Raw genomic sequence first — 142,535 nt, forward strand, 5'->3', positions numbered from 1 at the left:
TGTACTTTAACTCGACGGACCAAGCCATCACTGCCTTTAACAGTTTCAACCACTCGCCCTAGTTGCCACTGATTTCTTGGTAGGCTGTCATCTTTGATAATGACAATATCATTCAACTTGAGGTTGCGCTGCGGTAAATGCCATTTCTGTCTCGTGGATATGTTCAACAGATATTCCCTTTTCCAGTGACTCCAGAATTGTTCAATGAGATACTGCACTCTCCTCCATCTCTTTGTGGCATAAAGGTCCTCCTTAACAAATACTCCTGGGGGCGGAAGAGCAACCTTAGATTTCATCATAATGAGGTGGTTCAGTGTTATAGGCTCCAGTGCTTGAGGATCATTGATTCCATCCACTGTTAAAGGGCGGCTGTTGACAATAGCCATAGCCTCGTATAACAACGTCCTGAGGGAGGCATCATCAAGTCAACCTGTGCACTGTGCAAAGGTGGCATTCAGCACGTTTCAGATGGTTCTGATTTGTCTTTCCCAGACACCTCCTGCATGACTGGTAGAGGGGGAATTGAAGACAAAGTCACACTGATTTTCAGCTAAGAAAACTTCTAGTAACTTAGCATTACATTGTTTAAGTGCTTGTTTGAACTCATTTCGAGCACCAACAAAATTAGATCCTTGATCACAGATGCAGTTGTCAAACAGCTCCTCTAAGGCTAATAAAGCATCTCAATCCATTGATTCTTATATTCTTGTATCGTTTTTGTTTAGACCCCTGCCTCTTGATTCTTGCAACCACCTTGAGAAGTGCCGTCCAAGAAGAAAACCGATTTAGACGTCCGAGGATGTCATTACAGCTAATGACTTCAGTTGCAAGCACTTGAATCGTCTTAACTTCAGGATCACCAACTAGCAATTCAGTTGGAGTGTTATGTGTTAGATGTAGCTCATGCTCCCATAGAAACTGTGGCCCTCTCGCCAGTTTGTCGAATGAATATCTGAAGCACAAAGGCCTCGGGAAGCATGATTGGCCGGGTTTTCTGAGGTCTCCACATAATGTCACTGATTAGTATCACTGTTATCTCTAATCAGTTGAACACGGTTTGCCATGAATATGTGAAACCTACGAGCATCGTTGTTGATATACCCCAGCACCACTTGTGAGTCTGTCCAGAAAAATGTTTGATCAATCTTCATGTCAAGTTCACATCTTAGCATTACACTGACTTTTGCAGAAACCACTGCCGCCGCAAGTTCTAATCTCGGTATACTCGTGACCTTTGAGGGGGCAACCCTTGCTTTTGCCATCACGAGACTGCAATGGACCTCACCCTTGTCATTTTTGTACCTGAGGTAAGAACATGCACCATATTCTACACAGCTGGCCTCTGAAAAATGGTGCAACTCTACTCTGACAATGAAAGTCAGGTGGGTGGTAACATCTTGGAATTGAGGCTTCTTTCAACTTCATTAGACCATTTATCCATTCCTCCCACCGTGGCTTAATATCTTCTGGAAGCGGATCATCCCATCCAAAGCCTCTGTGACAAAGCTCTTGAAGGATAAGCGAATGGAGCAATGAATCCAAGTGGATCGTAAAGAGAGGCAGACAAACAACCACGGCGGGTTAAAGATTGATCTTTCAAGTTGATGGTGAAGACGAAGGTGTCATTTTTTAATCAACCACTGAATGTCAAGTGCACGTTCTGATGGGGTTGGATCCAAACCTAAAGATTCAAAGGTTGTTACCTTTTCTGACGGGTCCAAGCAGGCAAGAGCAGCTTCCTCATTTGAGTTGAATTTAGGAAGTCGTAACCCTCCTTGCCTACATAACTCTTGTGACTCAGTAATCAGCTTCTTAGTTTCCTCAACTGATGAAACACTGACTAAACCATCATCCACATAAAAGGTTTTCTCAACAAATGTTGCTGCTAAAGGATAGTTAGCCTTATGCTGCTGTGCCAGATGCTTTAGGCCAAAGTTGGCACATCCTGGAGATGAAGCAGCTCCAAAGAGATGAACTGCCATCCAGTAATCTTGTGATTCCTTTGCCAAATCTCCATCTTCCCACCAAAGGAATTTCAAATAGTTCCTACTATCTACAGCCTCCTCCATGTTCTCTGCCGGGTCTGGGGCCACTTTGCACAGCAGGTTGATAATGTCGGTCCTAATGTTCTCATTCACGTCTTCTTTTTAACCTTTAATTCAAAGATTCAAACTTCTTTTGTGTCTTTCCTGTACCACCAGCCGTTCTTTCAAATCTTCTTTTTCTTTTTGGAAACAGCCAACTTGTTTTTCTAAAAGGTTGATTTTAGATTTGCATTCCTCAATATCTTCCGAGTTGCGTTGTGTAGTTTTTGCTACAGAGGCTAGCATACCGCTATGCTGCTGTAGTTGTGAGCAAATGTCATGTATTCGATCATCAAGCCGCTGTCCTAGTTTAGTAATAGCAGACAAAATATCATTCTTCAGGGTGTTACAATCCTTTTCATCAGGCGAATCTTTAGCTTTTTTGTCCGGTTGTTTTTTTTCCTGGCGTATTGATTGGCGTCAGGTTCTCTCTACCACGCTTAGCAGCGGAGCTAGCAGCTTCAACTTGCATAGCATAATCATGCTCCACTGATTTATCTGAGTGAAAACAGGGTAGATTTAGCTTCTGCAAAGTTCTTAGAATTTTTCATTTAGTAGCCGGTTGAAAATGCTGCACTAATGCTCTTCGGGAGTGGATATACAATCCTTACATAGTATAAATTTGGGATGGTGTTTGCAGCTTCAGGAGGATGCGACTGCCTCGCTAGCCATTCCACCAGACGCTGGGCACTAGTTTTAAGATGATTCTCTAAGGATCTGCCGCCTTGTGCTTGTAACACGAACAGGAAGTGCAGCATTACATAAAAACCATGAAGAAGAACAATTGCTCACTTCAAAATAAAACGATAACAGGCCACTAGGTGTCACTGTAGGACAAACCAAAAAGCAGGAGGATGTTAACCATTTAGTAGCCATTTGCACCGAGTACTCCACACCTGAAAGAAAATGTCATTATAGTAGATCATTATCAGGCGATGCTGTAACAACCTTTAAAGAATCTGTTCCACTTTTAATTTCCTCATCATCACTGAAAAGCACAATGGAGGACAATAATTCTGTTTCTGCCCCTTCACAAATTGATTCTTTTGTTCATAGTGTTTCTTCATCATTGTGTGGTGCATTAGACAATGCAGCCCCTTGAAAAAGAAGGTAATCATTAATCTTTGACATACTCCTGAAGATGATTACTTCATCCTCAGCAAGTGAGACAACATTGGAAATAACTGTAGAACCTGATCTGTGTTTGGACTGTTTTGATCCTGTGGAGCTTCCTGAGTTATCAGAAATATTAGCTTCATCTAAACCTTTTTTGATGAAGGTTTTAGTGCCTGGTTTATGACCTGATACTCTGCATGATCCGTACTTGAACCCCTTCTTTATCCGTCTGTTACAGACTTGATGTATGGCAAGGATTAGGACAGATGGTTCTGTTAAGAGAGATGGCTTCTCAGCCTTCTCCAGAGCACCTATATGAGATAACATGTATGTCACACTGTGGAAGGTTCAATTCCCATTGTCAACATGTCTAGGAAAGAATTACAACAGGTTTCACCTCAGTCCCTCCTCTGTGAGAGCTGTTGAAGCTGTGATGAGAAGGGTTCTCTGCTTTGACTCCTCGGGACAGTTTGGCAGGGATAGTGAAAGCATGTGTGACACTGAAAAGCCTTGTCAAGGTTATCATAAAGCTGTTTTGAGTGACAACCGTCAATCTCCTCCTTTGGTAAATACGAATCTTTCCATAAAACATGAAAATCACATCAGATTCTGGTTACAACCTCAAGAAATCAAAACATCTTAACACCAACTGGGTTAGTTCTAACTGTTGACTGTTTCTCATTGCCAAGGTATCACTCAGGAAGCACTGCATGATGGGTAAAAGCTCAAGATCTTCTCAGCCTTATTGTTGTAGAACGTGATGGTATTGGTTTCTAAACCTCTAGGCCCGTATTCACAAAGATCCTCAGAGTCTCAGAGAGCTCCTAACTTAGCTTAAAACCTCCTGCCAAGGAGCCTCAGCTTCAGTGATTCAGTTCTCTGCTGAGACTCTGAAGGAGGAGGTGGGGTTGACCCCGTTGCTAGGGGTGACGCTGTCTTCTAAGAGCTGTGATTGGTTGTTAAAAGAAACAAGAAAACCAATGAGCTCCTTGTAATCAGTGGAGAGAAATTAACCAATGACAGAATTTATAGTGGATTCAGAAATATTTAAATCATCATTATAAAACAAAATGATCTTTTATCTTACCAAGAAATAACCTCAAAGTAATTCTGTTTATTTTTTGAACAAGTATGAACACTAAATGGTCTTGATTTATATATTATACAAACACAAAGAAGATTCTAGATTGAACACAATAATTACTCTCATTGGATGAGATCGTCCGTTTCCGGAGGCTTTTTCGAATTGCTGCCGGGATTAAATTTTATTAACAGTATCGAGCAGATAGATACTGAGAGATTATTTAGTTTTGGAAGTGGCGGTAAAAGGCTTAAACTGGTGTGTGAATGGTTCAGAATGGACACACAGGAGGACAATATGGACTTTAATGAATGGACGCCAGTAAGTAGAGGGAGAGGACGAGGAAGAAGTAAAGCAGAAGAAGGAAAGATGTTAGACAGCAAAAGGAGTAAAAGAGAGCTGGAAGAAACCAGTTCTGAAGAAGAGAGAGAAGTTAGGAGGAACATTGGACGGGAAGAATGTAAAATAATATTGAAGATAAAAAATGAAGAAGAAAAAGAGAACCTGAGTCCTATTTCACTATCTAGAGAAATAAAAAAAAAGATAGGAGATGTTGAAATGGTGAAGGTCTTGAAAGATGGAAATATATATATTTACTGGTGTCGTGTAAAACTGAAGAACAAAGAAGAAAGGCTTTACAAGTTGAAAACATTTGCAAGAAAACGGTGACAGAGAGGAAGATTATAGGAGAAGATAAAATCATTCGGGGGGTAATTTATGGCATTCCTATGGAGGAAGATATAGACAAATTTAAAAAAGCATTGTTGGTGCAAAGATAAAAAATCTCAAAAGACTCAAAAGAAGGAAGCCAGTCAATTTTAATAGACTTTGAAAAAACAATGTTGCCACAAAATGTTAAAATAGGATATCTGAGTTTTCCTGTGAGGCCTTTCATTCCTCCACCACTAAGATGTTTTAAATGTCAGAGATATGGTCATATAGCAGCTGTCTGTAAAGGAAAACAAAGATGTCCAAAGTGTGGAGAAGATCACAGAATTGAAGATTGTGGGGAAGAAGTGCAGGAAAAATGTTGTAATTGTGGAGGGAAACATAGAGTTACATTCAGAGGATGTGAGGTAAGGAAGAAAGCAAAAGTAATTCAACAAATTAAAATGACTAAAAACATAAGCTATGCTGAAGCAGTTAAAAATGTACAGAATGAAAGAACAAGGGATGAAGGTCAAATTAAGATTCAAGATTATCAACAAAGAAAAGTAGAATCAGAGGAAAATGTTACAATGTCTGGAAAAACTGATATTATTCATAGCTTATGTCATTAACTGCACTGAACAGGCTAAACACAAAACAGAAAAGATTAAAATAATAGTCAGAGGAGCAGAAAAGTTCTTAGGGTTTAAAGAAGGATCTTGGGAAAACATTAATAAAAAGTTGGAAACAGATGGGAGGCAAGGAGGAACCCAGCTGATAGAAATATATGATAATATTACAGTGGAATGAAAGAAGATTAATCGCTAATGGACAGGAATTTAAATGGTATATAGATGGAATAGAAGAAAAACCAGAAATTATATGTATACAGGAGACGTGGTTAAAACCAAACCTAGATGTTGTGTTTAAAGATACAATATTATCAGAAGAGATAGACGAGAAGGAAGTGGAGGAGGATGTGGAATATTTATAAAAGAAGGAATATAATATCAGATATTAGGAAAAGGTAAAAATTTAGAATAGATAGTAGTTGAAATTTATGATAAAAAAGAAAAATGTAAGATAATAAATTTTTATAATCCATGTAAAATATTATCATTTGAGTTGATGGATGAATTAATGGGATACTTAGAAGGAAAAGTAATCTGGTGTGGAGATTTTAATGCTAACAGCACATTATGGGGAAAATGTAATGATAAAAATGGACAAGTTATTGAAGAAATAATGGAAATGAAAAATTTGGTATGTATAAATGATGGAAGAGGAACAAGAATTAATGTAAAAACAGGTACAGAGTCTGTGATTGATTTAACATTTATAGCAAATTGTTTAGCTAATAACTGAGTGGGACATTGACAAAGATACAACAGTAGGCAGTGATCATTACCCCATTAAAATCATAACAGGAATATTAATAAATAACAGGAATACAGGATTATATAAAAGATGGAACTTTAATAAGGCTGATTGGGAAAAATTTAAATATTTAAGTCAAAAGAAATTGGAAGAAATAGATGAGTCAATTGATATAAATAGTTTAAATATAAATATCTGTAAAAAAATCTTACAAAAAATTGTGCCATGGTGGACAAAAGATTATAGTGAAGTAATCAAATTAAGAAATAAAGCATTGAAAATATTAAAAAGTAACTCAATTTATCAGTATCTAATTGAGTACAAAAGAAAGCAGGCAAAGGTAAGAAAGATCATTAAACATACAAAAAGAGAATATTGGAGAAACTTTTGTAATACCGTAGGGAGAGAAACAAAAATCGATCAAATTTGGAAAACGATTAAAAGAATGAAGGGTATTAGAAAAGAATATGGATATCCTATATTAAAAATAGATAATATAACTATAACGAAAGATAAAGAAAAAGCAGAAATATTAGCTAAAACATTTAGTAAAATTCATAGTTCAAATAATATTAGTGAAGAGGGAAGAAAGGTAGGGAAATCACAAAGATGAAATATAAAGAATTAATGCAAAATAATGTAGATACAAATAAATTAATAAATGAACCATTTACACAAGGAGAAATGAACTTTGTAACCAGGAAAACAAAAAATACATCACCTGGAAAAGATCAAATTTACTATACGATGATAGAACATCTCAATGACAAAGCAAAAGACAAAATATTATAATTATACAATAAAGTCTGGGAGGAGGGAGAGCTGCCACAGAGCTGGAAGGAAGCAATAATTATTCCAATAGTTAAACCAGGAAAAGATAACACAAAACCAGAAAATTATAGACCGATCACATTAACATCAAATATTTGTAAAATAATGGAAAAAATGATTAATAATAGATTAACATATTATTTAAATATTAATGGATATATATCTAGAAATCAAAATGGGTTTAGAAAAGGGAGAAGCACAAATGACTGCATTATGTTTAGAATATGAAATTAGGAGAGCAGAAATAAACAAAGAAAATGTAGTAGCTGTATTTTATGATATAGAAAAAGCTTATGACATGATGTGGGTTGAAGGATTATTAATTAAATTAAATAAAATGGGTATTACTGGAAAAATGTTTAACTGGATTAAAGATTTTTTATCAAATAGAAAAATACAAGTAAGAATTGGTCAAGAATTGTCAGATAAATATATAATAGATAATGGTACTCCTCAAGGAAGTATTATAAGTCCGTTATTGTTTTCTATAATGATAAATGATGTATTTAAAAATATTAGTAAGGATGTCGGTTGTTCACTATTTGCAGATGATGGAGATATATGGAAAAGGGGTCGTAATATCAAACTTATTGAAAAGAAAATACAGGATGAGATTATTAGAATAGAACAATGGGGATTTAAATTCTCAGTGGAAAAAACAAAAGTAATGGTGTTTACACAGAAAAGGAAAAGAGAAAATATAAAACTAAAATTATACAATCAAGTTTTAAAACAAGTAAAAAATATAAAATTTTTAGGTATATGGTTTGATGAAAAAATTATATGGAAAGTACATATAGAAAAAATCATAGATAAATGCAAATAAATATTAAACATTATGAGATGTATGGCTGGTATTGATTGGGGAGCAGATCAAACATCATTAAAAAGAATTTATACAGGATTAATTAGATCAAATATTGATTATGGAAATATAATTTATGGATCAGCAGCAAACACTCATCTTATAAAATTAGACAATATACAACATCAAGCTTTAAGAATTTGTACAGGACCAATCAGAACCAGTCCAATAGCAGAACTTCAGGTAGAGATGGGAGAGATGCCATTAGATCTAAGAAGGAAACAGTTAGCATTAAATTACTGGATAAACTTACAAAGCAATAATCCGGATCATCTCACACATGATATTTTAAAACCATGCTGGGAAAAAGAAAAAAAACAAGAGTTTTGGTTGGATTATCAATAACATAGCAGAAGAATTTCAAATATATGAAAAAGAAATAAGTTCAATGTTGCCTTTGCCAGTAGTGCCACCGTGGCTGTTACCAGAAGCAGTGATGGATATGGTGTAGATGGAAAAGAAAAAGGATCCAAAATGTAGATTAGATTCAAGTTTACAGGTCCTTCTCAAAATATTAGCATATTGTGATAAAGTTCATTATTTTCCATAATGTCATGATGAAAATGTAACATTCATATATTTTAGATTCATTGCACACTAACTGAAATATTTCAGGTCTTTTATTGTCTTAATACGGATGATTTTGGCATACAGCTCATGAAAACCCAAAATTCCTATCTCACAAAATTAGCATATCATTAAAAGGGTCTCTAAACGAGCTATGAACCTAATCATCTGAATCAACGAGTTAACTCTAAACACCTGCAAAAGATTCCTGAGGCCTTTAAAACTCCCAGCCTGGTTCATCACTCAAAACCCCAATCATGGGTAAGACTGCCGACCTGACTGCTGTCCAGAAGGCCACTATTGACACCCTCAAGCAAGAGGGTAAGACACAGAAAGACATTTCTGAATGAATAGGCTGTTCCCAGAGTGCTGTATCAAGGCACCTCAGTGGGAAGTCTGTGGGAAGGAAAAAGTGTGGCAGAAAACGCTGCACAATGAGAAGAGGTGACCGGACCCTGAGGAAGATTGTGGAGAAGGGCCGATTCCAGACCTTGGGGGACCTGCGGAAGCAGTGGACTGAGTCTGGAGTAGAAACATCCAGAGCCACCGTGCACAGGTGTGTGCAGGAAATGGGCTACAGGTGCCGCATTCCCCAGGTCAAGCCACTTTTGACCAGAAACAGCAGCAGAAGCGCCTGATCTGGGCTACAGAGAAGCAGCACTGGACTGTTGCTCAGTGGTCCAAAGTACTTTTTTCAGATGAAAGCAAATTCTGCATGTCATTCAGAAATCAAGGTGCCAGAGTCTGGAGGAAGACTGGGGAGAAGGAAATGCCAAAATGCCAGAAGTCCAGTGTCAAGTACCCACAGTCAGTGATGGTCTGGGGTGCCGTGTCAGCTGCTGGTGTTGGTCCACTGTGTTTTATCAAGGGCAGGGTCAATGCAGCTAGCTATCAGGACATTTTGGAGCACTTCATGCTTCCATCTGCTGAAAAGCTTTATGGAGATGAAGATTTCATTTTTCAGCACGACCTGGCACCTGCTCACAGTGCCAAAACCACTGGTAAATGGTTTACTGACCATGGTATCACTGTGCTCAATTGGCCTGCCAACTCTCCTGACCTGAACCCCATAGAGAATCTGTGGGATATTGTGAAGAGAACGTTGAGAGACTCAAGACCCAACACTCTGGATGAGCTAAAGGCCGCTATCGAAGCATCCTGGGCCTCCATAAGACCTCAGCAGTGCCACAGGCTGATTGCCTCCATGCCACGCCGCATTGAAGCAGTCATTTCTGCAAAAGGATTCCCGACCAAGTATTGAGTGCATAACTGTACATGATTATTTGAAGGTTGACGTTTTTTGTATTAAAAACACTTTTCTTTTATTGGTTGGATGAAATATGCTAATTTTGTGAGATAGGAATTTTGGGTTTTCATGAGCTGTATGCCAAAATCATCCGTATTAAGACAATAAAAGACCTGAAATATTTCAGTTAGTGTGCAATGAATCTAAAATATATGAATGTTAAATTTTCATCATTACATTATAGAAAATAATGAACTTTATCACAATATGCTAATATTTTGAGAAGGACCTGTACAGGAGTGCAGAAAAAACCAATCAGAGCCATGCTTACTTACAAAGCTGTAAACTGATTTTTATTGTGACATCATCACAACAGAACAAATCAACACACCTGAAGATACATTCATCAGAAACAGCACACGTCTCTAAAAGTCCCTCCATTTCCCAAGTGCTACCTCAGACCAAGAAGAGTTTGTGAAGGTAAGTGCAGAGAAACAAACATTCAATTCAGAAAGTGACAATATTCAAACAGGAAGTGAGTGTTTGTGGGAGGGGTCACATCTCATGCTCAGCCAATAAGGTCTCACCTAGATCTGACGTCAGCATGACCATCGTGGGTCTGGAGTCTGTAGGGGTCAAAGAACATTTAGACTTTAGAAGCATGTTTCTGAATCCATGGGACCAGCCAACAGGAAGAAATGGTTATTATTAAAGGAACAGTTAACAAACCCATAAGATAATAAACCAGAGGAAGATCTGGAGTCTTTTTTTATTGGATCTTCTTAAAGAACATGTTTCACCCAAAATTTGTTACAAAGATCATTACAATAACTTCAAAAGTTACAGAGAAGTCAGGATTTAAAAGGATTATGATTTCAGGCATAAATGTGTTGAATTAAGCGTTGTTTGCACAAGTATGAGTCAAAATGGCGCCTGGAGGTGCACGTCTGATGTCTGGCTGTGTTCAACCAAAGGATCGGTCTATGTAGGGCGGATGGTCGCGAAGGCTGGCTGTTCCCACCCTTACCTCAGCGTAACGTCTGTCGCCTAGCAATAAGTGAAGCACAGAGCTGTGGAGCCGTAAAGATGGAGCCGTAGGTTAATCCTGCTGTCTCCACCGTACACAACTGGACCAAATAATAATAATATTATTATTATAGTTGGTACCCCTCGGTTAATGAAAGAAAAACCCACAACGGTCACAGAAATAACTTGAATCTGACAAAGGTAATAATGAATAAAAACTATGAAAATGAACAAATGAAAGTCAGACGTTGCTTTTCAAACATGCTTCAACCAAATTATTTAAAAAATAAACTCTTAAAACAGGCCTGAACAACAATGATGGTACCTTAACTTAATATTTTGTTGCACAACCTTTTGAGGCAATCGCTGCAATCAGACGATTCCTATAAGTGTCAATGAGACTTCTGGACCTCTCAGCAGGTATTCTGGACCACTCCTCATGAGCAAACTGCTCCAGGTGTCTCAGGTTTGAAGGGTGACTTTTCCAGACGGCATGTTTCAGCTCCTTCCAAAAATGCTCAATAAGATTTAGGTCAGGGGTCATAGAAGGTCACTTCAGAATATTCCAATGTTTTCCTCTTAGTCATTCTTGGTGTTTTTAGCTGTTTGTTTTGGGTCATTATCCTGTTGAAAGACCCATGACCTGCGACTGAGACCAAACTTTCTGACACTAGGCAGCACATTTCTCTCTAGAATCCCTTGATAGTCATGAGATTTCATTATACCTGCACAGATTCAAGAGACCCTGTACCAGATGCAGCAAAACAGCACCAGAACATAACAGAACCTCCTCCATGTTTCACAGTAGGGACAGTGTGCTTTTCTTCATATGCTTCATTTCTCCATCCGCGAACATAGAGCTGATGTTGTCAACTAGTTTAATTTTTGTCTCATCTGTCTGTAGGACATTCTTCTAGAAGCTTTGTTGCTTGTCAACATGTAGTTTGGTAAATTCCAGTCTGGCTTTTTTATGATTTGTTTTCAACAATGATCTCCTTCGTCATCTCCCATTAAGTCCACTTTGCCTCAAACAACATCGGATGGTACGATCTGACACTGATGTTCCTTGAGCTTGAAGTTCACCTTTAACCTCTTAAGATTTTCTGGGCTCTTTTGTTACCCTTCGTATTATCGTCTCTTTGTTTTGTCATCAATGTTTCTCCTGCAGCCACGTCCAGGGAGGTTTACAGTCTCATGGATCTTAGATTTCTTAGTAATATGTGTAACTGTAATCACAGGAACATGAAGCTGCTTGGAGATGATCTTATAACCTTTACCTTTAACATGCTTGTCTATAATTTTCTTTCTAATCTCCTGAGACTCTTTCCTTGGCTTCCTCTGGTCCATGTTGAGTCTGGTACCATGTTACCAAACAGCACAGTGACTACCTGTAGCCCTATATATAGACCCACTGACTGATTACAGGAATGAAGACACCTTGATTTAACACGTCCCTTTGGTCACATTATTTTCAGGGGAACCATCATTTTTGTCCAGGCCTGTTTCATGACTTTATTTTTTTAAATAATTCTGTTGAAACATGTTTTAAAAACAATGTCTGACTTTCATTTGTTCATTTTCATAGAATTTTTATTCATTATTACCTTTGTCAGATTCAAGTTATTTCTGTGACCTTTGTGGGTTTTTCTTTCATTAACCGAGGGGTACCAACAATTTTGTCCACGTGGGTAAATACCTGAACATGGTTTTTATTTGCACCTTTATATATTCCTGATGGTTTATAAGCTAGTTTTCTTGTTGTATTATTTATATTTTATTCTATTTCCCTCCCTTAGAGATAGGGTGAGGGGTTCGGAGTAGAGCCGCTGCTCCTCCACATCGAGAGGAGCCAGTTGAGGTGGCTCGGGCATCTATACCGGATGCCTCCTGGACACCTTCCTCGGGAGGTGTTCCAGGCACGTCCCACCGGGAGGAGGCCCAGGGGACGGCCCAGGACACGCTGGAGGGACTATGTCTCTCGGCTGGCCTGGGAACGCCTTGGGCTCCCTACGGAGGAGCTGGAGGAGGTGTCTGGAGAGAGGGACGTCTGGGCGTCTTTGCTGAGTCTGCTGCCCCCGCGACCCGGTCCTGGATAAAGCGGAAGACGACGCGTACGAGTATTCTACTTCATTAATCAGCCATTTATAATGTTAAAAATATTTTTACAGGAGGCTTAATTTGTAGGAGCCTTAGAATTTGGACAGCCTTCGTTGCATCGCTGACGTAATCTCACTCCAAAGGACACAGCCTCCGTCTCTGACTCTATGGTCCAGACCACTTTCACTGATCCCTTTGGTGATCACCTAAAGCTGCTGGAGATAAACACTGAACATCTCAGGCTGACAGAAACGTTTATTCCAGTGAAGAAATCGGACTCAGACTGAAACAGATTTTGAGGACTCCTTTTCTAAAACACTCCACAGTTTCTGTGATGCATTTAGAAAAACTAGAGAAATCCTTCTGAAGTCAGAAGAACCATTAGAACATCACTTTCACCCAACCTTCAGTCATTGAAATCTGGAGCATTTGACTAGCTGTTCAGTTAGCCTTAGCTGATGCAAATTGTGACACTTCTTCCTTTTATAGAAATGTCAAACGTGTTTACATCACATCAGTACATTTAACTGCTCTAATAAGTTAATTACTCATATATTTCTACTAAACACAGCATATTAGCCCACATCCAGATCTAGCCAAGAGAAAAGACACCGAATGAATTAGCAATGCTAATGCTAACTAGCCTAGCTTAGCCAATTAAAGTAGCTTCTACCTATTATTTAAATTTAAAATATATTTAAATCCTATCAGTATATCCGTTTTAACATGTTAAAAATTCAGTCAGTGAAGATGTTCTGTAACATCACTGGTTCCTGATATTTTACTGTAGGAAAATCAGCAAGAACTGAATCAGAATCAGAACCTAAGAACACACACCTGAGTAGAACCACAGAAGATGAAAGAATATAAATATATTCAAATTGAATATTAATTTTATAAACAGGATTATTCTCCCAGAACTGGGAAGAGATTAAAACCAGTTTCACAATTATTACACAGAACACAAAGTTCCTACTGATACAGAGGACAAGTAAACACCACACAGAGGACAGGACCAGATCTGTACTGGGTCCAAATGTTGTACAGCCAACAGAACCATGTCTCTAAACTGGAAGAAGTCTGTTTCACTAAACCTGCACTGGTTTTAGTCTGAAGGGGTCTGTTAATGGGAGCTCTGGAACTCTCTGGGGGACCACAGTGGGTGAGGAAGGGGACAATGTTCAGCCCTTACTGCTGTGGGGGACCCAGGTGAGGGGCTGGTGCTTCTCTCTGATTGGCTGGAGAGCACTGCTGGGGGCGTGGCCTCCCAGCGGAGGTGGGACCTCCCTGTTGTCTTCTTCCTCTCCTTCAGACAGCAGGTCACTGATCTGTTGTTGCAGCTCAGGACTAATGTCATTCTCAGCCAGAACCAGAACCCGTAAGCTAGTTGGGTAGTTCTCCACCATGTCCAGGAACACCTACACACACAGAAACCCTGCTTACAAAACTGAAACTGATGATGATGATAAAAAGCACAAAGGAGCGCTGTAATTGCGGGACCTGTGCAGACTGGTTGGTAAGTCCAGTTCCTTCCAGGTCCAGGACCTCCAGGGTTCTGCTAGATGCCACAGCAACTGCCAGCATTGCTGCAATCTGATCTCCTGTAGACAGAACCAGGACCATCAGACCCAGAACCATGAACAGGTTGTGAACTGTTTTTCAGGTATTGGCTCACCCAGTGGGTTGTAGTCCAGGTTCAGCACTCGGAGTTGCGAGCTGTGAGCCACAGCGATGGCAAAACGAGCCCAGCCTTTGGAGCTGATCCGGGGATTAGCACTCAGAGTCAGCTCCCTTAGACCTGCAGCCACACAGATGCAAACTAACAGTGAACAACATGAGATTGCAGTTGATAACAGGTTAATAACAGCTAAATAACATAACTGGTTACTTGTACACGTCAATAGAGTGTGTATAAATGGTGAACAGTGGGAACATGAAAGGTGAATAAGAGGAGAAGCAGAACCAGAATCAGCTTTATCTGCCTTGCTAGTGGACACAAACAAGGAACTTGACTTTGATGCCACTTTTCTCTCAATGAAGACATTTTAAATATAAATTTATAAAAAAGCCTCCCTTTTGTTCACGAGTGAGGGAAGAATGAAGCGGGAGATCGACAGACGGATCGGTGCGGCTGCCACAGTAATGGGGGCTCTGTGCCGGTCCGTTGTGGTGAAGAGAGAGCTGAGCCGAAAAGCAAAGGTCTCAATTTACTGGTCGGTCTACGTTCCTACCTTCACCTATGGCCATGAACTTTGGGTCATGACTGAAAGAACGAGATCACGGATACAAGCGGCTGAAATGAGCTTCCTCCGTAGGGTGGCCGGGCACTCCCTTAGAGATAGGGTGAAGAGCTCGGAGTAGAACTGCTGCTCCTCCACATCGAGAGGAGCCAGTTGAGGTGGCTCGGGCATCTATACCGGATGCCTCCTGGATGCCTTCCTCGGGAGGTGTTCCAGGCACGTCCCACCGGGAGGAGGCCCAGGACACGCTGGAGGGACTATGTCTCTCGGCTGGTCTGGGAACGCCTTGGGCTCCCCCTGGAGGAGCTGGAGGAGGTGTCTGGGGAGAGGGACGTCTGGGCGTCTCTGTTGAGTCTGCTGTCCCCGCGACCCGGTCCCGGATAAGTGGAAGACGACGAGTACGAGTATATAAAAAAGGGAAAATAAAAAAGTATTTTTCTTTCTTGTAAATATGTATAGAACAGAGTGCAAATATGCCTAGTATGAATCTGGAACTCTGACTGTTAGGTGTCCATCAGAGAAACAGTCTGGGGGAAGAAACTGTCTCTGTGGCGGCTGGTTTTAGTAAACAGTGCTCTGTAGCGCCACCTGAAGGTAAAACTCTGAACAGTTTATGTGCAGGGTGTGTGGGGTCTGCAGAGATGTTAGCAGCTCTTTTCTTGACCCTTGACCTGTATAAGTCCTGGATGGAGGGAAGGTCAGCTCTGATTATTCTCTCTGCAGTCCTGATTATTCGTTGCAGTCTGGACCTGTCCTGTTTGGTGGATGATCCAAACCACACTGAGATGGATGAAGACAGGACAGATTGAATGATGGCAGTGGAGAAGATGACCAGCAGCTCCTGTGGAAGGTTGAACTTCTTGAGTTGCCTCAGGAAGTACAGTCTCTGCTGGACCTTCTTTCAAACAGTGTCTATGTGTGAAGACCATCTCAGGTCCAGTGAAAGGATGATTACTAGGAACTGGAATTGGTCCACAGCAGACACAGTGTTGATGAGGACAGTGAGGGGAGGAAGTGTTGGAAGGTGTTCTCCAGACGTCTGCTGTCATCTCCACTGGCTTTAGTGGGTTGAGCTGGAGGTGGTTCTGACTCCACCAGTGTACCAGTTGATCCTCCTCCTGTCTGTATGCGGACTCATCACTGTTCTGGATTAGAACAGTAACAGTGGTGTCATCTGCAACCTTCAGGACTTTCACTGATGGCTCTGCTGAGGTGCAGTCATTAGTGTAAAGGGAGAAGAGGAGTGGGGATAGAACAAACCTCTGGGGAGTGCCGCCGCTGATGGGAGATGATGCTCCCCAGCCTCACCTGCTGCAGGTCAGTCAGGAAGCTGGTGATCAGGGGATCACCGAATGTTTTCAGGGCTGAAACAATTTATCGGATTAATCATGATCAATAGATTGTGAAAATAATCATCCACTCATTTAGTGATCATATAATTGTCAAGTGGAATAAACAGACTCTGAAACGTCATTTGCTGAAAGAACAACCCACTCAGAGCAGTAATTAGGCAAACATTTTATAAAAAATATAAACATTTTTCATTCAAGATGAAAAACCTTTTTCTGTAAGTGTTAGCCTTATCTGTTTCAGATTCTGTAAAAAACCTTCTATATACCAAGATGGTGCCAATGATGGCGGCCTCGGAGCTTCGCTCTCTTTGTTTTTGTGTGTTTTTATGTTTTTCGAGCCACAATCCTGTGGTCTCATTCAGCAGAGGAACTTCTCAACATCAGAGAGTCCTCTCTTGGGATTTTTTCACCATCTTTCATTGATCCGAGGTTCACTGAGCTCCTGGCAAGCGGAGCTGCGGCTCTATATGGGATACTGCGCAGAAAGCGTCGAAGGGGAAAGCGTGCTGGTAAAGCTCCGCCAAAGAGGACTACAAACACCACTGCCTTCAATCCACCTGGCAAATGTCCGCTCTCTAAACAACAAGATGGACGAGCTGCTTCTTCTCACCGGTAAAAACACACGACCTCCACGGATCAGCGGTTCTCTGCTTCACCGAGACATGGCTGAGTGAAAACATCCTGGACCGCACACTGCTGATGCCGGACTTCCAGCTGCTCAGAGCGGATCACAGCGTGGAGCTATCGGGGAAGAAGAGAGGAGGCAGAATCTGCTTTTATATAAATGAAGGTTGGTGCAGAGACGTAAAAGTGCTGGAAAAAACCCTAACCCTAACCCATACATCAGTTTCTGTGAGGACATGTGTGTGCAGACCAAGACCTTCTGCACCTTTGGGAACAACAAGCCATGGTTTACTCCACACCTCAGGAATCTGTGCAGGGAAAAGGAAGAAGCTCCCAGCAGTGGAGATTGGGCGCGGTACAGGCAGGCCAGGAACACACTAATAAAGGAGATCAAGCAGCTAAGAGAAGCTACAGTGAGAAGCTGAAGAACAACCTTTCTACTGGTGACACTTCAGCTGTATGGACTGGTCTGAGAAACCTGACTGCCTATAGGAGCCCCTCCACCCATCCTGAACAGAGTCGTCTCCTGGCCAACCGTCTGAATGGCTTCTACTGCAGACATGACAAGAAGCCATTCACACCTCAAATCATCTCCTCTACATCCCATTCAGGAACAAATTTGACCCGTAAAACAACCAACCCCCTACCTTCAGATCCTCTACCTGCACTAAAGATCTCTGAGGAAGATGTAAACAGGCTCTTTCAGCGCATGAAAACAAAGAAAGCTGGAGGACCTGATAACATCTCCCCATCATGTCTGAAAGCCTGTGCAAATCAACTCGCTCTGATCTTCACAAGGATCTTCAACAAGTCACTGGAGAAATGTGAGGTCCCCTCCTGCCTCAAACAATCCACCATCATCCCGGTTCCCAAGAAACTCACCATCCTAGGATTAAATGACTACAGGCCTGTAGCCCTGACGTCTGTGGTCATGAAATCCTTTGAGCGGCTGGTGTTGAAGCACCTGAAAGACATCACAGGCCCCCTGCTGGACCTCCTGCAGTTTGCTTACTGAGCAAACAGGTCGGCAGATGATGCTGTTAACTTAGGTCTACACTTCATCCTGCAACACCTCGACCGTCCAGGGACGTACGCCAGGATCCTGTTTGTAGACTTCAGCTCGGCCTTCAACACCATCATACCAGACATCCTCCACCAGAAGCTCACCCAGCTCAACGTCCCAGCCTCCACCTGTCAGTGGATCACCAGCTTCCTGATGGACCGACAGCAGCAGGTGAGACTGGGGAGCATCTTCTCCTGATCCAGATCAATAAGTACTGGTGCCCCCCAGGGGTGTGTTCTATCCCCACTCCTCTTCTCTCTGTACACAAATGACTGCACCTCATCGGACTCGTCCGTGAAACTCCTTAAGTTTGCAGACGACACCACTGTTATTGGACTGATCCAGGACGGTGATGAGTCTGCATACAGACAGCAGGTGGATCGGCTGGTACACTGGTGTTATCAGAACCACCTGGAACTGAACCCACTCAAGACTGTGGAAATGGTGGTGGACTTTAGGAGAACACCAACCCCATACACCCCCCTCACCATCCTCAACAACACTGTATCGGCTGTGGACCACTTCAGGTTCTTAGGAACCACCATCTCTGAGGACCTGAGATGGTCTTCACACATAGACACTGTTCAGAAGAAGGCCCAGCAGAGACTGTACTTCCTGAGGCAACTCAAGAAGTTCAACCTTCCACAGGAGCTGCTGGTCATCTTCTCCACTGCCATCATTCAGTCTGTCGTGTCTTCATCCATCTCAGTGTGGTTTGGATCATCCACAAAACAGGACAGGTCCAGACTGCAACGAATAATCAGGACTGCAGAGAGAATAATCAGAGCTGACCTTCCCTCCATCCAGGACTTATACAGGTCAAGGGTCAAGAAAAGAGCTGCTAAAATCTCTGCAGACCCCACACACCCTGCACATAAACTGTTCAGAGTTTTACCTTCAGGTGGCGCTACAGAGCACTGTTTACTAAAACCAGCCGCCATAGAGACAGTTTCTTCCTCCAGGCTGTTTCTCTGATGAACATTTAATAGAGTACAAAACAACATCATACAGATGTTGCAAATGTACCTTTTTATTTTTATTATCAGTCAGTCAGTCATTTTCTACCACTTATTCCATAGTGGGTCACGGGGGAGCTGGTGCCTATCTCCAGCAGTCTATGGGCGAGAGGCGGGGTACACCCTGGACAGGTCACCAGTCCATCGCAGGGCAACACACAAACTACCACACACACACTCATTCATACACCTAAGGGCAATTTAGAGACCAATTAACCTAACAGGCATGTCTTTGGACTGTGGGAGGAAGCCGGAGTACCCGGTGAGAACCCACGCATGCACGGGGAGAACATGCAAACTCCATGCAGAAAGACCCCAGGCTGGGAATCGAACCCAGGACCTTCTTGCTGCAAGGCAACAGTGCTACCAACTGCACCACCGTGCAGCCCTATCTTTATTAGATATGTGTATATTGTACATTGTAAATATGTATATTCTGTAATGCAAAAACAAAACCAAAGAGCAAAGTGTACCGGAGTCAGATTCCTTGTTTGTATGTATGAACTTGGCAATAAAGCTGATTCTGATTCTATGAAGCACCTTTCAGTATCCGATAATTAATCGATTAATCGAGAAAATAGTCGACAGATTAATCGATTAGCAAAATAACCATTAGTTGCAGCTCTCAATTATTTACCCAAATAACAGGTAAATAAGAGGTAAACAATGGTTAAATAACAGATAACAGACCAAAGGGTGAATAACAGGTTAAAATGAGTGAAAAAAACAGGTGAATATTTGGTCAATAGTAAGTTAATAGAGGATGGATAACAGGTAACTAACAGATGAATAATGGATGAATGAGAAGTGAATATTCTGAGATTAATATTTCTAATGAGCCAGAGTCAGAGGGCACCAGGAGCTGAGCAGGTTACCTGCTGGTAACCCAAGTTACCAAAGTGTCTCATTATCTTATTACAGTTCTGGCAGACTATATGAGATCTCTGATCATTTGCAGGTAACTGATCAGAGTAAATCCTGTCTAATTATGATGTCTAATTATATTTGGTTTCACCAAGTGAATCAGCCACCTGTAAGAAAAAATTAAAGACCTATATCCAATCTTCCATTCTTATCTAAAGTTCTTGAGAAAATAGTTGCTAATCAAATGTGTGAACATTTATACAGCAATGACCTGTTTGAAGAGTTTCAGTCAGGTTTCAGAGCTCATTATAGCACTGAAACAGCTCTGCTGAAAGTCACTAATGATATTCTTATGGCCTCAGATAATGGACTTGTGTCTGTTCTGGTTCTGTTAGATCTCAGTGCTGCATTTGATCCAGTCGACCATAATATTCTCTTAGAAAGGCTGGAATATGCTGTAGGGATCAGGGGAACAGCGCTAGGCTGGTTTAAATCTTATCTGTCTGACAGATTCCAGTTTGTTCATGTAAATGATAAATCATCTTTAAACTCCAGGGTTAATTGTGGAGTATCACAGGGTTCAGTACTTGGGCCAATTCTCTTTACTATATATATGCTTCCAATAGGTCAAATTATCAGGCAGCATGAGATAAATGTTCACTGTTACGCTGATGATACTCAGCTTTACTTATCCATAAATCCTGATGAGCCCAACCAGTTAGATAGACTACAAGCATGTCTTGAAAATATAAAAACTTGGATGACTTAAAATGTTCTGTTTCTAAATTCAGACAAGACAGAAGTTGTCGTCTTTGGACCGGAGTCTTTAAAAAAGAAACTGCTTAGTCAATCACTTAACCTGGATGGCATTAAATTGACCTCCAGTAATAAAGTAAAAAACCTTGGTGTTAACTTTGACTAGGACATGTCATTTAAATCTCATATTAAACAGGTTTCTAGGATTTCATTCTTTCACCTCCAGAATATTGCCAAAATTAAAAATATCCTGTCCAGGAGTGACGCTGAAAAACTAGTCCATGCATTTGTTACTTCAAGGCTGGACTATTGTAATTCTTTACTATCAGGATGTCCACAAAATGCAGTTAAAAGCCTTCAGCTGATTCAAAATGCTGCAGCAAGAGTTCTGATGAAAATTAAAAAGAGAGATCATATTTCTCCTATTTTAGCTTCCCTTCATTGGCTCCCTATTAAATCCAGAATAGAATTTAAAATTCTCCTCCTCACATATAAAGCCCTTAATGATCTAGCTCCATCATACATCAGAGATCTGATTGGTCCATATGTTCCTAACAGAGCACTTTGTTCTCAGACTGCAGGTTTACTGGTGGTTCCTAGAGTCTCTAGAAGTAGAATGGGAGGCAGATCCTTTAGTTATCAGGCTCCTCTCCTGTGGAACCAGCTCCCAGTTTTAGTCCGTGAGGCAGACACCCTGTCTACTTTTAAGGCTAGGCTTAAAACTTTCCTTTTTGATAAAGCTTATAGTTAGAGTGGCTTAGTTTATCCTGAACTATCTGTGTAGTTATGCTGCTATAGGCTTAGTCTGCTGGAGGACATAATGACCACTTTCAGTCTTCGCTACATTCTCACACTACTCTCCAATTTTGCATTATTTGCTGTTATTTCAGCTTTTAACTTTGTTCTCTCTTTTCTCTTCCTAGAAGCTACACCTGGCCTGACTCTGTGTCTACCTGTGACACCTTTCTGGAGAGGGGAATCGTCCAAGCTTCTGCTGGCAACAACTTAATGCTCACCTTCTATAGATGATCCACATGGCCCTGTCTTTCAGTGTTTAACCCTTTCTCTCTCCTAGACATGGCTACTGACTGAGCTTCTACTGTAACTAACTCTATGTTCTCTCTTTCAGACTCTAACCTTGAAAACTGGCTCAGAGTTTATCTGTTCTTTCTTTCTAGATGAAACGACTAAAGGAGCTACATCCATTAACATTTACTTTTCCTTCCCATAGAAAGTACTCCTGGATCAGTGCTTCTTTGTTCTCTTTGTGTCTCTGCTCTGTTCTCTCTAACCTCCAGTCGGTCGTGGCAGATGGCCGCTCACACTGAGCCTGGTTCTGGTTCTGCTGGAGGTTTCTTCCTGTTAAAAGGGAGTTTTTCCTCTCCACTGTCGCTACATGCATGCTCAGTATGAGGGATTGCTGCAAAGTCAACACCAGTGACTGTCCACTGTCTCTACATGCTCATCCAGGAGGAGTGAATGCTGCAAGTCACTGACTGGATGCAATCTGCTGGGTTTCCTTAGATAGAAAAACTTTTTATCCAATTTGAATAAATAACTGAATCTGACTGAACTGTTCAATGATTACGATTAATTGGAATGTATGAACCTGACTGTTGTGAAGAACCTTGAGACGACATGTGTTGTGAATTGGTGCTATAGAAATAAAGCTGAATTGAATTGAATAGGAAGCTGATGCTGCATTCACTGACCACAGGGGAATCCGATCTTCTATCCTTTCCTACCTGATTTGGCTCCATCCGGCGGCAGCATCCCGCAAATCAGAGCCAGCGCCTCCTCTCCCAGCATGCAGTCTCCCAGATCCAGACATACTAGGGACGGGTGGGTGGACAGGGCCGGGTTTAGGGCCACCAGTCCGGCGTCCAGCAGCGGGGAACCGTGGAGGCTACAAGGGGCAGGAGCAAAACGTCATGAACCAATCACATAAGCCGGCTGTTCGCTCAGCCAATCATGGGTCAAAATACTCACAACAGCGTCTGCAGGGAGCGGTTGGTCTTCAGGGCGTCGGCCAGGTGGCGCGTCCGGCTGATGCTGGAGACCACGCCCAGGTTCAGGTTGAGTTGGGCCAACGAGCGCGACTCGGCGACGCTGCGGCAGAAGCGGCCGAAATCGCGGTCAGAGAGCTGGCAGCCGCGGACAGACAGCAGCCGGACGCCGTCCTCCTTCAGGCTCTCACAGATGTCCTGGACCTCAGCCGCGGACAGCAGCTCCCCAGTTATCTGGATGGAGGCTGGCAGCATCTGGACTCCACTGGGACCACTAGGAGGACTGGGCCAGCTGGAAGAAACAAGAGACCGAACGAGACCTTCTGTCAGCTGTTTTTTGTTTCTGTTCCCAGCTTCTGATGAGTCCGAACCATCAAATCCAGACCACGGGTCCACCATGCTATATGCTGACAAGGCACCAAAAATCATTAGATTCTCATGTCAGACTGGTTTTAAACAGCTGGTTCAGATCCAGTTCAGGAGTGATTCTCTTTAAATATTTAATTATTTTATCAGAAACTAATCAGTGAATATGAATCATCTGATCAGAACCTACAGCAGGCGGGAATGCATAATAAATCTATTGATAAAGCTGCAGCAGATCAATAAAGTCTTTTAAACTCAAACTGAGAGACCAATGAAGAAGATCTGCAAACAGAGCAGAGCCAATCAGAGATCAGGATGAACTGATGAAGAGACATAATGTAACTGACTGATCATGTCTGATTGGCTCTCCAGTGTCAATCAATTAACCTGATGTGTGATCGATCAGCTCACGCGCAGCGAGTGGAGACTGTCACGCGGTGATGTCATCGTTCCACGGTACCGCGCCGAAGGCCATGAGCAGATTCGGGTCCAACAAGACTGCGAGCATCAGAGCCGATGGTGTGTGATTATTGAGTTTTTGTTGATCCACGGAAAGAAGGAGGCTGTGGGTCCTGTAGCCGGACAGCAGGTCTGTTTGTCGGTCAGAGGCAGTCCCCGAGTTCCGGTCCGGTGTGTTTCTGCAGGTGAGCGACGTTACTACGAGCAAGAGAGAGAGCAGGGGAATGAGGAGGGCTCACTCTGAGCAAAAAACATGGACTGACTGAGAGGCATATAGTAAATTATACTATAAACTATAATATATATATATATATATGTATTAGAAAAAGGGTTACACATTTACTGGTTTTGCTGTGAAGCTTTATTCATATTTTTTATTGTTTTCAGTTTTCAATGTTTACTTTGTGAATATTTTAAATACATTTTGCACTGAGCCTCATACAGTATGTTTTAACTTTTACGAAACTTATCTTGTTCAAATCTTCATCAGAGTAACTCCTCTTAAACAATAGAGGATGTTTTGTGACGTTACTTCCTGTTGAACCCAATTATAATCCTCGACGAGTTTCGTCGTCATGGAAACCAATAATTCCTCAAAACCCGAGTACGCAGGTTCCTTTTTTATTAAGCAAATATATAAATAGACCAAAAAGGTACGTTTACAAACAAAAAGGCACAGTATAAAAGCGTGAGGTTAAAGGGCAAAAAAGAATGCAATTAAAGAATAAAGGGCTATGATTTTAAATCATATTTTTCAATGAGAGAAAAAAAGATTGGGGACATTTTAATATGTTTTCTACTAAGAGCACTAAGATATGACCGAACACTGTTGTGAAACACCTATACCTTAGGTTGGGTTTTAAGGGTTTAAGCTTTGTGGATGAAGAATTTCCCCAGAATTAAGATGGTGTTTATAGGATATAGATCTGTGTGCTCGGCCTGAGGACGTAAGGACGGCGCGTACTTGATGATGTCACTGCATGTTGTTTGTAATAAAAACCTTTTTGTTAATATGGATCTTTATTTTAGAATCCAGATGAATTGAAAGTAAACTTTACATTTTAAATAGGATTAGGTTTTATTTTATAGATCAAAAATCCGAAACAAATACAAAATTCTTTACAGAAACTTTCGCTGCGACGCGTGACGTATCCGGAAGTGTTTGAGCAACAGCTGCAGCTAGCAGCAGGAGCTAACAGCTAACTTCATCTGAAACATATAGAGAGAAAGACAGTTCCTCGTGGAGGTTAGTGCTGCCAGGTAGGAGAAACCAACCAACCAGCTTATATAACCAACTAGTTAACTGACAACTCATTAATAAATCGATGAAAGCTTTACCACGGAGCTGGAACCAGTCGGCAGCTAGCTGCTTTAGGCGTTAGCTCCAGGTATTCTCCATAATGTTTTTGTCATCAGGTACCTGCGTTTCACACCGTTAGTTCCGGTGATTTTGCTGGAGGCAGAACCGAGAAGCTGACACAGAACCGGAGCTAACGGTTGAACGCTGTTAGGATGCAGCTTTTGATTGTACAACTACATACTCCGGTTGTGCGACGTGTTGTAGTACTTTAGTAACACGATCAATGATATTGTAGTTCTGTTACAAAACTGGAAGTACGTTTTTGAAATGTTCCAAAAGTCCATCAGTTAAATGTTGGACAGATCGTTACTGATCAGTGACCCTGAAACAAGGAAAACATGTCGGACATTCTAGATTTCTCTCTCTGTCTCTCAGCTTGTCTCTGATGTCTCCTCTCTGTCCCTCAGCTGGTCCTAAACTGTCCCTCAAAGCTGTGTCCCGTGGATGGAAGTGTGTAGCTCAGCAATGGGACCAGAGAGAGTCTTTCCGAGCTCCGAAGACGAACTGGGGGAGGACAAGCGTTCAGTGGATGGAGCTGTATTACCTGCTGGGGCGGTGTGGGACGGGGATGTGGGGGAGGATGGGGGAGATTTAGAGCTGGACGAAGAGGAGGAGGAAGAGGGGGAGGAGGCGAGCAATGGAGAGTATTATTATCAGCCTCTGAACCAGGATCCTGATGGCTTGTACAGCAGCGAGCAGCCTGAAGAGGAGGACATGGGGGAGGTCTCCCACTCTCAGCAGCTGCAGCAGGTGCAACACAGGATAGAGGTGAGATCTGCCCAGCAACAGGTGACCAATTCATTCCAACCCGTTTTCAGTGATAACCTGGCAAAAGCATGTATCACCTTCCTGTCCCTGCAGGTGATGGGTCTGCATCTCCCTGAAGCTCCACCTCCAGACAGTGATGAAGAGGAGGACCAGGAGGGTGCAGCGGCCCAGAGGAGCAGAGCATCCATCCCCATGGATGCAGGTGAGATGACCTGCTGTCCTCCAGTGGTCTTTGAACTCCATTCAGAGGACAATGTTCTAAGGAGTGAAGGAATGCTAATCAGGAGCATTTTAGAATGATTCATGAATCTGTTCAAATCTGAAAGTGTGGAAATCTGCTAAGGGTCCAAATCAGTTCTTAATAGAGACTCTGTTAAGATGCAATGACTGTTAGGAGCCATACTTTTGATTCACATTGGAATGTGTTCAAAATCAGTTCAGACTGAAGCAGTGAGAGAAGCCAGACTGAGCTGTTAAAGCTACGGCGCTGAGTTGGTTCTAGAGAAAACAGACTTCAGATCAGACTTGTTTAGGACCCACTACTGTTCCTTCACAGCACACTGTTAGGTCAAACAACCTGAGAAGTGAAAGGACATTTGTGTTTGGTCAATTACGTCTTTGTTGTAAGAATGTTTTAAGTGCCTCATTCGTTGGCACCTAAGTCCTTGTATGGGCTGAGCAGCAGAGTTAAGTATGGTGGTGGCTCCTATGAAAAACTCACCAGATCCTCTACTGATGTCAAACTGCTTCTGGTGAACGTAGTGAGATGGTATGGGCCAGCATCTCCCTCGTTGGAATAAGCATGGCTCGTCATCCTTGCAGACATTCTGACCTTAGAGAGATACCAGAGGAAATCTCTACTGTTAGAGACTGAACTCAATCTGCTCCCACAGAGCAGAGTTGATCAGAAACTACCCCAAGAATTTAGGAGTGGAGTCCTGGAACGTCTTGAGCTCCACCCCACTGAACACCTGTGGGATCAGCTTTGATGTGCCTTTCCTGCCAGAGTGACACAACCACATTGGCTGACCTGTGAGGAATATGATGCTGTCCCAGCATGAGGAGGTGCTGTGCTGTTAAGGTTGTGTACGGTTCTACCACTCAGTACTGAGGCAATTAACTTCTTCAATGGACAATTCAACCTCTGCCTTCTTCCCTCCCTGTTGGTTGGAGTAAGGGAGAGTCAGGTTTAGCCTAAACCGGCTCAGTTATGGTTGAGGTCCAAACACACCCCCCATTTCTGCTACCTGTATGACCCCTTCTCTTTTCCAATGGTTATAATCAGTCTGACAGAGAGAGGTATCCCAATCCTTGTGGTTTTTAGTATAACAATGACCATCAGTGGGCTCTAGATGGACAAACCTTATCAGTTTATTTTACTTAATACCCCTACACATAGCCCGTTCTAAAATGTCCGAACTCTTAACACTCAGTAGTTTATTCTAACCTCCCCAACAACCCTACACCATTCAGATCCTTTGAGAAGAGCCTTTAGACGACGTGTGTTGTGAATTGGCGCTATATAAATAAACTAAATTGAATTGAACAATGTTTTGTTTCTTCACACTTCTGTCTTATCTAAAAACGACACCAAACCTGAGTCAGTAGAAGAGGCTGTTTGAAATTAGCAGAGAGGAAGTTTTTCTGCTACTCATTTCCTTCCAAATGAGGTTCATCAAGCATCAAACAAAAGCACTGGGTTCAGGAGCAGCTAAACTGCTGATAAACATGCTGACATCACTTCCTGTTTCTCTGCAGACCACGTGGAGCTGGTGAAAAGGACGATGGCCGCTGTGGCGCTGCCGTCTCTAGGTGTCCCGCCGTGGGCTCAGGAGATCTCCGACGACCAATGGAAGGACATGGTCCAGCACACGTTGCAGGAACGACAGAGTTCTGCTGGGCTCAGGATGCTGCGCCGGAGCAATGTCCCAGGACTCTGAAAGCCCCACAGATACCTCTGTCCCTGAATGCACCGTGACCTTAGAAATGAGCCCTTCCATGCCTGCAGAACCTGAACACACCATGTTAGCTTAAACATTCTGTCATGACTGGCCCTGAATGCAACATGAACAGACTGCAGTGGGCCCACACCTGGGTCTCAGCCTACATTCTGGACCCACAGCTGCTCTTGATTCTGAACAGTGATTTGGACCACATTATGACTCAAAAATAAAAACAGGATGTGAGATTAATTATTAATTGATGTATTTACAGTTAGTTTCTGACCAAACCTCTTCCTCTGAAGGAACAGTCTGTTGTTCAAGAACAGTTTGGATCAAGCTCCTTCTTCCTGTCTGTCCTGTTTCTGTATTTAAATCAGTGCAAATGTTAATTCCTCTGTGTGTAGAAACAGGAAGCTGGTTCAACATGTGGGCGAGACTTGCTTTATTTCTTCTGTACATACATGAACATCTGTTCAAAATCAGCTCTGACCATGTGATGCTCAAATTAAACATCTGTAAGATGACAGGAAGCAGTGTCATGTTGTAGCGTCACGACACAAGTGCACGGAGCGACCGCTCGGACCGGGATGGTTACCAGACCCAGAACATCTGGGGTTGTTCTGTCCAACGGTAAGTGGATGGTGGAGGCGGAGCTCGACACAGCCAATGGAATAATCACTAAAGGACATCCCTGCTCAGTAGCTGCAGCAGTGAAAAAAAAACCAACAAAAAAACAAGTTGTGGGCGTGGCTTTCTCTTGGGGGCGTGGTCACCTGACTAAGCTCCCCCCACCTAAGAGAGAAAAAAGAAAAATATTTAAGACTTGGTCTCGTTAATTTGGACGACTAGTAAACCCCAACACCAGCAACATGTCTGAGTTTGTTTCTGTGAAACAGCGCCATCTGTAGGAACTTCGGCACATTCAGACATTCCAGATCCTTTCTGGTGCGTCCCTTCTGTTTCCATCTATAAATGGGCACTTTAATGCTGCTAAGGGAAAATCACTTCGGTGACTGGACATTTGCTCAGCAGAACCAGAAGGTCGCCAGATGAGATGTAACAGCTTAGAAACCTTTAAATGTTTCTGTAGGAAAACTGGGATGCTGATCCTCATGTTTGGGTTTAAAATCTTTATGTTTAAACTGATTCATCGTTATCCAAAAGTAAATCCTGAAAGATGTTGTGGATCATCAGAAGTCTGAAAACGAACAGTTATGGAGAGACAGAGTTCATGACCTTAAACGGAAATAGGACTTCCTGTCATAGCAATGACAAACCAGGCCTCCTCATCCTGACCTTCTCTGATTGGACGTCTACATTCACTATGTCTCCTTGCCATCAGTTCATCAGAAGCTGCGACTCTGCAGATCAAACTGGCAGCTGATTGGTTGAGTGAAGTTAAAGATGCTGGGGACACTTGTCTGTGCTGCGTTCAGGTGCAGCAGAACGCATCAGTTTTCCACAGCAAGAGCCTAAACGTTCCACAGATCTGGTGCAGACCTCCCACCCTCAATGCCCTCTTGAAGGCAAATCCGTGGAATGTTTTCAGGGCGACGGAACAGAAGATTAATACTTCCCAAAACATGAACACAACTTGAAAAAACGTTTGCTTTCAATAACTAGAATTAAATTTCAGGTTCAACAAGTGGTTTAAACAGTCGTCCTTATGATGGTCTCTCTGTTTAGATCACGTGTATTTACTGTTCTGGTTCTGATCAGATCAGTTAACCTGAAACCTTCCAGAGGGATGAAGATATAGGACTCAGCTAACATTCAGCCCGTTCTGCTGCAGGAACAGCAGGTCTGAAACTGACCGAGACCAGATGTTGCAGGTCAGCAAGAGGCGGAGTCAGTGCAGGTTGTAAAGGGGGAGGAGCCAGTGCAGCTCATGAGGTGGCATAGGATGGATCTTTAGGCTCCTGCTGTGGAAAACTGCAGCCGATGATGCATTCAGGTGCTTAACACTGACTTGTAAACCGGTGTCCAGATGCAGCACCATCAGGGAGAGACGTTGTTGGGGGTGGGTGTGGCATGAGGCTGATGTCCAATCACAGTGGAGCGTTGAGACACGTGGACAAACAGGCAGAGCTTCTACAGTGTCCTACTTGTTATGGGCCACCAGGGGGCGGAGCTGAGTATTTTTGCTGTTGAACGCAGCATCAGCTTCACCCCTGTTTGACTCTCCACCGCAGTGATACCTTCCTTCCTGCTGAGACAGGTGGAGCAAGGCTCAGATAGGAACTGCCTTCCCCTGGTCAGAGAGCCTCGTGGTTGGCTGTCAGGTACTCCTCGGCCCTCTTATGAGCCTCCAAAGCTTTGATGGTGTAGACGTCTTGCGGCAGCTCAGACTTCCTCCTCATTAAGACCTTGTCCTTCTTCAGATCCTTCAGACCCTGCAGACCAAAAGAGGAACCAGAGGAACAGCTGTTAACGAGCACTCGGTCCACCATGGTGGCTAGCAGGTGACACCCTGCAGGTATCTGTACCTGCGAGGCTTCTGTCTCCACGGTCTTCTTCAGCAGCTGGATGTCCTCTGTTGTTGGAGTCTCCATCTCCATGGAGTACACGGCCAGACCGCCGTCGCTGTACATCAGGAACTAGGACATGACGAGTCAGAGAGAATCTCTCTCACACACACACACACACACACACACACACACACACGTCACAGCTACTACTCACCTCTTCCTGTGGGTGGAGTCCAGGTCGGAGGGGGTGGAGCTTATTACTCTGACAGTAAACAAGGATAAACAGAGACCATCAGGTCCAGATCCTGAGAGGTTCCTTTTTCATGTTGCACCATTGATCCAACTAATAATAGAGAACAGAACCTGCTGTGTTCTTCTGGACCCTGTCAGCTGAATACCTGTGGGTTCTGTCGGGCCAGCTCCTCGATCTTCAGCCAGACCTCCTCTCGTTCCTTCAGCTTGTATTTCTCTCTGCATCAGGAAGCAGAAACACATCAGAGCGTGTTGGAGTGATTAGGGTCCAACATCTCTGCTCTCTATAGAACCTACTTCTGTTTCTCAGCCTTGTACTGTTGCGTGCAGTCATCAAAAAGCTTCTGGTTCATCTCCATGAAGAGCTTCAGAGCGTTGTAGATCAGGCCATGGATGGTCCTGAGGAGGAGGAGAAGAGAGAAGACCTGCTCAGATCATGTGGGAGGAGTTAAAGAATGTTTCAGTTCATCTCTGAAGGTTCTGTTTGGGTTTCTACAGGTCTGCTTCAAACACCTGATTCTGCCTTCAGTTCGTCACATTTTCCTTCACAAGATCCAGAAGTTATTTACTGGAAATGTTCTGTTTCATAGACCTTCAGAACTCCTGTAGAGCTGCTGATCCAGACCAGTTCACCAGAAGGTCTGGATTCAGGATGAAAAGCAGGACTGTTTTCTGGATCAGATGGTTTGAGGGAAAGTTTCAAAGAAACAAACACTCAGGTGTGTGTGACTGTGTGTGTGTGTACTTGTTCCAGTGGCTCTTGGAGTTCCTGTAGAGGGCGGGGAACATGATGGGGAGGATCTTGGCGGCGTTGTCGCTGATCAGACTCATGATATACTCGTTGTTCCAGTAGTACAGAGCTCTCTCAGCCACCTGGAACCGTATCAGCACCTCCATCAGCATCACACCTAGAACCTGTTATCATTAGCAGCTCTGGTTCTGGTACTGTTACCTGGAAGTGCGGGCTGGACACACACTTGGCCAGCTGTCTAAAGAGCGGCTCCTGCACCTTCACAAACTCAGATGGCTCGATGACGTCCAGAATCTCCTCCAGCTCGTTTAGGAACATCACCTCCTTTGGACTGTGGGTCTTGGGCCAGAACTTCAGCAGACCCATGATCACCTGCATGGGTCAGAGGTCAGCATGCAAAAACACCTGAGTTCAGGTACTTCCAGGTTTCTGCTACAGGATACTCACCGGCTCCGTTAGGCTGCTGTCTTTCTCCAGAAACTGAACCACACAGTAGGCCAGCTGAAGAACAGAACCAGAGTCAGGCAGAGCAGTACAACACAAACACAGCACAGGTGGGTCACTGACCTGAGGGTGGTACACGCTCAGAGACTTGACTTTATGAAGCGGCAGCAGAACTCGGATTAAAAACATCTTGTGTTCTTCTTTCAGAGGCAGAGCGAAGCCGTTGATGATGCTGCAACAGGAGACAGAGGTCAGAGCGGCCGCATCCCATTTCAGACAAAGATACTAATTTCCCCACCACGCCACTAGTGGAAACGAAAAAGAACATTTCTACTAGCGAGACCAGAACTTTTTCCAACCGTTACACTCCAGAACCCGTTCTCAAATTGGGACCGTTTTCAGAGCAACGGTGTGCCATTGTCGTGCAGACGAACAGTAGAAACACAACTAAACGTTTTTAGCAGAAAGCGTTGTGTCAGCAGAGCCTTACTTTCACTTACTGCATCATTCTGTTTCTTCATGGTTCTAGTTAGCGGTCTGTCAGTGTTTAGAGTCATCGGTAGCTTCGTTTCATTTCCATACCCAGAATTTACCGCTACATCCACTTCTAACTAAACTATTTTGTTTCCCATCACGGTTATTTCCTGGAGAAGTTTGTCCCAGTCTTCTGTCTCTCTGAAGCTGAGGTCACTTTCCAGATGAAAAACATAAAACCACCAATCAGCTGAAGTTGGAGTTTAAACAGACGGTTCCGAGTTAATCCAAGGATGGTTACTTTGGGTTCGACTCCCTGCAGAACCTATAATACCACTCAGCAGAATAACCAGGAAGATGAAATCCAGTCTTTAACTCCAGGTCAGGATGTTTACCAGTCTCATGCTTCATTCCCAGTTAGGGTCATGGTTCCTGGTCTGGTCTGATCTTTGCTCATAAAGGGAAGAAGCTACTAACGTTCCTTAACCACAGACTTAGTGAAGAAGAACCTCGTTGAGTCTTATCCGTGAAGAGTTCACCTTCAGGTAATCTATTTTTGCCCCTTGTCACTGGGCTCTACTTGGGCCGACTCCACCCCACTGGGCCCAACTGTTTCCATTACTCTCTTTTCCGGCCTGGTTCTTGCTTTTTTGGTACCTGAGCCGGCCGAGACGTGACGAGAACAGACTGCTGTTCACTGATGAGTGTGGTCAGCTCAATGGGGCGAGGAGAAACGAGAAGGTGTTCACAGAGATAGTTCAGGACACAGGTCAGGTCAGAGGGCGGCTGCATACCATTCTTAATGTCACCTTACACCTCATCTGAAGGCATTAAGGGGTGAGTTAAAATATTTCACCACTACCAGGACAAATTGTGTGTGTGTGTGTTACCTGCCCAGGATCTCCAGCAGCTCAGCGATGCCGTTGTGATGCTCTGTTTCATATATAAACCTGCAGAATGAGCACACCAGTGAGACAGTAACTGGGAACACTGGGCTCAAATCAGAGCAAAACTCACCTGTAGAAGATGTTGTTGATCTGCCGACGGATATAGGCACGCAGGCCGAGGAACTTGCCGTAGATCCGGTGGAGGATGGTCTTCAGGAAGTCCCTCTCTCTGGGATCCTCACTGTCAAACAGCTCCAGCAGCTGCAAGGCAGGAACCAGTCAGTGTCTCACCTGGCTCACCTGAAGTCACACTCACACAGGTGGCATCTTACCAACAGCACAAACTTCAGGTCAATGTATTTCTTGGCAATATTTGGCTGGAAGTCCGGAGACTCAAGGAAGCGAAGGAAGAACTCATACACCAGCTGTGAAAACACAGGTTAGATCCGGTCTGGTTCTGATTGTGGTTCTGCTGTGGATTAGTTCACCAGCACCTTCATTACTTAGAATACTGTATGTAAGACGAGCTGAAGAAATTGGGAACATTTTGACTTACCTGCAGGTGAGGCCAGGCTGCCTCCAGCGTAGGCTCATCTTCTTCTGGGTCGAACTCTGCTCCGGTTGGGTTCGAGGATGGAGGAAGAGTCCGGAAGATGTTTATAGAAAACTGCAGCAAAACAAAACATCAGTTACTAAAGGATGGTTCCTGAAAACGCCACCAATGGTGCTGAGCTCTTCATCCCCAGCAGAGCCGACGCAAAGGGGGCGGAGTTTTCTAAATAAGTAGATGGTGGCAAAAATGTGTCTTTCTTGTGCTAAAAGTAGCGCTACAACTAAGCTTGGTACAGAGAAAACGACGAAGAGACCCTTTGATTCAGAGAGCAGTGAGGAGCATGTGGAGGAGCTCAGTTTCCAGGCTGGCCGGCTGCTTTCTGTTTGGACTGGAGCCCAAACTCAACGCAGCTCCACGTTAAAGATGGGAGATGTCCTCCACGTTAAAGGTAGGAGATGTCCTCCACGTTAAAGGTAGGAGATGTCCTCCACCATAACGGTAGGAGATGTCCTCCACGTTAAAGGTAGGAGATGTCCTCCACGTTAAAGGTAGGAGATGTCCTCCACGTTAAAGGTAGGAGATGTCCTCCACGTTAAAGGTAGGAGATGTCCTCCACGTTAAAGGTAGGAGATGTCCTCCACCATAACGGTAGGAGATGTCCTCCACGTTAAAGGTAGGAGATGTCCTCCACGTTAACGGTAGGAGATGTCCTCCACGTTAACGGTAGGAGATGTCCTCCACGTTAAAGGTAGGAGATGTCCTCCACGTTAAAGGTAGGAGATGTCCTCCACGTTAAAGGTAGGAGATGTCCTCCACGTTAAAGATGGGAGATGTCCTCCACGTTAAAGGTAGGAGATGTCCTCCACGTTAAAGGTAGGAGATGTCCTCCACGTTAAAGGTAGGAGATGTCCTCCACGTTAACGGTAGGAGATGTCCTCCACGTTAAAGGTAGGAGATGTCCTCCACGTTAACGGTAGGAGATGTCCTCCACGTTAACGGTAGGAGATGTCCTCCACGTTAAAGGTAGGAGATGTCCTCCACGTTAAAGGTAGGAGATGTCCTCCACGTTAAAGGTAGGAGATGTCCTCCACGTTAAAGATGGGAGATGTCCTCCACGTTAAAGGTAGGAGATGTCCTCCACGTTAAAGGTAGGAGATGTCCTCCACGTTAAAGGTAGGAGATGTCCTCCACGTTAACGGTAGGAGATGTCCTCCACGTTAACGGTAGGAGATGTCCTCCACGTTAAAGGTAGGAGATGTCCTCCACGTTAAAGGTAGGAGATGTCCTCCACGTTAAAGGTAGGAGATGTCCTCCACGTTAAAGATGGGAGATGTCCTCCACGTTAAAGGTAGGAGATGTCCTCCACGTTAACGATAGGAGATGTCCTCCACGTTAACGGTAGGAGATGTCCTCCACGATAACGGTAGGAGATGTCCTCCACGTTAACGGTAGGAGATGTCCTCCACGTTAACGGTAGGAGATGTCCTCCACGATAACGGTAGGAGATGTCCTCCACGTTAAAGGTAGGAGATGTCCTCCACCTTAAAGGTAGGAGATGTCCTCCACGTTAACGGTAGGAGATGTCCTCCACGATAACGGTAGGAGATGTCCTCCACGTTAACGGTAGGAGATGTCCTCCACGTTAACGGTAGGAGATGTCCTCCACGATAACGGTAGGAGATGTCCTCCACGTTAAAGGTAGGAGATGTCCTCCACGTTAACGATAGGAGATGTCCTCCACGTTAACGGTAGGAGATGTCCTCCACGATAACGGTAGGAGATGTCCTCCACGTTAACGGTAGGAGATGTCCTCCACGTTAAAGATGGGAGATTTCCTCCACGTTAAAGGTAGGAGATGTCCTCCACGTTAAAGATGGGAGATGTCCTCCACGTTAACGGTAGGAGATGTCCTCCACGTTAAAGATAGGAGATGTCCTCCACGTTAACGATAGGAGATGTCCTCCACGTTAACGATAGGAGATGTCCTCCACGTTAACGGTAGGAGATGTCCTCCACGATAACGGTAGGAGATGTCCTCCACGACAACGGTAGGAGATGTCCTCCACGACAACGGTAGGAGATGTCCTCCACGTTAACGGTAGGAGATGTCCTCCACGTTAACGGTAGGAGATGTCCTCCACGATAACGGTAGGAGATGTCCTCCACGTTAAAGGTAGGAGATGTCCTCCACCTTAAAGGTAGGAGATGTCCTCCACGTTAAAGATGGGAGATTTCCTCCACGTTAAAGGTAGGAGATGTCCTCCACGTTAAAGATGGGAGATGTCCTCCACGTTAACGGTAGGAGATGTCCTCCACCTTAAAGGTAGGAGATGTCCTCCAAGTTAAAGGTAGGAGATGTCCTCCACCATAACGGTAGGAGATGTCCTCCACGTTAAAGGTAGGAGATGTCCTCCACGTTAACGGTAGGAGATGTCCTCCACGTTAACGGTAGGAGATGTCCTCCACGATAACGGTAGGAGATGTCCTCCACGTTAACGGTAGGAGATGTTCTCCACGTTAACGGTAGGAGATGTCCTCCACGATAACGGTAGGAGATGTCCTCCACGTTAAAGATGGGAGATGTCCTCCACGTTAACGGTAGGAGATGTCCTCCACGTTAAAGGTAGGAGATATCCTCCACGTTAAAGGTAGGAGATGTCCTGCACGTTAAACATGGGAGATGTCCTCCACGTTAAAGGTAGGAGATGTCCTCCACGTTAACGGTAGGAGATGCCCTCCATGTTAACGGTAGGAGATGTCCTCCACGATAACGGTAGAAGATGTCCTCCACGTTAACGGTAGGAGATGTCCTCCACGTTAACGGTAGGAGATGTCCTCCACGTTAACGGTAGGAGATGTCCTCCACGATAACGGTAGGAGATGTCCTCCACGTTAACGGTAGGAGATGTCCTCCACCTTAAAGGTAGGAGATGTCCTCCAAGTTAAAGGTAGGAGATGTCCTCCACCATAACGGTAGGAGATGTCCTCCACGTTAAAGGTAGGAGATGTCCTCCACATTAAAGGTAGGAGATGTCCTCCACGTTAAAGATAGGAGATGTCCTCCACGTTAAAGGTAGGAGATGTCCTCCAAGTTAAAGGTAGGAGATGTCCTCCACCATAACGGTAGGAGATGTCCTCCACGTTAAAGGTAGGAGATGTCCTCCACATTAAAGGTAGGAGATGTCCTCCACGTTAAAGATAGGAGATGTCCTCCACGTTAAAGGTAGGAGATGTCCTCCACATTAAAGGTAGGAGATGTCCTCCACGTTAAAGATAGGAGATGTCCTCCACGTTAAAGGTAGGAGATGTCCTCCACGTTAAAGATAGGAGATGTCCTCCACGTTAAAGGTAGGAGATGTCCTCCAAGTTAAAGGTAGGAGATGTCCTCCACCATAACGGTAGGAGATGTCCTCCACGTTAAAGGTAGGAGATGTCCTCCACATTAAAGGTAGGAGATGTCCTCCACGTTAAAGATAGGAGATGTCCTCCACGTTAAAGGTAGGAGATGTCCTCCACATTAAAGGTAGGAGATGTCCTCCACGTTAAAGATAGGAGATGTCCTCCACGTTAAAGGTAGGAGATGTCCTCCACGTTAAAGGTAGGAGATGTCCTCCATGTTAAAGATTGGAGATGTCCTCCACGTTAACAATAGGAGATGTCCTCCACGTTAAAGGTAGGAGATGTCCTCCACGTTAAAGATGGGAGATGTCCTCCACGTTAAAGGTAGGAGATGTCCTCCACGTTAACGGTAGGAGATGTCCTCCACGTTAACGGTAGGAGATGTTCTCCACGTTAACGGTAGGAGATGTCCTCCACGATAACGGTAGGAGATGTCCTCCACGATAACGGTAGGAGATGTCCTCCACGTTAAAAGTAGGAGATGTCCTCCACGTTAAACATGGGAGATGTCCTCCACGTTAAACATGGGAGATGTCCTCCACGTTAACAATAGGAGATGTCCTCCACGTTAAAGGTAGGAGATGTCCTCCACGTTAAAGATGGGAGATGTCCTCCACGTTAAATGTAGGAGATGTCCTCCACGTTAAAGGTGGGAGATGTCCTCCACGTTAAAGGTAGGAGATGTCCTCCACAAAAACGGTAGGAGATGTCCTCCACGTTAACGGTAGGAGATGTCCTCCACGATAACTGTAGGAGATGTCCTCCACGTTAAAGATGGGAGATGTCCTCCACGTTAAAGGTAGGAGATGTCCTCCACGTTAAAGGTAGGAGATGTCCTCCACGTTAAAGATGGGAGATGTCCTCCACGTTAACGGTAGGAGATGTCCTCCACGATAACGGTAGGAGATGTCCTTCACGTTAACGGTAGGAGATGTCCTCCACGTTAAAGGTAGGAGATGTCCTCCACGTTAAAGGTGGGAGATGTCCTCCACGTTAAAGGTAGGAGATGTCCTCCACGAAAACGGTAGGAGATGTCCACCACGTTAACGGTAGGAGATGTCCTCCACGATAACGGTAGGAGATGTCCTCCACGTTAAAGATGGGAGATGTCCTCCACGTTAAAGGTAGGAGATGTCCTCCACGTTAAAGGTAGGAGATGTCCTCCACGTTAAAGATGGGAGATGTCCTCCACGTTAAAGGTAGGAGATGTCCTCCAAGTTAACGGTAGGAGATGTCCTCCACGATAACGGTAGGAGATGTCCTCCACGTTAACGGTAGGAGATGTCCTCCACGTTAAAAGTAGGAGATGTCCTCCACGTTAAACATGGGAGATATCCTCCACGTTAACAATAGGAGATGTCCTCCACGTTAAAGGTAGGAGATGTCCTCCACGTTAAAGATGGGAGATGTCCTCCACGTTAAAGGTAGGAGATGTCCTCCACGTTAACAGTAGGAGATGTCCTCCACGTTAACGGTAGGAGATGTTCTCCACGTTAACGGTAGGAGATGTCCTCCACGATAACGGTAGGAGATGTCCTCCACGATAACGGTAGGAGATGTCCTCCACGTTAAAAGTAGGAGATGTCCTCCACGTTAAACATGGGAGATGTCCTCCACGTTAAAGGTAGGAGATGTCCTCCACGTTAACGGTAGGAGATGTCCTCCACGATAACGGTAGGAGATGTCCTCCACGTTAACGGTAGGAGATGTCCTCCACGTTAACGGTAGGAGATGTCCTCCACGATAACGGTAGGAGATGTCCTCCACGTTAACGGTAGGAGATGTCCTCCACGATAACGGTAGGAGATGTCCTCCACGTTAAAGATGTGAGATGTCCTCCACGTTAAAGGTAGGAGATGTCCTCCACGTTAACGGTAGGAGATGTCCTCCACGTTAACGGTAGGAGATGTCCTCCACGTTAAAGGTGGGAGATGTCCTCCACGTTAACGGTAGGAGATGTCCTCCACGTTAACGGTAGGAGATGTCCTCCACGTTAACGGTAGGAGATGTTCTCCACGTTAACGGTAGGAGATGTCCTCCACGTTAACGGTAGGAGATGTCCTCCACGTTAACGGTAGGAGATGTCCTCCACGTTAAAGGTAGATGTCCTCCACGTTAACGGTAGGAGATGTCCTCCACGTTAACGGTAGGAGATGTCCTCCACGTTAAAGGTAGGAGATGTCCTCCACGATAACGGTAGGAGATGTCCTCCACGTTAACGGTAGGAGATGTCCTCCACGTTAACGGTAGGAGATGTCCTCCACGATAACGGTAGGAGATGTCTTCCACGTTAACGGTAGGAGATGTCCTCCACGTTAACGGTAGGAGATGTCCTCCACGATAACGGTAGGAGATGTCCTCCAGGTTAACGGTAGGAGATGTCCTCCACGATAACGGTAGGAGATGTCCTCCACGATAACGGTAGGAGATGTCTTCCACGTTAACGGTAGGAGATGTCCTCCACGTTAACGGTAGGAGATGTCCTCCACGTTAACGTTAGGAGATGTTCTCCACGTTAACGGTAGGAGATGTCCTCCACGATAACGGTAGGAGATGTCCTCCACGATAACGGTAGGAGATGTCCTCCACGTTAAAGATAGGAGATGTCCTCCACGTTAACGATAGGAGATGTCCTCCACGTTAACGATAGGAGATGTCCTCCACGTTAACGGTAGGAGATGTCCTCCACGATAACGGTAGGAGATGTCCTCCACGACAACGGTAGGAGATGTCCTCCACGTTAACGGTAGGAGATGTCCTCCACGTTAACGGTAGGAGATGTCCTCCACGATAACGGTAGGAGATGTCCTCCACGTTAAAGGTAGGAGATGTCCTCCACCTTAAAGGTAGGAGATGTCCTCCACGTTAAAGATGGGAGATTTCCTCCACGTTAAAGGTAGGAGATGTCCTCCACGTTAAAGATGGGAGATGTCCTCCACGTTAACGGTAGGAGATGTCCTCCACCTTAAAGGTAGGAGATGTCCTCCAAGTTAAAGGTAGGAGATGTCCTCCACCATAACGGTAGGAGATGTCCTCCACGTTAAAGGTAGGAGATGTCCTCCACGTTAACGGTAGGAGATGTCCTCCACGTTAACGGTAGGAGATGTCCTCCACGATAACGGTAGGAGATGTCCTCCACGTTAACGGTAGGAGATGTTCTCCACGTTAACGGTAGGAGATGTCCTCCACGATAACGGTAGGAGATGTCCTCCACGTTAAAGATGGGAGATGTCCTCCACGTTAACGGTAGGAGATGTCCTCCACGTTAAAGGTAGGAGATATCCTCCACGTTAAAGGTAGGAGATGTCCTGCACGTTAAACATGGGAGATGTCCTCCACGTTAAAGGTAGGAGATGTCCTCCACGTTAACGGTAGGAGATGTCCTCCATGTTAACGGTAGGAGATGTCCTCCACGATAACGGTAGAAGATGTCCTCCACGTTAACGGTAGGAGATGTCCTCCACGTTAACGGTAGGAGATGTCCTCCACGTTAACGGTAGGAGATGTCCTCCACGATAACGGTAGGAGATGTCCTCCACGTTAACGGTAGGAGATGTCCTCCACCTTAAAGGTAGGAGATGTCCTCCAAGTTAAAGGTAGGAGATGTCCTCCACCATAACGGTAGGAGATGTCCTCCACATTAAAGGTAGGAGATGTCCTCCACGTTAAAGATAGGAGATGTCCTCCACGTTAAAGGTAGGAGATGTCCTCCACATTAAAGGTAGGAGATGTCCTCCACGTTAAAGATAGGAGATGTCCTCCACGTTAAAGGTAGGAGATGTCCTCCACGTTAAAGGTAGGAGATGTCCTCCATGTTAAAGATGGGAGATGTCCTCCACGTTAACAATAGGAGATGTCCTCCACGTTAAAGGTAGGAGATGTCCTCCACGTTAAAGATGGGAGATGTCCTCCACGTTAAAGGTAGGAGATGTCCTCCACGTTAACGGTAGGAGATGTCCTCCACGTTAACGGTAGGAGATGTTCTCCACGTTAACGGTAGGAGATGTCCTCCACGATAACGGTAGGAGATGTCCTCCACGATAACGGTAGGAGATGTCCTCCACGTTAAAAGTAGGAGATGTCCTCCACGTTAAACATGGGAGATGTCCTCCACGTTAAACATGGGAGATGTCCTCCACGTTAACAATAGGAGATGTCCTCCACGTTAAAGGTAGGAGATGTCCTCCACGTTAAAGATGGGAGATGTCCTCCACGTTAAATGTAGGAGATGTCCTCCACGTTAAAGGTGGGAGATGTCCTCCACGTTAAAGGTAGGAGATGTCCTCCACAAAAACGGTAGGAGATGTCCTCCACGTTAACGGTAGGAGATGTCCTCCACGATAACTGTAGGAGATGTCCTCCACGTTAAAGATGGGAGATGTCCTCCACGTTAAAGGTAGGAGATGTCCTCCACGTTAAAGGTAGGAGATGTCCTCCACGTTAAAGATGGGAGATGTCCTCCACGTTAACGGTAGGAGATGTCCTCCACGATAACGGTAGGAGATGTCCTTCACGTTAACGGTAGGAGATGTCCTCCACGTTAAAGGTAGGAGATGTCCTCCACGTTAAAGGTGGGAGATGTCCTCCACGTTAAAGGTAGGAGATGTCCTCCACGAAAACGGTAGGAGATGTCCTCCACGTTAACGGTAGGAGATGTCCTCCACGATAACGGTAGGAGATGTCCTCCACGTTAAAGATGGGAGATGTCCTCCACGTTAAAGGTAGGAGATGTCCTCCACGTTAAAGGTAGGAGATGTCCTCCACGTTAAAGATGGGAGATGTCCTCCACGTTAAAGGTAGGAGATGTCCTCCAAGTTAACGGTAGGAGATGTCCTCCACGATAACGGTAGGAGATGTCCTCCACGTTAACGGTAGGAGATGTCCTCCACGTTAAAAGTAGGAGATGTCCTCCACGTTAAACATGGGAGATGTCCTCCACGTTAACAATAGGAGATGTCCTCCACGTTAAAGGTAGGAGATGTCCTCCACGTTAAAGATGGGAGATGTCCTCCACGTTAAAGGTAGGAGATGTCCTCCACGTTAACAGTAGGAGATGTCCTCCACGTTAACGGTAGGAGATGTTCTCCACGTTAACGGTAGGAGATGTCCTCCACGATAACGGTAGGAGATGTCCTCCACGATAACGGTAGGAGATGTCCTCCACGTTAAAAGTAGGAGATGTCCTCCACGTTAAACATGGGAGATGTCCTCCACGTTAAAGGTAGGAGATATCCTCCACGTTAACGGTAGGAGATGTCCTCCACGATAACGGTAGGAGATGTCCTCCACGTTAACGGTAGGAGATGTCCTCCACGTTAACGGTAGGAGATGTCCTCCACGAAAACGGTAGGAGATGTCCTCCACGTTAACGGTAGGAGATGTCCTCCACGATAACGGTAGGAGATGTCCTCCACGTTAAAGATGTGAGATGTCCTCCACGTTAAAGGTAGGAGATGTCCTCCACGTTAACGGTAGGAGATGTCCTCCACGTTAACGGTAGGAGATGTCCTCCACGTTAAAGGTGGGAGATGTCCTCCACGTTAACGGTAGGAGATGTCCTCCACGATAACGGTAGGAGATGTCCTCCACGTTAACGGTAGGAGATGTTCTCCACGTTAACGGTAGGAGATGTCCTCCACGTTAACGGTAGGAGATGTCCTCCACGTTAACGGTAGGAGATGTCCTCCACGTTAAAGGTAGATGTCCTCCACGTTAACGGTAGGAGATGTCCTCCACGTTAACGGTAGGAGATGTCCTCCACGTTAAAGGTAGGAGATGTCCTCCACGATAACGGTAGGAGATGTCCTCCACGTTAACGGTAGGAGATGTCCTCCACGTTAACGGTAGGAGATGTCCTCCACGATAACGGTAGGAGATGTCTTCCACGTTAACGGTAGGAGATGTCCTCCACGTTAACGGTAGGAGATGTCCTCCACGATAACGGTAGGAGATGTCCTCCAGGTTAACGGTAGGAGATGTCCTCCACGATAACGGTAGGAGATGTCCTCCACGATAACGGTAGGAGATGTCTTCCACGTTAACGGTAGGAGATGTCCTCCACGTTAACGGTAGGAGATGTCCTCCACGTTAACGGTAGGAGATGTTCTCCACGTTAACGGTAGGAGATGTCCTCCACGATAACGGTAGGAGATGTCCTCCACGTTAAAAGTAGGAGATGTCCTCCACGTTAAAGATGGGAGATGTCCTCCACGTTAAAGGTAGGAGATGTCCTCCACGTTAACAGTAGGAGATGTCCTCCACGTTAACGGTAGGAGATGTTCTCCACGTTAACGGTAGGAGATGTCCTCCACGATAACGGTAGGAGATGTCCTCCACGATAACGGTAGGAGATGTCCTCCACGTTAAAAGTAGGAGATGTCCTCCACGTTAAACATGGGAGATGTCCTCCACGTTAAAGGTAGGAGATATCCTCCACGTTAACGGTAGGAGATGTCCTCCACGATAACGGTAGGAGATGTCCTCCACGTTAACGGTAGGAGATGTCCTCCACGTTAACGGTAGGAGATGTCCTCCACGAAAACGGTAGGAGATGTCCTCCACGTTAACGGTAGGAGATGTCCTCCACGATAACGGTAGGAGATGTCCTCCACGTTAAAGATGGGAGATGTCCTCCACGTTAAAGGTAGGAGATGTCCTCCACGTTAACGGTAGGAGATGTCCTCCACGTTAACGGTAGGAGATGTCCTCCACGTTAAAGGTGGGAGATGTCCTCCACGTTAACGGTAGGAGATGTCCTCCACGATAACGGTAGGAGATGTCCTCCACGTTAACGGTAGGAGATGTTCTCCACGTTAACGGTAGGAGATGTCCTCCAGGTTAACGGTAGGAGATGTCCTCCACGTTAACGGTAGGAGATGTCCTCCACGTTAAAGGTAGATGTCCTCCACGTTAACGGTAGGAGATGTCCTCCACGTTAACGGTAGGAGATGTCCTCCACGTTAAAGGTAGGAGATGTCCTCCACGATAACGGTAGGAGATGTCCTCCACGTTAACGGTAGGAGATGTCCTCCACGTTAACGGTAGGAGATGTCCTCCACGATAACGGTAGGAGATGTCTTCCACGTTAACGGTAGGAGATGTCCTCCACGTTAACGGTAGGAGATGTCCTCCACGATAACGGTAGGAGATGTCCTCCAGGTTAACGGTAGGAGATGTCCTCCACGATAACGGTAGGAGATGTCCTCCACGATAACGGTAGGAGATGTCTTCCACGTTAACGGTAGGAGATGTCCTCCACGTTAACGGTAGGAGATGTCCTCCACGATAACGGTAGGAGATGTCCTCCAGGTTAACGGTAGGAGATGTCCTCCACGTTAAAGATGGGAGATGTCCTCCACGTTAAAGGTAGGAGATGTCCTCCACGTTAACGGTAGGAGATGTCCTCCACGTTAACGGTAGGAGATGTCCTCCACGTTAAAGGTGGGAGATGTCCTCCACGTTAACGGTAGGAGATGTCCTCCACGATAACGGTAGGAGATGTCCTCCACGTTAACGGTAGGAGATGTCCTCCACGTTAACGGTAGGAGATGTCCTCCACGTTAACGGTAGGAGATGTCCTCCACGTTAACGGTAGGAGATATCCTCCACGTTAACGGTAGGAGATGTCCTCCACGTTAAAGGTAGATGTCCTCCACGTTAACGGTAGGAGATGTCCTCCACGTTAACGGTAGGAGATGTCCTCCACGTTAAAGGTAGGAGATGTCCTCCACGATAACGGTAGGAGATGTCCTCCACGTTAACGGTAGGAGATGTCCTCCACGTTAACGGTAGGAGATGTCCTCCACGATAACGGTAGGAGATGTCTTCCACGTTAACGGTAGGAGATGTCCTCCACGTTAACGGTAGGAGATGTCCTCCACGATAACGGTAGGAGATGTCCTCCAGGTTAACGGTAGGAGATGTCCTCCACGATAACGGTAGGAGATGTCCTCCACGATAACGGTAGGAGATGTCTTCCACGTTAACGGTAGGAGATGTCCTCCACGTTAACGGTAGGAGATGTCCTCCACGATAACGGTAGGAGATGTCCTCCACGTTAACGGTAGGAGATGTCCTCCACGATAACGGTAGGAGATGTCCTCCACGTTAACGGTAGGAGATGTCCTCCACGTTAACGGTAGGAGATGTCCTCCACGATAACGGTAGGAGATGTCTTCCACGTTAACGGTAGGAGATGTCCTCCACGTTAACGGTAGGAGATGTCCTCCACGATAACGGTAGGAGATGTCCTCCAGGTTAACGGTAGGAGATGTCCTCCACGATAACGGTAGGAGATGTCCTCCACGATAACGGTAGGAGATGTCCTCCACGTTAAAGGTAGGAGATGTCCTCCACGTTAACGGTAGGAGATTTCCTCCACTATGTGCTGAAACAGCGCTGGAGATGACTGTTGCTACAGAGGCCCAACGTTTCAAATGTAGAACCAGACAATATCTGTGGTGGACTGAGACATCCTGATGAGGTGAGAGAAAAACTGCCGAGCATCTGTTAGTGTTGCTATGGCAAAAAAATTTCTGGTTTTAATTTATTGCCTTTTGGTGCAGACTGAAGGGCTCAACATGTAGAGGGGTTAAAACTGCAGTGACTGTAAAGAGCGAGTCAGAGAGGAGGACCCTCTGAATGACAGCAGAGCTGCGGGTCTTAGAAGATCATGGAGTGTGAAGCTGCTGTGAAAAGCAGCAGATGTTGAACGTAGCTGCATCTGGATCTGTTTGGTTGAAGAGACACAGCCACAGTTTTCTACTATAAACCAAATCAAGGTAGAAATGAGTGATTTGATCATGATCCAAATATGATGTCTATTTAATGATTTTGTCATTAATCAAATTTATTCTAATAAAAAACTCTGGTTATTGTGTCAAATATCTATATTTGATTTTAAAAAATCCGATTAAGCACAATTAATGAATTAATCACACAACCTCTAATGAATGAAGGAGATTTTTAGTTAAAACCCTTTTCTCCACCTCATTGGGGTTAAAAGTCCTCACCATGACGACGGCCTCGGGATAGATGGACTCGGTCACCACCTCGCTGTTGTGCGTTATGTACTCCACCATTTCATTAAGCCCCGCCCTCTTCACCTCCTTGTATTTGAGGTCGCTGAGCGGGTCGGTGATAAAGTCGAACAGAACGCAGCACTGACGCAATTTCTGCACAAACAGCTCTTCACGCTCCAGGGCTGGTGCATCTGAGGAGGCAACACAGAAGAAGAAACAGGCTTGATTTGGTTCTTTCATTAGATCTGTTCAGGCTGTGAAGATGGTTGACAACTGGACTGGGTTCTGAGTGATGAGCAGAACATCTTACTCCATTCTACAAAACGTCCCATAATCTGCAAGTTACATGAGATTGAGGTCTGTTTTATGCTAGGTTCAGGAGATGTTGGAGCTCCCTCTGCCTCCCCTCCTGCTTGTCTCAAGAAGTCAGGTGAAGATGCAACTGAAGAGACTGAATCGGAATAAGGTTGCAGGTCCAGATCATGTCAGCCCTAGAGTCCTGAAGGCCTGTGCAGAGCAGCTCTGTGGGATTCTGCAGCACCTCTTCAACCTTAGCCTGGCCCAGAAGAAGGTTCCGGTGTTGTGGAAGACCTCCTGTCTTGTTCCGGTACCAAAGAAAACTCACCCATCAGTCCTCAATGACTATAGACCTGTTGCCCTGACATCTCACATCATGAAGGTCCTAGAGAGACTCCTGTTGGCCCACCTGAGTAAGCAAACAGTAAACCATCAGGACCTCCTTCAGTTTGCTTATCGCTGTGGAGTTGGAGTTGAAGATGCCATCATACACCTGCTTCAACAAACCCACTGTCATCTGGACAAAGCCAGCAGCACTGTGAGGATCATGTTCTTTGATTTCTCCAGAACATTTAACACAATTCAACCTGATTTGCTTTGTCAGAAACTCCAGAAGACTCAGGTGGAGACCTCAACAATCTCCTGGATCAAAGACTACCTGACAAACAGACCACAGTTTGTGAGACTGAAGGGTTGTGAGTCTAACCAGGTAGTCAGCAGCACAGGAGCACCACAGGGGACGGTACTCTCACCATTCCTTTTCACTCTGTACACCTCAGACTTCCAGTACAAGACAGACTCCTGTCATCTGCAGAAATACTCAGATGATTCTGGAGTTGTTGGTGGATCAGAGATGGACATTAAACTGAGTACAGGAAGGTGGTGGACCACTTTGTGGCATGGTGTGGAAAAAATCATCTCATTTTGAACGTGACTAAAACAAAGGAGATGATTGTAGATTTTAAGGGAAACAGGAATAAGTCAAAAACTATTTCTATCATGGGAGAAGAAGTGGAGGTGGTGGAGGAGTATAAATACCTCGGTGTTCACCTGGACATCAGACTAGAGTGGAGATTTGTGAAGGGGCAGAAACAAAATTATTGCCCTCCACTGTGTTTTTCTGTGATAATGAGGAAATTAAAAGTGGAACAGATTCTTTAAAGGTTGTTACAGCATCGTCTGATAATGATCTACTATAATGCAATTTTCTTTCAGGTGTGGAGAACTCGGTTAAATTAAACTCAAAGGTTATTAAGAAATGGTCAGACAGGACAGGGTTATGAGAAAATATTGTTATGTATTTACACTCAATGCCATATGTCAGCACAAGGTCCAGAGAATGAAGACAAAGGTGGGTAGGTTTGTTAATGTTTTGAGCAAAGCCAATTGAGTCTAAGATAGCATTAAAGGCTATATTTAGGCTATCACTTTCAGTGTCAACATGAATGTTAAAATCCCCCACTATAATAACCTTATCTGTATTTAACACTAAATCAGATAAAAGGTCTGAAAACTGATCTAAAAATTGAGAGTAAGGACCTGGTGGACGGTACAAAACAACAAACAGAAGAGGTTTTAGTGCTTTGCAATTTGGATAAGGAAAACTAAGGATTAAATATTCAAAAGAGTTGTAGCTATTGACTGGTCTGGGACTAATCAATAAATCAGACTGAAAGATGGTTGCTACTCCTCCTCCTCGCCCAGTAATTCGAGGAATGTGAAAATTTTAATAATTAGTAGGAGTTGACTCATTTATAGTAACATAATCCTCTGGCTGCAGCCAGGTTTCTGTGAGGCAAAATAAATCAATCTGATTGTCACAAATCAGGTCACTAACTAGCAATGTCTTTGAAGAGAGAGATCTTATGTTCAGTAAGCCACATTTAATTGTTTTATTTTTCTTTTTAGTCTGAGTTGTGTTTATTTTTATTAGATTTTTATGGTTTCCTCCTTTTAGATTATTTTTACATTTATTCAATTTTGGCCGTGGCGAGACACTGTCTTAATAGGGTAATGGGTGGGTAGCAGTACAGAAGCTGCAGAGAGGAGTGTTAAACTACAACCCTGCTTCCTGGTCTGAACCCTGGGTTGTCAGAGGTTTGGAGAACTAATAAATTCAGTCAGATTCCTAGAAAGAAGAGCTGCTCCATCCAAAGTGGGATGGATGCCGTCTCTCCGGATCAGACCAGGTTTTCCCCAAAAACAGACTTTAGCTCTCTGTTCTTCTTCAGGATTACGGTCGGGTTTTTCTCAGGTTTAAGTTCTATAAAGTCCGGTTTATACAGAGTTTAGTCACCTTTGAGGGCAGGGAGTTTCTGCAGCTCTCTGTTCCTGGTCAAGCTGAAGCGTGATGAACTCTGGCGGCGCTCTTTCTTCACCAGCTGAGGACCTCCAGAGTATTTGATCTTGTTGAGCTGGGTGGGTGGAGGTGTGCTGTTACTGGGACGCTTGCTGCCGCTCTGTTGCTGTGACTGAAAACACAAGTTGGTTAGAGGCAATGTTCAGACAGAATCAGCAGCACATTTCACTTCATGAGTCGGACCTCAGTGGTTCCTCAGAAACATACTGAGGAGGAACCGCAGGCTCAATTAAACCTACTGTCAGTGTGGTCTTTGACCTCCAGACCCGTTTTCCTTGTGGATCTCTGACCTGATTTAACTCCAACTATCTGGTCTCCACGACGACCCAATGTGAGCAGGGATGAAGTTTGGGGAAGCTCCTTCATCCAGTCCTCCAGATCTCACAGCTTACTCAGAATCATCAAAACAGGAGAAGAACTACTTCCCTTTGTCCGGTTCTGCTCATTAAATCGGACCTTCAGTACCTGTGGTTATTTGCTTAACTGTCTTCTGTTTTGACCCGAACGGTTTCTGGAGTAAGAACTGATCAGAACATGTAGTGTCTGGATCAAAACCTGTGGTGTCTGGACCAGAACGTGTGTTGTTTGGACCTGTGGGGTTCCTGTAGGACCCACCTCCTCTAGGTTCTCTGAGGCAGCATCCTTCCCGCTGCTGCTGTTGTTCTTTGTGCTGCTTTTGGAAGATTTGCTGGAATCCTGAAAAATATAATCCAGAAATAAAATTATGCTTTTAGTCAGTTTGAAAAAACTCTATAACAGGAATTGGATCAGAACCAGAAACGGAATTAGCTCAGAGGATTTAAGCCCAAGTGATGCATAACATCAGTCAACTTCATTAATCCCTTCTGGAGCTGAACATCCTGTGTAGAACCTTTCAAAGTACATTGGGAGATGAAGCCGTTTTAGCTATGATGGAAATCTGCAGAAAGTTCAGGTAGCAGATGGTTCTACATCCAGAATCATCATGTATCACCAGCACAGAGAACCTCATGGGGCAGGAATTACTTTGAAGAACCTTGGTCCAGCTCTACAATCCAGAGTTACCTTCACAGCCTTTACTGAACAGAGAAGAAATCTGATGTTCACCTTTGAGGAAAAGTCAGCTTCTCTGGGATTGACCATGACCCATTGGGAATATGAATCAGATGGATCAGTTCTCCAGATGTTTGGTGGAAGAGCAGCTTCCAGCCTGTTGTCAGCCACCAGTCCCTGCAGCCAGGCTCTGTGGTGGTAGGAGGTTTTATCACGGTCTGGCCTTGGATCATCTCATTGTGTAGAGCACTTGTACTCGTACTCGTTGTCTTCCACTTATCCGGGACCGGGGGCAGCAGACTCAGCAGAGACGCCCAGATGTTCCTCTCCCCAGACACCTCCTCCAGTTCCTCCAGGGGGAGCCCAAGGCGTTCCCAGGCCAGCCGAGAGACATAGTCCCTCCAGCGTGTCCTGGGCCGTCCCCTGGGCCTCCTCCCAGTGCGACATACCTGGAACACCTCCAGAGGAAGGCGTCCAGGAGGCATCCGGTATAGATGCCCGAGCCAGCTCAACTGGCTCCTCTCGATGTGGAGGAGCAGCGGCTCTACTCCGAGCCCCTCCCGGATAGCCGAGCTCCTCACCCTATCTCTAAGGGAGTGTCCGGCAACCCTACGGAGGAAGCTCATTTCAGCCGCTTGTATCCAGGATCTCGTTCTTTTGGTCATGACCCAAAGTTCATGGCCATAGGTGAGGGTAGGAACGTAGACCGACCGGTAAATCAAGAGCTTCGCTTTTGGGCTCAGCTCTCTCTTCACCACAACGGACCGACACAGCGCCCCCATTACTGCGGGGGATCATTACTGGATCTCCCGCTCCATTCTTCCATCACTCGTGAACAAGACCCCGAGATACTTAAACTCCTCCACTTGAGGCAGGAACTCCCCTCCAACCTGAAGAGGACAAGACACCCTTTTCCGGTCGAGAACCACGGCCTCGGACTTGGAGGAGCTGATCCTCATCCCAGCCGCTTCACACTCGGCTGTGAACCCCCACAGCGCATGCTGTAGGTCTTGTGCTGGCAATGCGGACCAAACTCCTGCTCCGCTTGTACAGGGACTGGATGGCCCCTAATAAAGGGCCCCCAATTCCATACTCCTGGAGCACCCCCCACAGGGCACCATGAGAAACACAGTTGAATGCCTTCTCCAGATCCACAAAACACATGTGGACCTGTTGGGCAAACTCCCATGAACCCTCGAGTACCCTGTAGAGGGTATAGAGCTGGTCCAGTGTTCCACGGCCGGGACGAAAACCACACTGCTCCTCCTGAAGCCGAGGTTCGACTATCGGCCGGACTCTCCTCTCCAATACCCTGGCGTAGGCCTTACCAGGGAGGTTGAGGAGTGTGATCCCCCTGTAGTTGGAACACACCCTCCGTTCACCCTTCATAAGAAGGGGGACCACCACCCCAGTCTGCCAGTCCAGAGGTACTGTTCCCGACCGCCACGCAATGTTCAAGAGGCGTGTCAACCATGACAGCCCCACAACATCCAGAGATTTGAGGTACTCAGGGCGGATCTCATCCACCCCCGAAGCCCTGCCACCGAGGAGCTTTTTAACCACATCTGTGACTTCAACCTGGGTGATGAAACAGTCCAACCCCTAGTCCCCAGCCTCTGTTTCCACCAGGGAATGCGTGGTGGCAGGATTGAGGAGATCCTCAAGGTACTCCTTCCACCGCCCTATAATGTCGACGTCAGCAGCCCCCCCACCCACTATAAACAGTGTTGGCGAAGCACTGCTTTCCCTTCCTGAGGCGCCGGATGGTTTGCCAGAATCGCTTCGAGGCCAACCGGTAGTCCTTCTTCATGGCCTCACCGAACTCCTCCCAGGCCCGAGTTTTTGCCTCTGCCACAGCCCGGGCCGCGGCACGCTTGGCCTCACGGTACCCGTCAGCCGCCTCAGAAGTCCCACAAGCCAACCACAGCCGATAGGACCCCTTCTTCACCTTGACAGCATCCCTTACTGCCGGTGTCCACCACCAGGTTCGGGGATTGCCGGCGCGACAGGCACCACAGACCTTACGGCCGCATCTACGGGCAGCAGCATCAACAATAGATGCGGAGAACATGGTCCACTCAGACTCTATGTCTCCAACATCCCCCAGAATCTGGTCAAAGCTCTCCCAGAGGTGGAAGTTGAATACATCCCTGGCCGAGGGCTCCGCCAGACGTTCCCAGCAGACCCTCACTATGCGCTTGGGCCTGCCAAGTCCGTCCGGCTTTCTACTCCTTCAGTAGATCCAACTCACCACCAGGTGGTAATCAGTGGACAGCTCAGCCCCTCTCTTCACCCGAGTGTCCAAAACATGCGGCCGAAGGTCTGATGATACGACAACAAAGTCGATCATTGACCTCCTGCCTAGGGTGTCCTGGTGCCAAGTGCACTGATGGACACCCTTATGTTTGAACATGGTGTTCATTAATGGACAATCCGTGACTAGCACAGAAGTCCAATAACAAAGCACCACTCGGATTCAGATCAGGGAGGCCATTCCTCCCGATCACGCCTCTCCAGATGTCACTGTCGTTTCCCACGTGGGCGTTGAAGCTCCTTCCCCCCCAGTGAGGTGACATTCCACATCCCTAGAGCCAGCCTAAGCATCCGGGGATCGGGCCGCTGAGGTCTCCACCTTCATACGCCACCCAATCCTCTTTGCACCGGTCCCTCACAGTTCCCCCTGCAGGTAGTGGGCCCACTGGGGGATGGCCTCGCGTCTCTCATTCAGGCTTGGCCTGGCCGGGTCCCGCGAGGAGCAACCCGGCCACCAGGCGCTCTCCGGCGAGTCCCGACCCCAGGTCTGGCTCCAGGGTGGGACCCCGGCTCCGCCGTACCGGGCAACGTCACGTGCCTCGATGTACTAGTCCTCATGAAGGATTCTTGAACCGCTCTTTGTCTGACCCATCACCTAGAGCCTGTTTGCCGTGGGAGACCCTACCAGGGGCATTTGAACCCCAGACAACATAGCCTCTAGGATCATTCGGGCACTCAAACCCCTCCACCACGTTAATGTGGCGGTTCAAGGAGGGCATGTGTAGAGCAATGATGTAGAAAGGTCCAGCAGAGATTTCAGAGCAACATCTACCGCCTTCAGGACCAAATCTTCTCCACGGACAAGACAGTGAAAAACCATATTCCAAACACATGGCTGAGGAAGAGGAGGGTACAGCTGCTGGACCCACTACATTACATTACAGAGCAAAGAAACTTTATTATGGAATATGCTGCAGCCTGGGATGCAGGAATAAATGGATATTTGGTCAAAGATCATATGTTGTGACTATGAATCTGAAAATATTATTTAATATTTAATATTAATATTTTAATATTGTATCAAATAATATTTCAGTCTGTTAAGGGTTGTCCTGTGAATACCAGCCCAGTAAGGAGATGGTATTAGGACAAAATAGAAAGGGTGAGACGAGCTCTGACATTATTGAACAGCATAAACTCTGCACATATATGGAATAAATTCACACAATTTCTTAAAATACAAGAATTTATTAACAAAAATAAGTCAACTCAAAGTCAAACATATTTCAATCAACAAACTCTTTACTTTGCTAAAACAATCCAACTAAACTACCAAGCAGAATTAAAGAATAATGAAGACTAATGGGCTAGTGCAATAATTTTCACACCATAATAATACTGCTTTTAAAACCTTAATAATTTCTGAAGTTCAAACCATAAGAAAGAAAAAGATTAAAACAGAATATAGGGTGTTGGAAATTATTTACCATCTTCATACCTTGTTCGATAGATTTTACAGGCTTGCCAGGTCTTTTAGGAACGCCGTTACCTCAGTTATAACACACCTGCAGATCATCTCAAACTCCTCCTCTGTGATGACATCTCTGGAGTGGCTCCACTCTTTACCACCAACCTTACAGTTCGAGGTTGCACTGTGAAAAGGTGTTTGTCTTTTAACTGGCTGCTTGTCTTTTCGCTGGCGCCAGTTACCACCCCCTGGTTCTGTTGCATCACTTGGGAAGTTACTTTGCACTTCTTCTTAGGCCTGTTCTCAGTTTGAATGTTTAACACTCTAACTTTGCCTTTTCCTGCTCTGTCTGAATGGACACGTGTTTCCCACACAAGCTGAGCATATCTACGAGTCTCCTGCATGGAGAGATTCTCTGTTATGCAATGCATGGTCACTTCATACTGCACACTAACGTGGAGGTTGTGAAGACACAACGACTTAAACGTGTGGTCTTCTTCAAGACCTGGAGCATAACATCCCTGAAAATAAGCTGTCTTCAAACGGTGGAAATATTCTCTGGGAGGTTCATCCTGTTTTTGCAGAACTGTCAAAGCATTAATAGTGGCAGCGGCTTCATCTCTGTAAACGTAGTACTCTTCTCTAAGAGCCTGGCAGAGAGTTGGATAACTGTCACTAATTTCTGGAGGAAGAGTTTTTATGAACACATGAACACTCTTAGCTGTTGTTTTCCAAATAAGCCTCAGCTTCTCACGATCAGAAGGAAAACGCAAGTCAAGAAGACAATGTTCAACCTCACACAGGTAAGCATCAATATTTGACTCCTGGCTACCTGGATCAAAACCTTCTATGTCCTTAGCAAGGGATTCAAGCTGCTTAAAACAGACCCCATGCTCCCAAGGTGGACCATGTCCATCTGAGAAGTCACGCTGGTTAAGTTCATGAAATGGTGGAAGATCCTGATCTAACATCTGGGGAAAGAAACAAGTTTTCTCATTATTTAAATGAGAGCTTTCTAATGAATGGACTCGTGCAAGTGGTGGTGGGTCAGGTTGGATTGAGTCACCTGAGAACCATGTGCTTCTCTCCTGGTCCCTAGGGGTCGACACAGAGTCAGAAGGGAGAGGGGTGCAGATTAGTGCGGAAGACTGTTCCTTCCACCCAACTGGACCACTTGTGCACGCTGAGTCCGGCACTTGGTCATCTTGGTGGTTTTTCACTGCAATGGAATTTGGCAGGACACCACTGGAGACCATCTGACTTCCAACATTTCTGTTAAAGTCTGTAGAAGTAAGTCGAACACTTGGACTAAGTGTAGAAAAGGAAGACTCTGACCTAGGTGCTGGATGCCTGCTGTCTGAGTTTGCACCCTGCTGCAACTGCTGTGAGTGAAAACGCAAATCAGGTACCTGAAGGGTCTGTTCCTGCTTTTGGGATGAAGCTTTCTTGAGCTTGTCTGCCTTCAGGTCCACTAACTTTGCTTCAGCTTTCTCCATCCTCTCCTCAACTTTTGAGAGTTCAAGCTTTGCAGCATTCTCCCTTTGAAGGGTCATCTGATGGTCAGTCTTTAACTGAAGATATCTTTTAGCTTCCAGTTGTGATTTCTGCTGATACAACAAGGTAAGCCTACCAACAACATCTGAAATCAGAATCTCTCTAGTTGGATTTTCAATTAGGTCAAGTAATTCTTTAATCTTTTTATCACATGCAGCAAGGTCAAACTGATTTAAAACATCCCGCTCATCTGGAGACAAACGGATGAGATCAGCAACCACCACTTTCTTCATCTCCACGTCTGCTGAATTCATAATGGAGTTTGATTCCATCATTCTGGCAGACACTACAAAACAACAACAAAGTTATGAGAATGTTGCTAAAAGCAACAACAAATGTATGTCCAGCTATATATGTATATTTGACTATACATATATCGGAAACATTTATATGAGTGTAAAACGGGCACAGAAGTTGATCATTCAACCTGTGACTTATGACAACACTATGCTCTAAGTGTTACAATGCTACTCCTTTCTCTAAGGATATTTTGTGATTTTAGTGTTAATTCTTCACCTTTCTTTGGGAGAACTAGTGATTAGACACTACTCTTGACCTTTAAGGGAATTTTGTTTAAAAATGCAAAGGAAAAAGAAAGTTGTTACACCTCCTAAGTGTAATAATTGCAATTTGGCTTTTGGTTCACCCCCCTTTATGGCAGGGTGGATGAGATTAAATTTGGGATTTAATCTGGCAATAAATCCTGTCCTTTCAAAAGATAAAACAAACTATAAAGTTCCTGAATGGATACATGCATCAAAAATCTTAAGTTGGATACTAAAATTAACTGGCAAGTTAATTCAGTTTCATATTGTGGTCGTACACAAAACACAGCCTCTGGATACAGATGTGCAGCAACTGTCTGGACAGTGAGGTTAACTAGAGTTAAACCAAGTCTCAAGTTATTGCTTACACAGAAGAAACCAGACCAAGTCAGAACATCTCAAATTTTGCTTATGTAGCAGAGTTGATTGTTACTAGCACAGAGATATTAGAGTTATTAATTTTGTCGAAAGTCTAAAATTGTGAACTCCAGGAATGTCACGAGTTATAATATTCTCTTAAATATAATCAGTGACATCTGATGTTAGAACTCTGATATTTTCAGTCCTATTGTGACCAGTGACAGCTGGTTTTAAGCTCATCACTTGGTACATCAATAATGTGCAGTTGTGGTTAATTCATTCGCATTTATGTACAGTGCAAGCTGTTCATAATAATACCCACCCAGGGACGCCATATATTGTGATTATGAATCTGAAAATATTATTTAATATGTAATATTAATATTTTATTAAATAATATTTTGGTCTGTTAAGGGTTGTCCTGTGAATACCAGCCCAGTAAGGCGGTGGTATTAGGACAAAATCAAAAGGGTGAGCCAAGCTCTGACATTATTGAACAGCAAAATCGCACACACATGGAATGAATTCACACAATTTCTTAAAATACAAGAATTTATTAACAAAAATATGTCAACTCAAAGTCAAACATATTTCAATCAACAAACTCTTTACTTTGCTAAAACAATCCAACTAAACTACCAAGCAGAATTAAAGAATAAGGAAGACTAATGGACTATGTACAATATAAACAAGTTGATCAAAGATGGTTGAAAACCATGACCAAACATTACCATTCAATGTTCATGTTTGAGAACCAAGGATTATCTTGAAGAACCTGGAAATGAAGTTAAGTTAGTCTTGGAACCAACTTTGGCAATAATCAGCATACCTGTAGAAAACCATTCACAATGCAAGATCAGATAAAATATTATTTAAAAAAAATAATGTTTTAAAGAATGATCTGCTGAATAAAACCAACCTTCTGGATGACTAATTCTCAATGGTGTCTCATTAGCTGCCTTTATTTATTAAAATAATATTCAAAGAAATATTATTAAGGAAATGGTCAAATATTTAAGGAGGTATTTTGGAAAAGAACCAAATTTTTCTGGAGAAATGGGGCTTAATTACCTCTTAGCAGTTACAGCTAATAAAAGAAGCTGATAGCTTAGCACCAGAATCAAACACACACCTTTAAAATACTGTCAATAAAAGGGTTAAAATGCATAAGCGCAGACGGCGCATTATGATCTATATTCTGTGTTAAAATCAACTTTTAAATAAAGTTTGTCTTAACTTTAAAAACACACAAAGAACACAAAGCTGAGCACGTGTGCTGCAGATAGCCTGCTAGCACCAAGATAGCTGAGTTCAACACAAACAAAACAAACTTCATAAAATGAAAAACGCTCAGATCATAAACCTTTCTCTATTACTCTGCCCAAACCCTAACCTCGTATGAACCATGCTGAGGAGTTGTCCGGGCGACGACGAAGTTTGAAGAAACATACACTTTGAACGAAGGCTCGCTGTCAGGCCGACCAAGCTGTACGTTACTATGGTGATGCGGTTCCTGTTGTCTCCTTTCAGACTGGGAAAACCGCTCCACTTGGCTTCGTAGAGACAGCGTCTCTGGAACACAGTTTGCTTCTGCAGGCCTCAGAGTCAAGCAATCCTTACACCTTAATTTCCCCTTTTTATGAATGAATACCAGATACACAAACAGTAATTCATCCGTACTTAACTCAGTGCATATGATCGATGATCATATGACATCCTTGGATCCAGTTTGAAGAGTTTATGTCTGTTTGTCAGCAAAGAGACATTAGCGCGCTGGGTCTCTGGCCAGCCTCACGCGGAGCCCGGGTGGAAGAGAAAGGACCATTGGAAAGGTGGGGGTTTTATACGGTCAGTGGGATCATGGGAAGTCCGCTGTTGCCCCCCCTTTTCCAAATGTTGGAAGTAGGTTCAATGCAATTTATTTAGAAAGTTCCAGAAAAGTTTGTACCGCATCTTTCATGTTGTTTCTATGGCTGTGGGTCCCACGTGGGTCCCAACAGTGGAGTTCCTCAAGGGTCCATTCTCAGGTCCCTTTTTATTCAACATCTCTAGGATTCCACTAGCTCAGATTATGGGGTACTATAACATCTACCATACCTATGATGATGACCTTATTTTTCTGTGTCACCGCTCAACCATACTTCACTACAGCAACTGTGTCCAAACTATTCATGAATGGGTCCGTCAAAACTTTAATAACCAAACAAAGCCTATCACTAAATCATCAATCCATCACCTTAAGATCATCACCAGAAGGAAAGGTTTTCTGTCCAACCAGGAAACAGAACAGGTGTATGATTTCTTCAAAAGGTTAGATCACTGCAACAGTGTCTTTACTGGCCTCAGAACCAGAACCAGTTCTTAAATCACTTCAGTGGATCCCTGTTTGCTAGAGAATAGATTTAAAAATTCTGCTGTTGGTCCATAAAGCTCAATGGAGCTACAGGTCAGGTAGGTATTCACAGACCTGCCTACTGAATTTTCCCAGAACCAGAACCAAACAAGCTGAGGCAGTATTTAGTTTCTATGCTCCTCAGCTCTGGAACAAACTGCCTGAAAACATGAGCTGTTCAGAAACAGTTGGTTCCTTTAAACCAGGACTGATTTAAAGGAACCAACAGCATCTTAACATAAAATCTTACTTTATCATTTCTATCATGGTTTTTATTTTTGCTTAAATTGTTTCTATTATTGTGTCTTTGTTTTATACAGAGCTTCATGTTTTTACCAGTTCCTTCAGGTTGTGGACGGAGGAACGTTCTCCAACCGTCCGCTCTGAAAAGTTTTCAGTGAACTGATTTGAGTTTCTGAAGAAAAGGTTGTTGACTTTTTGCAGTTTGAATCTTCAGTCGGGTCAGAACTGAAAGCTTTAGATTTATACAGAGATCTGTCTGAGGATATGTTCTGCTCATAAGGTTGCTCTGGATCTACTTAAAATAATAGATCAGGGGGTGATCAGATGGATAGACCAGTCAGTTGTATGACAAATCAGAGCAAACACTAATCTGCTTTAATCCTCATCAGAACCAGAACCCTGAGGTCTTCTCTGGTCTTTACCTGTCCTTCATGTCGACCACTGATCAAGCAGGACTACAGGAACCTGATCTATGTTCTCACATTAGAACCGCTCTAAACATTCAACCAACTGATAGTTCTGGTGATGCTGTAGTGGGATCCAGCAGGTGAACCTCAGAACCAGTGTTTCAGAACCAGTTTGCGGAGAAACGCAGCTTCAGAGGCGCTCAGATGAGTCACGCAGCCGGGGGACAGCTAGCAGCCGAGCCCTGGAGCTCTCAGACGGATCAATAATTCATCTCCCTCCGGAGCCCACGGCCCCCTCTCAGCCAGGACACAGCCGCCCGGTACCGACGAGATTGAGCACGAAGAAGCTCAGACCCGGTTTTACTGCTCCTATGTAGCTCTGCTGAAGTTGGCCTCTGATTCACAGCCTATTTCACAAACACTGGACTCATATTAAACAGCTCAAACTCTTCAAACTGGTGTGGGTTACTGGTTTTATCTCCACGATGACCCTTCAGCAAGTTTTAATGACTCGGTTCTCCCTTCCATCCTGAAAACTTCAGAAACAGTCAAATATAAACAGTTTTATTCTGAAGACACTGCGAAACTTCACTGAAATGAACTTGAAGCTTTGCTCCCATTAAGTCTTCCCGCTATTAAAGTAAAAAGTATTACACTAAGTGTCTGAGTGGGATTTCTGTGTCTTTATGGTTCCTCAGGATAAATCCGTCAGAAGAAAACCGCTTTACTGGGGCCTTCAATCAGAAGCCAACTTCAGACCTGTGATGCTAACGGGCCTTCATCTCCATCAAATCTGAAACCGCCTCCACGCCGCTGTTCCTTCTGCTCCGCAGGGACAGGCTCCATGTTTGACCCCCACAGCCCCAGGCTCACCTTCTCCTTCTTAGGTTTGTTCGGCATCCTGTCTCCGGTGCTGACTTTTCCCACGTAGCCTCTACGATCCTCCTCCCCGGGACTCAGACGCTGTCACTCGGTCAGTCTCAGCTCCCTGCACCCGCTCATCTAAACGACCAATCCGATTGGCTACCGGAGCAACCGTCTGCCTAGTTACGGGTACAGGGATTTTTCCCATTGGATAAGAGCAAGTGTAACCGCGACCGCGAGGCTGCGGGGAAGCGATGCAGGTTTGGAGTCTTCCCCAGCAACACAGAGCACCTCCAACATGAGGAAACCGGGCCGTGCAGTTTTCGAACCGAACCTACACCCATGGAATGTAAAAAGCGGGTTCCGAACCGAACTTAAGAGCCATCCAGAGCCCTCAGTCCAGGAGAAAACCCTGTTTTCTAAGGGAAGATAATCTCATGAATGTAGAAAGCAGATTGAAACAGATGTTCATGTTCCCATATTCAGGATCAAATAAATAGTTCATTAAACACAAACAATGTGAGATCTGTCTGGAGATATTCTCCTCTGATTAATCAATCTGTTATCAGGATGGATTTTACCACTTTCCAGCTCCCGCAAAAACCATCCTTCAGGATTTTCCTTCAGTCATCTCAGTCTGGAAACATGTTGCACAGATCAGGATCTTACTCCTGTTAAAGGAGATGCATCATGGGACTCCGCCAGAGGAGAAGTGTGTTCCTCTGATCCAGCTCTGGGTTTGATGTCTTAATGAGAACATTCAGCATGTCAACTTTAAACCATCTGGCGGCATGCATGTGTACCCTGTAGAGGGTATAGAGCTGGTCCAGTGCTCCACGGCCGGGACGAGAACCACACTGTTCCTCCTGAAGCCGAGGTTCGACTATCGGCCGGACTCTCCTCTCCGATACCCTGGCGTAGGCCTTACCAGGGAGGCTGAGGAGTGTGATCCCCCTGTAGTTGGAACACACCCTCCGGTCACCCTTCTTATGAAGGGGGACCACCACCCCAGTCTGCCAGTCCAGAGGTACTGTTCCCGACCGCCACGCAATGTTGAAGAGGCGTGTCAACCATGACAGCCCTACAACATCCAGAGACTTGAGGTACTCAGGGCGGATCTCATCCACCCCCGAAGCCTTGTCACCGCGGAGCTTTTTAACCACCTCGGTGACTTCAGCCTGGGTGATGAAAGAGTCCAACCCCGAGTCCCCAGCCTCTGTTTCCACCAGGGATTGAGGAGATCCTCAAAGTACTCCTTCCACCGCCCGATAATGTCCTCAGTTGAGGTCAGCAGCCTCCCACCCCCACTATAAACAGTGTTGGCGAAGCACTGCTTCCCCCTCCTGAGGCGCCGGACGGTTTGCCAGAATCGCTTCGAGGCCAACCGGTAGTCCTTCTCCATGGCCTCACCAAACTCCTCCCGGGCCCGAGTTTTTGCCTCTGCCACAACTCGGGCCGCGGCACGCTTGGCCTCACGGTACCCGTCAGCCGCCTCAAGAGTCCAACAAGCCAACCACAGCCGATAGGACTCCTTCTTCAGCTTAACAGCGTCCCTTACTGCCGGTGTAGACCACCGGGTTCTGGGATTGCTGCCGCGACAGACACCGCAGACCTTACGGCCGCAGCTACGGGCAGCAGCATCGACATTAAAAAAAGTAAATTAATAATTAGTAAAAGTAATAATTAAAGATACCATTAACTTATGAAATGCACAATTAAACAATGTCCCATTTAAAAAATACACCTTTTAAAATGTATATAAATGTCATAAAAAAAAATATATATATTAAAAAATACATTTCATTATTTCACTCTGTATAGATCCAGTCTCTGGCAGTTATTTGGGGGTCAAGGGCTGAAATGTTTGGGAATCATTTAGTAACTGATCATCTAGTAACTAGAGAAAGGTTGTATTTGAATGTTCTGCTGTGTTCAGGTTGGCACCAATCAATCAGGGCCTCAGTAGTGGAGAGACAGTGTTATCTGGCAGTTCCTGGAGCCTTGGTCAGAACAGGGAATTAAGGTCAGACCCAGAAGATGAATTTTCACCAGACAGAGTAAGCAGCACTGATAAGATTTATTGAGTTACCTGAAGGATTTTTATGGGATGGGTGGAGGTAATGTGGAACGGTCCCCTGGCCTGATGTGGGACCAGTAGGGAACCACATGTACCCTGCACCACTTTCAATGTCCAATACACGAGAGTGTGGAATAGATGCACACATGACATGATGAACCTCACAAACCCACTGGTGTGAAAATGTACACTTACTGCAACTCACCCACCTCCATCCTGAGCTGCTAATGTGTCAGACTATTCTGAGGATAAAGATGGAATCTGCATTCTTACTAAGAACCAGCAGGTGGCGCCAAGAAGACAAACTATGGTCTAGCACAGGGCTGTCCTTTTAAAGTACTCAAGGGCCACAAGTTGTATTTTTCCAAATAAAATGATAAATATTTTGGATTTGTTTTAATGTTTACCTGTTCACCAATAAACTAAACATGCAATATTGTAATGAAATAAAATAGTCAGTCATTTTCTACCGCTTATTCCATAATGGGTCACAGGGAAGCTGGTACACCCTAGACAGGTCGCCAGTCCATCACACATACAACCATGCACACACTCATTCATACACCTAAGAAATTTAGAGTGACCAATTAACCTAACGGGCATGTCTGTGGACTGTGGGAGGAAGCTGGAGTACCTGGTGAGAACCCATGCATGCACGGGGAGAACATGCAAACTCCATGCAGAAAAACCTCAGGCTGGGAATCAAACCCAGGACCTTCTTGCTGCAAGGCAACAGTGCTATCAACTGTGCCACCATGCATATCTTTTTAGATCTGAAACAAAGATAATTTAAAGATTTTTGAGTGAACTGTTATCTATTTTGCTGGTTTAGAATTTCTTTTTGGTCAGTTTTATTACGGGTCACCCTTTCCTTGGAAAAGCGTGCTTTAAAACATTAAATTGTTGGATGCCTCCACATCTGTTTTTACTTAAAAGCCCCTCAATATGTGGGCCTAGTTCTAAAATAAAATCATGAAAAACATGGCTAGCAAATAACTGTTGTAATTATGAATATATTATTTAATACTAATATTTTATTAAATAATATTTGGGTCTGTTAAGGATTGTCCTGTGAATACCAGCCCCAGTAAGGTGATGGTATTAGGACAGAATAGAAAGGTGTGAGACGAGCTCTGACATTATTGAACAGCATAAACTCTGCACATATATGGAATAAATTCACACAATTTCTTAAAATACAAGAATTTATTAACAAAAATAAGTCAACTTAAAGTCAAACATATTTCAATCAACAAACTCTTTACTTTGTTAAAACAATCCAACTAAACTACCAATCAGAATTAAAGAATAATGAAGACTAATGGACTATGTACAATATAAACAAGTTGATTAAAGATGATTGATAATTATGACCAAAAGAGTGATGCAACATTACCATGCAATGTTTATGTTTGAGAACCAAGGATTATCTTGAAGAATCTGGAAATGAAGTTAAATTAGTCTTGGAACCAATTTAGAAAATAATCAGCAACATTTAGACAACCATTCACAATGCAAGATCAGATAAAATATTATTTTAATAAAATAATGTTTTAATGAATGATCTGCTGAATAAAACCAACCTTCTGGATGACTAATTCTCAACGGTGTCTCATTAGCTGCCTTTATTAAAATAATATTTACGGAAATATTATTTTGAATAAGAACCACATCTTTCTGGAGAAATGGGGTTAATGGTGTTTACTTAGTTTTCAAGTTTAGTAAAATAACATTTAGGGAAATATTATTTTACTGGATTAAAAACTAACAACCTTTTTGGGTAAGTGATCTTTAGCAGCAAACACGTGTTCTTAGCTATTAGTAGTGAAAGTTCACAAAAGAAACTTATAGCTTATCATCAGAATCAAACACATACCTTTAAAATACTGTCAATAAAAGGGTTAAAATGCATAAGCGCGGACGGCGCCGATCTTCCTCTTTGAAAGTTTGTCTTAAAACACACAAACTGATAATAACAAAGAAGACGTCATAAAATAAAAAATGTTGAGATTATTTCATTCTAAACTACTTCTCTCTCTGCCTAAAACACTTAACCTCTTACATGAACCGAGCTGAAGAAAAGTTGTCCGGGGACAAAGTTGAGAAAAGTTTCCACAGTGAACAAAGGGTTAGCTTCAGCTAACCTCCGTAGCTGTTGGGGGAGGGGCGGCTCGTTCTGTCTGCCGTCCGAACTGCGCGTTACTGCTGTAACCATGGTGATGCGGTCCCGTTGTCCTTCCTTCAGACCTTAATTACCACGTTCATGAATGAATACCGGAAACACAAACAGCAGTTCATTCCTACATAACTTAGTGCATAGGATCACGTGATCGTATGACACTTTTGGATCCAGTTTGAAGAGTTTATGTCTGTCTGCCAGCAAAGAGACATTAGCCGCTGTGTCCCTCTGTCCAGTTCTTCTGGGGACCTGCGTGAAGAGGTCAGTTTGTTGCAAAAGCGGGGTTTTTATTTGGACAGTGACGTCACGGGAAGTCCGCTGTTACCCCGTTTCTGGCTGTGCTGCAAGTAGGTTAATGCGATTTATTTTGAAAGTTCCAGAAAAGTTCTGGCCCACCATGGCTGGGGTCCCAACATAACTTCATGCTTGACCAAACATTTTTCATTTTGAGAAGATTTTAATTTGTAAATCTCGTCCTAAAAAATTACAAAATTTATTCTATAAATTAATTCCTAAATTGCATTCAGGGGTCCACCCAAAATCGCTCGAAATGCCACAAATGGCCCCCGGGCCAAAATTTGGACCCCCCTGGTTTAGCAGGAAATGACTGATTTTCTTGGTGATCCAATTTTAGTTTCTTCTACATTCAACATGTTTGTTATGTATAACTGGGCCAGTTGAGAGAGAAGACAACAGAGAAGTTGGTTATCCACCAGGTTACTGGAAGTTATGGTTCTGTCCATATGAAGACTCTCTACCAGAATATCTCAGTCACCAATGCAATGGGATCTGAGCCTGGGGTCTTGTCCCAGCAGAACTTGCAGGGAAACCTCTGGGGCCTTACCACAGTGGACCAAATCAATAATCTGATCACTGCAGATAAAGCTCTGGTCCATCTATTCATTCAGTCCTGCTTCATCCTGCCATCACTAAGGAACAAGACACCTAGATACTGGAGCTCCTTCGGTTCTGACAGAAACCTTTTCTTTTGGACCAAACTATTGCCTCTCTTGCTTTAAGAATCTCTATCTTACAGTTTCAAACAGCACAAGAAGGGCTTCAGAAAATTATCTGCCAACCTTTATTAAAACTCTGCTGAAAGAAGCAAATATTACATCTAAAAACATCTGCAAGCACAAACATAAGGAACCGCCGGTCTTCATTTGAACTTCTTACGAGGAAAGTGACTTTAAATGCAAAGAACAGAAAGCTACAGTGAGCAGAATGGCGATTTTGAAAACATAAAAATATTTTATTGGTGGAAAACAGGAGTCCCATGTACAGCTGTAGCCTCTAGATCACTGAGGAGTCAGCAGGTTTCAGGGAGAGCATTGTGGAAGATAATAAAGTCTCTGCTTTGTACCCGCAGGCCTTCAGAAAGGTAAAATCAGGAGGACTTATTGAAATTTACATCAGTCTGGTCTTTTTAACAGTGGAAGGTTTCTGAACTTGTGTCCTCCTGTCCAGTAAATAAATAAGACCCAGATCTTTGTGTCCCTCCAAACACTCAGAACCCCAGACACCCTACTCAAAGCTAAAATTGTAGTCCAGTGAGGTCATTTCTGAATGGAGACCCAATGTTTCTGGGGTGACCTCCGTCCCTGGAGGATCAGTCTCTTTGACCGTGTCAGAAGACTCCAAACCTTTAGTTTCTGACAGCGTAGTGTTGCGGTCCCCTGCAGCTGATTCCTGTTCGAGTTCTGGTTCACTCTGCTGCTGCTGGCGGGTCTGGTATCTGGTTTGGGAGCGAGTCTGACGAACAGGAGCAGCAGCAGGAGGGTTCTTCTTCATTGGTGCTGCCTTGCCTCTGGTTCTTGGACTTGGTTTGGGTTTAGGTTGTGGTTCTGGAGTGACTTCTTGATGGGAATTAGCATCCTGGCCTATCTGAGGTTCAGCCTGCGTCTCCTCTTGGATTTGAGGAGGTGATTTGGATGGTGCTTCAGCTGTTGGTTCCAGTGGCGCTTGCTTAGTCTGTGGGCGGATTTGGGTTTCAGGCTCAGAAGTAGTGGGCTGGCTTTGAGGCAAACCCTCAGTATAAGCTGGTGGAGTCTGTTTTGATTGAAACGCTGGTACAGATATTTCAGGACAAACAGCCTTAGCTGTTGGAGCTGTGGTGGCCTGAAGAGACCAAACAGATGTGATTTGAATGTCAGCATTAGTCTGGGCTTGTGGGCTTCCAGAGCTAGTGCTTGAGTGGTTCTGTAGAGAGGTCTGGACTGTAAATGGAAGTTGAGAGTGGGAGAGTGATGGAGACTGCTGTTGGGGCATTGTTTGAGGTTTTGATTGATCCTGAGGTTTATCTGAGAGTTCATTTTTAGTTTGAGCGAGTTCCTTGTGTTGGGATTCAGGTTTATCTTGGGGCTGTGGTTGGGTGTGGGGTTGAGATATGGGTTTATTTGGTGGTTGGGGCTGTGGTTGGATCTGTGGTTGGGATTCAAGTTTATCTTGGGGCTGTGGTTGGGTGTGGGGTTGAGATAGGGGTTTATTTGGTGGTTGGGGCTGTGGTTGGATCTGTGGTTGGGATTCAGGTTTATCTTGGGGCTGTGGTTGGGTGTGGGGTTGAGATAGGGGTTTATTTGGTGGTTGGGGCTGTGGTTGGGATTCAGGTTTATCTTGGGGCTGTGGTTGGGTGTGGGGTTGAGATAGGGGTTTATTTGGTGGTTGGGGCTGTGGTTGGATCTGTGGTTGGGATTCAGGTTTATCTTGGGGCTGTGGTTGGGTGTGGGGTTGAGATAGGGGTTTATTTGGTGGTTGGGGCTGTGGTTGGGATTCAGGTTTATCTTGGGGCTGTGGTTGGGTGTGGGGTTGAGATAGGGGTTTATTTGGTGGCTGGGGCTGTGATTGGGTTTGGATTTGTAATGCTTGAGGGGCTGAAGGAGAACCTTTACCAGCTCCGATATCCAATTCTGTTTTAGAGAAAGAGGAAGGCCCTGATTGGCCAATACTGCTGTAGAAGATGTCAAATAAGTCCTTTGCCTTGGCTGCAGCCAGGTTACTCTTGGGTTTTTCTGACTTGCGAGGTCCCTCTGACATGTTCTTGAACGGAGGTGGTTTGACGAACACAGTGCGAGTCTGCTCACTTTCCGGGACACCAGGAGCTGCCACATCAGACACGATCTTTATCATTGCTGGCTGTGATGGTGTAGCTTTGGATGAAATGACTGGTGCAGTGGGAGCCTGAGAGGTAGCCGCTTTAACTTGTGGTAAAGGATATTTCATTTCTGAGGATTCTGTTCTTAAGGGGACAGGAGAAACTTGAGAAACGATTGAAGGTTTAACCTTAACGGGTGCGGGCTTAGACTCGACCGTAGCAGGTGTGGGAAATTCAGGATCTTGTTTTGCATTAGATGCTGGTGGTTTTGACTCAGCCGAATCAGCTTTAGAACCTGCTAATGCAGAAATTGCCTGACATGGTTCAGGTTTCGACATTGAAGGGGGGAGTTTAGGACCAAACGGCTCTGGTTTAGTTTCCCCAGGCGCAGAAATCTGCTCCAACGGTCCAGGAGTCTTTACCAAAGGCCCAGGTTTGCTATGGGATATCTGGGGAATTGGAAGACTGTAAGGGGCCCTAGGACTAGGTCCTGGTAAACTTCCATCAGTGCTTTGGGGTCTAATATTCAGGAATGTATTAAGTGATGCAGGTTTTCCTGCCAAGGCAGGTCTCCTCAGCTGTGCGACAGGTGCACGGAGGTTTGGCCGAATCTGTCCTTGACCAGGCTGGTACCAAAGTGGAGGTTTGAGCTGCTCACCTGCCAGCTTCTCAGCAATCTCTTTTGCAGCCGCCATCGACTTTGAGAAAGAATCCTCATCTTCACCCGACTGCTCCTTTACAGCCATTTCATCCTCTTTGATGAACTCTGCTGCAACTTCCTCGGCTTCCTTTGCAAGCTGGTTCTCCCTCTTCTTCCACGTGAACTTCCCAAATGAAGTGCCCATGCTTGCAGAGAGTGGTGCTTTGCCAGCTTCTAGGGCCTGCTTGCGGAGCTTTGCCCTCATGGCTGGACTGGGTCCACAGAAGATTTTGGGCAGGTCGTAGGGCTTTAACGAAGGTTCAGACTTTCTGACATCTGGTTTCATTCCTCGTTTATCGAACTCCCTTTCTGCTTTAGGCTTTCCTGCATCTCGCTCCATGTCACATTTAGATCTGGCATCTGAACATCTTTCATGCTTGTATTTGTCCTCTGTGTCTTTAGTGCCATACTTTGAGTAATCGTCATATCTGTTATCAACATCCTTGCGATTGCAATACCGATACTCTTCATCTCGACTGCTGTTTCTGTACCGGTTGTTCCTGTCTTCGTCCTCTCTGCTGTAGTGGCATTTCTCATCCTTTTTGCTGTATTTATACTTTTCGTCCTCATCTTTCTTGCTGTGAAAAGACTTGTCTTCCTCTAGGCTCTTTCTGCTTGGCTTCACTTTATGCTCCTCTTCCTCTTTTTTCACTTTTGTCTTTTCGTCCCAGTTCTCAGCAGACTCCTCTTCTTTCTTTTTGTCCTTTTTATCTTTTTTGTTTTTGGTCTTTTCCTCTCTGTCTTTGCTGCCTTTATCGTCATCATGTTTGCGTTTCTTTCCACTCGCCTCCAAACCCAGGCCTGCCTGCCGGTCCAGGTTCCTCCTCTGCTCGTAGAGGGGATTCTCCAACATTTGTTTCTGGTGAAAGAAGTAAATAACACACAAAAATCCACATAAATATAAGTCCTTATAAGAATATTTCTAATGATTTAAACAGTCAGTTAAGATAAAAGTAACCATCTTTTCAGTTTTTACTATTTTCTGCATAGCTACACACAACTCAAATACTCAGAACAAGGTTAAAAACAAAACTGCACCATTTTATTATTTATTTAAGGAATCATGTGTGAATATAGTTCAGAGGTTCTGGTCCAGCCATGTCATTCATTAACTGATCATCAGTCTGTACTAGCACTACAATAAAAGCAGGTTTGCAGCGGATGGGTTAACACAATGCCAAGATGGAAAGACATCAGCAATGGCCTTAAAGAAGCAAATGTTGCCATCCATCAATCTGGGAAAGGTTATTTGGTCATCAGCAGATAGATTCCTAATAACTCCGGTGTTGTGAAGGTGGACAAGTTGTAGACAATCACACATGTCCAATAAATAGCTGTGTAAAGTTCTGCATACTTGTGGAATGATGGCAGCTTTGGCACAACTAAAGGACATCCCCAATGAAAGAAGTTTGAGGGAGCATTTTTTCAGAGATCCTACAGATCGGCTGGTACATGATGCATGGCTTATTAGCCGGTTAAGATTGCCCAGTTCAATCATCTTGAAGTTCTGCATGGAATCGGCCCCAGTGTTACAGAGGGACACAAGGCTTGGTAAAACAGGGCCTCCACCTGTGGCTGAAACACTCCGCCGATGCGCAGCACCTCTTTTATTCACATCAACTGTGATGTTGGACCATTTATTAAAAGTTTCAGCCAAAGATCCGAATTTGACTCCTGCTGCGTTTCCAGCATTTGCCACTCCATTTTAAACATCGTATTACTTATACCAGAGGAATGCCAAATAAACTTCTATGTTTTGCCTTCACCCCTGACACTAACATCTCTATTTCATATTCAGTTAAATTCTTTTTTGCCTTACTGAACACCGTTGCCATGTTTATTTGGACACGGGGTGGAAACCTGCTTCTTATGAAGGGAGACCACCACCCCAGGCTGCCAGTACAAGGGCACTGTCCCCCGACTGCCATGTGACGTTGAAGAGGCGTGTCAGCTACGACAGCCCCACAACATCCGGAGACCTCATGTACTCAGGACGGATCTCATCCACCCCCGAAGTCATGCCACCATGGAGTTTTTTTTAAATCACCTCTGCGACTTTGGCCTGGGTGATGAATGAATCCAGCTCTGAGTTTCCAGTCGTGGCTTCGACCAGGGAAGGCATGCCGACATGCCCCTGCAACCACCCTGGCCGTGGCGTGCTTGGCCATACTGTACCCATCAGCTGCCTCAGGAGCCCCACAAGCTAAGCAGAATCAACAGAACTTCTGCTTGATGTCATTCTTTGCCGGTGTTCTCCACCAGGTTCCAGGATTGCCGCCGTGACAGTCAGGCAGATCTTACAGCTGCAGCTATGGGCGGATGCCTTGACAACAGAGGTAGAGAACATTGTCCCCTCGGACTCAACGTCTCCAGCCTCCTCAGTATTCTGGGAAAAGGTGTCCCAGAGGTGGGAATTGAATACATCCCTGACTGAGTGCTCCACCAGATGTTCCCAGATGACCCTAAGTATACGCTTGGGCCTTCTGACTCTGTCCGGCTACCTCCTGTGCCAGTGGATCCAACTCATCACCTGGTGGTGATCGGTTGATAGCTTGCCCCTCTCTTCACCTGAGTGTCCAAGACATGTGGGGAAGGTCAGAAGACAACTACAAATTCAACCATGAAGTCCAACAATGAAACACCACTCGGGCTGAGTTGGGAGATGCCATTCCTCTCAATCACACCCCTCCGGATGTCACTGGTGTTTCACATGTGGGCATTAAAGTTGGAGTACACCCCAACAGGAGACGACTGAGCTGAGGGGCGACAAGCAAACTGACCCCAGCGCGCTACCTCGCCTCATGGGCCACTCCAGAGTATAACAGATGCCAACTTCTCTCATAGTGATTTTCCACCAAAAGAACTCTCGTTTTCGAACAGGTTCGGTTCGTGTGCCCTCAAACTTTGGTGTTTTGCGGAGCAGCAACGCATGTTTCCCCCAGTTTTGGGAACCAAGTCTGAGTCATCACCAGTGGGCATTACACAACGTGTGGAGAAAGCGTGGTAGTGAGATAGTGGAGCTTCCTGAGCTGCTGTTCCTTCTAATGTAAAAAGAGAGCATCATACATACAATGGTATGTACAATGTTTTCATTTGCATATGTTCAGCATCCCTGAGTGTAACAGAAACCAGTAATTATACCTTGAGTGTTTAGCGTGTTTTTACAAACATATAAATAATAATGTTTATACGGTACATTCTTTGTCTTCGTCTTCTCCTTCGTACTTGTTGCTTCTATCGTCTGCAGCTTTGACCCGCCCACGGGTGATGTTGTGCTTCGCACAGAAGAACCAAGTATTCTGTGGTGCCTGAGTTGAACCAGAGTTCGTGCTGTAGAACCTCTTTTTGTTGGTAAAAACACAAGTCACCAGCTCAAAATCACGTTCAGGAACCGGAAGGTGCTCAGAACCGTGTTGGTAGAAAATGGGCATCACGGAGCTGGGTTCCAGAGCGTGAAGGTGAGCCCGACTGCCGCCCGATTGTCTTTGCACCAGTCTCTCATGATGGCCCCTGCAGGTGGTGGGCCCACTGGGGGATGGCCTTGCGCCACTTGTTTGGGCTTGGCCTGGCCAGGTCCCTCGAGGACTAACTCAGCCACCAGGCACTCGATGGCGAGCCCCGACTCCAGGCCTGGCTCCAGGGTAGGGTCCTGGCTCCACTATACCAGGCGACATCTCATGCTTCGTTTTTGTCATCATCTTATCATGTAAACAGGGCATAAGCTGACCAACAGTCCTCCCTGAAACTCTCTCCGTGCAAAGCCAAAGGATAAATCATTTCCTTCAGATCTGGGAAGATCCCTAAGGAAAGCTCATCTTCAAACACCAGCGAAAAGTAAGTTAACAGGTTACGCTCTAAATGGCTTCCTCCTAAACGGCTTCAGAAAGGGCCAGCCACCAGGCCACAAACACTAATAGTGAGCGATGGGGCCATGAATGAAATTAAACACTCTTGCAGCAAGAAAAACATCAAAATACTTAGCTTTGTTAATAGCAAGGTGCCTGACAGCTCAGAGAAAATAATGATAATGATCATGGATGAGTGACACAACATTCACACAAGAGCACTTGATGTTTTGAAGCAACAATCTGAAATGTTGAAAGGGGATGGTTCTACTGGACGCTGGATCATGGCCTGGAATACTTTGTATTGCATTTAATAAATAATGAGATTGTGCTTAAATTAAACTGAATTTCAACAGCTGTTGAGGAAGTCCTGATAGAAAACGTTTAAAGATAAAAGGATCCAGGTTGCTGCTGTAGTTTGGGTAAAAACAGCATAGGACAGGTCTCCTTTAGTTCATACCTTGTATTTCTCATTATGAGTGTGTGTGATGACATGTTCCTCAGCACAGATGGCATCTCCAAAAAATTCCTTACACAACAGGCAGAAGAAACCTCTGACCGGAACCAGGAACTCCGAACCTGCAGTCAAACACAAGCGCAGTGCAGTTTAAACCCTCGGAAAGTCACAAATAAGCTGCCAATCGTGTTTACCTGCTGGACATCTCCAGGTTAATCAAACCCTGTCAGGACAGGAGAGATTCATAGAGAAAATATTTGCTGCATGGTTGTTTACAAGGAGAATAGTGAGCAGTTATTTCAGAGCACTAACAGATGGAAAAACAAATGAAAAAACATCAGAAGATCTAAACGGGAGTTTCTTCTTCTCCAACACAAACGTCCACTCTGAGTTCCACCTGTAGGTAAAAGATAGCTAACAAAATTCAGTGGTTCAGAGACCACATCATCAATAACTATGATGGGTTTACTGGATCAGGTGATGACATGGTACCGGTACCTTTGGCTGGTTTGGTCAGCTTGACCTCCCCGGTGTTGGTCTTGGAGATCTTGGTTGGACTGGAGGCCCAAGGCCGGTCATATGGATCCAAAGTCTGTGAGAAGGACAGTGATGGTGAAATGAATCGGAGCAAAATAAAAGAGTCGACTGTGAACGATGACATCAAACTGTCTGTTGAACAAACCTTTCGGTGCGTTTTGCTGTGCAAGTGCGTGAAAAAGTCAAACATGGAGCCGGAGGTGATGTTACAGTTTTTGCACCAGTGGTTTCCAGCATCATAGTATTCAAAGGGGTCAGGGGTCAGCGCCAGAGGCGAGGCAGTGGAGAGCACCTTTTCAGGGGAGGCCTTCGACGAAGCCATCGGGGTTAGCTAAAAAACAAAAGATAGAGGAGAGTCAGGACAGCGAGAGGAGACAGGCAGTCAGGACAGAAACCAGAACTAACTAGGAAAAGAGTAAAAGTTTGAAGACTTACCTTCACAGAGTCCAGCACTGACACTCAATGGCAAAGATAGGATCAACATTCATCCCATAACGAAGACAAAATCAACGCGCGTCCCGCAATAAATACCAAATCAACGTGTTCCAGCAATAACACTTCATGGTTCAACGCAACAGATTAATGAAAACTGATGAGCCACGTTTACAGTTTAACGTCTGTGTTGCAAGAACCTAAAACCCACCGAACCATTAGCAATATCAAAGGTTTGGATGATCTGGAACCTCCAATTAAATGTCAGTATGAAACAGTTTTAGTTCAAAACATTTAACAACAAAGAGTTTTCATCAGTTTGATGATTTACAGCAGGAATCGGCTGCAGCAGAGAGATCCAACTCAGAGGTTCTGGTTGAAAATGCACACAATTTACAGATGTCCAGGTTAATTTGGGTGTGAAATGAAAATAATCATCTAAATCAGGTTTCAGATTCAGTCTAATTATCGTCAACAATAACTGCACGATGCTGTAGTCTAGGTCAGGTGACACTTTATCGTTTCAGCTAGAATCTGTGTTGTTTCTACGATAGAAGAAGAACTTGAAGGTCTTCAGAGAATCAAATAACACTTCCTTTAAGACCAAAAAAGAAGAATGTAAATCTTAAAAGCATCAACTGAACACACGAAGGTCTTCCATCAGTCTGTTTAATGTCCAGAAAGAAGGGAACAGTTGCTTTAAAAGAATTTCAGCTGGGGTCAGATGAACGGACCAAAACCCATTTAAAATGTTCATGTGCAAACGCATACTGGGTCAGATGGGTTAAATAACCAATAAACAATAAACAGACATTCATAAGTTAGTTTTCCTGACAGAGACATTTGAACATTTATTTCTGCTGCTGTCAGTATTATTTCAGACAAGGACTGATCATTATGTTCTGAACAGAGCTCTGCATACAGATAATCTTCATCACAATTTCACTGTATGCAGTATGGCAATCACTAAGAACTGGTGGTTTAATCTATGTTCTGCCGATTACTTTTAGACCCAGACCGGAGGCCCTCAAACCATTAGGCAGATCTAAGCTCGCTGCTTAAAATAATCCATAACCACCTGGAAATCTAATTGTCAATTGTAGATGGTGCCACCTCATCTTTAATTTAATGGAAGGATTACATGTTTTAGTAAAAATAGTGATATTAAAACATTCTCAGTTATCAGGTTTTAGGACTGGATTGTTGAAAAATCTTCTGGAAAGACACAGAGGAATCCATCCTCTGATTGGCTGATTGGTCCCTTGGGATGACTCCTGGTCCAGAAGTGCAGGATGTGATTCAGACTAAACCTGATAGTCCACTGTGGGGCCCAGCTTGGATGGAGAACATCTGAACTATACAATGGCCCCCGTTTCCACTGCAGGCAAATGTGGCCCAAATCTGACTTTTCGGGGGTCAAGTGTGAACGCTCATATCTGACTTTTTCAAGTCACATTTGAGCCACATTCAAATGTGGTCCTGAATCCGACTCGTATCTGATCTTTTGGAATATGACTCCAGTGGGAACAACCAAGACAGATTAGATGTGACTTTGACGTCATTTTCCGTCGCATTCGTCACAACTTTGCACCACCCAGCAGGAAACGGTAGCAGTTAGTAATAAACTCAGTCTCTGTAAAGTTAACATCCCTGGCCCACCATTGCTGGCTGTGTCTCTGCATCCAGTTTGTTGTGGTGAATCGGCAGTCAGATCTCCCTAAACCGGAACAATAAAGACTTTCACTCTCCTTTTATTCACGTGTTTCCCACCCAGCACCCGCTGATAATAAATAGGTTCTGTTGTACACTTGAACCATAACACCTATTTCTCTGTGTTTACAGTTGTGCTGCGCTTGTTGACACTCATATTGTTCTTATGCGCATGCAGGTCAATTTGGACATTTTCAAAGTAATGCGAACAACCACAGAAAAAAAAATCAGATTCCTGAAAAAATCAGATTTGAGCTTTAAGACCTGCAGTGGAAACGTAGCCAAAAAGGCTGGTAAAACTCTAAATCCCAGAATGCACAGCAACAACCTACTTTGAGGACAGCCCCAGGAAGGAGTCACAGCTGGAATCCCCATGACATCGTAATACAAAACTCTGGGTCGTAGTCCTGTTTGCCCTCTTACCAGTAGCTCTTCCAGAGCAGAACAAGGGGAGACACATGAAAATCGGAATGTCCTGATCTTGTCGGCCAAACAAAGGGCTACATTCAGGATCCAAAACCGAGGGCAAGCTAATGTTTATATCCTCGTCGATTGTAAACTGGCCAAAAGAGTTGCCATAACCTTTCTTTTTGACATTCTGCAGAAAGGAATCAGTGCCAGACATTCCCAAAGAAGATATAGTGTCTCTAATTGAGGCGGTTTTCCCCACTACCTAAAGAAGACAGCCTCAAAACTGCAGCTCTGCACACCTGACCTGCAGTCCAAGCAGGCTTGGATCCCAGCACCCCACACTGGCCTTGTGTGCTAGTCCAAGAAGCAGACACTTTCCCCAGATGGCTGGACTGAGAGGCGGCGCCCGACACGCAACTCATTCAACTCATTTTGTTTGTGCTAAAATCGGCCCTAACACGCAGCCGGCACTCAAACACACATTAGTACATATATTAATGGTAGCTACAGGTACATGTGACTTAAACTATGACTTTCTTCCTGCTAAACAGACAAAACCCAGAAGAACAGGTCAAAATCTAAACTTTCGTTTCTAAGATATACGGCTGTTGCAACGTGACATTGTTTTGTTCAAACAATCCAGCTGCTAGCATGTCTGTGTGTGACACGGAGTCCGATTTCGGTAAAGGACTAAATCTAAAAACCACTGAGCCAGTGGCAACCTGCCAAACAGAGTATATGGCGGGTAGCTACATAGCTACATACACATCCATCACAATTTATCTGTGTTTAGAAGGCAATATCTTCTTAAGAATAAGAAGTCCTTAGGCACAGCGCTGGTGGTGTAGGGGTTAGCGCGTGACCACATATAGAGGCTACAGTCCTCGAAGCGAGCGTCCTGGGTTCGAGTCCTGGACCCGGCGACCTTTGCCGAATGTCTCCCCCTCTCTTTGCCCCTCCTTCCTGTCTGCCTACTATCAAAATAAAGGCCTCTAGTGCCGAACAAATTCTTTAATAAAAAAAAAAAAAAGAATAAGTCCTTTATTTATTTATTTATTTGCAAGTTCCACCGTTACAGCAGTGTTAACTGAAGAGGGTAAAAAATGAGATACAATCTTGTAGTTGGAGAATCTACAGTAACCTTACAGAACAATCTTAGAGAGACTTACTTGTCCAGTGGTAATGGTTTATTGCCTATGTATAGAAAAGGTTTTCCATCTTGGTAGGAGTTGCTGTACCAAGCTGCCGTCCGAGTAGCACTTCCAGGAACCCGGAGCCAATTCATTATTATGCAACAATATTTTAAAGACATTACTGTTACTTGAGCCAGTCTTTTTTGCAGCGGTGCTCTGTTAATCTCACTGTCATGTTATGATGATGGTCGTGCAGCTGGCAGAATGACAAGCAGCAGGGGGCGCCCCCAAATCGAGCTAACCTGACCTCATTAGTGATGATGGCAGATGGAAAGGAGTTCTGTGCAGGCATGGACCGCCTCTTTAAGACCTGTTTGTGCACTAAAAAGCCACGCAATATCATGTTTTAAACCCAAATTATGTCTAAATTTAAAAACAATGCGGCTTCTCTGAAGGAATCCAAATCTGACACTGTACAACAGTGAACTAAGGCTCGTGTTATTTGACCTAAAGGACGTAGCGGAGTGATCCGCCTCCTTCAAATGTTCTGGGGGGAAATTCTGATTTTCATGCGTGTTGTACAAAATAGCATATGTTTACTAAAGTATTTAGAAATTTGATGCATATTCATACTGCAAATAACATGTACTATCAAATTATTCAGGTATTTCACAAACTAAAGTAGTCTTCATATGACCTTTAAAGGAGTTGCTAAATAAGCCATCAACCTTTCATTGTAGCTAAAACCGCTTCGTGTCAGCTGGCTGATTTACAACATTAACTAAATCAGTTGTGCAGCAGGTTATTGATTTCTAATTCAGCAGTTATATTTTCTAAAAAATATTGCCTTTAAATATTTTATTTCCCCTCTGATTTGCTTTATGGACTGGTTGTTGAACACAGACAAATTGTTTTAATAAGTTTAAAATTAATTTGACCTCATCCCAAATTTCTCCAGAAAAACCTTGGCTCTTAAAGGAACATATTCACACTGAACTGGGCCAGCATCGCTTTACTGGTTCTGGTTTATTTCTTTCTCCCCTTTTTGTAGTTGTTAGGTTTCCTCATTCTTCTCACTTTTAATTAATGCAGTTGAGTGTCACTAGTCTAGTAGAAGAGTTTGTTAATTAAGGATTAAACCTGAAGTTGAATTATTTTGTTAATAAATTTATATATTTTGAAGAGAAGCCATTGTGTGTTTATTGTCCATCTGTGTGGCGGGCTTGATGCTGCTCCAGAACTTGTTTCTTCTCTTCAATCTACGTTCTTTAATACCGCCATAATGGGCCGGATTACCAGGACAATACTTGACAGACTGAAGGTTGTTTGGCTGATGCTTCCTGATCAGGTGATGCTCCGACTCGTTAGTTTGACTAAAAATGTTATATTCTAACGTTATTAATAAGTCAGTTAATAATCAATAGTTAATTATAATTATTAATAGCTGCTAATAGTTAAATCAACACCATCAAGGAAGAGAACCCAAACCATCTTGTTGCTGATGCATTTCTTTGGAACCACCGCCTGAGCCTGCATGTAAGAGGCCACATTATTTGGATTAACGCTCTCATTTGGCCCAGGATGTGATGTTTCTATAGGCGGGCCAGGAAGTTCTGTGCATACAAATGAGCATGAGCTGGGAGGATGAGATGGTTCTGACACCTGCAATCATGACAGATCCCATGTTCAGAATAACCAACAGGGTTTTAACACTTTTCCCACAATAAAATTCAAGCATTTTTTAAGGTTAATTTTCAAACTTTTCCAGCACCAAACATCTTTATGACCACGGCACAACCAGTGCTCCCTATGAGCTGGGAGCCTGTCAACAATCTGAAATAATTCATTCTAATATTAATGTTGACAGAAAGAGACATCAGATGCACAGCATGCATGGTGGAACATTACCAAGCAACAGCTACTTTTTGTGTCATCAAACCATTAGTTGACCACCTTTACTAGCGTTTTCAACACAAATGTTTTGGTGTTGCACATTTTAAAGTACAATAGATGACAATATAATGCTCTAGCTTGATCCATCAATTATGCAATTTGCTAGCAAAGTTGTAAGCTAGTTTAATGTAAGACTCCCTCCCACTACTGTGGCTTACCGCTGGACAGCACCGGCTCTACCATCGCTAAAAGCTGCAGGTCCTTCTTGCATATGTTGCAGGAAGCTTCCTCGTTTCAACCACGTTTTGTTGCATTTTTGAGTCAGCAGTCATGAAAACAGCAACTGCGTGGAATGCTGTTTTCTCCAGCTCACCGGAGACGTGAGCGACTAGTGAGACACTAGCAAGACATGCATCTGCTACTCATACACCGGTATTACGAAAAGGGACAAACTTTCTCTGAGCGGCAGCGACGCTTTCTGAGACTCAATTAAAGGCAAATTATCGCTCTCTATTTTCTGCTTTTAACATAAAAATATCAAAATGAGGTTTTTAATCCAACTGTTAGACTGCTCTTTATTACAGAACTGTGCCGTTAAGCAGTAAATCTGAAGGATTTCAAGCATCCAAATGAACCCTGAACCAAAGGAGCTTTTAATCACATTGTTCTGGTTAGGAAGTCTGCAATCTGAGCATGGTTCTGATTGGTTCTGAAAACAGACTGAAGCTTCAAAACAATGGATCAAAAATGAACTCTGATTTAGCAGGGCTTTACCCCGTCTTCTGACTGGACTGGAACACCAACATGAAACATGAGGATGAGCGTAACGTCGTCACCTTTCCTGCCTCAACATGCTGGTAACAAAGATAATTAACTCTTTAACAAACCCATCAAGAACTCGAATAATAAACAGCTTCACTTGGGAGTCTGATAAACTCGTTAAGGTAGATAATAAACTTATTAAAAGGATTGGTTCCGATCTTTTAAAGTGAGGTTCTGTTGAGTCACGGTGTCAGTACCAGTGATGTTCCCTTACCTGCAGTAGACGGATGTGGTCTCACTGTGAGCTCGTTGGAAATGAATGAAATCCTCAGAATGTTGGAAGCTAACGACGATTAATGTAGCAGAGAGGCTCAACCAAAGTAACTGAACATAGAAACACAGACTCTGGTAAACGGGACCAAACTGCAGCAAACCTAAATGATATGAATGCTATATGCTGTTAGCATCAACAACCATGAGGGTGTACTTAGTTTTCCAACAAACTCACAGTGATCTAACATCTGTCTACTATCAGCAACAGAGGTTTATTTACTTAGCATTAGTCATACACAAGGCTAGCCAAAGTGCAAAAACTAAATGGAACCATGAAAAAATGGAAATTTTATCAGGTCATAAACTCGTTAAGACAACAGGTCATAAACTCGTTAAGACGACAGGTCATAAACTCGTTAAGAAAGCAGTTAAACTGAAACGGTTTTTCTAACACAGGCAGAAGGTTCTAACAGAACCTTCTCTAGCTATGCTCTCTGACAATAAATCTGGCTGCTCCTCCCTCTCTTACCTTCTCTAAAAGAGCTGTACCTTTACCGCAGAGCTGCTGGTAGCTGGCTGCTCCTCAGGGCTCCTCTCCTGCTCCCGTTTTTCCTTCTGTGGAGGCCACTCTTCCTGATCCTGGTTTTTGGGCTGCTTGCTGACCTTACTGGGCCGGTCTGATGGGCTAAGGCCAAGGATGAGCGCGACTTTCTCAATCTCGCTGCGTTTCTTCTCTGCTGCCTCGTGCTCCTTGCGGAGGTTGGAGATCTGAGCCATAACCTCCTCCTGCAGGCGGTTTATCTCCTGCAGGAGGGGGTCTTTATGACCGTCCTTCTCACGGCGCTTCTTTCTCAGCAGCTCGCCTGGAAAATGGGAAACATGTTGGAAACAGAAGTCCCGATGGAGGTCAGACACAGGACAGGGCTGGAAGTCACACCGTCACCTGTAGGAAGCAGTGTTGTAACCCAATTCGTTCAGCTGGAGCCCGCTATTTTACATTGATACTGATCCAAATGTTTGATTGAAACACTCTGAGCTACACCTGGTCTGTAACTTTGTTTGGACTTCAGAGCCGGATCAGAACAATGCAGAACCCTCAGGGACTCACCCTGCTGCTTCCTGAGTCGTTCCAGCTCCTTTATCAGATACTCTTTCTTCGTCATTCTGACCTCCCGCTCTTGCTTAAGCTTTTCACGCTCCTCCAGAACCTAAACACAAAAACAACCAGTCAGCAGAACCAGTACCACCATACTGGAGGATCAGGAATATCAGAGAGTTGTACAGAGGTCCTGCCTTGACAGGTAAACAGAGGAAGCGATGCATGAGAGAGGAGCAGGTAAGTCACCTTTAGTTTCTCGCTCTCGTTGTTCTGCTCGTCAGAAACCTTCTGGTCCTGACTGCGCCGCTGCTCTTCCTGACAAATGCTCCTCACAACACCTGAGGACCATACACACAGCTGATGGATCTGAACCACAACACCTACCTCACTCTGATTGGTTCTGTTCACTTCCTGAACCAGTCTAATGAGACTATCTGCAGCCCAGAGTGACCAATTACAGCAAGCTAAACCAGGTCTGACTTTGGGTTCCTCACCTTTAGACCCCGCCTGAGGGGTCAGTTTGTTGTAAGGCTTTTTGTAAGTCGGAGGTGGTAGGGGGTCATCGGTGGCGGTCTGATGGGGCAGAACCATGTTAGGGGGTGGGTACATGGGGGGCCACTGCTGATGCATGTAGGGCAGATAGTTTCCATACTGGCCGTACCCTGGAGGGGGATAGTTTGGGGGCATCACACCAGGGAGCTGTGGGGGAGGGTAGGTGGGGATGGGCAGGCTTGTATGAGTTGGGATGGGGGAGGGGTCAGAGGTTTGAGGTGGCGTTGGGGTACTCCACTCGCTCTTTGAATCCTTGACCTCCCAGTGTTTGGGAGTTTTAGAAGATGTGCTCTTCTTGGGCTCGTGATCCTCACTGCTCCAGCTGCCCCCCCGTTTGGTCCCACGACCGCGACTTCTGCTGCTGCTGCTTGAACTGACGCTCTGGCTCCGCCTCCTGTGGCCTCGGCTATGGCAGCTGCCATCGGAGCTGCCAGAAGAGTAATGCCGTCGCCGAGTGGGAGTCTTTGGAGGCTGCTTGTTCCCATGAAGGCGCTCCTTGGTCCTGGCCGCCATCTTGCTAATCTCGCCCACGCCCAGGTCAAGCCCAATGGTCTTCAGCAGGTCCTGGATCTTCTCATACTCCTCCAAAGCCTGGCGCTCACTCTCCTCCAGTGGCTCCGTCCCCGGTGGGTAGGCTGGGTTTGGAACCTGTACCGTGACGTTCTGGTCGGCACTGATGCTGGGCCGACTCGTGTATGTGTTAATCTCGCTCACAGTGGGAGGGGCCTGAAGCTGAGGTGAAATGGTTGGAGGGCAGCTATACACCTGACTGACTACGGCTCTCTGTGAGGGAGGATCGGAGTACAGCGAGTCTTCCGTCACATCTCCATACTGATCCAGGCTGTGGTGTCGGACCGGCTCTGGTGCTGCCAAGGTTTTAGGCTCCTCTAATTCTCCGTACAAGAACTTTTCTTCATCGTCAATCTCATCCACAACTCTCTGTGGAACTCCGCCCGCCGGCTCTGATACGCCCAGCAGGTTCAGGATTTCTTTGATTTCATTGTTGAGGTTGGCCCGCTGTGACATCTGCGGGTCGGACCGCAGTTCTGAGAGCACAGCAGCCACAGCATGTGGGTCATTCAGTTTAACAGCCTGCAGCAGCTGGTCAGCAACACGGGACATGGTGCGGTCCAGATCTCCAGGCGAGTCGGACCTCTGTGGCACAGAAACACAACGTGATGTGACACCACCTCACCTGTATCACTGTAATGTTTGTCCTCATGTGCAGCGCGTTGAGCGTCTTGTTGCTGAAAAGCACCGCATAAATAAACTTGACTTGACCTGCTGTAGCTAAACCAGATGAAACCCGAATTCAGCCCCTTATTATTCTGGACCCACCATGTTCAGATCTGTTTGGCTGTTTGGCCAGAACTGTAACTTAATATTTTAACTGGTACCAGACCCATGAGATTGACATACCTGAAAAGATGGTGAGTCTTCGTAACTGTTGTGTTTCTTCAGGATGGATTTTGTCGGCTGACCCAACAGCTCCTCTACCTCCTTTCTGCGTCGGGCCATCTCCAGCTCTTTGAAGTCCTTACCAAATTTTGGATCGCTCTTGTCTCTGTTGTAGCTGATGGACCTTGAGCTGCTGGAACTCGAACTGCTGTGACGTCGGCTGCGACTTCTTCCTCTGCTCTTCCCCAGGGATCTAGATCTGGACCTGGATTTAGACTTGCTACCGGGTCGGCTCTTGCTCCTCCCACGGCTCTTGGCCCGGCTCCGGTCAGGACTGCGGCTCTTGCTCCTCCCACGGCTCTTGGCCCGGCTCCGGTCAGGACTGCGGCTCTTGCTCCTCCCACGGCTCTTGGCCCGGCTCCGGTCAGGACTGCGGCTCTTGGCTCGGCTCTTGCTCCTCCCACGGCTCTTGGCCCGTCTTTGATCTGGACTATGACTCTGGCCTCGATGACGGCTCTTGCTTCGTCCATGGCTCCGGCCTGTACTTCGGCTCCTGCTGCCACTCCGCTCGTATTCGGGTCGGGCAGGGTAATCTCTGTAAGAAAACATAAGTGGAGCTGACTGAGCACAATTGGATCAGCAAAGAACCAGTTTGGTTCTTGCCGGGTAATGGGATCCTAAAATCAGTTCTGTGATGATGTTCTACTTCCTGCTTGCTGAGCTGGTCTGACGTTGAATAGATGGTTCTGTGTGGGGTCAGTACTGGGTCTTTAGAGCTAAATAGTGCACAGGATTTAACTTCAACATAATTTTGTGCGTGAGTCAGTGCCATTAATAACTGGGGAAGATTAATGGTTCTGTTGTTACTGAATCCCTCTGCAGCACCTAAGGTTAATTATGGATTACTGTGGATCATAGACTACAACCAACAATGCATGGAAACCCACTCCAGGGGTGAGGATAATTTGAAGTTGTAAAAGTGAGGTTCTGTGGAGGGAACCGTCTGCTTCCATACAGGAAACCAGTGATCAGTGATGGATCAGAACCCTGATTCATTGTGAAGCTATGAATCAGGAACAAATATGGACCCAGTATCAGTCGCTGGCATTTGGACCCACACGGCCAAACAGAAGTGTTCAATGTTCTTCGCTAAAGTGTCTTTGGTTACCTGTCATGATGGTGAGGCGGGGGGACGGATCCAGGTGCTTCAGACAGCTCGTTCCCCACACTGATGACCAGGCTGTGATCCATATGAGCCGGTCCTCGGTGAGACGGAGACCTCTGCAAGAGACAACACGTTTAACCAAATCATTAAACACAGTCATCGACGTGTCCTCTGGCTCCATCCAGACTTTCGGTTTTTTAATCAGTTAACCGCAATAATTATCTGAAAATAATCTGCTGATCACTCAACACTGGATTAACTCCATGACACCTTAATGTTTTGGCCGAAAAAAAAACTTTTCAAAATGCCCTACGCTGAAAAAAACACTTGAACACACCAGAACTTATTTTCATCTACTACTATCCTGCATGATGAAACATCCCATGCACAAGCTCGGCTCCTTGGTCCCGTCTGGCAGGAGCTACAGAACCCTCAAAATTGAAAGGTTTTATAATTTACTGTGTTGGTAATGCAAGCTCATGTGCAAAAGAAAATGTTATGTATGACTGTGTGTTTTTATTACATGATGAGGTCCATTTTCTGAAAATATACCACGTTGTGAGGACCCACTGCACCATGTGGGCCCAAAGCCTGGTCCCCATGGGGGAAATGCTGCTGTTGGGTCAGGGGTTGAGTTGTGAAATAGCTTTAGGGTTTGGTATGAAACATTACGCCTACGTTTAGGGTCAGGGTTAGGCCATATAACTGAATGATAAAAATGAATAGAAGTCAATGCAAAGTGCCCACAAGAAAACCACAAGCTGTCTGTGTGTGTGTGTGTGTGTGTGTGTGTGTTCCTGTCTTGGCATCACAGTGAGAACCATTTTACCGATTTCACCATCAAATTGAGGACCGTTTGTACCAAAGTGAGGACATTTTGCTGGTCCTCACAACCTATTTTGCTAACGGTTAGGTTTAGGACTAAGATGTGAATTGAGTTTAGGTTCAGGTTAGGGTTAGACATGCACTGGTAATGGTTAGGTTTAGGGTTATTGTCAGGGTTAGGGCATAGAAAGGGTTGAAAATGACTGGAAGTCAATGGAAGTCAACACATGGTCCTCACTACACATAGCAAAACAAGAATGTGTGTGTGTGTGTGATGTGTGTGTGATGTGTGATGTGTGTGATGTGTGATGTGTGTGTGATGTGTGTGATGTGTGTGTGTGTGTGTGTGTGATGTGTGTGTGATGTGTGTGTGATGTGTGATGTGTGTGATGTGTGTGTGTGTGTGTGTGATGTGTGTGTGATGTGTGTGTGTGATGTGTGTGTGTGTGATGTGATGTGTGTGTGTGATGTGTGTGTGTGTGTGTGTGATGTGTGTGTGTGTGTGTGATGTGTGTGATGTGTGTGTGATGTGTGTGATGTGTGTGTGTGTGTGTGATGTGTGTGTGTGATGTGTGTGTGTGTGTGTGTGATGTGTGTGTGTGTGTGTGTGATGTGTGTGTGTGTGTGTGATGTGTGTGATGTGTGTGTGATGTGTGTGATGTGTGTGTGTGATGTGTGTGTGTGTGATGTGATGTGTGTGTGTGATGTGTGTGTGTGTGTGTGTGATGTGTGTGTGTGATGTGTGTGTGTGTGTGTGATGTGTGTGATGTGTGTGTGATGTGTGATGTGTGTGATGTGTGTGTGTGTGTGTGATGTGTGTGTGATGTGTGTGTGTGATGTGTGTGTGTGTGATGTGATGTGTGTGTGTGATGTGTGTGTGTGTGTGTGTGATGTGTGTGTGTGTGTGATGTGTGTGTGATGTGTGTGTGTGATGTGTGTGTGTGATGTGTGTGTGTGTGTGTGTGTGTGTGTGTGTGTGTGATGTGTGTGTGATGTGTGTGTGTGATGTGTGTGTGTGTGTGATGTGTGTGATGTGATGTGTGTGTGTGATGTGTGTGTGTGTGTGTGTGATGTGTGTGTGTGTGTGATGTGTGTGTGATGTGTGTGTGTGATGTGTGTGTGTGATGTGTGATGTGTGTGTGTGTGATGTGATGTGTGTGTGTGATGTGTGTGTGTGTGTGTGTGATGTGTGTGTGTGATGTGTGTGTGTGTGTGTGATGTGTGTGTGTGTGTGTGTGTGTGTGTGTGTGTATGTAGAGGCGGACATGAATGTTGTCGTTAGTTTTCTAGACTCCATCTGTAATTGTTTTTAACATGTAATGACAAATTCTGATTCTTAATCAGGCGATTAAATCAACAAGTTTCATCAGAAACTGAACAGAATTTCTTCCAACCTGTCTGCAGAGTCCAAAAGACCTGGACAGAGTCCGGTGTGGACCTCAAAGCTTCCACACTTTAAATCAACCCGTCTTTGAATGGAGTCTGGTCTGCAGCTCAGACTGCTAGCTGTCCACCAGCTCAGCAACCCATCAGAACTGAAAATTTTACTGCAATTTTGGTTCAGGACTAATATGAGACTTAACTCTCGTGTGAGAGAAAATTAACTGGATTTTACATTAATCGGCACATTTTATGTTTATTCCCACTCACCTCAGGAGGCGAACCCCCCGCCCAAAAGTCCCCAGCACGGTGGCCTCCATAGCCGGGGGAGGGGTACCTCCGGCGGTAAGAATCCGGAGCTCCGTGGTCCCGGTACTCCGGGTAGTCCTGGTGGTACGGAAGTCTTGGCCTGGCCCTATCGTCTCGGTAACCCGGTGACGGGTGAGGCCTCGGAAGAGGCGGGTAGCCTCTAAACGGAGGCCGGCCGCGGAACATCTTCTCTGCCAGGGGCAGCGTGTGAAGCTGCGGGTCGGTGCGGTGGTTTACAAATAAACTACAGGCCACAACTCGTTCTGGTCCGTAGAAAAACAACTATTTGATTATTATTTTATTAAATATATGCTGTGTTCCGCTTAGAGCCATACGCACACTGAACCCATTCTTCTTTGTGTCTGTACTGTAACCTTTTTCCTGAACGTCTCACTGTTGCCACCATGTGGAGTAATTCGGTGCTGCAGACAGTCGGAGCTGAGCGTCCTGATCAAGGCCAGGTTGGGGGGAGAGGAAAGTCATTTGTCCCGGGCCTCTGGTCGAGCGGGGCCCAGGGCTGGGTCCTCAAACAAACTATGATCAAGAATATTTTTTTTTTCTAAATGTAGAACTATAGTGAAATAACATGAAACGTTTCTATATTTTTTTCTAGTTGTCCCTGTAGTGGTGGTTAAAAACACCTCCATCCCAAACACAAAATGGTTTGGTTCCTGACGCAGCTTGACCTCTTCAGGAAAATGTAAATTGTTAGAGCCCTCTTAACATCCATCTAGAGCAAGGTGCAGCTTTTAAGGTTACCAAAACTCTAATTGTAATGTCCATTAGTGAAAAGCCAGATCCACCGGATCAGAGGTTAGGGAATGTTGTCGCCCTCCAGGAGACAGTGGACCAGGAGAGACACTGAAGGGTAAGAGAGTTGTTGTTCAGGTGAGTGTCCAGTAACCAAGAGGAGAATGAGGTTCTGTTTCATTATATGAAAGTGAGGGAGGCTGCATATTTCCCCTCTCAACCTGCAGCTGAATGAAATTAAGATCCTGCTTCACACGGAGGCTCAACCTACAAAGAAACTAGACTTGAACGAAGAAAGGTTCTGATCTTGGCATTTGGAGCTCAAATCTAAACATGTCACACCAGCAGAGGTCTACAACACGAACCAATTGGATCACTCAGTGTGTAGGATATGAAAAGCCAAAAGTGCCACAACTCAGTTAATTCAAAAGTCACTAAATATTTATACATGTGAAAATTTCAGTAAAACTGGAGATGCATCTGTCAAATAGGTGCATCTATCTTTATTTTGAATTAATCTGGAAATCATATTATTTGTAATTATTGTAGGTCATGGTCATGTGTTGCAGCTCATCATGAATTTCATTTATCTCTCAACCTTTTAATTAAACTTTGCCAGCAGGGCTAAAACTACAAAAGAAAAAGTGAGTGGATAGCAGCTGAGAATCTGTGGAGGGTGATTAGTTAATCAGCATCAGCTTAAATTATTTAATGATGTAGTGTAAGAAATACTGAAATATTTAGGATTTAACAGTAGAATTTATTGAAGTTAGAAATTGATTTCCTTATATAATGACTTAACCAACTAACAATTTTAGGCCTTTAAAATACAGTTGAATTATTTCTTTCTTTCCGTTGTTTTATTGTTTTTGTCATTAATAGAGTTCTACAGCAGGAATCTAATTTAGAACCTGTTCTAGGGAGGAAATGTAAATATCCATAAACCGCAGGGAGCAGATGGAAGATTATTTCCCCTTAAGGGTAAATGCTCAAGTGGTTACAGAATGCAGATGGTGGGGGAACCATCTAAAGTTATCTTGTCCTGACCCAGGTGACCTGTACTGCTGCAGCAGAGAACTGATCTGAAAAACGGGTTCTGGCCCAGTCCAATGCAGAGGTTCTTTTATTATAAAGGCCCTGCTGTCCCCACTGAAGGTTCAGCTGCTAAATTAAGAGTTAAATCTTTATTTTAACATTTATCTTATTATTATTATTATGTTTTCATACCTGCACTCATATATTATCATATACAGTGGCTAATAAAAGTCTTCATGCCCCTTGAACATTTCCACACATTGTCACATTTCAACCACAAACATAAATATATTTTATTGGGATTTCATATGAAAGACCAATACAAAGTGGTATACCATTGTGAAGTGGAAGGAAAATTTTACATAATTTTAAACATTTTTGACAAATAAAAACTGAAAAAGGCGTCATGCAAAAGTATTCAGCCCCCAAGTCAATACTTTGTGGAGCCACCTCTTGCTGCAGTTACGTCTTTTAGGGTACGTCTCTACCAGCTTTGCACGTCTAGTGACTGAATTTTTCTGCCATTCTTTTTTGCAAAACAGCTCAAGCTCAGTCAGATTAGATGGAGAGCGTTGGTGAACAGCATTTAATTGAAGCAGTTTTCAGATCTTGCCACAGATTCTTGATTAGGTTTAGGTCTGGACTTTGACTGGGCCATTCTAACACATGAATATGTTTTGTTTAAAACCGTTCCATTCTAGCCCTGCCTTTATGTTTAGGGTCGTTGTTCTGCTGGAATTTGAACCTCCTCCCCAGCCTCTGGATTTGGCTCCATCCACCTTCCCATCAACTCTGACCACCTTCCTTCTCCCTGCTGAAGAGAAGCAGCCCCAGAGCATGATGCTGCCACCACCATATGTGACAGTGGGGATGGTGTGTTCAGAGTGATATACAGTGTTAGTTCTCCGTCACACAGAGCGTTTTACATTTTGGCCAAAAAGTTAAATTTTGGTATCTTCTGACCAAAGCAGCTTCTTCCATGTTTGCTGGGTCTCCAAAGTGGCTTCTGGCAAACTGCAAACAGGACTTCTTACAGTTATCTTTCAACAATGACTTTCTTCTTGCCACTCTTCCATAAATATCATATTTATGCAGTGCAAGACTAATAGTTGTCCTGTGGACAGATTCCTCCACCTGAGCTGTGGATCTCTACAGTTCATCCAGAGTCACCATGGGCCTCTTGGCTGCATCTCTGACCAGTGCTCTCCTCGTTCAGCCTGTGAGTTTAGGTGGACGGCCTTGTCTTGGTAGGTTTCCAGCTGTGCCAAACTCTTTATTTCCAGATGATGGATTGAACAGAGCTCCATGAGATGTTCAAAGCTTGGAAATCTTTTAATAGCCTGATCCTGCTTTAAACTTCTCCAGAACTTTATCTCTGACCTGTCTGGTTGTTCCTTGGACTTCATGATGCTGTTTGCTCCCCAATGTTCTCCTAATCAACCTCTGAGGTCGTCACAGCAGCTGTATTTGTACTGAGATTAAATTACACCCAGGTGGACTCTATTTAGTCATTAGCAATCATCAGGCAACTTCTGAAGGCAACTGGTTGCTCTCAGAGTAAAGAGGGCTCAGTACTTTTGCACACCGTACTTCTCATTTTTTATTTGTAAAAAATGTTTGAAATCATGTACAATTGTCTTTCCACTTCACAACTGTACACCCCTTTATGTAGGTCTTTCACATGAAATTCGAATAAAGTATATTCATGTTTGTGTAATATGACGATATGTGGAAAAGTTCAAGGGGTATGAATGCTTTTATAAGCCACTGAACATGCATAACGTTATGGCCTCCTGGGTGGGATGCATGTTACAGGGTCTGGTTCCTCTGGTAAGGGGATTTGCTGCTCTGACAGTGGAAATGCAAACTGATGTGCCAAACTATACAGGATGCCTTGACCACGATGCATAGCTTTTCCTGTCTGTAGAGTCCAGTTAGGCAGCACCACCCTCCCTTCAACATGCTAGTGGTCCTCTAGTCTTCAGTCTGGGGGTTGGTGTCATGAACCATGTTTTCAGCAGGTACCCTCCGTCACCTGTCAAGGCACAGCAGCTCATCGGCAGTAATACGGTAAAAATATCAAATATTGGATCAAATTATTGTCTAAATGTAATTTCTGTAACATCCTGTTAAACAAGTCTTTCTAGTTTATAGCAGAGAAAACCATTAAACACACAAAGTATATATAAATACGTACAGCTAGAGAGAGGATAGTCATCAGTTCTCTGCTGCAGCAGAGCAGGTCATCTGTTCAAGACCCAACCACACCAGACCTATCATTTTCTTAAATCATAGTCTGACACTGGCCATAAAGCAAAGATCATAGAGTTCTCTGCACAGAAACATGTCTGCAGAGGTGGAAACGTGGAGACCATGGCTCTCAGCTGCAAACAAAACAAAAACCCTAGTGGTCGGATCCTATAGAGCCACCCTGAACAAACCAGTTCAACTCAGTTTATTAATATAGCAAAAATTCACAACACATGTCGTCTCAAGGTTCTTCACAACAGTCAGGTTCATACATTCCAATTAATCGTAACCATTGAACAGTTCAGTCAGATTCAGTTATTTATTCAAATTGGATAAAAGTTTTTCTATCTAAGGAAACCCAGCAGATTGCATCCAGTCAGTGACTTGCAGCATTCACTCCTCCTGGATGAACATGTAGAGACAGTGGACAGTCACTGGTGTTGACTTTGCAGCAATCCCTCATACTGAGCATGCATGTAGCAACAGTGGAGAGGAAAAACTCAATTTTAACAGGAAGAAACCTCCAGCAGAACCAGAACCAGGCTCAGTGTGAGCGGCCATCTGCCACGACCGACTGGAGGTTTGAGAGAACAGAGCAGAGACACAAAGAGAACAAAGAAGCACTGATCCAGGAGTACTTTCTATGGGAAGGAAAAGTAAATGTTAATGGATGTAACTCCTAACCACCAGTAAACCTGCAGTCTGAGAACAAAGTGCTCTGTTAGGAACATATGGACCAATCAGATCTCTGATGTATGATGGAGCTAGATCATTAAGGGCTTTATATGTGAGGAGGAGAATTTTAAATTCTATTCTGGATTTAACAGGGAGCCAATGAAGGGAAGCTAAAATAGGAGAAATATGATCTCTCTTTTTAATTTTCATCAGAACTCTTGCTGCAGCATTTTGAATCAGCTGAAGGCTTTTAACTGCATTTTGTGGACATCCTGATAGTAAAGAATTACAATAGTCCAGCCTTGAAGTAACAAATGCATGGACTAGTTTTTCAGTGTGAAAGAAGGAAATCCTAGAAACCTGTTTAATATGGGATTTAAATGACATGTCCTAGTCAAAGTTAACACCAAGGTTTTTTACTTTATTATCAGAGGTCAATTTAATGCCATCCAGGTTAAGTGATTGACTAAGAAGTTTCTTTTTTAAAGACTCCGGTCCAAAGACGACAACTTCTGTCTTGTCTGAATTTAGAAGCAGAAAATTTAAAGTCATCCAAGTTTTTATATCTTCAAGACCTGCTTGTAGTCTATCTAACTGGTTGGGTTCATCAGGATTTATGGATAAGTAAAGCTGAGTATCATCAGCGTAACAGTGAAAATGTATTCTATGCTGCCTGATAATTTGACCTATTGGAAGAATATATATAGTAAAGAGAATTGGCCCAAGTACTGAACCCTGTGGTACTCCACAATTAACCCTGGAGTTTAAAGATGATTTATCATTTACATGAACAAACTGGAATCTGTCAGACAGATAAGATTTAAACCAGCCTAGCGCTGTTCCCCTGATCCCTACAGCATATTCCAGCCTTTCTAAGAGAATATTATGATCGACTGTATCAAATGTAGCACTGAGATCTAACAGAACCAGAACAGACACAAGTCCATTATCTGAGGCCATAAGAATATCATTAGTGACTTTCAGCAGAGCTGTTTCAGTGCTATGATGAGCTCTGAAACCTGACTGAAACTCTTCAAACAGGTCATTGCTGTATAAATGTTCACACATTTGATTAGCAACTATTTTCTCAAGAATTTTAGATAAGAATGGAAGATTGGATATAGGTCTGTAATTTATTAATCATCTCGATCAAGCTGAAGGTTTCTTAAGTAAAGGTTTAATTACAGCTACCTTAAAAGCCTGTGGTTCTGATCCATTTACTAAAGATAGATTAATCATATCTAAAATGGGGCTGGTAATCAGAGGGAACACTTCCTTAAATAATTTGGTTGGGATTGGGTCTAACATACAAGTTGAAGGTTTAGATGAAGCTAATATTTCTGATAACTCAGGAAGCTCCACTGGATCAGAACAGTCCAAACACAGATCAGGTTCTGCAGTTATTTCCAATGTTGTCTCACTTGTTGAAGATGAAGTAATCATCTTCAGGAGTATGTCAAAGATTTTATTTTTAATAGAATCAATTTTATTTAAGAAGAATCCCATAAAGTCATGACTACTAAGAGTTAAGGGAATGGATGGCTCAACAGAGCTATGACTCTGTGTAAGTTTAGCAACTGTACTAAAGAGAAACCTAGGATTATTCTTGTTCTCTTCTATTAATGATGAGAAATAAGCTGTTCTAGCTTGGTGAAGTGTCTTTTTATACAACAGTAGGCTATTTTTCCAGATTAAGTAGGAATCCTCTAGGTGTGTAGAGCGCCATTTTCTCTCCAATTTTCTAACATCGTGCTTTAAAGTACGCAGCTCTGAATTAAACCAGGGAGCTAGCCTCCTATGAATAATTACCTTCTTTTTCAAGGGGGCTGCATTGTCTAATGCATCACGCAATGATGAAGAAACACTATGAACAAGATAATTAATTTGTGAAGGGGCAGAAACAAAATTATTGCCCTCCACTGTGTTTTTCAGTGATAATGAGGAAATTAAAAGTGGAACAGATTCTTTAAAGGTTGTTACAGAATCGTCTGATAATGATCTACTATGACATTTTCTTTCAGGTGTGGAGTACTCTGATTATGAATGTTGTGAGTTTAATTTAACTGAGAGGAAGTTCTTATGTCCAATTATACGATAAGAGATCTGGTGGCAGTATAGAGGGAACTAAAAACCCTTCAACAGGATGCTGTAACAGCACCAAAAAGAACAGAATCAGAGCTTTTTCTGTTCTTACAGATATTAAAACTTAACTGTGACCCAAAGCAAGTCTTTGCTGTTGTCCTGCAGACCTCCATCCAATCAGACCATCAGGTTAGCCATGGTTAACCTCATCAGAGATGCTTGTTTGGAGTAACTGATGGCAGTAATTATGCACCATGCTGTCTGATAGGATCTTAGCATCTGAACTTTTACCTGAAGAAATATGTTGATTTAACAGTCCCTGTAAGCTCCTGCCCTGATGCTCCAAACTCAGTGCCTCCAGTGACCCAACAGCCCTCAATAGGTTCTGACCTTGACTCACCTGTTTTAGACAAGATCTTCTGCTTCCAAGTCAGCATGATGAGGTGCAGTGTAGGACCAGTCTGGGGAATAAATTTCGTTTCACCCAACCAGGTTGAAGAGGAGCTGAGACCCACTGAGTTCAGAACTTCTGACTCCATAAATCAGGACTTATTTTTTCAGTAAAACCAGACGACACACTCCTGCTGAGGAGCTTCTGGAATCTGCAGTAAAATCAAAGTTTGTGATGGTGGAGTCTAATGCATGGATAGAAGCAGGTCCGGTGAGTCTTCACGTTTAACACCAGAACCACCAGAGGGCGCTGTTCATAGCCCTGTCAGTTCAGCCGGAACTGGAACAAAAACTGACGCCTAAAGAAGTTTTGTTCATTTTACCAGAATTATCAGAACTAGAGAATAATTTAAACAAGTAAAAACTGATTCCAGTTCATATTTCAGACAGTATAATAAAAACAAGAGCTGGGAACATTCACAGTTTAGTTTTATTGATGCTTGGAAGATCAGTGCTGTATTTATTTATCATCAGAACGGTCCAAATACAGAGAAAGTGGTTCCAAATGGTCCTTTTTACTGGATCTTTACCACTTTTATTTATATCTAAATAACTACTTGTTTCATGACTTCCAACTATGTTGGCTGTAAATGTATCTCTGGTGTTGGCCAGAACTCAACTTGACAGCACCTCCATCTGACCCAATTGGGGAGCCTGTCTCCACGTTTTCCATCTTGAAAAACGAACCCATCGAGGCTAAAGGTGCATATTTACTTATAGATATGATAACCTGGAGCCTTGTGGTCAACTAACTCTCCATCAGCTGCTAGAATAAAGCTTCATGGATCTCAGAGCTTCCAGATACACAGCGCTCCACCTTCTGAATCGCCCGTGTGCCCACCTATACCACAAATAAAATGCCAATTAGAACCCGAGCAGCACCCTGACACAGGTTTTCCGACACTTGCTAGTGACCTCACCCTGTGATTTAACCAGAGTTCTAGGTTAGGATGAACGTTCTGTGTATCTAACAGTTAAAACATGAAATCACAGCAGGTCATATGGCCATCAGCATCTCAAGGTTCCCTCAGTCCTGTTGTTGGCTTATACTGAATCCTGGGACTCTTCTTCTCTTATACCTTCATGCTCAGAGAGAAGTTGCATTAATATTACAACCATTTTCTTTCATCTAAATGTGTAGTTCTCACTGCTGTTTGTTCAGGCCATTGCTTTCCTTTTTAGAATATTCTGAATCCAGAGTTTTTATTATAAATTACATTTTGTCATTAGAACAGGTCTAGAGATTAGTAACCTAAATAAACCTAATTAACCTAATTTAATCTACAGTAGGTTTATGCCGTTCCAGTCTCCAAACTCTCCAAGCATCACGTTGATTTTAAAGGGGATCAAATGACATCGGCAGACTGTAGATATACATGGATATAGTAATTTATGTCACATATAATAATTGGGGAAGCGTTAAAGAAGTTTTTAAGAAAATCTGAGAAGCAGCAGGTTTTATTTTGACCCAGTCATAAAGAGTTGGAGTGCAGCAGCTAGAGATGACCTGCTGGTTCCTGTGATGAAGCCAGGAGCTTCCACTCATGACTGACTTCAGCAGGACAGAAGACAACATTTTTTCTTAGAGATATTTTCATTTTTAAAAGGTCTGCCTCCAACTGTAAATCACAAGACACCAGTTCACAAAAAACTGCTTGGATTTAAATTTTCCTACAGATTTATTCATTAATGAGCTTCAAAAATAAAAAACTGACTTTAAAATGTTTTCAGAAGATTTCCTGTGGTTGAAACAACTGATATTAAATGCGTTTTTTATAAAAATGATCTTTATTGGTGGCAGAATATTTCAGTTTGCATTTAATGAGACGTTTCTATACATTCAAACTACAAGCACAGAACTGCCTTCATAGAGAATCAGTTACAGTCTGAACTAGCTAGCTAATGCTGGACCTAAAGAACCCTGAAAGAAAAAATGACTCCTACACATCTGGACTGTTCTTGGAGTTCTCCAGCTCCCACTTTTCCAGAAAGTCCTGAAGGTTCAAGTTGAAAACATCAATGCCCTTAGGAGACAGGTGGATGCCATTGGCCCGGTACAGGCCCGTGTTTGTGCCACACCGAATGTTATCATGGTTCACTGAGGTGCCACCCAGCTCTGAGACAATGTTGTGGATTCTACGGTTCACCGTTGTGCGCACCAGATCAACTTCATGGCTGTCCGGAGAGTGACGCCACACCCTCCGAGGGAGGATATTGGACCACACAAGGAGGCAGTGTGGGAATATGCTCCTTATGGAGGTCATATCCTTCTTCACAGAGGCCAGCAGGTTAGTGGGGCTCTCGGTGCTCAGGTCGTTTCCCCCCAGATGAATGACAAGAATGTCCGGGTTTGGCCAGGTGACCTTCAGCTGGTGGAGCTGGGGCAACAGCTGAGACCATGTCATGCCCTGGATACCCTTCCACCAGACTGTCACCTTGCTGGGGTCCATGCCCAGCTGCATACCTACCTCTGGAGATTTGGCCCGTGACTCAGCCCAGTACACAAGTGAATGACCACAGATCCAAACGTTCTTGGGCTCGCTACTGATTGGTTTACCTAGAGATACACAACAGGACAGTTCAGTAAGTCAGCAAGCTTCAGGATCATCTGAGAGGTATGACCTTGACCTGTTTCAGACTCCACGACAGGCTGCTTTCACAAAGATCTATTCAAGTTTCCTCTTAAATCAGGATGGTTTTTAATGAGGCGCCGGAAAGGTCAAAGATCATATGGGTTCAAGGATACAATAATGCATGCATGATATCAGAAAAATATTTAACTGCAACATTATGGCTTAAATTCATGATATTAATGACAATTAACCCACAATTTCACAACAACACACCAAATATATTTTCATTATACAGAGCATAAATCTGACACTTAAAACAAATCCCACCAAAAATTGCATCCAAGCTGATTGATGCAATTATAATATTTTGTGTTCACAGACTGCAGGTTTACTGGTGGTTCCTAGAGTCTCTAGAAGTAGAATGGGAGGCAGATCCTTTAGTTATCAGGCTCCTCTCCTGTGGAACCAGCTCCCAGTTTTAGTCCGTGAGGCAGACACCCTGTCTACTTTTAAGGCTAGGCTTAAAACTTTCCTTTTTGATAAAGCTTATAGTTAGAGTGGCTTAGGTTATCCTGAGTTATCTCTGTACCTCAAAGTTGATCTGTTCTTTCTTTCTAGATGAAACGACTAAAGGAGCTACAACCATTAACATTTACTTTTCCTTCCCATAGAAAGTACTCCTGGATCAGTGCTTCTTTGTTCTCTTTGTGTCTCTGCTCTGTTCTCTCAAACCTCCAGTCGGTCGTGGCAGATGGCCGCTCACACTGAGCCTGGTTCTGGTTCTGCTGGAGGTTTCTTCCTGTTAAAAGGGAGTTTTTCCTCTCCACTGTCGCTACATGCATGCTCAGTATGAGGGATTGCTGCAAAGTCAACACCAGTGACTGTCCACTGTCTCTACATGCTCATCCAGGAGGAGTGAATGCTGCAAGTCACTGACTGGATGCAATCTGCTGGGTTTCCTTAGATAGAAAAACCTTTTATCCAATTTGAATAAGAAACCGAATTGTTTGATAAGTAGGATCAATTTGAATAAAGTAAAGTAACATTACCCCACTAGAGTTTCAAAGGAAACTCAGCATCTCTGAGTTCGAGGCACAGAGTGCAGCCAGCTACACAACTGACAACTGAAACCTTCCTCGACGGTATAGGAAAGACTTTTGGTAAGAAGGTAAGATGACAGCCGCCAATGAAGTATCCAGAAAGCCTGAGGTGTAACTGTTAAAGATTTGTTCAAGGGTTCCACTATAATCTTATTCTCAGTTTAGTACAGCCAATCCTAGGATCCCTATGAACCATCCATGAGAAGAAACAGGATGATCTTTTCTACCTAATCTAAAAACATTCAAGATCAACACGGGACGATATTGTAGAAGTTATTTCTGGTAACATCTGGCCCAATGACATTACAGCAAATCCCTTACATACAAATAGTAATTTCCTTTATCCAGTCTGTGAATTAGCTTAAATTTCAGGGTATGGACATGAACTTGTGCAACACTGAGCCACCTCTGCACCTGAACATTAAAGACCTTCATCAGACTGGTCGAGTGTACTTATCAATAGGAAACCAATGCATTTGATGGGACAGTTTGCTTAAGAACTGCTTCTCATTGTTCAACTGAATTTCATTTCAGTTCCTAAACTCAATACTAGACCACCCTAATCTAAATCATGAATATAGATGCTCAACTGTGGATGCTAACCACGCAAGTTCTGTAGAGTGTGCAAAAGTTACAGACATTATGAGATGATGTCACACAGTTAGGAAAAACATTACTTATGAAGTTTAGTTTATTTAGTGTCAGACTTTTACAGAGAACTGAAGCATCAACTAGGCTCTAAACCAGTCTGGGTTAACCTGGGCTTAAAGGGATATCAAACCTTTAAGGCTGTACACTGACTCCAATAGACAATTAAGAAATACAGATATCCTGAATTATTCTGCTACATTAACAGTGGTTTGATTGTAAAGTAAAGTCAAGACAAAACTTTCTGTTTAATAAAAGTTACACGAATTATACCTGTAGAGAAGAACTTAGCATGATGATCAATTAATAAGAATTTATCTCAAAGCGCTAAAGAATACATCCTACAACTCAGCATTTAGAGATAACTGACCATAAACTCTTCAGACCAACTTTAACATTTGATAAAGAACACTCATGTAATGATGTTTTAGATTTATACTGTTCTGTTGGACTCAAAGATTGGTCATACATCTCCTGAACAAAGGTGGGCCACATCCCTAAAAAGCCCAACCTTTCATAGGTAACAAGGAAGTAGCAAGAGAGAAAAGATGCATCTGTTTAACCTTTTCATTCACAAATGACTTTTAGCAGCTACACATTTTCAAGTTAAAACAAAACTTTGGTAAAAGCTGGCTGACAAAATGAATTATTTATACTAGCAGAATACAAACGTTATTCACTATGGTGTTTTACTTACTTTCTATCACCTTTATAAAATTTAAAGATGTTTTAGTAGAACACCTTGTTATGTTGAGGAAAACAGAACAGAGCAAAGGTGACTTACCCGGACGGGCTTTACTAGGACCTGCCTCAAAGACGTACCACGAACAAAACGCAACAATCGGTGAAACAAACACAGGGACTTCTACCAGCTTTAAGGAGGCTTTTGTGTTGTAAGAGACCCATAAGGCTTTTATTAACATGGCTTTTATGTTGAGAATGAATAAATCTAAGACAATAAACAGAAACACATCAAGTTGTGTTTAATTCAAAGAATCCCAACAGATTTAAGATCTTCCTAAATCTGATTAAGTTTTAGCTTTTAGTATTTACTAGAAAGATATTGTGCTTCAAATTGCAATTGATGAATCCTTCTACTTTAACAGATGATACCAACATTCACGTATAACTCTTACTGCTTTTAGCATTACTTGTCAATAATAGCCCCGGTTTACAACTAATGGTCCTTTTCCACTGGCTCGATTTGGCCGGAACAGCTCCGCACAGTTCTGCACGTTGTGTGTTGCATTTCCATAGACCTGCTTTCGCTCTGCTGAAGGCAACACCTCCTGGAGGCGCGGCTTTATAGCATCATGTGTCGTATGGGTGAGCTTAATTGGGGTTCTTCTTCAATTCCAAGAAGATATAAACCGAAATCTTATGACCGCCAGAAAAACTTGCATCCTCATCGTTGCTCCAAGGGGTGACTTTCCCGGATAACTGTCCGGACTCCATCTTATGTTTCTCTCATTCGCTTTAATGCACGTTTGAAAACGCCATTTGGTTTTTTTTTACGCCGGTCGACTCTTATGGCTGGCCGCGCCCACGGCCAATCACTGAAGAGCCGATTGTTCACGTCACGTACAGTACCGACTCGGCCTCGCTTAGCCCTGCTAAGAAGGAGGTACCGGTACTGAAAAAACAGTAATGGAAATGCTCGCAAAGCGATTTGAGTGGAGCCGAGTCAGGCCAAATCGAGCCAGTGGAAAAGGGGCATTACTTACCAAAACTGAACACCCCTAGTTATCTCAATCATTGTATTACTATCTAGACTGAACCCTGTACTGGTAAAGCCATGTCTACCAAAAGCCATCATGACCTACAGGGTTCACCAAGTCCTGGAGCAGATGTTCTTCATCAGGACGTCGGCCTAAAACATCGACCACACTGAGTCTCAAGATTCTTATTTCGGTAAAGTTCATGACACAGCTGGTAGCAACAAAAACTACTATTTGTTGGCATGAAGAAAACAAAAAGTTTAGAACCAAGGATGATTAAAACTGACAAGTAAAGATGGTGACATGACAAGGATTCTTTATTTTCTACAAAAGTTATCCTGGACAAAACTGAGGGTTTATTTCTCTCTCTTTCATTTAAACCCATTTCTGGTATTAAATTCAGGAAGCTAATCAGTTTCAGCATACATTTCTGTGTAGTTGTATAGTGCCTACTCTTAGTGGTCACTGCTGAGGTAAAACACTGACTGCAAAGAGAATTTCCTAAGTGTCTGCAGGGAGGGTGACGTGCCCCCTCTTTAATTGGCCTTAGAGTCACCCAAGTGAGCTGGCTATGTCCCAAGACAATGAAGCTTCATGGAGGAACTGTTGGTTATAACGGTCAGCTTCATGAAGCCTCTATAGGTATATCTGTTTCCACAAATATAGTCACCAATAATCTCATGCCTTGTTCTCCTTTAGATCTGGAGGAGTTGACTGCAGGTCTCATGATTTAGGCTAACATTAGCATATTTAGTCTCTTAATATGACTCCTTGATTATTCACCTTTTAACATACTCTACTCACAAAAAGTTAGGGATATTTGGCATTGGGGTGAAATTTCTGGAAAACGTAATGAGTTCTTACTACACTAATATCATATAATGACAGTTGACATTACGTAGAAGCATGCAATGGTGACTTCCTCATCGCAATTTATTGTAACAATAGCCATCAACAGTGGTGGGTAGACCATAAAAGTCTCTCATTAACGTGTCAGGTGACCCTGGGTATCAATTAAAGCTCGACAACAACGTCTCCTGCTGTTCAAAAGTCGACTTACTGTCTGCTGAGGCATGGCATGTTACTCTTCTTGAAGAGCAGCCCTCAGGTGTTTGAGGTTCTGGGGTACAGAGTTACAAGCCTCTAGACAGCAACGCAGCCGGTCCCATAGGTTTTCTATGGGATTCAGGTCTGGAGTAAGTGCAGACCACTTCATTGGATGTACCCCAGTCTCCAGCAGCCCTTCCCTGATTATGAGACCTTGAGGAGCTGGAGCAATGTCATCCACAAAGATGAAATTCGGCATATGATGTTCATGCAGGAGCACAAAGACTTGATCAATGACGTTATTCCTGTGGAATGGGCTTATCATTGTACCATTCACAGTGTAGAGCGGTTCGGTATTTCCTAGACACAACGGCTAACGCTGTAACACCACCACAAAAGGTTCATCTTGTGACAGCAGTGGCTGATGCATAGAGCTCTCCTTGATGTCTTCACCATGTTTGGATCATCATTTCTGCTCAACTTGAATCAAGAGAACAGCACTGAGGTCCACTGGTTTCTCATCCAGGGTAAATGCTCCCTAAGCCTGTTCCTGGTGACGTGGTCAGGCATGCAGACCACGCGGATAGAAACGGTTTCTAATGGTCTACTCTTGGGTGCCTCTCACCTCCCTTAAATCTGTCTGGATTTAAGTGGCATTCATCATCCGGTTCTACAGGGTTCTGTTCACAATGAACTGGTCATCAGTGTGGGATGTAGCCAAAGAATGTCCACTTCTATGTCTTAATGTGACTCCTCCAGTCTCTCTGTTGCACCTTACTGATGACTCTCTGTGTCTCTAAGCTCAGCAGACACCTCCCTCTGAGAACATCCTGTTAATGGTGAGGTTCTGTTGATCAAATGTTAGGTTTCGTCGTGGTCTCATGTCAAAAAGTGAACAGCCTGATGAGGAGGACTGTTTAAATATCAATCCTGACTGAACCAAGAACTTTATTGGTCGATTCATGGATCAAATGGATGTTGGAAATTTTACTGTTACTGCAAGTTGTGCAAAAGACACTGTGTGACAGAGAAGGTCACATTAAGTTCAACTGTAAACGTCATAATGCATTTTAGATTCACCTGAAAGCCAAATATCCAAACATTTCAATGCAATTAAGTGTTTAGAGACCAATACAGTCTTTCAGTATCAATACTATTTGAAACTGTGAAAGACATTATCACAGACTAGCAACAGATACTGGGTTTCACCAGGGACCTCCAATATCAATCACTTAAAAATGCTTTGAATGGAATAGACTTGATAACCTAGGAACAGGTCAGGGCAGCGTTAGTCTACGCTCATCTTCACCAAGGTCCTAACCTGAAAAAGAAGGCAGTTGTTGAAATGCTTGTATGTTCTGAACATGTTTTCTTTATCTCGGAAATGCTGGGAGCCTGAGCTACTTTCTCAATAACCTTTTAGAAGTTGGAGAAAGCACCCAGAGTGACCAAAGAAAAAACTTTAGCTGAAAATGACAATATCTAGATAAAAGAATCTCCCTGCATCTTAATGACTAGCTGAGTACGGTTTCGTTTGAAATCTAAAAAGCCTTTAAGTATTAAGTTGATTAAGCTGCTATAACCGACTCCTAAATATAGCTGGGTTAACTGGAACTAAGTCTTAAAACAATAATACATTTTACAACAGTGCCTTCCTAACAAACTGCATCACTACCTTTCTAAGGAACTATTCTGAACTCCGACTCCGTCCCTATAAGCTAGATACCAACGGGTCACCAGATGCAGAGGAAAACACTTTACTTTGTAGAGTTGGGATTGCAGACGGCTTCTTTCCTTGATCGAAGGGTCAAAGCATTAGGTTGTTCATCGGCTTAGCGGCAGGTATAGCTCCATAAGTTTAAATCGACGCTTTGCTCATGTTCCAGGTGTTGAAGTCATGTACAGCTGTAAATGTCTTAGTCACCAAAATGTCTCTTGGTCTATCACAGATGGACAACAACGATAAACCCAAAAAATGCAAAACTCTGCTGCTGCAGCAGTCAGATTTCACACTCATGCTGATGGAAATGTTTTGGTAATGTGACTGAGAGCAACGCAACATAAATCCATTTCTGTAACAGTCTGGGCTCTACACTTGGACCTTGCTAAAGTCTTGTTTACATAAACTCAACCTAAGAAGGGTCCCTAAACTTTATATCTCGTGAATAACCTGGACACGTCCCAAGAAACACCAATTACATCGGACCTTCTTGTGGTATTTTATATAACTGATCTCTTCTGTCCGTTCTATGGGTCTACCAGTCTCAATGTGATTACCTGTCTAAATAAAAGTTAAGAAAATAAAATAACCTGGATGACTCTGAAGAATTCTGGAATCTGCTAAAAGTTTAAATAGTTTAGTTAAATAAAAAGACAGCATCACCAAAAACAGCATGCAGGTACCTTCTTGACATATAAATTTGCTGTGGCAGATTTTTGAACCTTACTATATGATAAAATGCCGTGCTAGTTAAGCATGTCTGTAAATAATGAAGTTGTTCTACCTGAGGAGGCTGGTGGACCATCTTTGCTCTTCTCTCCTTGTCTCTTGAGGATGAGCATCTCCTGGTACTGATGTTCTCTCTTCTCTAGAAGCCTCTGATTATACAAATCCAGCTGTGAAACAAGCACGACATCTTTACCAGTCAATCAAACTAATGAAAACCCTTTAATAAGTATGAACATCTCTGCTGATCTCACCTTCTCTTTCTGCTTGGCCTTTATGTCATCGTCTGTCTCTAATGAGGGCAGTGAGCAGGGGAATGACAGAGACTTTGAGGGTAAACTGAACTGGACTGATTTACCAGGTTTAGCAGGTGGCTGAGTGCTCAGAGACTTCACAGTCTCTATCAAATTCAAGCATCGCACCACCGTTGCAGACATGGCTGACTGGTCGCAGCTCGCAGGGCTCGAGGTTGCTGGTGTCACTGTGGGAGTGGGTAAGGGTGGTAAGGAACTGGATGCACTGGCTGCTGGAGTCGAACTGACATGGCCAATAAAAGGAAGCACTGTAGGAGCGGAGGTTGGGGTGAAAGGAGGTACTCCAGGAGATCGCTGTGGCGGAGGTCCAGGAGGAGGTCCTGGAGGATGCTGTACCTGACGTCGAGGGGGAGGTCCAGGGGGAGGTCCTGGAGGACCTCCCAGTCTATGGTGGTGTTGGGCAGCTGCAGGTGGAGCCGCATTTCCAGAGCTATTTGGTACAGAGCTTTGGTCTGGAGAAACCTGGGAGATGATACCAAGAGGCCAATTTAGTGGGGGGGTTGGATGTTGGTAGTGAGCAGGAGGAGGCCCAGGAGGAGGTTTTGGAGAGGAGATGGTGGGTGGTGCGCTCCCCGTTGTCTTAGTACGACACTGCAGATGTTGCACCTTCTTCAGCGCTTCCAAATCCCGTTGGTTGAAGAATTCATCACACTCTGATACAGCCAGCTTTGGTCTGCTGAGAGGTTCAAGACTGGAAGATCTCACAGGGGAAGGAGAATGGATAAGATCCATTTCCACAGAACCAGTTCTGCTACTCCGCAACTCTTCTTTTGGAGAAGAAAATGTCCCTCTTTCAGCCAACGAGGACTTGGAGCCTAAGGTTTTCTCCTGAGCTTGACTGGTCAGTTTGGAAACCTCTCCAGAACTCAGCTTGAGGCCAATTGAACGCAACAAACTCTGTATCTTATCGTAGGATTCTGCCTTTTGATCATTATTTGTTCTCTCAACTGAAGATTCTTTGAAGCTTGGCTTTTTATTTTCTACTTCATGGGCTAGACTGCTGCTGTGGGGCTCCTGAGCCAGACCTACAATCCGAGAGAAACCCTTGCCATCTTGAAGTGCACGCTCATGGGGCAGGAGATCATCTACCACATGTGCTAGTTCTGAGCTCTTCTCTGCAACAACCTTCTTGTTAAGCATGTCGAGGAAGCGGTCTAAAGGGGGTTTCTCGGGTGGTGGGGACTGCGGTGGTGTTGTAAATCTTTGTTTGGGAGAAGGGGTTCTTGGAGGAGAATCTATGGGAGAAGGAGGTCGGAAAGTAGACTGAGTGGAAGAAGTGGCAGCTGTGTGAGTCACGGGTTTGGCAGAAGTGTTAGGATTCTGGCTAGACTGAGAAAGTGGTGAAGAGTCATGTGGTTCTGGAGACCTACTTCGTATGTCTGGTGGGTACGGATCATAAGGTCGTTCCCTAAATGCTGGGTCGTAGAAATGATCTTCATAATGCTCATTGTATACATCGTATCGATCAGTGTAGCGATGACTGGTTGATGGTGCTCCACCATAGGGAGGCTCTCCATAGAGGCGGCTGTCATAAGGACGATCCTCGTAAGGCCGGTCACCATACGGTCGGTCTGCGTACGGCTGAGCGTACGGGTCGCCATAGGGCTCACCGTATCGCCGACCCGGGTACGGACCATATGGTCGGTCATAATAAGGATTGTTGTATGGAGGGCGGCTGTAGTCTAGTTCTTCTGGTCGCTTCTTTAGAATGGACCGTGGCATAGTTATCCTGCCGTGGTCATAGTCTATGCAGGTCCTTCCTCCAGGCTCTAGTCCCCTGGGGTCCAGTTCCACCAGAGACTTTTTATAAGCGATCATCTCATTAAGCTCCTCCAGCTCCCGTTTTTTTCTCGCCAGCTCACCATCTACGACTCCGCCTCGCCGTGGTGGAGGGCTCAGCTCCCGCCTTCTCCGGTGACCTTCCTCATGCTCTGTGCTGGATCTATTCCTCTTCTTGGAGACCCTGTCTTTGCTCCTCTCTCTGCCCCTTCTGGGGCTCCTACTGCAGCTCCTGCTGTGACTGTGACTCCTGCTGCGACTCTTGGAGCGGCTCCTGGTGTGCCTGTGTGAACTCTCTCGGCTCCGTCTGTACCTGCTGCTACTTCGCTCACGTTCAATGCTCAAGCTGCGTCTCTTTTTCACGACACGCCCAAACTGATCTCTTGATGGACTCCTGCTTTTACTCTTATCCTTACTCCTGCTTCGACTTCTGCTCCGGTGGCATTTGTGCCGAGTGATGCTGTAATCCTTCCTTAGGTTTTTAACTACAGCCTTTAGTTTGTCTGCCTCTGGTTTCTGGTTTCTGAAATGATAGAGGAGGTTAGAAGTGAAAGGGTTAAGGTTTTGATCCAGTAAAATGTCCAGAAATTAGAAATATCTTTACATACATGTTTTCCATCAAAAACATTAGACATTTACTCACTCAGTGCCTTCAGATGGTTTTGTCAACTTAATGGTCATCTGTCAAATCAAAGGAAAAAAAATTGTGTAGGTCAAAACAGAAATGATCTTAGATTCTATTACATGAAGCAGTTACCCAGCCCTGGTACGGCCATCCCTGGATTATCTGCAAAAATGTGACCTTTCGGCCTGTTTGGGAATGGCTTCTCGGTGTCTGAAGGTCTCTGCCCAGTATGTAGTCCCCTGATGTGAGAATAATCCAGAGGTGCTCACCTTTCCTTTGGTTGCACCAACACCGCTTAGTTTCCGAACCGGGAGGAAAACTTTTTCAGTAAAACGTTTGATCCTGATAGCCTGGTTCCTTCCTTCTGGTGTTTCGTGCTTTAAAAACAACAGAAGATGTTTTGAGGAAGAAATATAGAAGAAAAATAAACTCACTGCATCTCACAATCGGGACTGAAAAACACTCGAGTCGAATATTCTAGCACAAAAAAAAAGTTAAGGTTGTTGTTAAACAGACCGATAGACTAACCGGAACGATGCTGAACTCGACCTTCTCATTCAGCTCAAGCTTCTTCTTCTCCATCACCTCAGACATTTGAAAGAAGAGCTGAGGGTTCTTAGAACACTTGATGAGTCCTGAGTCCTCTGAGAACTCGATCACAATGCCCTGGTTGAAAGAAACATCAAATCAGACAGATGAACAGGTCTGACATTGAACGTAGTTGGTCGATCTCATCTAAACTCAAGTACAATATTCAGGACATAAAGTTTTCCATGTCTGGTTCACAACAGGACAATCACTGACCGGGAAACTCTTTAAAAGGACATTTACACTCAGATTTTTGTCCTGACAAAATAAAGATGAAATAAATAAAAGCCACTAGAGGTCTTACATGTTGACGTTGTTCAGTGGACTCTTCAAAGGAGTCAGGAAGAATTTCTACAAATGTTGCTCGCTCCTCTTTGGTGTCTCGGTGGGTGGCGAGGCTGAAGCGCACCTTTAGGATCAGATTTGGACGAAAACAACCCGATCACTCATGCAGCATCTGTTCAGGGTGCAACGGTACAGAAAATAACGACTTTAAGAGCAAAGCCATCCCTTTGTGAGGCTTCACTTTGTCCTCACCTTGTCTCCGACCAGCATGGTGGCTGTCGTCAGCATGTCATCGGCCCCGAAGGAGAGCTGCTTCTGTTTGCCACTGACTGTCATCACCAGTCGCCCCATTTCAGGGTCTAACAGTCCATCCTTTGCAGCTTCAGCTGGCTTGCTCTTCTCTTCCTCCACATCCTCTTCCTTTTTAACCTCCATTGTCTCATTTGTAATCTCCTCTTCTGCCTGCTCATCTTCATCCATTTTTTCCTGCTTAACTTTTACCTGCCAAGACAAAAATGGGATATTTATCAATTTCCAATGTTCTCAGAAAACATACAACCACAACCTTAGGTGCTGCTCTACCTTCCAGTTCCCAGTGTCTCCTTTCTCCTCCTCTTCCTGTTTCCCCTCTTTTGGAGAAGTTCTAGAAATGGCTTTGAGAACGGTGCCTTCAAACCGCTCTTTGCTGATGTCGTACATGGAGTTGGGGACTCTGTACCTGAAGCCGAATGGAGTCCACTGCAAAATGTCAGGCACATCAAAGATTTTACTAACCTCCTTTTCAACCCGACTTTCACCTTACCTAACCACATTTAAACAAGCTTTCCATTAATCTAAACACACCCTTATAAACTACACACCACCACCAGGTGGGCAGCTCTACCTGCACGTATGAAACCATCTCATTATCACCTTATCTTTGGCAGCTGCCAGAACTGCAGCCACCTCCTCTTTCTTCTTCCTCTCTGCCTCTCTCTCATATTCATCCTCCTTTTTCATCTCTTCCTCCTCTCTTTTCCTCTTCTCCTCCTCCTCTCGTTTTTTCTGCTCTTGCAGGATTTTGTCTTCCACCACCTTATTCTTCTTCATCCTTCTCAGCCTGATGGCTCTCTTGTCGGGTTTATCCTGCTGGGAAAAATGAGCGGTCAGTCTCAGCCTCTTTCTGCTACATCAGACCAGGTCGGTTCGGTTGCAACACTTGCCATGGTCAATGTGAACTCCACGTCTTTCCCGACATCGTCAGAGTTGAATTCTGTGTCACTAAAGTTTTCACAGATGTCAAAGGGAATTTCACCATGATTGGCTGAACCTATGACTCCCTCCTTGTCGCCAAGCAAGGCGATGGTACCCTAAACGACAGAAGACAACAGATGATGGATCTGTTTTATTACCACAGAACCTCAGACCCTCTATATGTTTAAACAATAAGCTCTCAGATTGGACTCTGGAACAGTTTTAACTAGGATGTCCCTGACTGTGGCTCTGTGGGAAGGGTAGCAGTCAGTGGGTCGGTGTGCAGCTTGGGAAAGGTCCTTAACCCCAAGTTACTCTCTGTCCTGTGCATCAATGTACGAGTGTTAGCCCAGCTGTTGATGTGCCTCCAGCACTCTGAAGGCACTGAACGACTAGAAAGGTGTTAAATAACTTTAGCTCCCATGGGGCTTTTCCACCAAAGATATTCCAGTTCTTAACTGGTTCCGTAAAAGAACCGGGTTCCTTTTCCACCACCTGATAACCAATCAGTCTAAACGACTCATCCATTTATTGTTTCATCTTCCCGTTTTATTCTGGGTTTTTATGAAGGATCATAGTTCATGGAGACACTTTAAGCTCATGAATAACATCGTATCTCCAAGTATCTCTGCGCACAGAACTAATCACCACCTTGGTTTAGTAACAGTCTGAAACAACCAGCAGTGCTGCTGAACGCACCAGCAGCTGAAAACTGGACTTCAACAGAACCTTTACAGTCCACCTGGAGATATTAAATGACCAACAGGGTTAAAGATCTGAGTCTGAAAAAAGGTTCCGGGATTCAGTAGAATCACTGGCCAGCTACATGGCCGGTAGCGTGGAAGATAAAATGGCAAGTAGCATGGCAAGGATCATGACCGGTAGCATGTCGAGGACCATGACCAGTAGAACCAGTAGCATGTCGAGGACCACGACCAGTAGAACCAGTAGCAGGTCGAGGACCATGACCAGTAGCATGGGCAGTAAAATGGCAAGTAGCATGGCAAGGACCATGACCGGTAGCATGTCGAGGACCATGACCAGTAGCATGTCGAGGACCATGACCAGTAGCATGGGCAGTAAAATGGCGAGCAGCATGTCGAGGACCATGACCAGTAGAACCAGTAGCATGTCGAGGACCATGACCAGTAGAAGCAGTAGCAGGTCGAGGACCATGACCAGTAGCATGGGCAGTAAAATGGCAAGTAGCATGGCAAGGACCATGACCAGTAGCATGACGAGGACCATGACCAGTAGCATGTCGAGGACCATGACCAGTAGCATGACGAGGACCATGACCAGTAGCATGACGAGGACCATGACCAGTAGCATGTCAAGGACCATGACCAGTAGCATGGCAAGGACCATGACCAGTAGCATGACGAGGACCATGACCAGTAGCATGACGAGGACCATGACCAGTAGCATGTCAAGGACCATGACCAGTAGCATTTCAAGGACCATGACCAGTAGCATGTCGAGGACCATGACCAGTAGCATGACGAGGACCATGACCAGTAGCATGTCAAGGACCATGACCAGTAGCATGTCAAGGACCATGACCAGTAGCATGGCAAGGACCATGACCAGTAGCGTGATGAGGACCATGACCAGTAGCATGTCAAGGACCATGACCAGTAGCATGTCGAGGACCATGACCAGTAGCATGACGAGGACCATGACCAGTAGCATGACGAGGACCATGACCAGTAGCATGTCAAGGACCATGACCAGTAGCATGGCAAGGACCATGACCAGTAGCGTGATGAGGACCATGACCAGTAGCATGGCAAGGACCATGACCAGTAGCATGGCAAGGACCATGACCAGTAGCATGTCGAGGACCATGACCGGTAGCATGTCAAGGACCATGACCAGTAGCATGTCGAGGACCATGACCAGTAGCATGTCGAGGACCATGACCAGTAGCATGACGAGGACCATGACTAGTAGCATGTCCAGGACCATGACCAGTAGCATGTCGAGGACCATGACCAGTAGCATGTCGAGGACCATGACCAGTAGCATGACGAGGACCATGACCAGTAGCATGACGAGGACCATGACCAGTAGCATGTCAAGGACCATGACCAGTAGCATGGCAAGGACCATGACCAGTAGCATGATGAGGACCATGACCAGTAGCATGGCAAGGACCATGACCAGTAGCATGGCAAGGACCATGACCAGTAGCATGTCGAGGACCATGACCGGTAGGACCAGTAGCATGTCGAGGACCATGACCGGTAGCATGGGCAGTAAAATGGCAAGTAGCATGGCAAGGACCATGACCAGTAGCATGTCAAGGACCATGACCAGTAGCATGTCGAGGACCATGACCAGTAGCATGACGAGGACCATGACCAGTAGCATGGCAAGGACCATGACCAGTAGCATGACGAGGACCATGACCAGTAGGACCAGTAGCATGTCGAGGACCATGACCAGTAGCATGTCAAGGACCATGACCAGTAGCATGTCGAGGACCATGACCAGTAGCATGGCAAGGACCATGACCAGTAGCATGGCAAGGACCATGACCAGTAGCATGACGAGGACCATGACCAGTAGGACCAGTAGCATGTCGAGGACCATGACCGGTAGCATGGGCAGTAAAATGGCAAGTAGCATGGCAAGGACCATGACCAGTAGCATGTCAAGGACCATGACCAGTAGCATGTCGAGGACCATGACCAGTAGCATGACGAGGACCATGACCAGTAGCATGACGAGGACCATGACCAGTAGCATGTCAAGGACCATGACCAGTAGCATGGCAAGGACCATGACCAGTAGCATGATGAGGACCATGACCAGTAGCATGGCAAGGACCATGACCAGTAGCATGGCAAGGACCATGACCAGTAGCATGTCGAGGACCATGACCGGTAGCATGGGCAGTAAAATGGCAAGTAGCATGGCAAGGACCATGACCAGTAGCATGACGAGGACCATGACCAGTAGGACCAGTAGCATGTCGAGGACCATGACCGGTAGCATGGGCAGTAAAATGGCAAGTAGCATGGCAAGGACCATGACCAGTAGCATGACGAGGACCATGACCGGTAGGACCAGTAGCATGTCGAGGACCACGACCGGTAGCATGGGCAGTAAAATGGCAAGTAGCATGGCAAGGACCATGACCAGTAGCATGACGAGGACCATGACCAGTAGGACCAGTAGCATGTCAAGGACCATGACCGGTAGCATGGGCAGTAAAATGGCAAGTAGCATGGCAAGGACCATGACCAGTAGCATGACGAGGACCATGACCGGTAGGACCAGTAGCATGTCGAGGACCAGGACCGGTAGCATGGGCAGTAAATGGCAAGTAGCATGGCAAGGACCATGACCAGTAGCATGAGGAGGACCATGACCAGTAGGACCAGTAGCATGTCGAGGACCATGACCGGTAGGACCAGTAGCATGTCAAGGACCATGACCGGTAGCATGGGCAGTAAAATGGCAAGTTGCATGGCAAGGACCATGACCAGTAGCATGACGAGGACCATGACCAGTAGGACCAGTAGCATGTCGAGGACCATGACCGGTAGGACCAGTAGCATGTCGAGGACCATGACCGGTCTCATGGGCAGTAAAATGGCAAGTAGCATGACGAGGACCATGACCAGTAGCATGTCGAGGACCATGACCAGTAGCATGACGAGGACCATGACCAGTAGCATGACGAGGACCATGACCAGTAGCATGACGAGGACCATGACCAGTAGCATGACGAGGACCATGACCAGTAGCATGTCAAGGACCATGACCAGTAGCATGGCAAGGACCATGACCAGTAGCATGAGGAGGACCATGACCAGTAGCATGTCAAGGACCATGACCAGTAACATGGCAAGGACCATGACCAGTAGCATGTCGAGGACCATGACCGGTAGCATGGGCAGTAAAATGGCAAGTAGCATGGCAAGGACCATGACCAGTAGCATGACGAGGACCATGACCAGTAGCATGGCAAGGACCATGACCAGTAGCATGGCAAGGACCATGACCAGTAGCATGACGAGGACCATGACCAGTAGGACCAGTAGCATGTCGAGGACCATGACTGGTAGCATGTCGAGGACCATGACCAGTAGCATGTCGAGGACCATGACCAGTAGCATGGCAAGGACCATGACCAGTAGCATGGCAAGGACCATGACCAGTAGCATGACGAGGACCATGACCAGTAGGACCAGTAGCATGTCGAGGACCATGACTGGTAGCATGGGCAGTAAAATGGCAAGTAGCATGGCAAGGACCATGACCAGTAGCATGACGAGGACCATGACCAGTAGGACCAGTAGCATGTCGAGGACCATGACCGGTAGCATGGGCAGTAAAATGGCAAGTAGCATGGCAAGGACCATGACCAGTAGCATGACGAGGACCATGACCAGTAGGACCAGTAGCATGTCGAGGACCATGACCGGTAGGACCAGTAGCATGTCGAGGACCATGACCGGTAGCATGGGCAGTAAAATGGCAAGTAGCATGGCAAGGACCATGACCAGTAGCATGTCGAGGACCATGACCGGTAGGACCAGTAGCATGTCAAGGACCATGACCGGTAGCATGGGCAGTAAAATGGCAAGTAGCATGGCAAGGACCATGACCAGTAGCATGACGAGGACCATGACCGGTAGGACCAGTAGCATGTCGAGGACCACGACCGGTAGGGCCAGTAGCATGGCAAGGATCATGACCGGTAGCATGTCGAGGACCATGTCCAGTAGCATGGGCAGTAAAATGGCGAGCAGCATGTCGAGGACCATGACCGGTAGGACCAGCAGCATGTCGAGGACCATGACCGTTAGCATGCCGAGGACCATGACCAGTAGAACCAGTAGCAGGTCGAGGACCACGACCGGTAGCATGGGCAGTAAAATGGCAAGTAGCATGGCAAGGACCATGACCAGTAGCATGACGAGGACCATGACCAGTAGGACCAGTAGCATGTCGAGGACCATGACCGGTAGCATGGGCAGTAAAATGGCAAGTAGCATGGCAAGGACCATGACCAGTAGCATGACGAGGACCATGACCGGTAGGACCAGTAGCATGTCGAGGACCACGACCGGTAGCATGGGCAGTAAAATGGCAAGTAGCATGGCAAGGACCATGACCAGTAGCATGAGGAGGACCATGACCAGTAGGACCAGTAGCATGTCGAGGACCATGACCGGTAGGACCAGTAGCATGTCAAGGACCATGACCGGTAGCATGGGCAGTAAAATGGCAAGTAGCATGGCAAGGACCATGACCAGTAGCATGACGAGGACCATGACCAGTAGGACCAGTAGCATGTCGAGGACCATGACCGGTAGGACCAGTAGCATGTCGAGGACCATGACCGGTCTCATGGGCAGTAAAATGGCAAGTAGCATGACGAGGACCATGACCAGTAGCATGTCGAGGACCATGACCAGTAGCATGACGAGGACCATGACCAGTAGCATGACGAGGACCATGACCAGTAGCATGACGAGGACCATGACCAGTAGCATGACGAGGACCATGACCAGTAGCATGTCAAGGACCATGACCAGTAGCATGGCAAGGACCATGACCAGTAGCATGAGGAGGACCATGACCAGTAGCATGTCAAGGACCATGACCAGTAGCATGGCAAGGACCATGACCAGTAGCATGTCGAGGACCATGACCGGTAGCATGGGCAGTAAAATGGCAAGTAGCATGGCAAGGACCATGACCAGTAGCATGTCAAGGACCATGACTAGTAGCATGTCGAGGACCATGACCAGTAGCATGGCAAGGACCATGACCAGTAGCATGGCAAGGACCATGACCAGTAGCATGACGAGGACCATGACCAGTAGGACCAGTAGCATGTCGAGGACCATGACTGGTAGCATGTCGAGGACCATGACCAGTAGCATGTCGAGGACCATGACCAGTAGCATGGCAAGGACCATGACCAGTAGCATGGCAAGGACCATGACCAGTAGCATGACGAGGACCATGACCAGTAGGACCAGTAGCATGTCGAGGACCATGACTGGTAGCATGGGCAGTAAAATGGCAAGTAGCATGGCAAGGACCATGACCAGTAGCATGACGAGGACCATGACCAGTAGGACCAGTAGCATGTCGAGGACCATGACCGGTAGCATGGGCAGTAAAATGGCAAGTAGCATGGCAAGGACCATGACCAGTAGCATGACGAGGACCATGACCAGTAGGACCAGTAGCATGTCGAGGACCATGACCGGTAGGACCAGTAGCATGTCGAGGACCATGACCGGTAGCATGGGCAGTAAAATGGCAAGTAGCATGGCAAGGACCATGACCAGTAGCATGTCGAGGACCATGACCGGTAGGACCAGTAGCATGTCGAGGACCATGACCGGTAGCATGGGCAGTAAAATGGCAAGTAGCATGGCAAGGACCATGACCAGTAGCATGACGAGGACCATGACCGGTAGGACCAGTAGCATGTCGAGGACCACGACCGGTAGGGCCAGTAGCATGGCAAGGATCATGACCGGTAGCATGTCGAGGACCATGTCCAGTAGCATGGGCAGTAAAATGGCGAGCAGCATGTCGAGGACCATGACCGTTAGCATGCCGAGGACCATGACCAGTAGAACCAGTAGCAGGTCGAGGACCATGACCAGTAGAACCAGTAGCAGGTCGAGGACCATAACCAGTAGCATGGGCAGTAAAATGGCAAGTAGCATGGCAAGGACCATGACCAGTAGCATGGCAAGGACCAGGACCAGTAGCATGTCGAGGACCATGACCAGTAGGACCAGTAGCATGTCGAGGACCATGACCGGTAGGACCAGTAGCATGTCGAGAACCATGACCGGTAGGACCAATAGCATGTCGAGGACCATGACCAGTAGCATGTCGATGACCATGACCAGTAGCATGTCGAGGACCATGACCAGTAGCATGTAGAGGACCATGACCAGTAGCATGGACAGTAAAATGGCAAGTAGCATGGCAAGGACCATGGCCAGTAGCATGTCGAGGACCATGACCAGTAGCATGTCGAGGACCATGACCAGTAGCATGTCGAGGACCATGACCGTAGCATGGGCAGTAAAATGGCAAGTAGCATGTCGAGGACCATGACCGGTAGGACCAGTAGCATGTCGAGGACGATGACCGTTAGTATGTCGAGGACCATGACCAGTAACATGTCGAGGACCATGACCGTTAGCATGTCGAGGACCATGACCGTTAGCATGTCGAGGACCATGACCGTTAGCATGTCGAGGACCACGACCGGTAGGACCAGTAGCATGACGAGGAACATGACCGGTAGGACCAGTAGCATGTCGAGGACCATGACCAGTAGCATGTCGAGGACCATCACCGTTAGCATGTCGAGGACCATGACCGGTAGGACCAGTAGCATGTCGAGGACCATGACCGGTAGCATGTCGAGGACCATGACGGTTAGCATGTCGAGGACCATGACCGTTAGCATGTCGAGGACCATGACCGTTAGCATGTCGAGGACCATGACCGTTAGCATGTCGAGGACCATGACCGGTAGCATGTCGAGGACCATGACCGGTAGGACCAGTAGCATGACGAGGACCATGACCAGTAGGACCAGTAGCATGACGAGGACCAGTAGCATGTCGAGGACCATGACCGGTAGCATGTCGAGGACCATGACCGGTAGCATGTCGAGGACCATGACCGTTAGCATGTTGAGGACCATGACCGGTAGGACCAGTAGCATGACGAGGACCATGACCGGTAGGACCAGTAGCATGTCGAGGACCATGACCAGTAGCATGTCGAGGACCATCACCGTTAGCATGTCAAGGACCATGACCGGTAGGACCAGTAGCATGTTGAGGACCATGACCGGTAGCATGTCGAGGACCATGACGGTTAGCATGTCGAGGACCATGACCGTTAGTATGTCGAGGACCATGACCAGTAGCATGTCGAGGACCATGACCGTTAGCATGTCGAGGACCATTACCGGTAGGACCAGTAGCATGACGAGGACCATTACCGGTAGGACCAGTAGCATGACGAGGACCATGACCGGTAGGACCAGTAGCATGACGAGGACCATGACCGGTAGGACCAGTAGCATGTCGAGGACCATGACCTGTAGCATGTCGAGGACCATCTCCGTTAGCATGTCGAGGACCATGACCGGTAGGACCAGTAGCATGTCGAGGACCATGACCGGTAGCATGTCGAGGACCATGACGGTTAGCATGTCGAGGACCATGACCGTTAGTATGTCGAGGACCATGACCAGTAGCATGTCGAGGACCATGACCGTTAGCATGTCGAGGACCATGACCGTTAGCATGTCGAGGACCATGACCGGTAGCATGTCGAGGACCATGACCGGTAGGACCAGTAGCATGACGAGGACCATGACCGTTAGCATGTCGAGGACCATGACCGTTAGCATGTCGAGGACCATGACCGTTAGCATGTCGAGGACCATGACCGTTAGCATGTCGAGGACCATGACCGGTAGCATGTCGAGGACCATGACCGGTAGGACCAGTAGCATGACGAGGACCATGACCGGTAGGACCAGTAGCATGACGAGGACCAGTAGCATGTTGAGGACCATGACCGGTAGCATGTCGAGGACCATGACCGGTAGGACCTGTAGCATGACGAGGACCATGACCAGTAGCATGTCGAGGACTATGACCTTTAGCATGACGAGGACCATGACCAGTAGCATGTTGAGGACCATGACCGGTAGGACCTGTAGCATGACGAGGACCATGACCAGTAGCATGTCGAGGACTATGACCGTTAGCATGACGAGGACCATGACCGGTAGCATGACGAGGACCATGGCAAGTAGCATGAGCAGTAAAATAGAAAGTAGCATGGCCAGGAATATGGGCGCGGCTTTTACTCAGGCGGTTAGAGTTCGTCCTGTAATCGGAGGGTTGCCAGTTTGAACCCCCTCCTCTGTCCATCTCTGTTGTTGTGTTCTTGGGTAAGACACTTCACCCACCTTGCCTGCTGATGGCGGTCAGAGTGCTCGGTGGTGCCTGTGTATGGCAGCTTCACCTATGTAAGTCTGCTCCATGTCAGCTGTGGCACAATGTAGCTCACCACTATCAGTGTATAAATGAGTAGATGAATGGGTGAATGATTGATTGTAGTGGAAAGTGCTTTGGACGCCCTGGGGATTTGTTAAAGCGCTATACAAGTTCAGCCCAATTACCATGTACCATGGGCAGTTAAACGGCAAGCAGCATGACCAGCAGCATGACGGCGTGCCTTGTTGCAGCGGCTCTAGGCTTTTCTAGTCAGTGCTTTAAATGTTTGTTTATATGCACGTTGCTTCTTGTTCGATTCTGTGGAGTGGCCAACATCTATAGTCGGCAAGATCTCCTTAAAATAGTTGGTTAGAACGGTATGTTATAGCCGAGTTTGATAACACATATGATGTTGGCGGACATTGGATTTCCAGATCTTCATGGAAACAGAATCGTTGGCTGCTCTAATGCCAGTTTAGAACTGGAACCAGTTTGGTGGAAAGGGTTCCTCAGACTGAGCTCTGCAGAAGTGTTTCAGGTGTGAGGATTTACCAGTTCTCTGATCTCCTTGGTGTAGGTGAAGGTGAAGGGGATTTTTGGTCGGATATTAGCAGCCCGCCGCTTATTATTCTTGGTGTTGATGAGAAGGTTAATGAGCACGTGATCGTTCTTCAGCAGAGTCACAGTACAGTCCTGGTGGTTAAAGGTAACATTGGTCTTTAGGGGGCCTATGTTGGCATGGATCTGACCAGGATATCCAGGAATATCACCCTGCAGGAGGGAAGATGTATGGGAAAGGTTCGAAAATTATGTCAACCGTTTCTTCCTCCAGATGTTTCATAACAAGAATCTAAACAATTAAGTTTGTGCTTGATTGCTAGTTACTTATACCGAGTTACCTGGTAATAAAAGCAGCGTTTTCTCCAACATGTATGTTATATTTTTTTCATATACGTACATTTAGTAGGATATTCTTTCTATTTCTGTTATATTGCACATTATATATACACTCACCAGCCACTTTATTAGGTACACCTTGCTAGTACCGGGTTGGACCCCCTTTTGGCTTCAGAACTGCCGTAATCCTTGGTGGCATAGATTCAACAAGGTACTGGAAACATTCCTCAGAGAGTTTGGTCCATATTGACATGATAGCATCACACAGATGCTGCAGATTTGTCGGCTGAACATCCATGATGAGAATCTCCTGTTCCACCACATCCCAAAGGTGCTCTACTGGTCTGAGATCTGGTGACTGTGGAGGTCATTTGAGTCCAGTGAACTCATTGTCATGTTCAAGAAACCAGTCTGAGATGATTTGTGCTTTATGACATGGCGCGTTATCGTGTTGGAAGTAACCATCAGAAGATGGGTCCACTGGGGTCATAAAGGGATGGACATGGTCAGCAACAATACTCAGGTAGGCTGTGGCGTTGACACGATGCTCAGTTGGTACTAAAGGGCCCAAAGTGTGCCAAGAAAATATCCCCCACACCATTATACCACCACCACCAGCCTGAACCGTTGATACAAGGGAGGATGGATCCATGTTTCATGTTGTTGACACCAAATTCTGACCCGACCATCCGAATGTTGCAGCAGAAATTTGGACTCATCAGACCAGGCAACGTTTTTCCAATCTTCAATTTTGGTGAACCTGTGTGAATTGTAGCCTCAGTTTCCTGTTCTTAGCTGACAGGAGTGGCACCCGGTGTGGTCATCTGCTGCTGTAGCCCATCCGCCTCAAGGTTCAACGTGTTGTGTGTTCAGAGATGCTCTTCTGCTTGATTTGGTTGTAACGAGTGGTTATTTGAGTTACTGTTGCCTTTCTATCAGCTGGAACCAGTCTGGCTATTCTCCTCTGACCTCTGGCATCAACAAGGCATTTGCGCCACAGAACTGGATCACTGGATATTTTCTCTTTTTCAGACCATTCTCTGTAAACCCTAGAGATGGTAGTGCGTGAAAATCTCAGTAGATCAGCAGTTTCTGAAATACTCAGACCAGCCCGTCTGGCACCAACAACCATGCTACGTTCAAAGTCACTTAAATCACCTTTCTTCTCCATTCTGATGCTCGGTTTGAACTGCAGCAGATCATCTTGACCATGTCTACATGCCTAAATACATTGAGTTGCTGCCATGTGATTGGCTGATTAGAAATTAACGAGCAGTTGGACAGGTGTACCTAATAAAGTGGCCGGTGAGTGTATATGTGTGTATAATATACAGGTCCTTCTCAAAATATTAGCATATTGTGATAAAGTTCATTATTTTCCATAATGTCATGATGAAAATTTAACATTCATATATTTTAGATTCATTGCACACTAACTGAAATATTTCAGGTCTTTTATTGTCTTAATACGGATGATTTTGGCATACAGCTCATGAAAACCCAAAATTAATATCTCACAAAATTAGCATATTTCATCCGACCAATAAAAGAAAAGTGTTTTTAATACAAAAAACGTCAACCTTCAAATAATCATGTACAGTTATGCACTCAATACTTGGGTCAGGAATCCTTTTGCAGAAATGACAGCTTCAATGCGGCGTGGCATGGAGGCAATCAGCCTGTGGCACTGCTGAGGTCTTATGGAGGCCCAGGATGCTTCGATAGCGGCCTTTAGCTCATCCAGAGTGTTGGGTCTTGAGTCTCTCAACGTTCTCTTCACAATATCCCACAGATTCTCTATGGGGTTCAGGTCAGGAGAGTTGGCAGGCCAATTGAGCACAGTGATACCATGGTCAGTAAACCATTTACCAGTGGTTTTGGCACTGTGAGCAGGTGCCAGGTCGTGCTGAAAAATGAAATCTTCATCTCCATAAAGCTTTTCAGCAGATGGAAGCATGAAGTGCTCCAAAATCTCCTGATAGCTAGCTGCATTGACCCTGCCCTTGATAAAACACAGTGGACCAACACCAGCAGCTGACACGGCACCCCAGACCATCACTGACTGTGGGTACTTGACACTGGACTTCTGGCATTTTGGCATTTCCTTCTCCCCAGTCTTCCTCCAGACTCTGGCACCTTGATTTCCGAATGACATGCAGAATTTGCTTTCATCCGAAAAAAGTACTTTGGACCACTGAGCAACAGTCCAGTGCTGCTTCTCTGTAGCCCAGGTCAGGCGCTTCTGCCGCTGTTTCTGGTTCAAAAGTGGCTTGACCTGGGGAATGCGGCACCTGTAGCCCATTTCCTGCACACGCCTGTGCACGGTGGCTCTGGATGTTTCTACTCCAGACTCAGTCCACTGCTTCCGCAGGTCCCCCAAGGTCTGGAATCGGCCCTTCTCCACAATCTTCCTCAAGGTCCGGTCACCTCTTCTCGTTGTGCAGCGTTTTCTGCCACACTTTTTCCTTCCCACAGACTTCCCACTGAGGTGCCTTGATACAGCACTCTGGGAACAGCCTATTCGTTCAGAAATGTCTTTCTGTGTCTTACCCTCTTGCTTGAGGGTGTCAATAGTGGCCTTCTGGACAGCAGTCAGGTCGGCAGTCTTACCCATGATTGGGGTTTTGAGTGATGAACCAGGCTGGGAGTTTTAAAGGCCTCAGGAATCTTTTGCAGGTGTTTAGAGTTAACTCGTTGATTCAGATGATTAGGTTCATAGCTCGTTTAGAGACCCTTTTAATGATATGCTAATTTTGTGAGATAGGAATTTTGGGTTTTCATGAGCTGTATGCCAAAATCATCCGTATTAAGACAATAAAAGACCTGAAATATTTCAGTTAGTGTGCAATGAATCTAAAATATATGAATGTTAAATTTTCATCATGACATTATGGAAAATAATGAACTTCATCACAATATGCTAATATTTTGAGAAGGACCTGTATATATATATAAAAAAACAGTCATATTCCTTGTTGGTTTTTACAAACTTGGCAAAAAAGCTGATTCTGATTTAACCAGCTAGCCACAGTAACTATCAGCACTCATCAAGACCTTCGGCATCAAAGGTTCGTCTCCCTCACTGGCAAAGTGAGATTTGAATCTGGTGTGTTGAAAATTAGACATACAGTTAGGCCCAGAAATATTTGTACAGTTACACAAGTTTTGTTATTTTAGCTGATTACAAAAGCATATTCTGGATACAATTATATAATCAATATCGGGTTAAAGTGCAGACTCTCAGCTGTAATTTGAGAGTATTCACATCCAAATTGGAGCAAGGGTTTAGGAATTACAGCCACCTCTTTTTTTAAGGGACCAGACATAATTGGAAAATTGACTCAAAAGGCTGCAAAACAAATAAGGCTGCATGGGCTCTTCCCTCGTTAACCTGTCATCAATTAAGCAGTTAACAGGTCTGGAGTTGATTCCAGGTGTGGCGATTGCATTTGGAAGCTGTTGCTGTGAACACACAACACATGGTCAAAAGAGCTCTCAATGGAGGTGAAACAGACCATTCTGAGGCTGAAAAAAGGAAGAAATCCATCAGAGAGATGGCAGAAATGTTAGGAGTGACCAAATCAACAGTTTGGTACATTCTCAGAAGAGTGCACTGGTGAGCTTGGGAACTCAAGCCCGGATGTCTATGGAAGACAACAGTGATGGATGATTGCAGAAACCTTTCTATGGTGAAGAAAAACCCCTTCACAACATCCACTCAAGTGAAGAACGCTCTAGGAACAAGGTATAGCAGTATCCAAGTCTACCATAAAGAGAAGACTTTGTGAGAGTAAATAAAAAGGATTCACCACAAGGTGCAAACCATTAATCAGCCTCAAAAACAGAAAGGGCAGAATTGACTTTGCCAAAAAGCACCTGAAGAAGCCATCCCAGTTCTGGAACAGCATTATTTGGACAGATGAGACCAAGATCAAACTGTACCAGAATGATGGGAAGGAGAAAGTCTGGAGAAGAATTGGAACAGCTCGTGATCCAAAGCACACCACATCTTCTGTAAAACATGGTGAAGGCAGTGTGATGGCATGGGCATACATGGCTTCCAATGGCGCTGGGTCACTTGTGCTTATTTGATGATGTGACAAAAGACAGAAGCAGCCGGATGAATTCGGAGGTGTTTAGGGATATACTTTCTGCTCAGATTCAGCCAAATGCACCAAAGTTGACTGGACGGCACTTCACAGTACAGATGGACAATGATCCAAAACATACTGCAAAAGCAACCCAGGAGTTTATTAAAGCAGAAAAGTGAAATAATATTCAATGGCCGAGTCAATCACCAGATCTCAACCCAATCAAGCATGCATTTCACTTGCTCAAGACAAAAAGACCCACAAACAAGCAACAACTGAAGACAGCTGCAGTAAAGGCCTGGGAAAGCAGCACAAAGGAGGAAACCCAGCATTTGGTGATGTTCATGGGTTCCAGACTTCATGCAGTCATTGCCTGTAAAGGATTCTCAACAAAATATTGAAAAGTAACATTTACTTAAGGTTAAGTTTATTTGTCCAGTTACTTTTGAGCCCCTGAAATGAGGAGCGTTTGTATAAAAATAGCTACAATTCCTACATGTTTAATCATATATTTTTGTTCAACCTCTTGAATTAAAACTTAAAGTTTGCACTTCAATTCTATTGTAGTTGTTTCATGTTAAATCCAATGTGGTGGCATGCAGAGGGCAAATCATGAAGATTGTGTCACTGTCCAAATATTTCTGGGTCTAACTGTAACTAAAACATGCAGGACTCCAGCCATCATGGACCTAAACTACACTGATCTACAGGGACCTGCAGGAATCAAATTGTTTCCAGCCGACTGGAACCTATAGGATCTTCTGCTTCTAGAGACTTACCTTGGGCTCGATGATAGTCTGGCTGACGATGCCCTCATACAGCTCTGGGTCCAGCACCATGTGTGGTTCCATGTTTACCTTGGAGCTGGACCTCATTCTGTCAGGACGAATAGAGACGTTTTCCCCATTGGTGCTCACGCTCTCAGTTTCCTCAAAGGCAGAGCTAGAGGCGCCACAGAGTGTCAGGAGAAGGGGCTCCTTCACTCGCTTGATCCTGATGGCGCGCTTTCCCGCCCTCAGCTGACCCATAGAAACAGAATAGTCCAAATGGTTTGATTTTTAACATTTCTTCTAGTAATAAAATATATAAAAACGTTTTTAATTATAATTACAAAACAAAAAGCCCAGTTTTTATTTTATCTTGCTGTTTTTGCACAAAGAACTTCCTAAAGGGGCAATGAAGAAGCTTTACCGTTATGAGAGTAAACTCCACATCCTCATTTATGTCCTCCTCGGTGAAATCCACGTCGCTCAAGTTCTCTTTGGTTTCAAACAGAAGCTCACCATGTTCTTCTGACTTAATAACGCCTTCATTTTCCTTCAGACTAATGATGATGCCCTGCAGATGACACAATGTCAAGTTGTAGCTCAAAAAAAGGTAAGGTCACTGTAATCGAACAGGTGAGCTAGGTGGAATTGTTCCACCTTTTCCCTGGTCTCTCTGGTGGAGCTGAAGGTGGCGGGGATCTTGGGTTTGATGTTGGTGGCTCTGCGTTTCTCCGTGATGATGTCATTCAGCACGTTGATAAGCACCTGGTCGTCCTTTAGCAGCGTCACCGTGCTGTCCTTCCTTTCAAATGTCAGGTTGGTCCGCACCATGCCGAGGGTCACATACACCTGGCCGGGGTACTGACGTTCTCCAGGCTGTTGGACAACACAAACCTGAGTCATCTACATCTACACTAGCTTTGGATTTAAAGGCCTAAATACAGATTCTCTGTGTTCTTTAAGAGATTCTGACAACTAACAAGATTTTCGATCATTTCAGCCAATTACAATGATGACATAAAGACTTTAGTTTTTAGCTCACCACTATTAACCTCTTTCATCATTTTCTTTATTTGTGACCAAATAATTCAGTACCTGCAGAGCGCTGCACGAACTCATCTATACAGTGACGATAAGTATGGAACTGCTGACATAAAACTCACACAAGATTCTGGTTACAACCTCAAGACTCCAAAAAATCAAAACATCTTAGCATCAGCTGGTTTAGTTCTTGCTGTTGGCTGATAAAAAGGTTTCTCATTATCAAGGTATCACCCAGGAAGCACGATGATGGGTGCATGATGGGTAAAAGCAAAGCGCTCAAGACCTTTTCAGCCATATTGATGCAGAAAAACCTGACAGCATTGGTCTCTAAACTTCTGAATGTTACACAGAGAACTGTCTGGACCATAATCTAGCAGAGGAAAGAACATCATTTCAACTTAAACAACTTAGGTTTTGAGAATACAACCACTCTCACCAATGACTGAATCAACGGTACAGCAAACAGCGAATGCTTGGTGGAGAAAGTGGGTTGGGTGGTACCAGGTTTTTGGGAAGAGGAGGGTTACATTACCATCCCATGACATCCCACATAATTAAGGTCCTGGAGAGGGAGGACCAAGCAAACAAGCCCCTTGGTTCTTGTGGATGATTGTGCAAAGGATGCTTAGTAAAATGAGGAAACTAAATGGAGAACCCTGAGCATCCTCTTCATCAGACTGTCCTACAACAACAGTGTCTTCAGTCAGAGGCTTCTTCAGATCTGCTGTAACACCGACCTCTAGAGGAGGTCCTTCCTGCCCACAGCATCAGCATCTACAACAACTCTTGGAAGAAACCTGGAGAACAAAAGTTACAAGATTGAATTTCCCTTTGCGATGTACCTTTGAATTATACTGAATAACACCAAAGGAGCAGTTAGGCATTCTGGTATTTGTAGTTATACTGTGTTATGTGCAGTAACCATGGATCAGATAGGGTGCTGGGCATGAGCTGGACATGTCCACCAGAGAGTGAGCACAACTTTCAGAAGAGTCCATGAAACCCTGAGGAAGGCTGAATGTTCCTTCATACAGAACAGTCAGCAGCAGTGCATCATGGGCCTTGTTTCCTCAGTCAAAACCGCATAAAATGAATACAGGTATAACAGAAAGTAAATCACCAAGTATGGAAACTCTGGATGTACTTATGAGCCTCTGAAAATGCGAAGCAGCAACACAGGCTTCTATGAGAGATAAAACCAGACCAGTGGTTTTATCTCTGTGGTTATACTGGAGCCCCCCCACACACATTTATTTTCTAACTAACGTAGATCACAACAGCAGCCACTGAAGGTTAGCTTCCTATAAAACTATGAGACGTGTTCATGGACGACCTGTGATAAAACCTGACAGCGTCATGACTACCTCACAGTGTGACAGCTGCTATGACCTACGTCTACTAATCCACCAATAGAATTGCAGCATAAAACTGGCGTCCCGAGTTGACCTTTCTTGCCCAGCCACAACCGCGTCCACATCCTCCTGCTCTTCCTCATATTGGTTTCGTGGCGCATAAATGCAACAAAGGCTGCGTTGTTCATTGGGTGTTTGCGGAGGTTGTCTCTGGCAGCACAGATGGGTGGCATACACTGATGACGTCGCTTGTTGCCACGCGTCTATCCGCTTTAGTAAGAAATGGTCATCGTACCCTGTCTGCACTTCAAACTGGACGTCGTTCCAAAGTTTATTAGATCCACATCTACTGTGTCCTGGTTGAGTCTTATGCTACAATCACACAGTGTAAGAAGGCCATTAGTGACAGTAAGGAGATCCACAGCTCCTCATCACAAAAACCTCACTGACCTGAGGCTCCTCGATGGGCTGGCTGACCACAGCTTCATAGATCTCTGGGTCCACATTCTCAGTTCCACCTGGAGCCACTTTGACATCCGTAGCTACAGCCCGGTTCTGTTCAGGGAACCAGAGAGTGTTTCAAAGTGCTGTTCTGATAGGATTACAGGGACAACAAGCAGAGACTCACCTTCTCTTTGCAGGCTGTGAAGTGGACACGGACTCCCGGAGTCAGGGCTTTGGGGTTTCCAAAGAAGACATCAAAGCTGAACTGAAACTTCTCCAGGTCTTCCCTCTCAATGTAGCCGAACGTGGGCTGTAGAGCAGATAGAAGATTACTGACTGGGTCGGATTTAATCCTTTTAACCTCAAACTAACAAGCAGAACAAACACACCCTCACCCCAACAAATGAGATGATCCCTGTGGATCTACCAGGAGGAGGCCTGAGGACACAGAGACACTTAGATTAAAACTCAACATCTAGGTCAAACAACTGGAGGCTCTCTAAAAACAGCCCAAGCCACTCACTTATCAAACGTGCGCTTTCCCAGCAGCCCCAGGGCTTTGGCCGTCTTCTTGGCTTCAGGCTTTGGGGTGGCAGAAAGAGCAGGGACAGGTGCGGGGTCAGGGGCCTTGGTGAAAACTGGTGTTTCAGGATCTTTTTTAGTCTCAGCAGGAGCCGAGTCACCAGGAGGAGCAGAAATAAGAGCTTTGATCTGATGAAGGGAACAAAATAAAATAAGACTGCAACAGTCACCAGAACCAAAAACTACTGATCGACCAATCAGAAACCAATCAACAGGCCATCTAGAGATGGCCGCTCACACTGAGCCTGGTTCTGGTTCTGCTGGAGGTTTCTTCCTGTTAAAAGGGAGTTTTTCCTCTCCACTGTCTCTACATGCATGCTCAGTATGAGGGATTGCTGCAAAGTCAACACCAGTGACTGTCCACTGTCTCTACATGCTCATCCAGGAGGAGTGAATGCTGCAAGTCACTGACTGGATTCAATCTGCTGGGTTTCCTTAGATAGAAAAACTTTTTATCCAATTTGAATAAATAACTGAATCTGACTGAACTGTTCAATGGTTACGATTAATTGGAATGTATGAACCTGACTGTTGTGAAGAACCTTGAGACGACATGTGTTGTGAATTGGAGCTATTTAAATAAACTGAATTGAACTGATTTCAGCTGAGCAGAGATGTATCTACCAATTAGTGAGCTGGTCTGAGCTCACATTCCCAGACCAGGAATAAAACCGGACTTACCCACTCAGGTTGATCGGGAGGCGGGTTTGGCATCGGTTCCTCCACAACAGGCTGAACAGCCAAAAAAAATGCATCAATTAGTTCTCATTTAAGATATGTTCTGTCTAAAGACAATAATCAATAAGATCTGCTGCTCTCCGATTACAAGATCAGGTCAGAGTGGACCAGTTTCACCACTGAACCGCCTCACCTCTCCGGTCCAAACAGGGGCTGTAAAGGGCGGGTACCCAAATGGAGGCAAGCAACCTGGAGGTGGAACAGGTGGGATGGCTGCAAGATCCGGAGGGGGGACCCCAATACAACCAGGTGGGGGTAGACCTGGTGGAAGGACAGGTGGGACAGGTCCAGGAGGGACAGCTCCTAAAGGAACAGGTCCAGGTGGAACAGTTCCAGGTGGAACAGGCGAGACGGACCCTGGTCCCCACGGCTCAGGAGGACCCTCCAGACCCCAGGCTTGATGTCGAACTCTCCAATTCGGGGGTCGCTCCCAGTCAGTAGAAGGCACCCAGTCATCAGGACGCGGCCCCCAACTTGGTGGAGGGGGCCCTCTGGGCTCCCAATCAGGTGGTGGGGGTCCTCTGGGGTCCCAATCAGGTGGTGGGGGACCTCTTGGATCCCAATCAGGAGGTGGGGGCCCTCTTGGATCCCAATCAGGAGGTGGGGGCCCTCTTGGGCCCCAGTCCGGATAAGGGGGACCTAGGGGATCCCAGTCCGGGGGAGGGGGTCCTCTTATGCCCCAGTCTGGAGGTGGAGGACCTCTTAGACCCCATCCTCCAGGGGGCGGTGGTCCCCAACCACTGGGAGGTGGAGGCCCCCATTCCTCGGGCGGAGGGCCCCAGCCTCCAGGTGGAGGAGGGCCCCAGCCTCCAGGTGGAGGAGGGCCCCAGCCCGACGGGCCCATGTCGAACGGAGGTACATCCTCCCCTGGAGGTCCAACAGGAGGTCTTCCCCTCATGGGTCCGTCTCCGCGGCCCATGTTTGTAGTGAAGTCGCGAAAGAAGGAGCAGGAAACACCGAGGAGGTTAGCAGCTGCTTTAGCTTCAAGCTAAAAAACAAAACAGTGCTAGCTTAAAGCAGGAATTCATCAGTTAACCCCGCGGTTCCACCGTGAACAGCCAGTCAATCCACTAATCTCATCGTCCGAGGTGGAAAAAATGTTTATTCTGTTCTCAAATATCTCGAAATTCTTAATTTACGAGTTTGTTCGACCATCACTCCAGTGGCGGTATGGTTCTTCTTCTTCTTCTGATAAACAATCTGTGCTGCCCCTACAGGGCGGCCGAGGAAGCTCTGGCAACAACCTGAAGCAATTCGCCTTTGCTTCTTTTTCTTCTTTGGTTTTTTTTTTTGGGCGGTTGGCAAAAATCATATGATGCGCATTCATTACCGCCACCTACTGGTATGAGGCGTGGCACAAAATGTCTGTTTTATTTTGTACTGTTCATAATCATATTCTATTAATCAGTTTTGTTTTCCTTAACTAAACTAGAATTGTAATATTTTATTGCAGTGTGTTATTGTATTAAATCTTTATTTAATCTTCCTAAATTCTTATATCATGTATCTTCTTTCTCATATTTCCATTAAACAAAAATAGCCTGTTTTATAGTCTCACTCTCGCCACAATGTCCACAGTTTCCTGTATTGTTGAGTCTTATTCTTGCTAATAATCTTTCTTCTGTTTGTGCCTCCTGATCTCATTCCTCCGACTCTTCCTTCCGTTTTTGTTTAATGATGCTTCGTGCTTCTGATTTGTTGGTGGTTACTGTAAAGTTCACCTGTCCTGTTGACCCTGTCTGCTGTTTCATCTCTAATGAGAGTTGGTACATAGTAATGTAACTGCTAATCACATCTTCTCAATGACTGCTGTGTTTCTAATTAAATGGCCGCTCTGCTTTCTGAATAGCGGTGCTGAAAACTAAGGATCACCAGCATGAACTTGAATCTGAGCAAACTATTGTTAATGTCCTTATTTCTTCCATTCACTGTCCTGCTAATAATAATAGTGCTAATATTACTCCAGTGTATACTGACAACCCGTTTTTGATTCGTTTTTCTATTTGAAATTCTGGTATGAGTGCAATTCAAATCTTTCTGGTTGAATTTTTTTAAGGCATCTGTGTAGATCTGAACATAATTAGAATAGTTAATAGATTCCTGTACTGGGCATGAGTTTACTATGACTCCCTTATCCTTTAACTGGACCTTCTGCCTGCTTACCGATCATCCACCTAAAACCTCTTGTTCCCATCATGGCTTTAATGTGTCTAGCGTTGGATGATCCGGGTTATTTCCTTCCAATTGAATCCAGTAATTTGTCTGTATTCTTCTTCTTAGTTCTGACATTTCTCCCATCTTTGAGTGTAGATATTGGACTAGTGTTGAATGCTCCTGGACTTGTTCTCAGTGCTTGATGTTGTATGCTGTCCCATTTTTGTAGATGTTATTTTGCTGCTGATCCATAGACTGATCAGCCATAATCTATATTTGACCTGATCAGTCCTGTGTAAACTCTTTTTAAAGCTCCACTTTCTGCCTCCCAGTCATCCCAACAAACATCTCATGTTTAAAATTCTTTCACATTCATCATCTAGCCTCTGCTTTAACTTTTGTTTTCATTTAAACTGACTACAGTCAGCTGAAACTGATTTTAGATCGGTCCAGTTTGTTCTAAAAATGGACCAAACTGGTTTCAGATTAATTCAGGCTGGTTTTAGACTCATTTTAACTATCATCTGCCCTGTTTATTCACTTTGACTTGTCATTTAGAAAGATGTTAATTCTTCAGAACCCATTTAAACTGGCATCAAACCTTTAAACATGGGGTTTGAATAGTTTTGTTTTAAATTGAGATCAAAATGATTCCAGGTTTTAACAACGGGCTTCATACTGGTGTAAACAGGTTGGTCCAAACTGGTTTCAGATTGATGTAAACAGCCTTTTTCTGTGAAAATATTTGATTCCTCTTAAATTAGATAGTCAGCATCTCTGCATCACAAGGAGTCAGCTATCATGGATAAAGCACCCATGGTTCACGAATTTCCTCCATATTTACTTGTTAGAAGAATAAACGTTAAACTTCACTAAAGGCAGTTTGTATGGAAAACTGGACGGAATAAAATGTTTTTCATTGTCTTTTGTGAGAAAAATGAAGCAAAGAACAGACCGTGACCCAGAAAATGAAAACTAGATCTGCAGATATTTTAGACGCTGTTATAGGAAATATAAATTCAGAGCTGGCAGTGATTTAAATCCAGAAAATATTTGGAACAGTTTTATTTTCCATCACAGGGTTAATGCACTGCCACAGAAAGACAGACAGAATGGCTGACTGGACTTGACCCAGTCACTTCAATTCAAATTCAAAAATACTTTATTAATCCCAAAGGGAAATTAAATGTTGTTATAGCTCATATTATGAAGGTTTCCTCAAAGAGTCGTTGTAGATGCTGATGGCTGTGGGCAGGAAGGATCTCCTGTAGCGCTCCATCTTACAGCAGATCTGAAGAAGCCTCTGACTGAAGACACTCTGTTGTTGTAGGACAGCCTGATGAAGAGGATGATCAGGGTTCTCCATAATGTTCTTCATTTTACGAAGAATCCGTCTTTCCACAATGATCTTCAGAGGTTCCAGAGGAGTCCCCAGAACAGAACCAGACTTCTTTATCAGCTTGTTGAGCTTTTTTAAGTCCCTGGTTCTGATGCTGCTTCCCCAGCAGATGATGGAGAAGAGATCAGATTCTCCACAACAGACTTATAGAAGATATGCAGCATCTTGCTGCAAACACCAAAGGACCTAAGCTTCCTCAAGAAGTACAGTCTGCTCTGTCCCTTCTTGTAGACAGCTTCACAGTTGCATCTCCACTCTAGTCTGTTGTCCAGGTGAACACCGAGGTATTTATACTCCTCCACCACCTCCACTTCTTCTCCCATGATAGAAATAGTTTTGAACTTATTCCTGTTTCTCTTAAAATCTACAATCATCTCCTTTGTTTTAGTCACGTTCAAAATGAGATGATTGTTTCCACACCATGCCACAAAGTGGTCCACCACCTTCCTGTACTCATCTTCTTGTCCATCTCTGATCCGCCCCACGACTGCAGAAGTCTTCTTGAGTTTCTGACAAAGCAAATCAGGTTGGATTGTATTAAATGTTCTGGAGAAATCAAAGAACATGATCCTCACAGTGCTGCTGGCTTTGTCCAGATGACAGTGGGTTTGTTGAAGCAGGTGTATGATGGCATCTTCAACTCCAACTCCACAGCGATAAGCAAACTGAAGGAGGTCCTAATGGTTCATTGTTTGCTTACTCAGGTGGACCAACAGGAGTCTCTCTAGGACCTTCATGATGTGGGATGTCAGGTCAACAGGTCTATAGTCATTGAGGACTGATGGGTGAGTTTTCTTTGGTACCGGAACAAGACAGGAGGTCTTCCACAACACCAGAACCTTCTTCTGGGCCAGGTTAAGGTTGAAGAGGTGCTGCAGAATCCCACAGAGCTGCTCTGCAAAGGCCTTCAGGACTCTAGGGCTGACATGATCTGGACCTGCAGCCTTATTCCGATTCAGTCTCTCCAGTTGTCTCTTCACTTGACTTCTTGAGACACACAGGTGGAAGGGGGAGGCAAAGGAAGCATCAGCATCTTCTGATATGGTTGAAGGCAAACATGTAGAAGCAGAAGGGTCTAGGACTGAGGTGGAAGATAAAACATTTGAGGTGTTACTGGAGAGCTGTGGGTCCAGAGGGTCAAAGGAAGGTGGGATGTCTGTTTGGCTGTGAGCAGGAGAGGAGGATGCTGAGCTTGTTTCTGAACTGAACCTATTGAAGAATGTGTTCAGTTCATTGGTTCTGTCCAGACCTCCATCGGTCTGATCATCCTTCTGCTTGAAGCCTGTGATCTTCTTCATCCCTGTCCACACATCTCTGATATTGTTTTGCTGGAGCTGCTCTCCAGCTTCTTCTTGTACACCTCCTTGCTGTCTCTCATCTTGACTTTAAGTTGCTTCTGTAAACTCAATAATTCTCTGTCTCCCTCTCTGAAGGCTCTTTTTTTCTTGTCAAGCAGGTCCTTCAGGTCACTGGTGATCCAAGATTTGTTATTGGGGAAGCATCTCACGGTTCTGGTGGGGATGATGTTATCCACACAGAAGTTTATATAGTCGGTTACACACTCAGTCATGGCATTGATGTCTTCTCCATGTGGCTGGCACAGTGCGTCCCAGTCTGTAGCCTCAAAGCAACCTTGCAGAGCTTCTTCAGCTTCCTGTGACCATTTTCTCACAGTCCTCTTTATTACAGGTTGCCTCTGAACAAGGGGCTTATATTTCGAGCAGAGAAAAACAAGATTGTGATCTGATTTGCCTAGAGGAGGTCTTGCTGTAGAGATGTATGAGTCCTCGACATTTGCATAAGACAAATCCAATGTTTAGTTTTCTCTGGTAGAGCAGCTGACAAACTGTTGAAACGTTGGAAGTGTAGCAAAGAGTGAAGCATGGTTAAAATCACCAGAAATTGCTACAAAAGTATTGGGGTTTTGTGTCTGTAGCTTAGCAACAACTGAGCTGATGGCATCACATGCTGTGTTGGCAACAGCGGAAGGTGGAACGTAAACTGTTACCAAAATAGCACTGGTGAACTCTGGGTAAATAATATGGACAAAAACTTACTGCCAACAGTTCAATATCTGGACTGCAGAGATGACACTTCACAGTAACATGTCCTGGATTACACCATCTGTTGTTCACAAGTACTGCCAGTCCACCTCCTTTACATTTACCGCTCCTCTTTAAATCTCTGTCTGCTCGTATGGTTAAAAAGCCTGGCAGAGAGACGCTGGAGTTGGGGATATGATCCTGCAGCCATGTCTCAGTAAAACACATGATACTGCATGCCCGGTATTCTGGCTGGGTCCTTTGTAGGGCTTGGAGTTCATCCAACTTGTTTCCCAACGATCTCACATTGCCCATCATAACCGACGGAAGAGATGGTTTGAACTTCCTCCTTCTCTCTCTTCTCTTAGCTCCTGCTCTGCATCCACGGCGTCTCCTTTTCAACTCATCAGGGATCTGGGGTTGTAGTTTAAGTATTATTTGAGCTTTTGAGATATTAATCAGCTGCTGCCGGTTGTAAGAAACAACCCCGTCGCCATGGCAATGCATCATAACAAATGTCCAAAAATAGAAAGTATTAAGAAAAATCCTCCAAGCTGCACAGCATCGTCCCAAAACAAATCAACTGTATCCACCACAAGAGGAATAGTTCCCAAAAAAGAATAAATCAGAATCAAAAGTAACAGAGCTACTCCAACCTGCTGCCACCTTGAGCGGCGCAATTCTAGAATACCAAAAAAAAGTGATACCACTTTCCTTCCAAACTAGTTCTACAGTCTGGTTCTTCAACAGAGCAGTGGGTCAGCACCAGGGGAGGACGTCCCTCAGTCTCTACAGCGCAGATTTACCATGGGAGGAACCATCTGCTACAGACTGATGGGACTTTTGCATGGAGGCCAGGATGCTCATCATCAGGGTCTTCAGTCTGTCCAGCAGGGAGCTCGCTCCAACTAAAGTAGCAAATTAGAGAAACTTGCACTTCCCCAGAGACTGGAACCTGGGTCAGAGGCGGGTCATCTAGACCTGGACGCCTGTCACACTGTGCCGTCCGGACGCTGAGGTCCGATTTGCTAGTGAACAGGCTTTCTTCCGTTACCATGGTGATATATTCAGAGTTAAACTGATCTTTCTGAAACAGAAACCAGTTTCCCTAAATTCAGATTCAACAGACTCAAGGTTTTTACATGGAATAACCCCAGGTCTTCAGCTTTGGTTCTGGGGTTGATCTGCACCAAGACCAGATCATCTCCGGGAATCAGAACCATTCTTACGGTATGATGGCCAGACATTCCTAAGTTGTTTATACTTGCATAAAATTGATGTGGAAACTGGACCCAAGAAGGAACCAGACTTGTGGAGGTCCAATGTTCTCTTCCTGACATCTTTGCTGATTTCTTTGGATTTTTTCATGTTGTCACACAAGGAAGAAGTGTTTCCATGACATCATCATGATGTCATGGCTTATTGACACGGTGCTCTTGGTGTATGTAGACCTCTGACTGACGAATGTATGTATGACACATGTCCATCTGGACCTAAAACACACAGTGCGACGTTTCAGCTCACTATGAGGATTCTGGTGTTTGCACTGAGCTTCAGGGTGAGAACATCCGGAAACATCAAAGAGCTTCTGAAGACTGGAGAACAGGAGGAGAACCAGCAGTTTTCAGGCTGCAGCGTTGCAGAAAAAGCGTTTATTTAGTTTGCTGGCAGAAGAAAACAGAACTTTATAGAACCTCAACAATATGAATATATGATCTCTCAAAATTACAGCAAAATAAGGAGCTGGAACATCAGATATCCCTGACTCCTGAACTACAACCCAAGAACCCATCTGACAGAACCGAGCAGGCGAGTTATTGCAGTGATACCGCTCGTGTGCATAGAAACATCCAGGTCTGTAAAAAACTCTTAGTGAGAAATCTAAATGTGAGAAGTTTGAGAAGGTGGCGTGTTGCTCTCAGATGAAGGCAGAACCAAACCAAGGCAGAAAGTGAGACGAGACGAGGTCGCTCGGTCCGAACCCTGACGTCACCTCGACCGAGGAAAGAAGCAGCAGCAGACACAAAAGTCCTCTGGAGCCCAGAACAGAAGAGGCCCAAAACACATACTGGGTCTGAGCTTCAGAAGCACAACAAAGGACTTGGTTCCAGTGGTTCACACTGGGTTCAATGCAACTCACTGGTTTCAGATCACTTTATACCAGTATCAAAATAGTTTAAATTGTTAAAATCTTATCAAACCATTTTCAGACCGGTACAAACAAGTTGCAGATGGCTATAAACCGGGTCCAGACTGCTTTAAACTGGTTTTAGACCATTTAAAACCAGAGTACAATGGGTTTCAGACTGCACCAATCTGTCTGAAATACAATTGTAAACCAGTTTCAGACTGGTTAAAAGGGGTTTCAGATGTGTGTAAACTGGTTTCAATTTTTGTTCAAGACTGGCTTTCTGTGTCTCCAAATGCCTATAGATCAGTTTAAACTGGTTTTATACATGCCGAAATTGGTTTGAGATTATAACATTTTCAGACTGGTTCCCACTGCCTGAAGTGCACTGTTTAATATGGTTTCAAACCAGTTTCAATCAGCATTAGATTTGTGGTTGGTTTTCGGTTAATTCGTATAATTTTCAGTCTGGTGAAAACTGGTTTCAGTGGGACAGAAATGGACGCAGACATTTTAAACTTTCAAGAATTCTCTCTTAAACTCGAACCGGTTTGGTCCGTCTTCCGATCTCGTACTTCGGCCTAAAGAGAACAGAGGCAGAAAGTGAAAGCAAGTGCAGCGCAGGGCGGTGGTGGACTTCAGGTGATGGAGGACGACTGGATCGTCTCCCATCGTGCCCAACGTCCTCAAATGACGTCACATGGCTATAAAGGGGGGCGGGGCTTCAGCCTCGCTGTCCTCCATTTCTGGGATGCTGAGTTCTGACCCGGCTCAGTCAAAGGCAATGAAGTCCCTCTCCAGGTTCTCAGACTCGTCGTCATCAGAAAAGAAGTCGTCCTCATCGATGTCATCTTCATCATAGTCTTCGTGCCACTCAGGGACATACTCTTCATCGTACTCGTCATCCTCCGCCTCCTCGCCCCCTTCCTCCCCATTGAAGGTGTTGTTGTCTGAATCTCCAGAGTCCGACCCTCGGTTGGTCTTGGACCTGAAAGAAACCAGAGTTGAGTGAGTTAAGAACATACGTGATGTACCTGCACAGGTGAGTAAGCATATTTCCTGACGACATGTTTGATGAATCCGATCCGATCGATTCCCAAAACGTCTGAAACTGAGCCAGTATCAGCTGGACTACGAAATGAGCCAGAGGGGCGGGGACTACTGAGGACGAGTAAAGACTTGTTATGACTTGGTACAACAGGTAAGGAGAGGTGTGTTCAGGTTCAGCACTCACACATTGTTGGTGTCTGTGTGGTTGGACAGGCTGGATGCCTGGGTGGACTCTGGTTCCTGGCTGCTTTTGGACTGATACCCGACCCTGAAGTCCTGGACCAGAAAGACAAACTGGAGTGAAACTGGAATAAGGCTGCAGCTGAGGATGATTTTAGTAATTAAGTGACGAATGATTAATCTACTGATTAATCACATGAAAAATAAACACATTCGGCAGATTTTTCATTGAACCACTTCATCTGATTTTATAGGTTATTTTATGGGTGGGGCTACACTTTAAACGGACCAGAGTCCGACCCAACAACAGAAAACATACGTCTCTTTGGACTCAACGGGCCACCAAAGCTGGTAGCAAAAGTGAACGTTGTACATGAATCATACCATCTGTTCCTTAGCAACATGGATGTTGTGGGTCAGGACACGCGTGTCCTTCAGCTTGTGGCAACTCATTCTCCGACGCCGCTCCAAAATCAGAAACAGAAGATCTGAAGCCTGCGTTGACTGAGCTGCCCTTCACCCTCAGTGATGTTACAATTGTAATAACGGCACAAATATGCAGAACAAAATGCAGGAAGCAGAACTTCCATCAATGTTTTCACTGCAGCTCCTATACGTCTCTTTTTCAGTATTTGTCGCTTTATTCTGTAATGTTTTAAACCAACTATTTTAACCTATTACCCCCCTCCCCGATACATGTTTTCACTTTCTGTACTGGAGATGCACAGAACGGCCCTGCCGCTGCCTGGAGTCAGACCCGAGACCCGGCAGGATATCAGCAGCAACCTGTGGGCGCAGAGCCAGAGTTGATGTTCAAGGAAGGAGGAGAGCCAAGACTTCAGTCCTGACCTTCTTCATTGGAAACCTAAGGTTGAGGACGAGTTTTTGGCCCTGATTAAGACCTAGAGGGAGAATGGTGAGAGCAGAGTTCTACGCTCCACTGAAACACGGCTGGACGTAGACATCCCGGCCCACACAGCCACCGTACCAGCTTCAGGACCCTAAAAGCAAACAGAGACGCGTCGCTGAGTGGTAAGAGGAACGGTGTTGCGATGGTTGGTGAATGAACCATGTGCCTTTTGAACATTGAACGTTTAGTGGTGGAAATGCATCTGCTTTGTTGGCTGCAGGCCGTTTTCATCCCGCCATCAGCTTAGGAGGCTGCGGTCTGTGACATCATTCACTCGACTGTTGCAGAGCTGCAAACCGAATGCTTAGCAGCGTTCACAGCTGGAACGGAGGACCTGAATCCTGTTTGCTTGTTGACATGGAACAATAAAACGAAAACATGCAAACAGAGCAACTGCCCTCCCTCTGCTGGGCCGTTCAGGTCACAACCTGGTCCTTTTATCACCTAAGGATGTCCCTTAGGTGATAAAGGAGTTCAAAGGCTTCCTGTCTCCACTCAGTGAGGAGTTGTCAGACGGACTTGGATGTGCTCTGGCCGCCACATCATCCCAAACAGGACTGTGCGCTGTTCCATCAAAACCAAGCCCTGGATCACCAATGACCTAAAGTTCACAAAAATCGACTCAGGGGATATAATAAGACCTAAAGGTGGAGCCGAGGAGGTATAGAGAGGCCCTCAGACATAAGCTAGAGGAGAAACTCCAGCAGAAAAACATCTGAGACGGGGGGGAGGGGCTTAAAGCCCAACAACTGTGGAGAGCAAGGTGGGGAGCCTGCTGGATTGATGGCCTGGTAAATAGCTTGAGCTCCAATGTTGTGATGGTGACGGATGAGATGGCTCCTTCTCCACCAGACTTGAACCCCGTACAGAACTCGTGGAACCTTCTTGAACGGCTGATTTGAACAGAGTGAGAAAATGTTCCTGTATATTTAGTTGGCTAATAATTCTGCTCATACCGATGTGCTGCTCTTCTGTTTAACGCTTCTATTGCATGCCAGTCCACTAGGGGGCACTATGTTCCTGAGAGTGCTTAGTGTTGTTGGGACCGGAAGTGGTAGAGGAGTTTGTTTATTCTCATTTTAGATTCACACTGGTACCACACCGTGTTAAACTGGTGTTAAACTGGTACCACACCGTGTTAAACTGGTACCACACCGTGTTAAACTGGTGTTAAACTGGTACCACACTGTGTTAAACTGGTGTTAAACTGGTGTTAAACTGGTGTTAAACTGGTACCACACCGTGTTAAACTGGTACCACACCGTGTTAAACTGGTGTTAAACTGGTACCACACCGTGTTAAACTGGTACCACACCGTGTTAAACTGGTGTTAAACTGGTACCACACTGTGTTAAACTGGTGTTAAACTGGTGTTAAACTGGTGTTAAACTGGTACCACACCGTGTTAAACTGGTACCACACCGTGTTAAACTGGTGTTAAACTGGTACCACAACGTGTTAAACTGGTGTTAAACTGGTACCACACCGTGTTAAACTGGTACCACATCGTGTTAAACTGGTACCACATCGTGTTAAACTGGTACCACACCGTGTTAAACTGGTGTTAAACTGGTACCACACCGTCTTAAACTGGTGTTAAACTGGTGTTAAACTGGTGTTAAACTGGTACCACACCGTGTTAAACTGGTACCACACCGTGTTAAACTGGTGTTAAACTGGTACCACAACGTGTTAAACTGGTGTTAAACTGGTACCACACCGTGTTAAACTGGTACCACATCGTGTTAAACTGGTACCACATCGTGTTAAACTGGTGTTAAACTGGTACCACACCGTCTTAAACTGGTGTTAAACTGGTACCACACCGTGTTAAACTGGTACCACACCGTGTTAAACTGGTACCACACCGTGTTAAACTGGTGTTAAACTGGTACCACTCCATGTTAAACTGGTACCACATCGTGTTAAACTGGTACCACACCGTGTTAAACTGGTGTTAAACTGGTACCACACCATGTTAAACTGGTGTTAAACTGGTACCACACTGTGTTAAACTGGTGTTAAACTGGTGTTAAACTGGTGTTAAACTGGTACCACACCGTGTTAAACTGGTGTTAAACTGGTACCACACCGTGTTAAACTGGTGTTAAACTGGTACCACATCGTGTTAAACTGGTGTGAAACTGGTACCACACCGTGTTAAACTGGTACCACATCGTGTTAAACTGGTACCACACCGTGTTAAACTGGTACCACACCATGTTAAACTGGTGTTAAACTGGTACCACACCGTGTTAAACTGGTACCACACCGTGTTAAACTGGTGTTAAACTGGTACCACACTGTGTTAAACTGGTGTTAAACTGGTGTTAAACTGGTGTTAAACTGGTACCACACCGTGTTAAACTGGTACCACATCGTGTTAAACTGGTACCACACCGTGTTAAACTGGTGTTAAACTGGTACCACACCGTCTTAAACTGGTGTTAAACTGGTGTTAAACTGGTGTTAAACTGGTACCACACCGTGTTAAACTGGTACCACACCGTGTTAAACTGGTACCACATCGTGTTAAACTGGTACCACACCGTGTTAAACTGGTGTTAAACTGGTACCACTCCATGTTAAACTGGTACCACATCGTGTTAAACTGGTACCACACCGTGTTAAACTGGTGTTAAACTGGTACCACACCATGTTAAACTGGTGTTAAACTGGTACCACACTGTGTTAAACTGGTGTTAAACTGGTGTTAAACTGGTGTTAAACTGGTACCACACCGTGTTAAACTGGTGTTAAACTGGTGTTAAACTGGTACCACACCGTGTTAAACTGGTGTTAAACTGGTACCACATCGTGTTAAACTGGTGTGAAACTGGTACCACACCGTGTTAAACTGGTACCACATCGTGTTAAACTGGTACCACACCGTGTTAAACTGGTACCACACCATGTTAAACTGGTGTTAAACTGGTACCACACCGTGTTAAACTGGTACCACACCGTGTTAAACTGGTGTTAAACTGGTACCACACCGTGTTAAACTGGTGTTAAACTGGTGTTAAACTGGTGTTAAACTGGTACCACACCGTGTTAAACTGGTACCACACCGTGTTAAACTGGTGTTAAACTGGTACCACAACGTGTTAAACTGGTGTTAAACTGGTACCACACCGTGTTAAACTGGTACCACATCGTGTTAAACTGGTACCACACCGTGTTAAACTGGTGTTAAACTGGTACCACACCGTCTTAAACTGGTGTTAAACTGGTGTTAAACTGGTGTTAAACTGGTACCACACCGTGTTAAACTGGTACCACACCGTGTTAAACTGGTACCACATCGTGTTAAACTGGTACCACACCGTGTTAAACTGGTGTTAAACTGGTACCACTCCATGTTAAACTGGTACCACATCGTGTTAAACTGGTACCACACCGTGTTAAACTGGTGTTAAACTGGTACCACACCATGTTAAACTGGTGTTAAACTGGTACCACACTGTGTTAAACTGGTGTTAAACTGGTGTTAAACTGGTGTTAAACTGGTACCACACCGTGTTAAACTGGTGTTAAACTGGTGTTAAACTGGTACCACACCGTGTTAAACTGGTGTTAAACTGGTACCACATCGTGTTAAACTGGTGTGAAACTGGTACCACACCGTGTTAAACTGGTACCACATCGTGTTAAACTGGTACCACACCGTGTTAAACTGGTACCACACCGTGTTAAACTGGTGTTAAACTGGTACCACACTGTGTTAAACTGGTGTGAAACTGGTACCACACCATGTTAAACTGGTACCACATCGTGTTAAACTGGTACCACACCGTGTTAAACTGGTGTTAAACTGGTACCACACCGTGTTAAACTGGTGTTAAACTGGTACCACACCGTGTTAAACTGGTGTTAAACTGGTACCACACCGTGTTAAACTGGTGTTAAACTGGTACCACACCGTGTTAAACTGGTGTTAAAGTGGTACCACACCGTGTTAAACTGGTGTTAAACTGGTACCACACCGTGTTAAACTGGTGTTAAACTGGTACCACACCGTGTTAAACTGGTGTGAAACTGGTACCACACCGTGTTAAACTGGTACCACATCGTGTTAAACTGGTACCACACCATGTTAAACTGGTGTTAAACTGGTACCACTCCATGTTAAACTGGTACCACATCGTGTTAAACTGGTACCACACCGTGTTAAACTGGTGTTAAACTGGTACCACACCATGTTAAACTGGTGTTAAACTGGTACCACACTGTGTTAAACTGGTACCACATCGTGTTAAACTGGTGTTAAACTGGTACCACACCGTGTTAAACTGGTGTTAAACTGGTACCACACCGTGTTAAACTGGTGTTAAACTGGTACCACACCGTGTTAAACTGGTGTGAAACTGGTACCACACCGTGTTAAACTGGTACCACATCGTGTTAAACTGGTACCACACCGTGTTAAACTGGTGTTAAACTGGTACCACTCCATGTTAAACTGGTACCACATCGTGTTAAACTGGTACCACACCGTGTTAAACTGGTGTTAAACTGGTACCACACCGTGTTAAACTGGTGTTAAACTGGTACCACACCGTGTTAAACTGGTGTTAAACTGGTACCACACTGTGTTAAACTGGTGTTAAACTGGTACCACACTGTGTTAAACTGGTGTGAAACTGGTACCACACCGTGTTAAACTGGTACCACATCGTGTTAAACTGGTACCACACCGTGTTAAACTGGTACCACTCCATGTTAAACTGGTGTTAAACTGGTACCACACCGTGTTAAACTGGTGTTAAACTGGTACCACACTGTGTTAAACTGGTACCACATCGTGTTAAACTGGTGTTAAACTGGTACCACACCGTGTTAAACTGGTGTTAAACTGGTACCACACCGTGTTAAACTGGTGTTAAACTGGTACCACACCGTGTTAAACTGGTGTTAAACTGGTACCACACCGTGATGAACTGGTATCACACTGAAATATAATTTTGGCTGATATTAACTGGCTTCTAACTGAATAAAATGTCCTCAAAATGAAATAAACTGGTTTTCAATTGGATTAAACTAACTTAAGACTCAATTAAAGTGGTTTCTAACTTAAACCGACAGATAGACATAAAAATAAAAAGGTATCAGACTGGAATTAAATTGGTTTTACAATCATGCAAAGTGGTTTCTGAATGAATTATACTGGTTTGAGATTATTAAACTGATTTCAAGTTGGTTTATGGTATTTTCTGACTGGAAAAAAAATTGTTCTGACAGGAATACGATGGTTTTGACAGAGCACCTGGGTGGAGTGTTGAAGGATGGCCAGCAGGCGGTCCTGGATGCGGCGGATCAGTTCCAGTCCCGTGTTCAAATGTTCTGGTTTTAGCAGCCTGACGCAGGAGGCCAGGTCAGTGCACTGTAGCAGAGTCTCCTCTGAACACAGAAACCAACAAATACAGTCAGACCAGTCTGGACTCCAGTAGTACTGGTTTCAAAGCTGGTACTCACCCAGCAGGATCTGCAGGGCGTTCGTGTGGAGGTCCAGAGCCTCTGTCTGCTGCTCCATCACGTCCATCTTCTCGGTTTCCTGGTTATAGTAACTGTAGACACAGGAGTAGGCCAGCACCTGCAGACACAGAGAAGGGCATAGTCAGCACATAGCTCCGACCGCAGCAGGTCCAATGAGGATGAGGACGGTACCTTTCTAGCCTGAGCCAGGATTTTACAGGCGTCAATGACGAAGGTGAGTGACTTCATCTGCAGAGCTTCGTTGATGGATGACACCTTGTTCTCGAGGTTGACGGCGAAGTCCTGCGTCAGAAAAACATGACAAGGACAGAGGTTTTCCTGATCCTAAAGGTCCTGGTTGTTTCAAGAAACAGCTCAAGTCATTTTCAGAATCAGAATCAGAATCAGCTTTATTGTCAAGTTCGTACATACAAGCAAGGAATTTGCCTCTGGTACACTTTGCTCTTTAGTTCTGTTTTTGCATTACAGAATATACAAATTTACAATGTACAATATACACATATATAATAAAAAGGTGCATTTGCAACATCTGTATGCTGTTGTTTTGCACTTTATTGAATGTTTAACAGAGAAACAGCCTGGAGGAAGAAACTGTCTCTGTGGCGGCTGGTTTTAGTGAACTTTAGTAAATTTTAGACGCTGTT

At 44.9% G+C, this 142,535-nt stretch overlaps 6 protein-coding genes across 18 annotated transcripts in view; 1 reads left to right on the plus strand and 5 right to left on the minus strand.

Annotated features, from left to right (window-relative positions):
• Nucleotides 1-10,142: 10,142 nt before the first annotated feature.
• On the minus strand, nucleotides 10,143-23,772 carry lrrc73 (leucine rich repeat containing 73). Of its 2 annotated transcripts, none has more exons than XM_047351341.1 (7): nucleotides 23,637-23,772; nucleotides 22,843-23,151; nucleotides 22,599-22,759; nucleotides 14,614-14,736; nucleotides 14,439-14,539; nucleotides 14,131-14,356; nucleotides 10,143-10,441 (listed from the first exon to the last, which is right to left on the minus strand). In XM_047351341.1, the coding sequence occupies exons 2-7, from the start codon at nucleotides 23,112-23,114 to the stop codon at nucleotides 10,371-10,373; spliced, it is 954 nt and encodes a 317-aa protein (XP_047207297.1). In that variant the 5' UTR covers nucleotides 23,115-23,151; nucleotides 23,637-23,772; the 3' UTR covers nucleotides 10,143-10,370. The 2 variants fall into 2 exon arrangements, with proteins under 2 accessions (XP_047207297.1, XP_047207296.1); XM_047351340.1 differs by having other exon boundaries at nucleotides 23,613-23,751.
• Nucleotides 23,732-28,279, plus strand: mea1 (male-enhanced antigen 1). 4 transcript variants are annotated; one of them, XM_047351343.1, is made up of 4 exons: nucleotides 23,732-23,869; nucleotides 25,452-25,812; nucleotides 25,906-26,014; nucleotides 27,571-28,279. In XM_047351343.1, the coding sequence occupies exons 2-4, from the start codon at nucleotides 25,489-25,491 to the stop codon at nucleotides 27,750-27,752; spliced, it is 615 nt and encodes a 204-aa protein (XP_047207299.1). In that variant the 5' UTR covers nucleotides 23,732-23,869; nucleotides 25,452-25,488; the 3' UTR covers nucleotides 27,753-28,279. The 4 variants fall into 4 exon arrangements, with proteins under 4 accessions (XP_047207299.1, XP_047207298.1, XP_047207300.1 ...); XM_047351342.1 differs by lacking the exon at nucleotides 23,732-23,869 and adding an exon at nucleotides 24,810-24,944; XM_047351344.1 differs by lacking the exon at nucleotides 23,732-23,869 and adding an exon at nucleotides 24,810-24,930.
• On the minus strand, nucleotides 28,181-60,018 carry ppp2r5d (protein phosphatase 2, regulatory subunit B', delta). Of its 3 annotated transcripts, none has more exons than XR_007035984.1 (18): nucleotides 59,787-60,018; nucleotides 49,275-49,355; nucleotides 48,597-48,771; nucleotides 45,995-46,194; nucleotides 33,588-33,698; nucleotides 33,364-33,456; nucleotides 33,162-33,292; nucleotides 33,035-33,094; nucleotides 31,794-31,902; nucleotides 31,674-31,727; nucleotides 31,428-31,598; nucleotides 31,221-31,348; nucleotides 30,773-30,874; nucleotides 30,622-30,694; nucleotides 30,438-30,485; nucleotides 30,242-30,352; nucleotides 29,958-30,148; nucleotides 28,181-28,547 (listed from the first exon to the last, which is right to left on the minus strand). XR_007035984.1 is itself a non-coding variant. In XM_047351339.1 (17 exons), exons 1-17 carry the CDS (start codon nucleotides 59,811-59,813, stop codon nucleotides 30,011-30,013), a joined length of 1,812 nt encoding a protein of 603 aa, XP_047207295.1. In that variant the 5' UTR covers nucleotides 59,814-60,016; the 3' UTR covers nucleotides 28,181-30,010. The 3 variants fall into 3 exon arrangements, 1 of the variants encoding a protein (XP_047207295.1); XR_007035983.1 differs by having other exon boundaries at nucleotides 29,954-30,148; nucleotides 59,787-60,017; XM_047351339.1 differs by having other exon boundaries at nucleotides 28,181-30,148; nucleotides 59,787-60,016.
• Nucleotides 60,019-65,091: 5,073 nt separating this feature from the next.
• On the minus strand, nucleotides 65,092-86,349 carry znf318 (zinc finger protein 318). 4 transcript variants are annotated; one of them, XM_047351202.1, is made up of 12 exons: nucleotides 85,967-86,349; nucleotides 83,495-83,607; nucleotides 82,348-82,921; nucleotides 80,871-82,083; nucleotides 80,623-80,714; nucleotides 80,386-80,485; nucleotides 79,827-80,140; nucleotides 72,809-72,994; nucleotides 72,625-72,718; nucleotides 72,130-72,248; nucleotides 66,796-68,683; nucleotides 65,092-66,759 (listed from the first exon to the last, which is right to left on the minus strand). In XM_047351202.1, the coding sequence occupies exons 1-12, from the start codon at nucleotides 86,189-86,191 to the stop codon at nucleotides 65,558-65,560; spliced, it is 6,120 nt and encodes a 2,039-aa protein (XP_047207158.1). In that variant the 5' UTR covers nucleotides 86,192-86,349; the 3' UTR covers nucleotides 65,092-65,557. The 4 variants fall into 4 exon arrangements, with proteins under 4 accessions (XP_047207158.1, XP_047207159.1, XP_047207157.1 ...); XM_047351203.1 differs by having other exon boundaries at nucleotides 65,092-66,387; nucleotides 66,478-68,683; XM_047351201.1 differs by having other exon boundaries at nucleotides 65,092-68,683; nucleotides 79,833-80,140.
• An 8,663-nt stretch (nucleotides 86,350-95,012) lies between these two features.
• si:dkeyp-121d4.3 lies at nucleotides 95,013-127,738 on the minus strand. 3 transcript variants are annotated; one of them, XM_047351049.1, is made up of 21 exons: nucleotides 126,666-127,738; nucleotides 126,476-126,526; nucleotides 125,736-125,923; nucleotides 125,608-125,650; nucleotides 125,397-125,522; nucleotides 125,219-125,323; nucleotides 123,030-123,248; nucleotides 122,797-122,943; nucleotides 122,385-122,624; nucleotides 117,170-117,388; nucleotides 107,573-107,719; nucleotides 107,283-107,495; nucleotides 106,953-107,108; nucleotides 106,623-106,871; nucleotides 106,390-106,494; nucleotides 106,026-106,163; nucleotides 105,767-105,874; nucleotides 105,516-105,553; nucleotides 103,034-105,395; nucleotides 102,838-102,949; nucleotides 95,013-95,804 (listed from the first exon to the last, which is right to left on the minus strand). In XM_047351049.1, the coding sequence occupies exons 1-21, from the start codon at nucleotides 127,449-127,451 to the stop codon at nucleotides 95,188-95,190; spliced, it is 6,369 nt and encodes a 2,122-aa protein (XP_047207005.1). In that variant the 5' UTR covers nucleotides 127,452-127,738; the 3' UTR covers nucleotides 95,013-95,187. The 3 variants fall into 3 exon arrangements, with proteins under 3 accessions (XP_047207005.1, XP_047207007.1, XP_047207008.1); XM_047351051.1 differs by lacking the exon at nucleotides 117,170-117,388; XM_047351052.1 differs by lacking the exons at nucleotides 107,283-107,495; nucleotides 107,573-107,719; nucleotides 117,170-117,388.
• Nucleotides 127,739-133,748: 6,010 nt separating this feature from the next.
• LOC124859507 (cullin-9) overlaps nucleotides 133,749-142,535 on the minus strand; it is a 61,554-nt gene continuing 52,767 nt past the window's right edge. For both annotated transcript variants that reach the window (XM_047352321.1, XM_047352322.1), the window contains 5 exons: nucleotides 142,063-142,173; nucleotides 141,871-141,988; nucleotides 141,662-141,795; nucleotides 135,490-135,581; nucleotides 133,749-135,243 (listed from right to left, as the gene is read on the minus strand). In XM_047352321.1, coding sequence (XP_047208277.1) covers nucleotides 135,027-135,243; nucleotides 135,490-135,581; nucleotides 141,662-141,795; nucleotides 141,871-141,988; nucleotides 142,063-142,173 — 672 coding nt within the window. In that variant the 3' untranslated portion in view covers nucleotides 133,749-135,026. The remainder of the gene's footprint in view (nucleotides 135,244-135,489; nucleotides 135,582-141,661; nucleotides 141,796-141,870; nucleotides 141,989-142,062; nucleotides 142,174-142,535) is intronic.

This window comes from Girardinichthys multiradiatus, chromosome 22 (genome assembly GCF_021462225.1).
Source record: "Girardinichthys multiradiatus isolate DD_20200921_A chromosome 22, DD_fGirMul_XY1, whole genome shotgun sequence".
NCBI classification, from domain to species: Eukaryota; Metazoa; Chordata; class Actinopteri; order Cyprinodontiformes; family Goodeidae; genus Girardinichthys; species Girardinichthys multiradiatus.

Excerpts from the sequence above, each read along its gene's own strand:
- lrrc73 (XM_047351341.1), bottom strand. The coding sequence starts at position 23,114 with ATGCTGCCAGCCTCCATCCAGATAACTGGGGAGCTGCTGTCCGCGGCT. Across the intron at positions 22,760-22,842 it reads CGCTCCCTGCAGACGCTGTT|CCTCCACGGTTCCCCGCTGC; the intron begins GTGAGTATTTTG and ends TGCCCCTTGTAG. Across the intron at positions 14,540-14,613 it reads CCTGGACTACAACCCACTGG|GAGATCAGATTGCAGCAATG; the intron begins GTGAGCCAATAC and ends TTCTGTCTACAG.
- si:dkeyp-121d4.3 (XM_047351049.1), bottom strand. The coding sequence starts at position 127,451 with ATGGGCCGCGGAGACGGACCCATGAGGGGAAGACCTCCTGTTGGACCT. Across the intron at positions 122,944-123,029 it reads CCAGAGAGACCAGGGAAAAG|GGCATCATCATTAGTCTGAA; the intron begins GTGGAACAATTC and ends TGTCATCTGCAG. Across the intron at positions 95,805-102,837 it reads TGGTCCACCAGCCTCCTCAG|GTAAACCAATCAGTAGCGAG; the intron begins GTAGAACAACTT and ends GTGTATCTCTAG.
- ppp2r5d (XM_047351339.1), bottom strand. The coding sequence starts at position 59,813 with ATGCCGAACAAACCTAAGAAGGAGAAG. Across the intron at positions 49,356-59,786 it reads ACAAACCTAAGAAGGAGAAG|GATTCCAGCAAATCTTCCAA; the intron begins GTGAGCCTGGGG and ends TATATTTTTCAG. Across the intron at positions 30,486-30,621 it reads TGGCCCGACAGAACCCACAG|AGTAATAAGCTCCACCCCCT; the intron begins GTATTCAGCTGA and ends GTTTACTGTCAG.
- mea1 (XM_047351343.1), top strand. The coding sequence starts at position 25,489 with ATGGAAGTGTGTAGCTCAGCAATGGGACCAGAGAGAGTCTTTCCGAGC. Across the intron at positions 25,813-25,905 it reads AGGTGCAACACAGGATAGAG|GTGATGGGTCTGCATCTCCC; the intron begins GTGAGATCTGCC and ends CTGTCCCTGCAG. Across the intron at positions 26,015-27,570 it reads ATCCATCCCCATGGATGCAG|ACCACGTGGAGCTGGTGAAA; the intron begins GTGAGATGACCT and ends GTTTCTCTGCAG.
- znf318 (XM_047351200.1), bottom strand. The coding sequence starts at position 86,191 with ATGTTCCGCGGCCGGCCTCCGTTTAGAGGCTACCCGCCTCTTCCGAGG. Across the intron at positions 80,141-80,385 it reads ACGACTCAGGAAGCAGCAGG|GCGAGCTGCTGAGAAAGAAG; the intron begins GTGAGTCCCTGA and ends CCCATTTTCCAG. Across the intron at positions 68,684-72,129 it reads CTCATAATGAGAAATACAAG|AAACAAATGTTGGAGAATCC; the intron begins GTATGAACTAAA and ends TTCTTTCACCAG.